The sequence below is a fragment of the Aquarana catesbeiana genome, linkage group LG01 (genome assembly GCF_042186555.1).
Source record: "Aquarana catesbeiana isolate 2022-GZ linkage group LG01, ASM4218655v1, whole genome shotgun sequence".
NCBI classification, from domain to species: domain Eukaryota; kingdom Metazoa; phylum Chordata; class Amphibia; order Anura; family Ranidae; genus Aquarana; species Aquarana catesbeiana.
This window is the reverse complement of record NC_133324.1, coordinates 16,648,744-16,792,922: the sequence shown is the minus strand read 5'-3', so window position 1 is coordinate 16,792,922 and position 144,179 is coordinate 16,648,744. Positions and strand designations below refer to the sequence as shown.

The following is a 144,179-nucleotide window of genomic DNA, read 5'->3' as shown; positions in this document are numbered from 1 at the left end:
GAACACTCATTTATTTCACTTGTATATTACTTCATTTTGTGTTTTATATATATATTTTTCTTTTTTTCTGTGGCATATTCTTTGTAGTAGCGCGAAAGCCTTTCATTTTTATTTTTACTCTGGTTTCCTCCCACGCTCCAAAGACATGCTGGTAGGTTAATTGGCTCCTGTCTTCATTGGCCCTGGTATGTAAGAAAGTGAGTTAGGGGCCTTAAGCCCTCCTACACACGATCGGATTTTCAGCAAAGCGTCGGACTTTTGTCCGAAGGGCGTGTGCCTGGATTTTGTCTTGTATACACACAATTGTCGGCCAACAAACACGAACGTAGTGACGTACTAGACGTACTAGGAGATGATAAAGAGGAAGTTCAATTGTCTGGCGCCACCCTTTGGGCTCCTTCTGCTAATTTTGCGTTTTTAGAAGTTTGGTGAGTGTTGATTCGCTCTTTTCATTTCGCGCTTTTCATTTCGCGCTTTTCAGTTCGTTTCTGAACGGCCGTTCGTCAACCAGCCATGTTGTGGAATCGGAGGAGATAACGTATTATTTATTATTGGCCTTGGAGTTATTGCTTTACCCAAGTCCAGTCCAGGAACAGGAGGAGAAGGATTTATTAATCGTGACCAATTATGTCATATGCCTTTGCCGCGGGAGCTGCGGGATGCCTTTGCTTAGTTTGTCTATACTGTTAGTTTTTTTTTATACTCTTAGGTTTTTTTTTTGTAATCTGTGCAGATGTGTGAAGGTCTCTTCAAGCTTTGCCATCTGTTTGCCAGCAGTGAAGGTTATGACTAGTATTTTCTAAGTCTGATATTTCCTGCTCAGCTGGTCTTAGCAACAATGGACAAAATGTAAGCCACATTCCAAGATTACATTCAAGCGTTACTGCACAGTATTGTGGTCCTAGCTGATGCATTTTGAGCTAGTAAAGGGTCTGTTTTAAAAGCAGCAGTATGGCCGGACCATGGCCAAACTACTCCTTAAAAGGAAAATATACTCCTATCCACTACCTGTTCAAAAATTCTTATTTTGTGAGTTAGGGGTTGTAAACCCTCTCATATACCCAGTGAAGCGAAGAGCCTCAGATGATACACAGAGACAAATCCTTCTACATAAGTTTTACTTGTTTATCTGCAGCCTTCTCTTTTGTACATTCCTTAGGAGACATGAAGGGAACACAAAGACACTGAATTTCAAAAGAGCCAACTTCCCTAAACTACAAACCTTGCTAAAAGGCATAAATTGGGATAAAATATTAGGAACAAAGAATACGGAGGAGAGATGGTTTGCTTTAAGAGCATATTAAATAAGGGCATTAGCCAATGTATCCCATTGGGTAATAAATTTAAAAGAGCGAACAAAAATCCTGGATGGCTTAACTCCAATGTAAAAATGCATATAAAAGCAAAGGAGAAGGCCTTCAAAAAATACAAGGTTGAGGGATCATCCACAGCATTCAGAATTTATAAAGAATGCAATAAGAAATGTAAGGGTGCAATTAGGACAGCTAAGATAGAACATGAAAGACACATAGCGGAGGAGAGCAAAAAAAATCCCAAGAAATTCTTTAAGTATGTAAACAGTAAAAAAGGGAGGACAGACCATATTGGCCCCATAAAGAATGAGGAAGGACATCTGGTTACAAAGGATGGGGAGATGGCAGAGGTATTGAATTTATTCTTCTCCTCAGTCTTCACGAGTGAATCGGGGGGCTTCAGTAACCAAAACTGCAGTGTTTATCCTCATGACACAACACAGGAAGCACCTCCATGGTTAACAGAGGACGGAATTAAAATTAGACTTGAGAAACTTAACATTAATAAATCACCGGGACCAGATGGCTTGCATCCGAGGGTACTTAGGGAACTCAGTCAGGTGATTGCCAGACCGTTGTTCCTAATTTTTACAGACAGTCTATTGACTGGAATGGTACCAGCTGATTGGAGAAAAGCCAATGTAGCACCAATATTTAAAAAGGGCCCAAAAAACATCCCTGGGAATTACAGACCAGTTAGCCTAACATCAATAGTATGTAAACTCTTGGAGGGGATGATAAGGGACTATATACAAGATTTTAGTAATAAGAATGATATCATTAGCAGTAATCAGCATGGATTCATGAAGAATCGTTCTTGCCAAACCAATCTATTAACCTTCTATGAGGAGGTGAGTTGCCATCTAGATAAAGGAAGGCCCGTAGATGTGGTGTATCTGGATTTTGCAAAAGCATTTGACACAGTTCCCCATAAACGTTTACTGTACAAAATAAGGTGCGTTGGCATGGACCATAGGGTGAGTACATGGATTGAAAACTGGCTACAAGGGCGTGTTCAGAGGGTGGTGATAAATGGGGAGTACTCAGAATGGTCAGGGGTGGGTAGTGGGGTCCCCCAGGGTTCTGTGCTGGGACCAATCCTATTTAATTTGTTCATAAATGACCTGGAGGATGGGATAAACAGTTCAATCTCTGTATTTGCAGACGATACTAAGCTAAGCAGGGCAATAACTTCTCCGCAGGATGTGGAAACCTTGCAAAAAGACCTGAACAAATTAATGGGGTGGGCGACTACATGGCAAATGAGGTTCAATGTAGAAAAATGTAAAATAATGCATTTGGGTGGAAAAAATATGAATGCAATCTATACACTGGGGGGAGAACCTCTGGGGGAATCTAGGATGGAAAAGGACCTGGGGGTCCTAGTGGATGATAGGCTCAGCAATGGCATGCAAACAAAGCAAACAGAATATTGGCATTAAAAAGGGGATCAACTCCAGAGATAAAACGATAATTCTCCCGCTCTACAAGACTCTGGTCCAGCCGCACCTGGAGTATGCTGTCCAGTTCTGGGCACCAGTCCTCAGGAGGGATGTACTGGAAATGGAGCGAGTACAAAGAAGGGCAACAAAGCTAATAAAGGGTCTGGAGGATCTTAGTTATGAGGAAAGGTTGCGAGCACTGAACTTATTCTCTCTGGAGAAGAGACGCTTGAGAGGGGATATGATTTCAATTTACAAATACTGTATTGGTGACCCCACAATAGGGATAAAACTTTTTCGCAGAAGAGAGTTTAATAAGACTCGTGGCCACTCATTACAATTAGAAGAAAAGAGGTTTAACCTTAAACTACGTAGAGGGTTCTTTACTGTAAGAGCGGCAAGGATGTGGAATTCCCTTCCACAGGCGGTGGTCTCAGCGGGGAGCATTGATAGCTTCAAGAAACTATTAGATAAGCACCTGAATGACCGCAACATACAGGGATATGTAATGTAATACTGACACATAATCACACACATAGGTTGGACTTGATGGACTTGTGTCTTTTTTCAACCTCACCTACTATGTAACTATAGCTCCAGGAGAATAATCCGGATGATTTTCGGAATTATCTCCGGATGACGGACCCCTGCTTTCACCAACTCTTGGCATTGCTGACCCCTTATATTAAGAAGCAGGACACATGCATGAGGCTTTTATTTTATTTTTTGGTTGAATAATAATGCGTGTTTGTACTTTGGACTTTTGTCCGACGGACTTGTGTACACACGATCGGAAAATCCGTCAACAGACCGTTCCGCGGAAAATTTTAAAGCCTGCCATCCAACAATTGTCTGATGGAGCGTACACACGGTCGGATTTTCCGCCAACAGCCTGTCATCACACAATTCCCATCAGAAAATCCGATTGTGTGTACGAGGCTTAATGCCCCGTACACACGGACGGATTTTCCGATGGAAAATGTGTGATGGAACATGGTGTCAGAAATTCTGACCGTATGTAGGCTCCATCACACATTTTCCATCGGAATTTCCGACACACAAAGTTTGAGAGCAGGATATAAAATTTTCCGACAACAAAATCCGTTGTCGGAAATTCCGATCGTGTGTACACAAATCCGACGGACAAAGTGCCACGCATGCTCAGAATAAATAAAAAGATGAAAGCTATTGGCCACTGCCCCATTTATAGTCCAGACGTACGTGTTTTACGTCACCGCGTTCAGAACGATCGGATTTTCCGACAACTTTGTGTGGCCGTGTGTATGCAAGACAAGTTTGAGCCAACATCCATCGGAAAAAATCCATGGATTTTGTTGTCGGAATGTCCGATCAATGTCCGACCGTGTGTACGAGGCTTTAGAGTGTAAGCTCCTTGAGGGCAGGGACTGATGTGAATGTACAATATACACAATATTACTAAAAGTAACAGCTTCAACTCTTCTGGGAAGGCTGTCCACAAGGTTTGCTCACATTGCTCCTTGGTGTGAAGGCCAGTTATAGGTGGGGGCAGGAGCCATTTGTTTGTTACTGGAGTAAATATGGTCCGGAGACACACTGGGCACCCTTGCTGCCACTGTGCTTTGTGCTGGGTGTCCTGTTCCTTTAAGGGGGATTGGGCTGCCTCCAGGCCCACCTGCCCCTCATCTATAAATTAGAATGCATGCGCTTCCATTGTGGAAACGCTCATAAATTCAGTAGCGTTTATGACTGCAAGTATACACAGGGTGCAATGAAGAGGCCTTGCGGCTTACGCATGCGTTTGCAAATGTGTGCTAACTGAACCCCTGTTGTTAACGCAGACTGTTGGACAGGTTCATTCGGTTGGTCAGCAAACTGGTTGGTGAATTGAGCTATGCAATGTTCTGTTTTTTAGGAGTGTGTCTATGGGAATGTCTGACCATTCTTCCAGAAGCACATTTGTGAGGTCAGGCACTGATGTTGGACGAGAAGGCCTGGCTCACATTCTCCGCTCTAATTCATCCCAAAGGTGTTCTGTTGCGGTGAGGTCAGGACTCTGTGAAGGCCAATCAAGTTCCTCCATCCCAAACTCGCTCATCCATGTCTTTATGGACCTTGCTTTGTATACTGGTCCAAATCATTTGGTGGAGGGGGGATTATGGTGTGGGGTTGTTTTTCAGGGGTTGGATTGGCCTCTTAGTTCCAGTGAAGGGAACTCTTAAGGCGTCAGCATACCAAGACATTTTGGACAATTTCATGCTCCCAACTTTGTGGGAACAGTTTGGGGATGGCCCCTTCCTGTTCCAACATGGCTGCCCACCAGTGTACAAAGCAAGGTCCATAAAGACATGGATGAGGGAGTTTGGGGTGGAGGAACTTGACTGGCCTGCACAGAGTCCTGACCTCAACACGTGTGCGCGGTGAAATCAGAGTAAACCATTTCAGTAGAGCAAGGGTCTTCAAATTATGGCCCTCCAGTTGTTCAAGAACTACAATTCCCATCATGCCTAGCCATGTCTGTGAATGTCAGAGTTTTACAATACCTCATGGGATGTGTAGTTCCGCAACAGCTGGAGGGCCGTAGTTTGAGGATCCCTGCAGTACAGGAGGGGAACCTGTACACCTGTGAAAGACTGAAGGGGGTGCTGGAGGTCAGGTTTAAGGTCTGTGATTGATAAGTGATTTGCAAATGCTCCCCTCTCTAGTATAACACATAATAGTATTCCACTTTCATTCGGTGTCAGTGGTGTCATCTTCTGCTGGGGGGTTTTGATGTTAAGAGGCGATAATTATCCTCATATGAAAAAGAGCAGAGAGCGCTGAGACCCGCCATCAATTAATCCTTGTAGATGAGTCTCAACGCGTGTTCCTGCTAAGCACAATTTGCTCTCCACATGCTGCTGTCAGTAGCATGGCATCCGGTCCGCTCTATGAAATCATCAGTTCTTCTTCTTCCTCCATTTCGTGTTCTTACATCTACTGTACCATACAGATTCTTTATTTTGTTCACAAGAGTAGCCAGGGGGTGATAAAAGCAGACAGTAAAATAAGGGCTGCTCGGGGCTGTGGCAAAAAAAGAAACCACATGTCGCAGATCCTTAGCTCCATCTAGTGGCCTTAATGCAATATTGTCCTGATTCACTCTACTAAGAACATTCGAAAGGCAAAAGCCTAATAGCATTCCTACAGAACAAATGTGTTTGTAGTTTTCATTGTGTTTTTGTAGATGTCTATTGGCATTCCATATGGGATCAGTTCAGTGTTGGGATCACAAGGCAGTGTGTGCACTGCAGTATATGTCAGAGCTATATAAATGTGTAATAATAATAATAGTGTATTACAATACACTCAAGAATACAAGAATACTTCCTCCTTCCCACCTGAGCAGTACCACATTCCTGCGTTTTAATGGAAGAAGGTGCGTTAGGTGAAAGTCTCACGACTGGCTCCCTTCCACCACCAGCAGCATGATCTTGTCCCAACACAGCCTTAGCATAGTTCCTAACCGGGACAGATGGCACATTAACTGGATGCAAAGGATTAATAACTGGCTGCATAGGAACCTCTGAAATCAGGCTTGGCAAGTTACCCAACACCTAATCCTCCCTCCTCCTCTCCAGCATAGCAGTTCCACTCACCATAGTCCGATAAGTACCACAATTACTAGAAGTCCCATTATTGGGTAAAGTCTTCTGTTTAGAAAATACACTTGCTGTCTTAGCGTCCATGCAGCACTCCTCCTCTGCAGTTTTAGTGTCCATGCGGCACTCCTCATCTGTGTTTTTTAGTGTCCATGCAGCACTTCTCACCTGCGGTTTCAGTGTCCATGCGGCACTCCTCATCTGCGGTTTCAGTGTCCATGTGGCGTTTTAGTGTCCATGCGGCACTCCTCATCTGTGGTTTCAGTGTTTATACGATACTCCTGCTCTGCGGTTTCAGTGTTCATGCGGCACACCTGCTCTGCAGTCTTAGTGTCCATGTGGAAAGGAAACAAAATAAGTGTAGCGCTAAAACATGACATGCTAAAATGGGCCTTGGGGCCCATAGTGAATACCGGAAGTGTAACCATTAAGGTCAAATGATATGTTAATTAGATTTACTCAATAATGGCAGTAAGCCTATGTAATACGTCATCCCGCAATGACCCAGCGTAAATTTTTTTGTAGGTGGTGCTCTCTCAGTAAAGAGGAGGAACTGCCTCCCGAACAAGGAGGCATCATACATTCTGTCTCCGCTTGCCTAATGCGCACGCGCGTCACTGCTCATATGACCTAGTTGCGCACGCATGTCATTGTTGGTTATCGCTTGTAATTTCTGCCAGCGGTTACGGAGATGCGGGGCGATCTTAATAGATCTTTCTACTCACACTTTTTTACTTTTCATATGTTTTATGCACAAGTCAACCATGTTACAAGTGAAGATGTGATATTATTGAGTAAATCTAATTAACATATCATTTGACCTTAATGGTTACACTTCCGGTATTCACTATGGGCCCCAAGGCGAGGCGTGGAACGCACGCCGAGCGGCCATTTTGCCCGAATACTGGAAGTAACAATCAGCACTCGTGATGCACAATGTGGAGCTGTTTTTTATCATTGGCTGTTACATGTTCTATATATACCTTGTTGGCTGCAGTGGGGGTACCCCCCAGACGACGTCTAAGAGGACGAAATGCGTCGGGTAGGACCCCATTGCTGCCATATGTTTACAGCGCTGATTTTAAAAGATTTACATGTGAGTGTATCTCTTATTTTTTAATAAATTTTGTACCTGTTATATGGATTTACACTATGTGGCCTTTCCATTTTTCTCTCCACCCATTGCTACTGCCATCTATCTCCTAACATTATCCTGGGGGACATATCAGTCCACGGTTCATCCCAGGACTTCCATCCCCACCACCCTTCTGGATCCTCTGCAGCCATTTACCACCTAAGCCTGTTTTGACCCAAATAGGCGTATGTCTCTTTGGGTCCAATAGATCCGGTAAGCCTTCTCATTGTCAGTGGTGGTGTGCTTTGTCTTCACTTCAGATGTCACGCACCCATAGATTTATTCCTCACATGAAGTCACGTAATTTTTATGGACTAACAGTTATTATGAGTCATACAAATATGGAGGACTTTTTTCTAATTTGCACCTAGAGGTTCATCAGCTCTTGGATTACACTGTTCCTATGTTGGACATTTAAAATTGTTTTAGCGCTACACTTATTTTGTTTCCTTTCCTATATGCACATATCATACTGGCCATGTTAGCTGCTTACTCTTGCTTTTTTTTCTTAGGGCAGCGCAGAATTATTTTGTATATTTTCTTCTTAGTGTCCATGTGGGACTCCTCGCAGCCAGCAGAAAATCCTCTTGCATTCCCTGCCAATTGCAAGGATCTGTTGGAAGGTGCAATCTCTTTCTTTGTAGCAGCAATCACAGGAAGGTCCTCCACACACTGAGAGAGATTCTCAACAAGCACTCCTTCACCAAGATCTTCATCTGATGAGTCGGTGCCACTAAAGGGTAATTCCATTTCTGTAATAGCTTGCAGCAATATGCCATTTTCCTCAACCTCCTCCTGAGATGGCCCAGGCTGCTGAGAAGGGAGGGGGCAGATACTGACTCAGGTTGCGACAGGGGTAGTACTGGGGCCACCATGTGAAGCCACTTCCTTACCCCCATCCATATTGTTGCTGTTGCTCTGGCATCCACACTCTGGCATCCACCCTCTGCCTGGTACTCACACAGGCACTTTCTCCATCTATTGAAATCTCTCCTCATTCTCATACTTCTTGAACACACTGCTGCTTTCCTTCAGAGAGGCCACCACCTGTTTCTTCAATGCCTGCTCCAGAGACTTCAGCTTGGAGTCTTCCCTCTTACTGCTCTCGGTCTTACTGTGCAGAGATTTATTTTTCCTGAAATCTTCTTTCAGGACAGCAAGCTTCTGAGTTTATTCACCACTCTGTAAAGACTCTCCTTGCATAGAGACAAGCCCAGGATCCACTGCAGCTTGAGAACATGGTGTAGGCCTCAAAGCCTCTGGAGAGCCTTTACCTTCGTCTTCCCCCACCCGCTGCATGATGGTTGGGGGAGAAGCCTGCAGGAGAGGCCCAGGCTTCATGTTCCCCCCAGCTGAGACCACAGCAGAGTGAGCCAGCAGCACCTTGCAGAACAGCACCACCTGGTGGAGAAGCTCCTCTGGTGCAGAGACTGATGGGACTGGCTCAGTGATCTCTGTACAGCACTGCGGTATATGTCAAAGCTATATAAATGTATAATAATAATGCGTGACTGTGGGGGGTACATTAGAGTGTAAGTTCTTTGGATCTTCATTGGGCACACTGGAAACGTTAAGATCCTCTACAAATAAATTGGGACAGTATGACAGAATAGTAACCAGTGTGTGTATAATGGTGGATTTTCCCTTTTAAAAGGTCACAATATACCTACTAGGCTGATTATTAAAAGGGAAGACCCCCCAGGAGACAACAGTTATTTTTTTTATGTTTTTTTTTCAAAGTTGATGGGACAGAATGAAAATAAAATGTTACATATATAATGATAAATGTATGAGATGTGGTTTCCTGTGATGAGTGTGTACTCAGTCACGGCAGAGGAGACTATTTCCAGGAAATGTATTTCAGTTAATGAAGTTACATGTGGACATGCAGAGCGCAGGGTCAGATTGGCGTGAAACGATACTACTGACAAATCAGCATATGGTGACTTTGTTTTGTGTTTTTGACAATTGCGTGGTCATGTGATGTTGCACCCAAACAAAATTGACGTACTTTTTTTCCCACAAATAGAGCTTTCTTTAGGTGGTATTTGATCACCTCTGCGTTTTTTTTTTGCGCTATAAACCAAAAAAAGAGTGACAATTTTGGAAAAAAAACAATATTTTTAATTTTTTGCTATAATAAATATCCCCAAAAAATATAAAAAAACTAATTTCTTCATCAGTTTAGGCCGATATGTATTCTTCTACATATTTTTGGTAAAAAAAAAATTGCAATAAGCGTATATTGATTGGTTTGCACAAAAGTTATAGCGTCTACAAAATAGGGGATAGATTTATGGTGTTTGTTATTTTTTTACTAGTAATGGCGGCAAGCTGCGATTTTTAGCGGGACTGCGACATTGCAGCAGAGAGATCGGACACTTTTGACACATTTTTGGGATCATCAACATTTATGCAGCGATCAGAGTCAAAAAAATGCACTGATTACTGTAAAAATGTCACTGGCAGGGGAGGGGTTAACACTGGAGGCGATCAAGGGGTTAAATGTGTTCCCTAGGAAGGTTTTTCGAATTGTGGGGGGGGGTGGGACTGACTGGGGGAGGAGACAGATCGCTGTTCTTCATCCCTAGGAACAGCAGATCTCTCTCTCCTCCCCTGTCAGAATGGGGATCTGTTTACTTTGACAGATCACCATTCTGGCTCTCTGTGGAGTGATCGCGTTGTGCCCCCTAGAGTTCTTAAAGTGTCTGATGTACAATGACTGCGATTCGCCCAGGAGAGCCAACCTGCCGAGTACAACTGCGGTGGCTGGTCTTCAAGCGGTGAATATTCTGGCAGACTGGGTCTGTGTCTTATTGGAGAGTTAAGCTGCCTTTTGGTGTTGTCAAGTAAGCCGGTGACCACAATGCTTGGATGGACTGGGTATAAGGAGGTATGTTAATGCACACAGTGGCATTTTTAACAGAATAAAGTGGGTAAAGGGACACTAAATTTGGTTTTAAAAAAAAGTTAAAATTCTATTCATGTACGTATTTTAACTCTAAAATAATCCTTGTATTGCTCTCATCATTTTTTTAGATCTCCATATTCCCTAATTTTACTGCCGAAATCTAAATTCCTGTTAGAGGGTGGCACGATCCCACCTTCTGTTGCACACGCCCTGGTGTTCCCGCTGTCGGGGGGGCCCCAGTGGGGTTATTGGCCGCAGGGCTCTGAACTAAGCGCATCTCTCTCATACAGCCCAGAGCCTGCACTGACAGTTCTCCCTCCCTACTCCTTTGCACGGATGGGAGAGGAGAGAGCTAATCTGATTCTTCTCCTCCCGCCCCTCTCCTCTTGTGTGCACTGTGGGAAGTGTGAATGATCAAATTTAGCTGCTTAGCTTTACACTTCCCGCAGTGCACACAAGAGGAGAGGGGCGGGAGGAGAAGAAGCAGATTAGCTCTCTCCTCTCCCATCAGGGAGTAGGGAGGGAGAACTGTCAGTGCAGGCTCTGGGCTGTATGAGAGAGACACTCTCAGCTCAGAGTCCTGATGAGGATTCATTGATAGGCAGCACTGATAGGCAACATTGATGAGCATTGATAGGCGGCACTGATAGGCAGCATTGATGAGCATTGATAGGCGGCACTGATGGGCACTGATAGGCAGCATTGATAGGCAGCATTGATGGGCACTGATAGGCGGCATTGATGGGCACTGATAGGCGGCACTGATGGGCACTGATAGGCGGCACTGATGGGCACTGATAGGCGGCACTGATGGGCACTGATAGGCGGCACTGATGGGCACTGATAGGCAGCATTGATGAGCATTGATAGGCTGCACTGATGGGCAAAGATAGGCAACATTGATGAGCACTGATAGGCAGCACTGATGAGCATTGATAGGCGGCACCAATGGGCACTGATAGGCAGCATTGATGAGCACTGATAGACGGCACTGATAGGCGGCACTGGGTACTGATAGGTGGCACTGATAGGCAGCATTGATGAGCACTGATAGGCGGCACTGGGTACTGATAGGTGGCACTGATGGGCACGATAGGCAGCATTGATCAGCACTGATAGGTGGCACTGATAGGCAGCATTAATGAACACTGATAGGTGGCACTGATGGGAATGCACTGATAATCAGCGTAAACAATGTACTGACAGTCTTGCCAATTAGCGGTTCTCCATTCCTTACACACAGTGCGGGAGGAAAGGAGTGCCGATAACGGAGAAGTCTGTTTACATGTGATCAGCTGATCACACGGTAAAGGGCCACTGTGATTGGTGATGACCGATAGACACAGCAGTCACAGAGTGCGTTGGATGAGCGCCCCCGGGGGGCACGTGGGAGGCAGGGAACTATAAGCCCAGGACTCGGATGGAAGGGGGGGTCAGGGGGTGCCTTGATGGTTTTGTGCACCGGGGGCCTGAAGGTTCTGGTTACACCTCTGAGCAGAGCACAGGACAGCAACCATCATGCATTGCTTGTTCCTGATAAAAACACAAGTGAGGGGGGAAAGGAGAGGTTTGGGAGCTCACAGAGGCAGAAAAACAATAATAAAAACGATAATGATAAAAAATCGTTTACAGGGCCATTAGGTAGGGGGTAAGGATTATTTTTTGGAGAATAAAGATATTGATTAGTGTCAAGAGATGACTATAATCCGTGCTGCTCTAGACTTTCACATCCTGAGCCCCGCCTTCCTCTACACACCGGGAAATCACCGTCACCACCCAATACACTGGGAAATCACCGTCACCACCCAATACACAGGAAATCACCGTCACCACCCAATACACCGGGAAATCACAGTCACCACCTGGAAATCACCATCACCACCTCAATACACCGGGAAATCACCGTCACCACCCAATATACCGGGAAATCACCGTCACCACCTCAAAACACCGGGAAATCACCGTCTCCACCTCAATACACTGGGAAATCACCGGCACCACCTGGAAATCACCGTCACCACCTCAAAACACCACAAAATCACCGTCTCCACCTCAATACACCGGGAAATCACCGTCACCACCTGGAAATCACCGTCACCACCTCAATACACCGGGAAATCACCGTCACCACCTGGAAATCACCGTCACCACCTCAATACACCAGGAAATCACTGTCACCACCTCAATACACCGGGAAATCACCGTCACCACCTGGAAATCACCGTCACCACCTCAATACACCAGGAAATCACCGTCACCACCTGGAAATCACCGTCACCACCTCAATACACCAGGAAATCACCGTCACCACCTCAATACACCGGGAAATCACTGTCACCACCTCAATACACCGGGAAATCACCGTCACCACCTGGAAATCACCGTTACCACCTCAATACACCGGGAAATCACCGTCACCACCTCAATACACCGGGAAATCACCGTCACCACCTGGAAATCACCGTCACCACCTCAATACACCGGGAAATCACCGTCACCAACCAATATACCGTGAAATCACTGTCACCACCTCAATACACCGGGAAATCACCGTCACCACCCAATATACCGTGAAATCACTGTCACCACCTCAATACACCAGGAAATCACTGTCACCACCTCTACACACCGGGAAATCACTGTCACCACCTCTACACACCGGGAAATCACCGTCACCACCTCAATACACCGGGAAATCACCGTTACCACCTCAATACACCGGAAAATCACCGTCACCACCTGGAAATCACCGTCACCACCTCAATACACCAGGAAATCACCGTCACCACCTCAATACACCAGGAAATCACCGTCACCACCTCAACACACCAGGAAATCACCGTCACCACCTCAACACACCAGGAAATCACCGTCACCACCTCAACACACCGGGAAATCACCGTCACCACCTCAACACACCGGGAAATCACCGTCACCACCCAATATACCGTGAAATCACTGTCACCACCTCAATACACCAGGAAATCACCGTCACCACCTCAATACACCAGGAAATCACTGTCACCACCTCTACACACCGGGAAATCACTGTCACCACCTCTACACACCGGGAAATCACCGTCACCACCTCAATACACCGGAAAATCACCGTCACCACCTGGAAATCACCGTCACCACCTCAATACACCAGGAAATCACCGTCACCACCTCAATACACCAGGAAATCACCGTCACCACCTCAACACACCAGGAAATCACCGTCACCACCTCAACACACCGGGAAATCACCGTCACCACCCAATATACCGGGAAATCACTGTCTCCACCTCAATACACTGGGAAATCACCGTTACCACCTCAATACACCGGAAAATCACCGTCACCACCTGGAAATCACCGTCACCACCTCAATACACCTGGAAATCACCGTCACCACCTCAATACACCAGGAAATCACCATCACCACCTCAACACACCAGGAAATCACCGTCACCACCTCAGTACACCGGGAAATCACCGTCACCACCTCAATACACTGGGAAATCACCGTCTCCACCTGGAAATCACCGTCACCACCTCAATACACCGGGAAATCACCGTCACCACCTCATTACACCAGGAAATCACTGTCTCCACTTCAATACACCGGGAAATCACCGTCACCACCTGGAAATCACCGTCACCACCTCAATACACCGGGAAATCACCGTCTCCACCTCAATACACCGGGAAATCACCGTCTCCACCTCAATACACCGGGAAATCACCATCTCCACCTCAATACACCGGGAAATCACCGTCACCACCTCAATACACCGGGAAATCACTGTCACCACCTCAATACACTGGGAAATCACCATCACCACCTCAATACGCCGGGAAATCACTGTCACCACCTCAATACACTGGGAAATCACCATCACCACCTGGAAATCACCGTCACCACCTCAATACACCGGGAAACTACCGTCTCCACCTCAATACACTGGGAAATCCCCGTCACCACCTCAATACACCGGGAAATCACTGTCACCACCTCAATACACCGGGAAATCACCGTCACCACCTCAATACGCCGGGAAATCACTGTCACCACCTCAATACGGGGCCCCTTACACCCTTTCCTGCCCAGGACAGTTTTCAGCTTTCAGGGCCATCACAGATGAAATCTGCCCACCCCTTAATCACATGTCGATTTGCCTCCAGCCACTGCTCGTCTGCAGGACATTGCGGGGGGCGGGTGGTCACTACCATATCATTACCCCCGGGGGGGATGTATCCATGGAAGCACTGTCAGCTTTCTACTACCCCTGCTATGAATTCACAATCCCCCCCCCCGCCCCCCCCGCAGGACCAGGACAGGCATGGCGGGTGTCGGTGGGTCCAACAGGGGCCATTCACTGAACCAATACAAAAGACACCGGCTCCGAAGAAGCTGCACAGTCTGTTCTTGATTAGCTTCAGTGGTGTCTTGAGGTCTAATAGTCCCCCTGATGTCTCCCTAAAGAGGACCTGTCATGCCCATTTGCTATTACCTAGCAATAAAGTAAAGCAAAAAAAAAAATATGAGAGGAACGTGAAAAAACCTAAAACACCAAAAACATTTTATAGCCCCTCGCTCCCACATACATACACATTTTTATTCTCCAGAGTCTCTGACTTCAGAAAATATATCATATAAATATATCGTTATGCACTGACATACCTCCTTAGATCTAATCTGTCCGGACAGTATGGTCACCTGCTGACTTGGCACCATCCACAGGCAGCTTCACTCATCAGTAAGACACAGAAGGTGATTATACTTTAGATAAGTGCGATACAAAGGATGTTTTTCCAGTCTTCTGAAGTGTAAGAAGACAATGACTTTCCCATCTCTGCAAAGTACTATCACTGACTGAGGGAACATGAAATAAATGGGGAGGGTCTAGCTGGGACTGAAGTAACTAGTACTAAACAGGAGGGGAGAGGACAGAGGAAGATCCCAAATCACATAAATAAACAATTTGTAGTGGCCTTAAACTGCCACTGGATAGCAACATTCATCAGAACAATAGTATCCAGATGCAGTTAACACAACAGAGAAAAAATACAAAGAGATGGGACAGAATCTTCAGGTCTAAAATGTGAATTTTTTACCTGAGTGCCAACAAAGAGCACATGCAAAAACAGCTCAGAACGTGTTTAACTGCATCTGGATACTATTGTTCTGATGGATGTTGCTATCTAGTGGCAGTTTAGGCCACTACAAATTGTTTACTTATGTGATTTAGTATTTCCCCTCCTGATTAGTGCTAGTTAGTTCAGTTAAAGCTGAGCTACAGGATAAGTAAATGTTATCTAAACCCAAAAATCATCTATTCTTCTTGAATCTCAGTGATCTTTGTGTATTTCTTCCAGATCTGTGCAGTAATCCAGTGTGAGACTTCCTGTAACAAAGACCGCTCACTGCTGTCCTCTCTCCCTGTGCAGGGTAGACTGGTCTTGTCTCCGCCCCCTCCTGTAGTTTTCTGTAGTGGGTGGAACTTGATGGGCTCCTCCCACAGCCCTGCTCTCTGCACAAACTATGTACAGCACAGTGATGATGTCACTGTTACCTTCTACAAGGTAATATCCAAGTTTGCAAAAGCCTTTTTGCTGCACACCACCTACAGTAGGAGCCCAGGGGCTAATTTTGTACACTCTGTGAAGGTCTGAGACAAATTTTGGAATTAGGACATAAGTTTCCTTCCCTCATTCCAATCTAAAATTTCTAATATTTATTGACATTTAATACTACTTCCGGACCGCCCACTATAGAGAGATATATTATATATGAGAGAGAGATAGAGTTATATATATATATAGAGAGATAGAGACATATACTTATATATAGAGAGATAGAGAGAGAGAGAGAGAGAGAGAGAGAGAGAGAGAGAGATACGTATATATAGAGAGATAGAGATATATAGAGAGATAGAGATATATAGAGAGATAGAGAGATAGAGAGATATATATAGAGAGATAGAGAGATATATATGCGTTATATATATATATAGAGAGAGAGAGATATATAGAGAGATAGAGAGAGAGATAGAGAGAGAGAGAGATCTATATATATATATAGATAGATCTACAGATTGGAATGAGGGAAGGAAACTTATGTCCTAATTCCAAAATTTGTCTCAGACCTTCACAGAGTGTACAAAATTAGCCTCTGGGCTCCTACTGTAGGTGGTGTGCAGCAAAAAGGCTTTTGACATAAAATATTGCAATGACCGCCATTTTATTCTCTAGGGTCTCTGCTAAAATATATATATATATATATATATATATATATATATATATATATATATATATATATATATATATATATATATATATATATATATATATATATATATATATATATATATATATATATATATATATATATATATAATGTTTGGAGGTTCTGAGTAATTTTCTAACAAAAAATACTGTTTGAAACTTGTAAACAACAAATGTTAGAAAAAGGCCTGGTCCTTAACTGGTTAAGAAAGGCGGCCCTAGGTGCTGGCTTTTGAAGTGTATACGTTATTTTACAGAGGGAAATTTTGTTCAAATATGTAGGGCAAGATTTCTTACTTCAATATGTTTTTTTTTTTTGTATCCCCCCATGAAGGTTTATTCATCACCCTGCAGTACGTGGTTTGTATACATGTATATACACACATTTGCTGTAAATGGAATATTTTGCTGCAAGGGACCTCTACACAGAAACCAATATATTCCACACTAAGCTCACCACTTCCTCTGGCCTACCTATTCATCATCCTGTTATATGCTGTGATGTGGAGGTGGGTGCAAAGAAAACAGTCAATGCTCTGAGAAATGTAGGAGATTGACACCGCCTGTGCATTTTCTTCTGCCATTTACATACTGTTATTTCATAAGTATTGGGACGACTGCCTTTACACGCACATGAACCTTAACGGCCTCCCAGTCTTAGTCCGCAGGGCAGTCTTATTCCGTAGGGTTCAATATTGAGTTGGCCCCACCCTTTGCAGCTATAACAGCTTCAACTCTTCTGGGAAGGCCGTCCACAAGGTTTAGGAGTGTCTAGGAGCGTGTCTAGTAAACTAGTAACCACTAGTTTATTGCACACATACAGGGAAATTAAAAGCAGGCATGTATGCAATGAAGCTCGATCAATCGGTGTACACAACAGAGGAAGCGTGGTGACGGCACGTACATAAGCTCCACCCTACATGTTTTGTCACAACTGGCGTCATCGGGGGGCGTGTCTTGCTAATAGGTGTCCCTCATTTCCATTTCGAAAAGTTGGGAGGTATGTGGGAAATCCCAGTTCACCTGCGGCCCATAAGGGGGTGCACTGCAGCAGTGGTTCTCAACCCTGTCCTCAAGTACCCCCCCCAACAGGCCATGTTTTGGGAATTTCTCTTAGATAAAAGAGCTGTCCAAAATACCGAGCCATTGACTCTGATTAAAAAAGCACCTGTGCAAGATAAAGGAAAACCTGCAAACGTGGCCTGTTGGGGGGTACTTGAGGACAGGGTGGAGAACCACTGCACTATACTACATATATCAGCATCATCTGAAGCATGCTTTTGTAATCAAAGATGGCTTGGACGACAATTTCACCCGTTCTGCCGGAGAACTCAGTTGACAAAAGGAAATGATTTAAAGTGGTTGTAAACCCTTTACAACCACATTTGCTACAGGCCAGTCTATAATAAGGCTTAACTGTAGCTACCCCGGATACCTCCTAAATCTGCACGGTTTAGGAGATATCCCTTGTATCTGCATGTGCCAACGTCATTGGCACATGCGCACTGAAGCAAACTGAAGCAATGGCACATACGTGCTATGATTAAGCGCCTTTAACGGTGCGAAACGCGTCAGTTATCATCTGGACCTGTGTCTCTGATTGATGTATGGATTAAGCTTTATTCAATAAAGGCATTATTTTGGAGTGCGGCCGTCCTTTTTCCATTTTCTGCCATTTGACTTTGCTGAGCCGGCACCCTTCATCTTCCTACTACTAGGACGGTGTGGACACAAGCGATACCACCTGGAGCTGTAATTACCTTGATTTGGTCTTCAATGGCACGTACGTGCCGTTGCCTCAGTTAGCCTGTGCCGTTACCGGCGGCTCCCGCGTGCATGCGCGGGAGTGACGTCATCGCGGCTGCGGCCAATCACAGCGCTGGAGCCCGCGATACCCGGAAGTAACTCCAGGAGCGATGTCGGCCGCCGGAGCGGTGAACGAGGACCGCTGCGTGGGCTTTGATCTCAGGTAAGTAATTCATAATGCTATGCATACTAGCTCTTTATGTCTTTGTCTTGCAGGGTTTTTTTTTTTTTGGGGGTTTACAACCACTTTAATTTCAGAGATGGGTTTTGGTTTTACAAATTATTTAGTTTTAATTTTCATGTTACAATTTTTTTTTTTTCAAACTTTGATCCTGTGTTTCATTTCGGTCTTGTGTGTGCTGTTGCTTTTGCGGATTTATATTTGTTCATATTACTGCAAACAGTCATCGACCACAAAGCGAAACCATGGCGGAGAAAGTTTGTCTACATATTAGAAATAACACCACATTGTTTTTTCCATCAACTCACATTGCACCAGGGCATGATGCCTCACAACACACAACACACAACACCATCACGGTTTCAGCACTTTGCGGCTTTTTGCTAACTTTCCAGTTGAGAGATTGTAAAACCTTTCCCAACACCTATAGCAAGCAGCCAACCGGCAGAGTGTAAACCAGGATGGAGAAGGTTTGCAGCAAGACGGGCGTCCTGCAGTACAGCACAGCCTTGACCTCAGCTGCCCGGCGTTCACCCCGCAGGAAGACACACAGACATGAAGAAAGGCTTGCAGTGAAAACCAGGGGCGGCCCGTGTATTAAGGAAGCACGGGCGCCGCCCCCTCTATCCTCGCCACACCCCTATATGCATAGCTTCCAACTGTCCCTGATTTGGAGCAATGTCCCTCTGTCCCTCATTCCTCCTCATTTCTCCCTCATTTTGGTCTGATCTATATAGTTGTATAGAAAATGCACTTTTTATTGATCAAAAAGTGTTTCCCAGTGCTAAATCTTTCATCTGATTTCTAAATTGCTGCATTTGTAAATTCCAAAACCCAATATAAAGGAATAGTAGTGGTAAAAAAAAAAAAAGCACTTGTAGGTTTAACAAATCTTGTTTTTTTGTACAGTTCTCCTTTAAGGGGGCGTGGCAGGGGGCGTGTCCTATGCCTGCATACCTTTGCTGATAGGTGTCCCTCCTTCCCATCTCAAAAAGTTGGGCGGTATGCTATATGGTTAACCACTTCCCGCCCAAGGTACGCCATATGACGTCTTTGACTTTGAGCGGTGATATCTGAATGATGGGTGCGGCTAGAGGCTTCGTTCTGATATCGTCTTTTTTCAGCCGGCGACTCCCTTCACCATAAGAATGATCACAGCGGCTGTTCCGCCGTTTGATCGTTCTTACAGGCGGCGAGAGGGGACCCCCCAGCCCCTGGCCACCCTCCGGTGCTTCTACCGACTCACCGCCGCTACCATCGGTGAGTCGGAGAACGGATTCAAACAAACGGCGCCGCCTCGGCTGGGAAGCCGAGATCTTTTATTTTTTTTTTTATTTCAGGCTTCCCAGCCTAGAGGTGAGATGTTGGGTCTTATTGACCCCATATCTCATGGTAAAGAGGACCGATCGTGCCATATTCCTATTACAAGGGACGTTTACATTCCTTGTAATAGTAATAAAAGTGATCAAAATTTTTTTTTTTTTGGAAAAAAGTGTCAAACTAAAAAAAGAAAAGTAAAATTAACAATAAAAAAAAAAAAAAAAATGTAAAACGCCCGTCCCCGTGTGGTCGCACGCAGAAGCGAACGCATATGTAAGTCCCACCCACAAATGAAAATGGTGTTCAAACCATACATATGAGGTATTGCCGCGAACGTTAGAGCGAGAGAAATAATTCTAGCCCTAGACCTCCTCTGTAACTCAAAACATGTAACCAGTAAAATTTTTAAAGCGTGGCCTATTGGGATTTTTAAGTAGCAAAGTCTGGCGCCATTCCACGAGCGTGTGCAATTTTAAAGCAAGACATGTTAGGTATCTATTTACTTGGCATAACATCATCTTTCACATTATGCAAAAAAAATTGGGCTAACTTTACTTTTTTTTTTTTTTTTTTTTTTTAAAGCTTCCAAAAAAAAAAAAAGTTTTTGAAAAAACGATGCGCAAATACCGTGCGAGATAAAAAGTTGCAATGACCGCCATTGTATTTTCTAGGGTCTTTGCTAAAAAAAACAAAAACATATATAATGTTTGGGGGTTCTGTGTAATTTTCTAGCATAAAAAAATGATGAAGTTTACATGAAGGAGTGAAATGTCAGAATTGGTCTGGGTGGCAAGGGGTTAATAGATAGATTCATGCATTGGGGGGGTGATTGATTTCCGCCCCCCTAAAACAAAAACCACCAGACGCCACTGTGTGCAACCATCAAATTATCCTACAGATATGTTTAGAAGTCAACAAACTGAGAAGTACAAGAAAATTAGGTTGAATCACCATAAATGCTGCAGCCCATTCTACCATCCATTTATATAGAGTAAGCTTTCTTTCCTGGTGCCTTCATGGGCAGCATACGCATGGTTGGTTGCTCGGCCCCCCGCCAACCCACAGGACCATTTTAACACTCTAAAAGAGAACGACGCTCCTCCCACTAGAGGGATTTCATCTTCATGGGCATCCTTGGTAAAGGTCTCCCCAGAGATAATCTGCAAAGCACCAAGCTGGTCCTCCTTCTCCACATTTATGGCTCACTACAGCCTAGATCCAGCTAGTCTCACCTCCCGGGATTCTGGGTGGAAGACCTTACAATTTTCTGTTTTGTAATTAGGCAATTCAAAATTCGGTTTTCTTCAGCATTCCCTCCCTGGCAGCGAGTCATTTACCATGGGTATGCTGCCATGAAGGCACCAGGAAAACGGAAAATTGAATACTTACCTTTCTGTAATTTTCCTTTCCACGGCAGCATATCCCCCTCCACCGTTCCTATTCTTGTGGCTGAATTGAGTCTAGTTAAGAAAATGGGCGCTCTCTTTTATAGAGTTATAATGGTCCTGTGGGTTGGCTGGGGGTGTAGCAACCAATAATGTGTATGCTGCCATAGATAGTCACCAGGAAAGGAAAAATTAAGGAAAGGTAAATACTCAATTTTTCATTTTCTTTCTCTGCTGGAGATATTTTATCCCATTCTTCCATTGCTTGTGTGGCAATTGCTTTAATGCTTTTGATCTTTTCATGCATGTTCATGATCGGTATTTGAAGGGACATAGACCTTTTGGATGTTCCCTCACAAAGCTTATGCATATGTAAGGGAGGCTTGTGGTTGGCTGATGATTGGTGCCAAATGGTCCCTCACCCTGCTTCTTCCATTAAAGAAAACAATCGACCTGCTGGAAACCCTTTACCTCCCCCATCTTGTGCCCATCTCCTTGCCAGAGGTCTGCCCACTGTTATTAGCCTTTATATTCAGAAGAAAAGAATGGCCACACAAATAATGTACTTTCCGCACTTTACAGATGTACTTCAGTAAATGGCAGTTCACATCACATCGACATACTATCCGGGGTCGCTTGGCATTGCTTTGCCAATCACACAGTTGGTGAACGTACCGTAGCAGTCACTATGTGAAACTCATCATTTTTACCTCATCTTCTATTTTGCTCAATCTCACTTTGAGAGCACCACAGTGTTGGGACCCATCTCCCTCTAGATTAGACTCTGGTGAATTCTGCTCTATTCAAACCGAGATTCACAGGGTGAAGCATCCTGTTCTGTCAGCCGAGATTAACAAGGTGATTTCTATAGTATACCAGTATATCAGTCTGTACCAGTATGCACTCACAACGTTGGTGCACTAATCCACAGTAGTGCACCACCTTAAAAGCAACAACTATTTACAGGCTGTCCTCCTTAAGGGTAAGGCTTCAGCATCACCATTAGCTTGTATCTGGCCAGCTTCTTCCTGGTGGGGTGATAATATCACTAAGCTCCACACTGACACATTTCATCACTTCCTGTGACTTCTTCCAAAGGCTTGTCATAAGAACAGGAATAGAGGGGAAATCTTCCAATGGGAACAATATTTCTGGTAACAACCAGGGATTCCCCTACTTTGGAGAGATTTCCTCTCACTTTCTGCTGTGGTTATAGGACAGGAAGTGAAAGGAAGTCCCCTCAGTAGGACACAGATGCCAAAAAGCCTTATGGGGTTGTCACCCTTCATGACTTTATCCCAAAAGTGCTTATTCTGTTGTCAATAGAGGGAGGAATAGTGCCCCATCATTGTTATCAGTGGGAGGAATAGTGCCCCATCATTGATATCAGTGGGAGGAATAGTGCCCCATCATTGATATCAGTGGGAGGAATAGTGCCCCATCATTGGTATCAGTTGGAGTAATAGTGACCCATCATTGGTATCAGTGGGAGGAATAGTGCCCCATCATTGATATCAGTGGGAGGAATAGTGCCCCATCATTGGTATCAGTTGGAGTAATAGTGACCCATCATTGGTATCAGTGGGAGGAATAGTGCCCCGTCAGTGGTATCAGTGGGAGGAAGGAGTGCCCCATCATTGATATCAGTGGGAGGAATAGTGCCCCATCATCGTTATCAGTAGGAGGAATAGTGCCCCATCATTGGTATCAGTGGGAGAAAAAGTGCCCCATCATCGTTATCAGGGGGAGGACTAGTGCCCAATCATTGTTATCAGTTGGAGGAATAGTGCCCCATCATTGGTATCAGTGAGAGGAATAGTGCCCCATCATTGGTGTCAGTGGGAGGAATAGTGCCCCATGATTGGTGTCAGTGGGAGGAATCGTGCCCCATCATTGGTGTCAATATAAATAATGTTGTCTCATTGTTGGTGTTAGTAGAAGGAATAATGCCTTGTATCCATGACAGGAATAGTGCCCTAAGGGCCAGATATAGGCAGGCTGCTCTATCCAAAATGAAAAAAAAAAATACACCCTTCTGCCTTGGCTCTGATGCAAACAGTGGGCAGGCTACTCTGTGCTGTTTTGTAGATATATATCAAAATACCTAAGTGGGTGGGTTTCAGTCTGGAGAGAGTGGGCATTGCTAGGTAAACGGTTTTTGCATGCACCCTAGGTAAGGCTCACACTTATGGGGGCTTGTGATTGGCTGTGTGTTGGCACCAAAGAGTACAAGTTTCTGCCATTGCTTCTTCTTAGATAGATCAAACAACAACCCACTAGCTTGTAGCCATCTACCTCCGCCATCTGGTGCCCACCTCCTTGCCAGAGGCCTATCCATGACATCCCTGGCCATTAGCATTTATATTCAAAGAAAGGATTGTCCACACAGTTAGTACTGTTTCCGCACTTAACTGATGTTTCTTCAGAAGATGGCAGTGACAAGTCACATCACATAGACATACTATTTGGGGACTAACAGAGGAGCATGTGGGGCACCAGAGGAGCACGGGGGTACAGAAGAGCATTGGGGAAACAGAGGAGTGGGGGGCAGAGGAGCATATGGGGGACCAGAGGAGCATGTCGGGGAGGAACAGAGGAGCACGGGTGGGGGACCAGAGGAGCACAGGGGTACAGAAGAGCATGGGGGAAACAGAGGAGTGGGGAACCAGAGGAGCATGTGGGGGACCAGAGGAGCAGGGAGGAACAAAGGAGCATGGGTGGGGGACCAGAGGAGCACAGGGGTACAGAAGAGCATGGGGGAAACAGAGGGGTGGGGGGCAGAGGAGCATGTGGGGGACCAGAAGAGCAGGGGGGACCAGAGGAGCACAGTGGGAGGAACAGAGGAGCATGGGTGGGGGACCAGAGGAGCACAGGGTTACAGAAGAGCATGGGGGAAACAGAGGAGTGGGGGACCAGAGGAGCATGTGGAGGACCAGAGGAGCACGAGGGTACAGAAGAGCATGGGGGAAACAGAGGAATGGGGACCAGAGGAGCACAGTAGGGGGGAACAGAGGAGCACAGTGGGGGGACCAGAGGAGCACAGTGGGGGGACCAGAGGAGCACGGGGGTACAGAAGAGCATGGGGGAAACAGAGGAATGGGGACCAGAGGAGCACAGTAGGGGGGAACAGAGGAGCACAGTGGGGGGGGAACAGAGGAGCACAGTGGGGGGGAACAGAGGAGCACAGTGGGGGGGAACAGAGGAGCACAGTGGGGGGGAACAGAGGAGCACAGTGGGGGGGGAACAGAGGAGCACAGTGGGGGGGGAACAGAGGAGCACAGTGGGGGGGGGAACAGAGGAGCACAGTGGGGGGGGGGAACAGAGGAGCACAGTGGGGGGGGGGAACAGAGGAGCACAGTGGGGGGGACCAGAGGAGCACTGTGCTCCTCTGTTCCCCCCCCACTGTGCTCCTCTGTTCCCCCCCCCCCACTGTGCTCCTCTGTTCCCCCCTACTGTGCTCCTCTGGTCCCCATTCCTCTGTTTCCCCCATGCTCTTCTGGTCCCCCCCACTGTGCTCCTCTGGTCCCCCCACTGTGCTCCTCTGTTCCCCCCCCCACTGTGCTCCTCTGTCCCCCCCCCCACTGTTCCCCATTCCTCTGTTTCCCCCATGCTCTTCTGTACCCCTGTGTTAATCTGCTCCCCCATTCCTCTGTTTCCCCCATGCTCTTCTGTACTCCTGTGCTCCTCTGGTCCCCCCACTGTGCTCCTCTGGTCCCCCCACTGTGCTCCTCTGTCCCCCCCCCCCCACTGTGCTCCTCTGTTCCCCCCCCCCACTGTGCTCCTCTGTTCCCCCCTACTGTGCTCCTCTGTTCCCCCCTACTGTGCTCCTCTGGGGGGACCAGAGGAGCACAGTGGGGGGACCAGAGGAGCACAGGAGTACAGAAGAGCATGGGGGAAACAGAGGAATGGGGGAGCAGATTAACACAGGAGTACAGAAGAGCATGGGGGAAACATAGGAATGGGGAACAGTGGGAGAACAGTGGGGGGACCAGAGGAGCACAGTGGGGGGACCAGAGGAGCACAGTGGGGGGGAACAGAGGAGCATGTGGAGGACCAGAGGAGCATGTGGAGGACCAGAGGAGCACGGGGGTACAGAAGAGCATGGGGGAAACAGAGGAGTGGGGGACCAGAGGAGCATGTGGAGGACCAGAGGAGCACGGGAGTACAGAAGAGCATGGGGGAAACAGAGGAATGGGGACCAGAGGAGCACAGTGGGAGGAACAGAGGAGCATGGGTGGGGGACCAGAGGAGCACAGGGTTACAGAAGAGCATGGGGGAAACAGAGGAGTGGGGGACCAGAGGAGCATGTGGAGGACCAGAGGAGCACGGGGGTACAGAAGAGCATGGGGGAAACAGAGGAATGGGGACCAGAGGAGCACAGTGGGAGGAACAGAGGAGCATGGGTGGGGGACCAGAGGAGCACAGGGTTACAGAAGAGCATGGGGGAAACAGAGGAGTGGGGGACCAGAGGAGCATGTGGAGGACCAGAGGAGCACGGGGGTACAGAAGAGCATGGGGACCAGAGGAGCACAGTAGGGGGGACCAGAGGAGAACAGTGGGGGGGGGACCAGAGGAGAACAGTGGGGGGGGGGACCAGAGGAGCACAGTGGGGGGGGACCAGAGGAGCACAGTGGGGGGGAACAGAGGAGCACAGTGGGGGGGAACAGAGGAGCACAGTGGGGGGGGGGGGAACAGAGGAGCACAGTGGGGGGGACCAGAGGAGCACGGGGGTACAGAAGAGCACAGTGGGGGGACCAGAGGAGCACAGGAGTACAGAAGAGCATGGGGGAAACAGAGGAATGGGGGAGCAGATTAACACAGGAGTACAGAAGAGCATGGGGGAAACAGAGGAATGGGGAACAGTGGGAGAACAGTGGGGGGACCAGAGGAGCACAGTGGGGGAGAACAGAGGAGCACAGTGGGGGGAACAGAGGAGCACAGTGGGGGGGACCAGAGGAGCACAGTGGGGGGGACCAGAGGAGCACAGTGGGGGGGACCAGAGGAGCACAGTGGGGGGGACCAGAGGAGCACAGTGGGGGGGACCAGAGGAGCACAGTGGGGGGGACCAGAGGAGCACAGTGGGGGGACCAGAGGAGCACAGAAGAGCATGGGGGAAATAGAGGAATGGGGGAGCAGATTAACACAGGGGTACAGAAGAGCATGGGGGAAACAGAGGAATGGGAAAGCAGATTAACACAGGGGTACAGAAGAGCATGGGGGAAACAGAGGAATGGGGACCAGAGGAGCACAGTGGGGGGAACAGAGGAGCACAGTGGGGGGAACAGAGGAGCACAGTGGGGGGAACAGAGGAGCATGGGGGGAACCAGAAGAGCACAGGGGTACAGAAGAGCATGGGGGAAACAGAGTAGCATGTGGGGGACCAGAGGAGCGGGGGGGGGGAACAGAGGAGCAGCACAGGGAGACCGGAGGAGCAGCACAGGGAGACCGGAGGAGCAGGCGAGTGACCAGTGGAGCAGGCGAGTGACCAGTGGAGCAGGCGAGTGACCAGTGGAGCAGGCGAGTGACCAGTGGAGCAGGCGAGTGACCAGTGGAGCAGGGGGGTATCAGAAGAGCAAGGGGGGGGGGGGGGACAGATAGCCGACTCAACAGCTATAGCCTAGGAGTTTCTTACTTTCCTGCCTAATCTTGTTCCGTTATTTAAGGGGGTGCCAAACTGATTCTTTGCCCCGGGTGAAAGGATGTCTAGCTTCGCCACTGCTCAGACATGTGCCAGGTGAGAGCGTACAAACTAGACAAGACTATTGTGCCACCGATCACCCACTGCCAGTTTTCAGACACTAGATGTTTTAATAATCACAACAGGAACATCAGGATGATTGGAGTTGATGGACTCTGGAACACTGTCCCCTATTCCTCCGCTACTTATCATGAGAAAGAGCATTTTATTGTAATATTAAACAGCATATGACCCACTCATACAATCACAGTGCCCCCCCCCCCCCCCCACTCCCTGATCGGTGGCACATGTTGCTCCCACCTGCACTGTCTGAGCGATGCCAGGCCACCTGAGTGCCGCACAGCTGCTGCTCTCATCCATCCGCAAAGTGCCAACCAACAGACGTGTTTGTTTTGGCAAGCTGGACATGAAAACATTTCCTAGAGCTGTGCCAAAATGCAAGTCGGATTAAACATCAATTACATGGGTCAGAAACCGTCATCGCCCCCGGCAACACCCCCAGAGGACACAGAGAACCATCATAGAGCCAAAAGCAGAGCAGATGTATGCTAAATGACATGATTGTGAATGCAAGATTGTGATATAAAAATAAATGATAAAGAGAATATACAGTCGATATAGAAAACCCCTCCCCCCTTTAAAATAATCACATTTTGTTGCTTTGCAACCTGAAATGAAGACAGACAACATTTATATACTAGTGCAACTTCTACAATCCAAGTGAAAGATAGAACACCGACATGTCAGAAAAAAATTCAAAAACAGAATCACTGAGTTGGAAAAAGGCTCACCCCCTTATGTCAGTATTTTGTTGAACCACCTTTTGCTTTAATTACAGTATCTCACAAAAGTAAGTACACCCCTCACATTTTTGTAAATATTTTCTTCTATCTTTTCATATGACAACACTGAAGAAATAACACTTTGGTACAATGTAAAGTAGTGAGTGTACAGCTTGTATAACAGTGTAAATTTGCTGTCCCCTCAAAATAACTCAACACACAGCCATTAATGTCTAAACCGCTGGCAACAAAAGTGAGTACACCCCTAAGTGAAAATGTCCAAATTGGGCCCAATTAGCCATTTTCCCTCCCCGATGTCATGTGACTCGTTATGCCGCGTACACACGGTCGGACTTTCCGGCATACTTGGTCCGGCGGACCAGAGTGTGCCGGACAATCCGCCCGTGTGTAGGCACCGGCGGACTTTTTCCCAAAAGCCCGCCGGACCTAGATTTGAAGAAAGTTCTAAATCTTTCCGCCGGACTCAGTTTCGGGCGGAAAGTCCGCTCGTGTGTGTGCTGGTCCGACGGAAAGCCCGCTCGTGTGTAGGCTGGTCCGACGGACCAGATACAACACGAGGGCAGGGTATTGCATCTCACGCTCGCTGCAATAGCAAAAACACATTTTCCTATTGCGGCGAGCGCGGGGCATACCAGGCCCTTAGGTCTGGTATGGATTATAAAGGGAAGCCCCTACGCCGAAAAAGACGGCGTGGGGTCCCCCCTAAAATCCATACCAGACCCCGATCCGAGCACGCAGCCTGGCCGGTCAGGAAAGGGGGTGGGGACGAGCGAGCGCCCCCCCCCCCTCCTGAACCGTACCAGGCCGCATGCCCTCAACATGGGGGGTGGGTGCTTTGGAGGAGGGGGGCGCCCGCGGGGCCCCCCCCCACCCCAAAGCACCTTGTCCCCATGTTGATGAGGACAAGGGCCTCTTCCCGACAACCCTGGCCGTTGGTTGTCGGGGTCTGCGGGCGGGGGGCTTATCGGAATCTGGGAGCCCCCTTTAATAAGGGGGCCCCCAGATCCCGGCCCCCCACCCTATGTAAATGAGTATGGGGTACATGGTACCCCTACCCATTTACCTAGGAAAAAAGTGTAAGTAATAAAACACACTACACAGGTTTTTAAAATATTTTATTAAACAGCTCGGGGGGGGATCTTCCTCCGGCTTCGGGGGTCTTCTTCCGGCTTCGGGGGTCCCTCCGCTTCATCTTCTCCCGGCGTCCGGTTGGTTCTTCTCCCAGTGTTCCAGTTCTTCGGCCGGCTCCTCTGCTGTCTTCAGGTAGCTCTCTTGCCAGCAGAGGTCCGGACTTCTGGGCTTCTGGGCTTCTTCTCTTCTCTTCTCCAGATGTTGACACGACGCTCTCTCCGGCTGGACTGCTCTCCGAGGGCTGCGTTGTGACTTATATAGGCGGAGACCCCGCCCCCTTTTGATGTCACAGTCCCTGGGCATGCTGGGACTGTGACGTTTTAGGGGGCGTGGTCAACATCACCCAGTGACCACGCCCCCTAAAACGTCACAGTCCCAGCATGCCCAGGGACTGTGACATCAAAAGGGGGCGGGGTCTCCACCTATATAAGTCACAACGCAGCCCTCGGAGAGCAGTCCAGCCGGAGAGAGCGTCGTGTCAACATCTGGGGAAGAGAAGCCCAGAAGCCCAGAAGCCCAGAAGTCCGGACCTCTGCTGGCAAGAGAGCTACTTGAAGACAGCAGAGGAGCCGGCCGAAGAACAGGAACACCGGGAGAAGAGAGCGGAGAAGAACCAACCGGACGCCGGGAGAAGATGAAGCGGAGGGACCCCCGAAGCCGGAAGAAGACCCCCGAAGCCGGAGGAAGATCCCCCCCCGAGCTGTTTAATAAAATATTTTAAAAACCTGTGTAGTGTGTTTTATTACTTACACTTTTTTCCTAGGTAAATGGGTAGGGGTACCATGTACCCCATACTCATTTACATAGGGTGGGGGGCCGGGATCTGGGGGCCCCCTTATTAAAGGGGGCTCCCAGATTCCGATAAGCCCCCGCCCGCAGACCCCGACAACCAACGGCCAGGGTTGTCGGGAAGAGGCCCTTGTCCTCATCAACATGGGGACAAGGTGCTTTGGGGGGGGGGCGCAGGGCGCCCCCCTCCCCCAAAGCACCCACCCCCATGTTGAGGGCATGCGGCCTGGTACGGTTCAGGAGGGGGGGGCGCTCGCTCGTCCCCACCCCCTTTCCTGACCGGCCAGGCTGCGTGCTCGGATCGGGGTCTGGTATGGATTTTAGGGGGACCCCACGCCGTTTTTTCGGCGTAGCAGGGTTCCCCTTTATAATCCATACCAGACCTAAGGGCCTGGTATGCCCCGCGACGGGGCTAGTAAGGTGTCAATCTCGCCGATAAAAGCGGCAAGATTGACTTCCTTTTCTAGTCCCGTCGCACCTGAGTCACGTTCAAAATGAACGGACTTGTCCGTGTGTGGGCAAGTCCGTTCATTCTGAAAGTCCGCCGGAACTCCGGCGAAAGTCCGTCGGAAAGACGGGCGGACTTAGCCCGCCGGAAAGTCCCGGCGTGTGTGGGCAAGTCCGTCCGTTTTAAAGTCCGGCGCACCTGGCGGACAAAGTCCGTCGGAAAGTGTGCCGGACCAAGTAGGATAGAAAGTCCGCTCGTGTGTACGCGGCATTAGTGTTACAAGTTCTCAGGTGTGAATGGAGAGCAGGTGTGTTAAATTTGGTGTTATCGCTCTCACTCTCTCATACTGGTCACTGGAAGTTCAACATGGCACCTCATGGCAAAGAACTCTGAGGATCTGATGAAAGAATTATTGCTCTACATAAAGATGGCCTAGGCTATAAGAAGCTAGCCAAGACCCTGAAACTGAGCTGCAGCACGGTGGCCAAGACCATACAGCGGTTTAACAGGACAGGTTCCACTCAGAACAGGCCTCGCCATGGTCTACCAAAGCAGTTGTGTGCACGTGCTCAGCGTCATATCCAGAGGTTGTCTTTGGGAAATAGACATATGAGTGCTGCCAGCATTGCTGCAGAGGTTGAAGGGGTGGGGGGTCAGCCTGTCAGTGCTCAGACCGTACGCCGCACACTGCATGAAAATTGGTCTGCATGGCTGTTGTCGCAGAAGGAAGCCTCTTCTAAAGATGATGCACAAGAAAGCCCGCAAACAGTTTTCTGAAGACAAGCAGACTAAGGACATGGATTACTGGAACCATGTCCTGTGGTCTGATGAGACCAAAATAAACTTATTTGGTTCAGATGGTGTCAAGCGTGTGTGGTGGCAACCAGGTGAGGAGTACAAAGACAAGTGTGTCTTGCCTACAGTCAAGCATGTTGGTGGGAGTGTCATGGTCTAGGACTGCATGAGTGCTGCCGGCACTGGGGGGCTACAGATCATTGAGGGAACCATGAATGCCAACATGTACTGTGACATACTGAAGCAGAGCATGATCCCCTCCCTTCAGAGACTGGGCCGCAGGGCAGTATTTCAACATGATAACGACCCCAAACACACCTCCAAGACGACCACGGCTTTGCTAAAGAAGCTGAGGGTAAAGGTGATGGACTGGCCAAGCATGTCTCCAGACCTAAACCCTATTGAGCATCTGTGGGGCATCCTCAAACAGAAGGTGGAGGAATGCAAGGTCTCTAACATCCACCAGCTCTGTGATGTCCTCATGGAGGAGTGGAAGAGGACTCCAGTGGTAACCTGTGAAGCTCTGGTGAACTCCATGCCCAAGAGGGTTAAGGCAGTGCTGGAAAATAATGGTGGCCACACAAAATATTGACACTTTGGGTCCAATTTGGACATTTTCACTTAGGGGTGTACTCACTTTTGTTGCCAGCAGTTTAGACATTAATGGCTGTGTGTTGAGTTATTTTGAGGGGACAGCAAATTTACACTGTTATACAAGCTGTACACTCACTACTTTACATTGTAGCAAAGTGTCATTTCTTCAGTGTTGTCACATGAAAAGATAGAAGAAAATATTTTCAAAAATGTGAGGGGTGTACTCACTTTTGTGAGATACTGTGTATGCTAATACTAAGTTCTTTATATAAAAACAGATTTGATTGCTAGAATGAATGTGCAGAAAGATGGAACAGATTGCCGTTCTCTGGATGCTTGAAATGTTTGTTGTGCCATGTAGAGAGGCACAGAGGGGTTGATTTATAAAAGCTGGAGCGTGCAAAATCTGGTGCAGCTCTGCATATTAACCAATAGGCTTCCAGGTTTTATTGTCAAAACTTAAAGGAGAAGTCCAGCCGGGGGGGTCATTCGGCTGGGCTTCTCCTAAGGGTCTCCTAACAAACCACAAAATGTTAGTGGCCAAGGACCAGTCCTGCTAAAGCAGGCTTCTGCATTTTCATCCTTTCGTCTAAATTCCTGGTGGAAACTACAAGTGGCCACCTATTATACAGTCCTAGTTCACCATTGTCACCAACAGTGAGCTGGTCCAAAGCAATGATGGGCAGCTGATGTTGGAGTAAATGCAAGTAGACAGGAAGTGGCTGAAATAAGCTAGGGGAGATCAAAAGTAGGGACAAGATTGGGTTCGGTCCAAACCCCCAGTTAGCTGTGCTGAGCCAATAAGCTGCCAGTGTGGTGATTCCCTGCATGTATACAAAGGGACACGGATTCCCATGACATCATTGACCAAATATGGTCATTTAGCCATATTAGAGTGTGGGTGGGTGCAACGTGGTACGGCGGCAAGAAGACACACTCAGTCCAGAAGTAAATGCAGAACTTGTATTACCGTCAAAGTATGCAGCTCACAACAACTTTTTGGAAGGCAGCCCAACCGGGAACACTTACGGATGTCAACAGTGTATGGCAGAGCAGGTATCAACCCTGGGTTGCATTTTTAGGTTCTTTTTAACACCCTTTTCTGACACTTTCTAAACAGCTTTTTTTTTTCTTTGCTTCCTTTAGCCTACTAATTAGGGGGAGTGGTTAATTGCTAACAGGTGCTTGAGGCCTGTATAACCTTGTGTAGAACTCATCCTGAGCCTGCTCATTTGTGAGTCTGCTGGAACTCTGTCCAAGTGGAACTGGTCTAAGTGGTGAGTTAAAACCAGAGTTAGTGGAACTAGTCTAAGTGGTGAGTTAAAACCAGAGTAAGTGGAACTGGTCTAAGTGGTGAGTTAAAACCAGAGTAAGTGGAACTGGTCTAAGTGGTGAGTTAAAACCAGAGTTAGTGGAACTAGTCTAAGTGGTGAGTTAAAACCAGAGTTAGTGGAACTGGTCTAAGTGGTGAGTTAAAACCAGAGTTAGTGGAACTGGTCTAAGTGGTGAGTTAAAACCAGAGTTAGTGGAACTAGTCTAAGTGGTGAGTTAAAACCAGAGTAAGTGGAACTGGTCTAAGTGGTGAGTTAAAACCAGAGTTAGTGGAACTGGTCTAAGTGGTGAGTTAAAACCAGAGTTAGTGGAACTAGTCTAAGTGGTGAGTTAAAACCAGAGTTAGTGGAACTGGTCTAAGTGGTGAGTTAAAACCAGAGTTAGTGGAACTGGTCTAAGTGGTGAGTTAAAACCAGAGTTAGTGGAACTGGTCTAAGTGGTGAGTTAAAACCAGAGTTAGTGGAACTAGTCTAAGTGGTGAGTTAAAACCAGAGTAAGTGGAACTGGTCTAAGTGGTGAGTTAAAACCAGAGTTAGTGGAACTAGTCTAAGTGGTGAGTTAAAACCAGAGTAAGTGGAACTGGTCTAAGTGGTGAGTTAAAACCAGAGTTAGTGGAACTGGTCTAAGTGGTGAGTTAAAACCAGAGTTTAAAACAGGAGGTTATAACAGGGGTCATAGTAATTGTGTAGTGTGAGTACCTGAGTGTTGTCTGAGTAGTGTGTATGGATCGTTAGTACTTGTGTATTGTGTACTGTGTTTTGCGAATGCACGTGGGTCTGCGAGTGCACGTAGATCTGCGAGTGTTCTGCGAGTGCACGTAGGTCTGTGAGTACCTGTGTATTGTCTTGTTGAGTACCTCTGTATTGTCTTGAGTATTAGTGTCAGGAAGCTAGTTGTTAGGTAATTTGGACAGGGTATAATCCCCAATCCTCATAAAATTTAATATGTATGATGCCCGGGGGGAGGGGACTCTTTGTACATCTTGCGGCATGTATGTGTTCCTTGATCATCCGATCGAGAGGATGAATACTGCTGTGCAAAATGTAAGCACATTGTTTCCCTGGAAGCCCAGGTTCTGAATCTAGGGAAGCAACTGTCAGCACTGAGAAGTCCCTCCATACTAAAGCAGAGCCAGGAACGTACACGGCAGGTGCCGGCAGGGGCTAGCACAGAGGCGGGTGGAGACAAAGAGGTGCAGGCACTAGCAAAGAGTAGATGGGTGACCGTCAGGAAGGGTAGAGGGGGAAGTGCCAGGTAGGCCAATCCAGGGCTGGAGCATCCCAATAAGCAGGGTTTTTTTTCTTAAACAATGGGTGCTGGAACTGAACCACGGCCCCACAAAACCCCTCCCTCTACACACACCCTCCAAATCACATCAAATAGTGGGTGTGTTCAGTCAAATTTCACAAAAACAGTAGGAGGGTCTTAAAGGGGCATTAAATACCAGGATTGCATTACATACAAAGTGCAGAGCTGTCACTTGTAAACACAGAAACCAGACTTCTGTGTTTACAAATGATTGTGGTGAGCAGGCACCAAAGGGTCTGAGCCAGAGGTGGTGGAACTGAGTTCCACCAAGTTCCCCCTGAAAAAAAGCCCTGCCAATAAGTATGCTCCATTGAGTGACATTGGTGAAACCAGTCAGGGACCAGCACTGCTGGAGATGAGGGACTCTCCTAGCTGCCGGGGGAAGAACTCCTCCAGTGAGAGTGGGGGGGGGGGGGCAGCGAAGGGAAAGGAAAAACAGATTCTGGTGGTAGGGGACTCAATTAGAAGGACAGAGAGGGCAATCTGTAACAAAGACCTGAATCGCCGAACAGTATGCTGTCTACCGGGCGCTCGGGTTCGGCACATCACGGATCTTGTGGACAGATTACTGTGAGGGGCTGGGGAAGACCCGGCTGTCATGGTGCACATTGGCACCAATGACAAAGTCAGAGGCAGATGGAGTGTCCTAAAGAACGATTTTAGGGACTTTGGAGCTAAATTGAGGAAAAGGACCTCCAAGGTAGTATTCTCAGGAATACTACCGGTACATCGAGCCACACCAGAAAGGCAGAGGGAGATTAGGGAAGTAAACAAGTGGCTGAAGAGCTGGTGTAGTAAGGAGGGGTTTGGGTTCCTGGAGGACTGGGCCGACTTCTCAGTCTATAACCGGTACTATAGAAGGGACGGACTGCACCTAAATGAGGAAGGTGCAGATCAGCTGGGAATGAAGATGGCCAAAAAGTTAGAGGGGTTTTTAAACTAGGCGATGGGGGGGAGGGTCCAGAGGTAGAGATAGTCAGCGTGGAAGATATTCCAGAGGGCAGTATTGGGGGTATTAGTGGTAGGTTGACCAAAGCACAAAAACCCAAGGTAAGTATAGTAGCAAGTCCTAGTTGCAATCTCGGAACACCCAATACGAGGACAATATGCGACCGGTCTAAACTATGTGGCATGTTCACCAATGCCAGGAGCCTGGCAGACAAGATGGGTGAACTAGAGATACTGTTGTACAAGGAGGATTTGGATTTTATGGGAATTTCAGAGACCTGGTTCAACACCTCTCATGATTGGCTGGCAACCATTCAAGGGTATATACTTTAAGGATAGAGAGGGTAAAAAAGGGGGAGGTGTATGCCTATATATTAAGAATAATGTACAGGTGAATGTGAGAGATGACATCACTAACGGAGCTAGGGAGGAGGTGGAATCCTTATGGGTAGAGCTCCAAAGGGATGAAGCTAAGAGGAAAATAATACTGGGAGTATGCTATAGGCCCCCTAACCTGAGGGAGGAAGGGGAGACATATCTCTCATCACATTTTGGATTAGCAGCAAGGATGGGAAGTGTTATCATAATGGGGGATTTTAATTATCCAGACATAGACTGTGCGGAGGGAACCGCGCATTCATCTAAGGCTCGCCAGTTCCTTAATGTCTTGCAGAACAATTTTATGGGTCAGATGTTAGACGCACCAACTAGAAATAAAGCATTACTGGATCTGCTGATTACCAACAATACAGACCTGATCACAGATGTGGAAATACGGGGCAATTAAGGTAACAGCGATCACAGGTCAATTCGTTTCAGTATAAATCACACAAAAAGGAAACATAAAGGGAATACAAAGACACTGAATTTCAAAAGTGCCAACTTCCCTAAACTACGAACCTTGCTAGAAGGCATAAATTGGGATCAAATCTTAGGAACAAAGAATACGGAGGAGAGATGGGTTTGCTTTAAGAGCATATTAAATAAGGGAATTAGCCAATACATCCCATTGGGTAATAAATTTAAAAGAGCGAACAAAAGTCCTGGATGTCTTAACTCCAATGTAAAAATGCATATAAAAAGCAAAGGAGAAGGCCTTCAAAAAATACAAGGTTGAGGGATCATTATCAGCATTCAGAATTTATAAAGAATGCAACAAGAAATGTAAGGGTGCAATTAGGACAGCTAAGATAGAACATGAAAGACACATAGCGGAGGAGAGCAAAAAAAAAAAAATCAAGAAATTCTTTAAATATGTAAACAGTAAAAAAGGGAGGACAGACCATATTGGCCCCATAAAGAATGAAGAAGGACATCTGGTTACAAAGGATGGGGAGAGCGCGAAGGTATTGAATGTATTCTCCTCAGTCTTCACGAGGGAATTGGGGGGCTTCAGTAACCAAAACTGCAGTGTTTATCCTCAGGACACGTCACAGGAAGCACCTCCATGGTTAACAGAGGACAGAATTAAAATTAGAGTTGAGAAACTTAACACTAATAAATCACCGGGACCAGATGGCTTGCACCCGAGGGTACTTAGGGAACTCAGTCAAGTGATTGCCAGACCATTGTTCCTAATTTTTACTGACAGTCTACTGACTGGAATGGTACCAGCTGATTGGCTTTTCTCCAATGTAGCACCAATATTTTAAAAGGGCCCAAAATACATCCCTGGGAATTACAGGCCAGTTAGCCTAGCATCATTAGTATGTAAACTCTTGTAGGGGATGATAAGGGACTATATGTCATGGTTATGCAATAGAGTTTGCTGTCAGCTTACCTGACTCCATGTGTTCATCTCTAAAGACCAGCTGCCTCTCACCTGACTGGTTTTATAACCTCTCCTCTAAGCATGGCCCCACCCCAGGCCCTATCAGGGAACCCTATATTAACCTGTGCACTGCAAGCCAGCAGTGCTGATCAACCATTGTGTGTTAGCCTCCGTGTGTACTTGCTGTGTTTCCTACGTCTGATTCCAGTTACCGACTTTGGCCTGTCCTTAACTATTCCTGTCTGCTCGTGACCCTGACCTTTGGTGTGTGCCCGACCATCCCTGTTTGCCTGTGACCCTGAACCTTGGCGTGAACTCTGTTGTCCATGTCTGCTTGTGGCCCCGACCTTGGCTTGTCCCTTACTTCCCTTGTTGTTCCAGCCTGCTGCCTCCTTCCTCTTCTCCTGTAGTCTACCGTGAGCGTGAGCTGTGGGGGGCCACGACCTGGAGCCAGACTGCAGCGCAGTCCATCCTCACCACTGGAGGCTCTGGTGAACACCTGCTGGCTCTTAGACTCCACGCCCTGGGGAATCTATGCTCTAGCTCCCAGTGGGATCTGTGTCAGTGATCCAGTAGACCTGCTTCCTGAACCTCCCAGGGTTCAATCCGCAGCAGTCAGTCCTAGGGTCCACTACCTTGCAGTGCACTTCTGACTCCTACAGAGTGCATCTGTCACCTAGCCTCAAGGTGACCTGACAGTTTGATCAGCCATGGACCCGGCTGATGTGCCGCTACCCGCAGATGATCCGTTACAGGGCTTAATTCGTAGACTTGAGACCCAGGAATCGCATCAGACCCAGGTAATGCGATTCCTTCAGGATTTGGCATCCTGTTTTGAACAGGTTCAGGCCTCATTAGGACCCCCGGTTCAACAACCTCAACTGCTATCTGCTGCTGCACCTATCGCATCAGTTGCAGCCACACATTCATTACAACTGCCAGCTCTGGCCCGTTTCTCTGGGGACTCCAAGGCTTGCAGGGGGTTCCTTAGCCAGTGCACGATTCATTTTGAACTTCAGCCCCAAAACTTCCTGTCTGATTGGGCGAAAGTAGCCTATATTATATCCCTCCTGTCCGGCGAGGCGCTAGCTTGGGCTGCCCCTCTGTGGGAACTGAATGATCCAGTGGTTTTTAGCCTGTCTGATTTCTTGAAACTTTTTCGGAATATCTTCGAGGAACTGGGTCGTGTCTCCTCAGCAGCTAGCGCTCTTTTACGTCTCCGTCAAGAGTCCGCTTCTGTGGGACAGTATGCTCTTCAGTTCCGTATCCTCACAGCTGAATTGAGCTGGAATAATGAGGCCCTAGTTGCAACTTTTTTACATGGCCTCTCTGATAGAGTGAAGGATGAATTAGCAGGAAGATCCCTTCCTGCTGATCTGGATGGTGTCATCACCTTGTGTAACCAGATCAATATTCACTTTCAGGAGAGGGCCCTGGAAAAAAGAAGCCAGCACTCCCCGTTCCTTAGGCAGCTTGAGCTCCCAGTCCCTTCTCTTCGATCCGAGGAGCACCCCCTGCCCGCTGAGGAACCTATGCAGCTGGGCTGGACCAGGTTGTCTCCTGAAGAACGCGCTAGGTGCAGAACTCTGGGCCTGTGCCTCTATTGTGGGGCCAAAGGTCATTTTCGTGACACTTGTTCTCTTCGTCCGGAAAAACGATCAGGGCTAATACATCTGGAAGGTGGAGTATTAGACCCTGAAGTATTACCTTCACCTTCTTCTTTCTGTGTTCCTTCATTTCGGCGCTTCCCCTCGTTCGGTCTCGGCACATCTGGATTCCGGAGCCGCTGGCAATTTCATGGATTGGGAAACTGCATCTTCCATGAGACTTACCCTTTTGCCCCTTTCAACGCCATTGGTGGTCTTGGCGATTGATGGCACTGTTCTCCCAGGGGGTCCTATCCGCTTCCAGACCCTTCCTGTTAAGATGTCGGTAGGGACACTCCACCAGGAGTGGATATCCTTCCTTGTCTTGCCTAAGGCTTCATCTCCTATCATATTAGGTCTTCCTTGGTTACGGTTCCATTCTCCACACATTGACTGGACTGCTGGACGGATCCTGGCTTGGGGTTCCTCCTGTTCCTCTTCCTGCCTACTCAAGGTTACCCCAAAAGAGAAACTTCCTGTTGCCACCATCCCAGTATCTTCTGCTCTTCCCGCTGCATATAGCGATTTCTGGAATGTCTCCTGCAATAGTCAGGCTGAGGCACTCTTTGAGTCATGTGGCACTCTGGATGAGGAGCCCACCTGTGAAATTGAGCCGATCATTCACTCCAGTTTGCATGGTCATTTACCTTTGCCTGTTCCTGGACCCCCTTGGACGCACACCCAGGCTGACTCGTCTACCAGTTCCACAGTCGCTACGCCCTGTGATGCGATTCTGGTGGTCGCTGCACCTGGCAATGCTATTCAGTCGGCCTCTGCACCAGTTCAGCCTATGCCCAGAAGCTATCCAGCTTGACTTCTGTGACACATCACTTTCTAACCAACCTGGTCTCAGGGATCCACTGACTTCTGCCCAGTCTGATGATCCTGTTTTGGATGTCCAGCTCATCTTTAAGGGTCTGGGGGACCCTGCTCAGACTCCTGATGGTCTTCTTATGCCTCAGTTTTGGTCTCTGAGGATAATCTTAAGTACGAGGTTAGTCAAGTTCTCGATTCCCGGTGCCGTAGAGGCATTCTTCAGTACCTCGTACATTGGAAAGGGTTTGGTCCTGAGGAGAGGTCTTGGATCACTGCATCTAAGATCTTTGCGCCTCGTCTGTTGAGGAGGTTTCATCTGGAGTTTCCCTTTAAGCCAGGGCCCAGGCGGGGGAGGGGGAGGCCTCATAAGAGGGGGGCTACTGTCATGGTTATGCAATAGAGTTTGCTGTCAGCTTACCTGTCTCCATGTGTTCATCTCTAAAGACCAGCTGCCTCTCACCTGACTGGTTTTATAACCTCTCCTCTAAGCATGGCCCCACCCAGGCCCTATCAGGGAACCCTATAACCTGTGCACTGCAAGCCAGCAGTGCTGATCAACCATTGTGTGTTAGCTTTCGTGTGTACTTGCTGTGTTTCCTACGTCTGATTCAAGTTACCGACTTTGGCTTGTTCTTAACTATTCCTGTCTGCTTGTGACCCTGACCTTTGGCGTTTTCCCGACCATCCCTGTTTGCCTGTGACCCTGAACCTTGGCGTGAACTCTGTTGTCCTTGTCTGCTTGTGGCCCCGACCTTGGCTTGTCCCTTCCTTCCCTTGTTGTTCCAGCCTGCTGCCTCCTTCCTCTTCTCTTGTAGTCTACCATGAGCGTGAGCTGGGAGACCCTGGGGGCCGCGACCTGGAGCCAGACTGCAGCTCAGTCCATCCTTACCATTAAAGGCTCTGGTGAACACCTGCTGGCTCTTAGACTCCGCGCCCTGGGGAATCTATACTCTAGCTCCCAGTGGGATCTGTGTCAGTGATCCAGTAGACCTGCTTCCTGAACCTCCCAGGGTTCAATCCGCAGCAGTCAGTCCTAGGGTCCACTGCCTTGCGGTGCACTTCTGACTCCTACAGAGTGCATCTGTCACCTAGCCTCAAGGTGACCTGACACTATATACAAGATTTTAGTAATGAGAATGTTATCATTAGCAGTAATCAGCATGGATTCATGAAGAATCGTTCTTGCCAAACCAATGTATTAACCTTCTATGAGGAGGTGAGTTGCTATCTAGATAAAGGAAGGCCCGTAGACGTGGTGTATCTGGATTTTTGCACAAGCATTTGACACAGTTCTACATAAACGTTTACTGTACAAAATAAGGTCCGTTGTCATGGACCATAGGGTGAGTACATGGGTTGAAAACTGGCTACAAGTGCGAGTTCAGAGGGTGATAATAATGGGGAGTACTCAGAATGGTCAGGGGTGGGTAGTGGGGTTCCCCAGGGTTCTGTGCTGGGACCAATCCTCTTTAATTTGTTCATAAACGTCCTGGAGGATGGGATAAACAGTTCAATCTCTGTATTTGCAGACAATACTAAGCTATGCGGGGCAATAACTTCTCCGCAGGATGTGGAAATCTTGCAAAAAGACCTGAACAAATTAATGGGGTGGGCGACTACATGGCAAATGAGGTTCAATGTAGAAAAATGTAAAATAATGCATTTGGGTGGCAAAAATATGAATGCAATCTATACACTGGGGGGAGAACCTCTGGGGGAATCTAGGATGGAAAAGGACCTGGGGGTCCTAGTAGATGATAGCAGCAGCTTGGCATTGCATGCCATTGCTGAGCCTAACAAAGCAAACAGAATATTGGCATTAAAAAGGGGATCAACTCCAGAGATAAAACTATAATTCTCCCGCTCTATAAGACTCTGGTCTGGCCGCACCTGGAGTATGATGTCCACTTCTGGGCACCAGTCCTCAGGAAGGATGTACTGGAAATGGAGTGAGTACAAAGAAGGGCAACAAAGCTAATAAAGGGTCTGGAGGATCTTAGTTATGAGGAAAGGTTGGGAGCACTGAACTTATTCTCTCTGGAGAAGAGACGCTTGAGAGGGGATATGATTTCAATTTACAAATACTGTACTGGTGACCCCACAATAGGGATAAAACTTTTTCGCAGAAGGGAGTTTAACAAGACTCGTGGCCACTCATTAAAATTAGAAGAAAAGAGGTTTAACCTTAAACTACGTAGAGGGTTCTTTTCTGTAAGAGCGGCAAGGATGTGGGATTCCCTTCCACATTCGGTGGTCTCAGCGGGGAGCATCGATAGTTTCAAGAAACTGTTAGATAATCACCTGAATGACCACAACATACAGGGATATACAATGTAATACTGACACATAATCACACACATAGGTTGGAAGCACGTGTCTTTTTTCAACCTCACCTACTATGTAACTATGTAACCCAGGTGACAGCATCTGTCTTGAGTGTCGGAATGTGGCCTGGCCGTCTGAGCCCATGCGGGAGGTTTCAAGGAAGAGTGGCATGTCCCTACTCATCTAGAACCTTTCCCTACCGCTAATACTGTCCCTGACAGACAGGTGACATGTCCCTACACTGTCTGCACACGAAATGTGTGCCATACCCAGGAGCCAGGGTCTTAAATAGACTCTGCCTAACCCAAGATGGGTGCCAGAGTCATATGAGCTGTCAGCATCAAACAGAATTGCTGCCCCAGTGACCCAGGAAACCACAGAGGAAGCTCGTTCCTCCCGACTTCCTCTCCTCCTACACCGGTGCTGCAGTTGAGTGGCACCTACAGTGGAGACTGCACCTATCTACAAGGTCAATGACATTGAACTAACATGGCCATGTGCCCATATTAGGTTAATAATGTCACCAGCATCCCCGCCCCTTTGTCTACGCCAGCTAGTGGGCGGGGATTCTCCAGTCCATTGCTCATTGGTCAAGCATTGGAAAGCTAATTTCTGGATTGGGGCAAACATGGGCTCAGACTGTACCCAAGCTCATCACTAAGCAGTACTGAGTTTGGAAAAAGGATAAAACGAAGCCGAAAAAAAGTTTAGGACCAAAAAAAAGAAAAAAGAAAATTTGCAATTGTTTACGCTATAACTTTTGCGCAAACCAACCAATATACAATTATTGCGATTTTTATTTTTTACCAAAAACATGTAGAAGAATACATATTGGCCTAAAGTGATTAAGAAATTAGTTCTTTAAATTTTTTGGGAGGGATATTTATTATAGCAAAAAGTTAAAAATATTGTTTTATTTTCAAAATTGTCGCTCTTTTTTTGTTTATAGTGCAAAAAATAAAAAGCGCAGAGGTGATCAAATACCATCCAAAAGAAAGCTCTATTTGTGGGAAATAAAGGACGTCAATTTTGTTTCGGTACAGCGTCACGCGACCGCGCAATTATCAGTTAAAGTGACGCAGTGTCGAATCGCAAAAAGATGGCCTGGTCATTAAGGGAGAAAATCTTCCGGTCCTTTAGGTGGTTAACAAACTGAATGTCATCCACTCAGGGATTACATCCCCTATAAGAGGTCAAATGGGAATGTACAACACAAGGTTGCCAGCCTTCGTCATATCGATTCTTGCCTGCTGTTGTGCATTTCCTTTTTTAATAAATAAGGTCCAGACAGAAATATAGTTGAGCAGACAGGGCCTCTGTTACAGCCTTCGGAAGTGAAAGATTAAGATAGAAAAGTGACCAGATTTATTGGGGAAGTGAAATAACACTTTTCTAAGGTATGAGCAGTAAAAACGGAAGTCTTGGGGATGTACGCTGGCCTTCTAGATTTCTGCTTTTTCTCCGACTCCCTTCTAAGAAGCTAGAAGTGAAAATTGGCAATCTCTCTAAGTGCATTGAATTTGGTGCAGAAAATGCATTTAAAGCCTTAAAGTGTGAATAATTATACAGTGCCTTGAAAAAGTATTCATACCCCTTGACATTTTCCACATTTTGTCATGTTACGACCAAAAACGTAAACGTATTTTATGTGATAGGCCAACACAAAGTGGCACATAATTGTGAAGTGGAAGAAAAATGATAAATGGTTTTTCACATTTTTTACAAATAAATATGTAAAAAGTGTGGGGGGCATTTGTATTCATCCCCCTTTACTCTGATACCCCCAACTAAAATCTAGTGGACTCAATTGCCTTCTGAAGGCACCTAATTAGTAAATAGAGTCCACCTGTGTGTAATTTCATCTCTGTATAAACACAGCTGTTCTGTGAAGCCCTCAGAGGTTTGTTTATTGAACCGTAGTAAACAAACAGCATCATGAAGGCCAAGGAACACACCAGACAGGTCAGGGATGAAGTTGTGGAGAAGTATAAAGCAGGGTTAGTTTATAAAAAAATATCCCAAGCTTTGAACATCTCATGGAGCTCTGTTCAATCCATCATCTGAAAATGGAAAGAGTACGGCACAACTGCAAACCTACCAAGACATGGCCGTCCACCTAAACTGACAGGCCGGGCAAGGAGAACATTCATCAGAGAAGCAGCCAAGAGGCCCATGGTAACTCTGGAGGAGCTGCCGAGATCCACAGCTCAGGTGGGAGAATCTGTCCACAGGACAACTATTAGTCGTGTTCTCCACAAATCTGCCCTTTATGGAAGAGTGACAAGAAGAAAGACATTGTTGAAGGAAAGCCATAAGAAGTCCCGTTTGCAGTTTGTGAGAAGCCATGTGGAGGACACAGCAAACATGTGGAAGAAGGTGCTCTGGTCAGATCTTTTGAACTTTTTTGAAATTGAACTTTTTGGCCTAAAAACAAAACTCTATGTGTGGAGGAAAACTAACACTGTACATCACCCTGAACACACCATCCACACCGTGAAACATGGTGGTGGCAGCATCATGTGGTGGGGATGCTTTTCTTCAGCAGGGACAGGGAAGCTGGTCAGAGTTGATGGGAAGATGGATGGAGCCAAATACAGGACAATCTTAGAAGAAAACCTGTTAGACTCTGCAAAAGACTTGAGACTGGGACGGAGGTTCACCCTCCAGCAGGACAACGACCCGAAACATACAGCCAGAGCTACAATGGAATGGTTTAGTTCAAAGCATATTCATGTGTTAGAATGGCCCAGTCACAGTCCAGACCTAAATCCAATTGAGAATCTGTGGCAAGACTTGAAAATTTCTGTTCACAGACGCTCTCCATCCAATCTGACAGAGCTTGAGATATTTTGAAAGGAAGAATGGGCAAAAATGTCCCTCTCTAGATGTGCAAAGCTGGTAGAGACATCCCCAAAAAGACTTGCAGCTGTAATTGCAGAGAAAGGGGGTTCTACAAAGTATTGACTCAGTATATTTATTTGTAAAAAATTTGGAAAACCATTTATCATGTTCCTTCAAAGTCACAATTATGTGCCACTTTGTGTTGGTCTATCACATAAAATCCCAATAAAATACATTTATGTTTTTGGTTGTAACATGACAAAATGTGCAAAATTTCAAGGGGTATGAATACTTTTTTCAAGGCACTCTATGTGGCTAGTGGTAACTATGCACTTGTAATTAAGCACATGGCTTTTTAAAGTCAGTGGGGGTCTGGTTTGTAATTCAGTAGTGTATTGTCAACAAAATGATGTAGAACTAGCAAGACGGGGCAAAACAACCCGGGGTTCCCCTTAACATTCCAACCAGATTTTAAACAGGCATGTAGCCAGGAGAAGGAGGGAAATTAGGGTGTATTTTCCCTTCCTGTATCATTTCCTTCATCATTGGGGGAAACTTTGCAACAAAGCCGGCAAAGTCTTTTTAGTCTTGCAAAGAACTCCTGCCCTAATGTGGGGCGAGGGCCTCTTCCATATGCTCCAAAAAGGAAGTGGGAGTAATAGTAAAATGGAGGGAACTGATTTTGGAATCTGGAAGTCTCCTTTATAATAATGGGGCAACCCAACATCCTCCCCTTCCCAGGCGGAAAAAGAACGAGGGTACCCATGGCCACAATGAGTTAATTCCTTATTGACTGCCTGATGCATATATGCAGCACAGCAGGTGAGATTTAATGCCCATGTGCTGCATGTATGTGTTGCTGTCTTGTTCTGGGGCTGTCTCCATAGAGCCATGACCAAGCTTTCACCGTTGGCTCACAGTCAACTACTAACAATTGGTAACAGGGAGGATGGATTACCGATAATGTCATCACTGTGCAGCCAATCACAATACCAAGTGATTGGAAACCTCTCTTACAGAACTCAGGTGTTATAAGGCCCACCATAATAAAAGGGATAAAAGTAATTAAAAACACTGAACTATGAACACTTTAATAAAAATAAAACATAGATGCATACCTACCAACTTTAAGAGTAAAGTATATTATTGTCCCCCAAAGTAAATCCAGAGTCAATCACAGCATCCATCAATCATGTCATCCAATGATGTATCTATCGCTCAAGTCGTCCAACAATGTATCAATCAAGTCGTTCAAGGATGGATCCATCAATCAAGTCATCCACCAATGTATCCATCAATCAAGTCATCCAACAATGTATCCATCAATCAAGTCGTCCATCAATCAAGACATCCAATAATGTAACCATCAATCAAGCGTCCATGATGTAGCCAATAGCATTGGGCCAAACCCCCCCCCCCGGTTCAGTTTGCGTCAGAACTCTCGTACATCACAAATGCTCAGACCCGAACTCAGGACCTAGTTAGGACCCGAACTTGAAAAATCAAAAGTGCCCACTTTGAAAGCTTATATTGGCCATAAAAAAAAGGTATGGGGGTCTGGGTACTGCTCTGGGGGACATGTATCAATGCAATCATTTTTTTTTATTGTTTTTACAGGAACAGTAATTTTAATGATGCTTAAAATTAAACAATAAAAATGAAAAGTTCCTTTAAATATAGTGTCTGGGGGTCCCCTAAGCTTGCCTGTAAAGTGGTGCATCTGTACCGTGTACAGAACCTGCTGCAGCAAAACTGACATTCATAAAGAAGAAAAAAAAATGACATTTAAATTGCCGGCAATACGATACCTGAAAGGGCTTACCTAGGTTGGAGTCCATGGCGCAGAGATGTACGCTCACCCTTACAAATAGACACAGCCCACAGTAACAAAGAGATAAGCTCCCTGGGCTGTGAATCTGTGCACGGGGGCTTGACAGGAATTTGCCAAAGGATAGTCAAAGTAAAGCCGTAGTCAGGGAGTCCAGAAGTCAGAATAAATGATAAGCAGAGCCAGGGTCAGAAGCCAGAGTCAGTCTTGGAACGCTGTAACTAGAACACAGGAACCTTAGGCAAAACAGGAGACAAAGAACTGACAAAGCCCTCAGAGTGAGCCAGTGTTTTATATCCAGCTGATTGGATAAACTGCCTCAGCTGAACCAGGAGTGACAGGTACTAATTGCAACAAGATCCAGAGCATGGCCCTAGTATTTCATGCAGAACTAGGCAAAGCTGGAAAGCAGGCTGAAGGGAAGCCCGGAGCAAAAGAAATAAAATGCAGTAAGCGCAGGGCGGGCATGACAGAGTTAACAGGGGAGACTATAGCATGGTGATTTAATGTAAGAGTTACTGGGATTGGTGGTGGTGGAGAAAAGGGGTGGAGCAGAGTTAACTGAGCTGAGGGAGAGGTCCCTCCCCAGCTCAGTTGGTCAGGAAGAGCAAGCTTAGCAGCATGGCAGCGGTGGAACAGCTATTTGCCAGGCTGAAGGCCGAGGCGGCGTCCAAGGGACCAGGATGGCTGGAGGGCAGACTGGCAGCGGTGCTGGGTGAGAGTTCCTCAGTGGCCACTTCGGCGGGGGGGGGAGTCAGCGCGAGCCCGGCGGTCCAGGCCGCCAGTTCGCTTCTCCCCAGATTCCCCTCTCCCCCTCCCTCCCAGCGTGCAGAAACAGCAGGTCCGTGCGGGTCGGCCGATTTCAGGGCTGCCCGCGAAGCGTGTGGCAGCACATGAGGTGAGGGGAAGGGGCAGCAGAGGAAGACAGGCCGGGGACCGAGGAGGTATAGCGCCAGCAGCTCCAGGGCGGATGCTGGGCCTAGCAGGGAGAGAGCAGCGGGCCTTGCCTCTGGCTTGGATGCAGTGGGGACGGGGCTTCGGCGGGGGAAGAAATCAGTGACGGCAGCTGGGCACCCCAGATCCGCAGCCGGTGGCCCCCCAAGTATAAAAGGGCGGAGGACAGCAGCTGGCAGTGGCCTTGCACGGCACTGCGGAAAGGTGGACTGTGGGCCCAAAAAAGCGACGCACAAATCGGTGGGTGGATCCGGAGCACGAAGGAGGAGTTGGGAGAACCACACTGGAGGGCTGTCGGCGAGTGAGGAGGAGATGGCGGTAGACCGGTCGGAGGGGGAGCTGTCGCAGTTGGACGATGATGGGCAGCGAGGACGTCCAACGGCGGTGGAGACAGGACCTGCGGCTGGTGGGACCCCTTCCAGGCATCCCGGTAAGTCTATGTGTATTGCTTCACATGTTGGGGGTACTGATGTGGGGGAGATTAGTAGCGGGGGTCAGGTCACAGTGCCACGGCGGACTCAGGGTTGCAGGAATTTTTAGCGGGTTTGAGGGAATTAGTGCACAAGTTTGAGCCAGGGCCAGGCAGTATACAGTCGCCTGTGGCGGCATGGGTGGCTCCTGGAGTCGGGGGGGGGGGCGACGAACGGGTTGACAACGGGTATGGGGACTCCCCCCCGGGCTTGCTACGGAGCCGGCGGCGCCCGCGACAGAGGTCGCAGGGGGGGCAGGTAAGGAGGTGGCGCCTAAGCCGACAGAGGAGGCAACAGGGGAAGGGGCTAAAAAACAGGACTTAGTAAGGTTGGCGGATGCAGTAAAATGCGAAGATTATGTGTGTTTTGAGGGGCCCCTCGGAGCACACCTTAAACCTAAAGTGGGGAAAAAATTTGGAAGGGAGAATATGTGGAGATTTTTGCGCTCCTACTGCTGGAAAAGTTCAATCTGGATAGGGTTAAGCCAGAGGATAACAAAAAGGAGGACGAGGAAAAAAGGAGGTATAGGCTCATCCCTAGGACTTTCACAAATTGGCTGCAGGCCTTTGCGATAATGGCGAGCGTTATTGGAGAAAAGAAGCCAGAACACTGCTCGACACTGTTTTGCTATTTGGACGCCGTGGGAGAGGCAAACAGAGTCTACAGGGGAACGGCATGGGTGCGGTACGATGAACAATTTAAGCAGAGGAGGGCTATACGTCCGTCCTTGAGGTGGGATCATAAGGACATCAGTTTATGGATGCGCCTTATGACGTCGGCTAGGCTGACGAGTCCGTTTTTTCCAGGGGGGGCCAGTGGCTCATCCAACCCCGGACAATCGGCCACAAGGAAAAAAGGGGTTTGTTCCTGCAGATTTGGGGGGGTCGTGCAAATACAAGCACGAATGTTCAGGTTGTGGGGGTGGACACCCAGTGTCCCGTTGTTTTAAACAGGGAAAAGGCCGTACAGGCGAATCTGTTAGTAAGGGGGAAAACGCCTGTAAAAGTGGGAAGGATGCAACCTTTCCTCGACAGGTACCCGGATAGGGAGGCAGCGGGGTTGCTGGGCCTGGGGTTTTTGGAAGGGTTTAGAATTCCGTCACAGCTGGTCGATACTCCCCCCCGTCACACAATTTGTGGTCAGCCTTACAACATGCCGACGTGGTTTTGGAGAAACTGCGGAAGGAAGTCTTATTGGGTCGCATGTGTGGTTCTTTTCCTTCTTTGCCAATACCGGATCTGGTAGTGTCACATCTAGGGGTCGCGCCGAAGAAAGAGCCTAACAAATTTAGGCTAATCCACCATTTATCATTCCCAAAAGGGGGTTCGGTGAATGATGCCATCAGCCCGGAAGTATGCGCGGTATCATATATGTCCTTTGATGCGGCATGGTTTTGGGTTAGGAGGTATGGGCGGGGGGGCACTGATGGCAAAAGCTGACATAGAGTTGGCTTTTTGTTTGCTCCTGGTTCATCCGGATAGCTTTCATTTGTTGGGTTGTTATTGGCAGGACGAATACTATGTGGATAGCTGTCTGCCCATGGGGTGTTCTATATCCTGTGCATTGTTTGAACAGTTTACTTCTTTCATTGAGTGGGTGGTGCGTGACGTCGCGGGAGTGAATTCCATCATACACTATTTGGACGACTTCCTCTGCGTGGGCCCACCTATATCGGAAGTTTGCGCGGTCCTGTTGGCTACACTGGAACATGTTGCTGATAAGTTTGGCATCCCTTTGGCCCCGGAGAAGACAGAAGGGCCAAAGACGGTGTTGAGTTTCTTGGGCATCGTTTTAGACTCAGATGCCATGGAGTGCAGGCTGCCGGAGGATAAGTTGACAGCATTGAAAGCAGAGATTCGGGGGATCATGGGACTTCGAAAAGTGCAGCTGCGAACCTTACAATGATTACTAGGTAAGCTGAATTTTGCGTGTCGCATCCTGCCCATGGGGAGGGTATTTTGCAGGCGGCTGTCTGCAAGTACTGCAGGGGTTTACGTCCTCCAAGCATTATGTACGCTTGGTGAAGGCTCATAGAGAGGACCTGACGGTATGGCACACGTTCCTCGCTAATTTCAACGGCAGGGCTCTGTGGATGTCAGGGCCAGTTAGCAACTTGGAGCTGTACACGGATGTGGCAGGTTCTGCGGGTTTTGGAGCTTTTTTCCAAGGTAAGTGGAGTGCAGGGCCTTGGTCGCAGTCGTGGAAGGATGCAGGGCCTGTGAAGAATATGTTACTGCTGGAATTGTTCCCCGTGGTGTTAGCGGTAGAGTTGTGGGGGGAATCTTTCAAGAATTTGAAAATAAGGTTTCACAGGGACAACCTGAGGGTAGTACAGGTAATTAACAAGGTGTCAGCGGGGTCACCACCTGTAGTCAGGTTGCTCAGACACCTGGTACCTGGTATTGCGATGTATGCAGTTGAACGTGTTCATCTATGCTGTTCACCTCCCCGGAGTGGAAAATGTCATTGCTCTTTCAGTGGGACAGATTTCGGGAGTTGGCATCGGGGGCGGAGCAGAGTGGGGTCCCTTGTCCCGAGTGGCTGTGGAGGATTGCCTTGGACGAGTTGCTGGATGGATCAGGTAGTCGGTGAGCGACGCAACGTGGTCAGCATACAACAGGGTATGACAGGAATGGGTATCCCTGGTGCAACAGGTCACGTAAGGACATGAGGAACTAGATCTCAGGTTGCTAATTTTGTATTTCGTCTCACGGAATTTGGAGGACGGGGTGTCGGTGTCTGGGTTGGAGAAGAAATTGGCAGGGTTGGCTAAAATTACCTGATTTAACTAAGGAATTCTGGGTTAGACAGGCACTGAAGGGTTATCGGCGTTCTGAGCCAGGGAGGGACTGTAGGCGCCCAGTGTCGTTAGAGCTGTTAGGAAGGATTGTGGCACAGTTAGCCGTTACATATTCATCAGAGTACGAGGCATTTTTCGGGGCATTTAGGATTAGAAAATTAGTTAGTCCCTCTAAGAAGGCAGATGGGGGGATAGGTGTGACGGAGGTCAGATGTGAGGTGGACAGGCTATCCATACTAGTGAAAAAATCTAAAACGGATCAACGGGGCAAGGGAAAGACGGTGCAGGTTTTTTCACTGCCGGGTTCTCCCTTGTGTCCAGTACAATTGGTGCAGGGGTTTCTCGCAATATGCCCAGAGGTGGCAGGTTCCTTGTTGGTGCATCAGAATAGGCTGTCTTTATCTCGTTTCCAATTTATTAAAATTTTTAAAAAATGTTTGTGGGCGTTGGGTTCGGGGGATCAAAAATTTTCATCCCATTCCTTTCGGATAGGGGCGGCTACGGAAGCAGTTCGATGGGGATTGGATGAGGCGGCGAAAAGGTTCGGGAGATGGGAATCTAGAAGGTTTAAATCGTATGTTCATCTATTGAATATGTAAAAGGGGGTAACGGCAGGTTTAGAGTGGTCATGTGTTTTGCGTCATATTGATTTGCTGGGTTTTTTTTTTTTTATCTTTTCTTTCAGGAAGAACACAGGGCCTGGTCTGGATAGTGGGTCATTCATATGTGTGTTGGGGGGCAAGGAGAGGGGATGCACGGCGGGATGGGAGACAGCTGGGCTTTTCCAGACAGGAAGCCTGTCTCCGGTGGTTGGGGGTGCCGGGTATGCTTTGGGGTAGGACAGTGTCGGAGGTGCGCAAATTTGCACGTCTGGATAGGCCACCTGATGTGTTGGTGCTACACGTGGGTGGCAATGATTAGGGATTAGGTCAATGTTGGATTTGGTTCGAGACATCAAATTTGATTTTTGGCAACTCCGCATGGCCTTTCCACACATGATTATTGTGTGGTCAGACATCGTGGCACGAACCACTTGGAGGTTGGCTAAGTCAGTGGATAAGATTAACCGGGCCATCTGGTATACAATAGTCAAGGAACTGAGGTGTGGCTCAGAAGTTAAGTAACAGAAGCACTAAAGAGGCAGTGATAGGTTCAACACCTCTTTGAGCCACTTGGGGCGTGACCACGCCTGGCCGTCTGCATGGCACGGTAGGGACCGTGACAGTTCCATCCCCTTAGGAATGCCCTCAGAGCATGGAACAGCCTATTTCCTTTGGGCTTTCTTTGTTTTAGAAGTTCCAGCTGGGGAGACTTTCGTCACTCGCAAGGCTCTTTCAAAAATCTTCAGGTCCTGCTTACAGACTATGGAGCCATTCGAGGCATACGTACAGTCAGGAGGTAGCGGGGACACAAGCACAGGAACTTCAAGCGGGGACACCGGCACAGGAACGTCAAGCGGGGACACAGGCACAGGAACTTCAAGCGGGGACACAACAGGCACAGGAACTTCTAGCGGGAACATGGGCACAAGGACATCAGACCGGACAGCAGGTACCGGAACATCGGACGGGGTAGCAGGCACTGATTCAGGGGTGGCAGGAAGGATCCTAGTAGTACCCACTTTGGCCGAGGTGGAGGAGTTAGGCAGAGAGACATAAGGTGCCCTCTTACTCCACAATAGAAACAGTCCACAGCCTCTCCTCCGCTCTCTCTCTCCCTTAGACAGCTTGGACTGGATGGACCCGATCTCCATGGGATCCACATCTCTCAGGGAAGGTGTGCGTGTAACCACAGGAGCGTCTAGGCTTTGTGGGGTAAGGGCTTCATGGCTTGGCACATACTGAGATGGCATGGAGTCGTATCTGTACCGGGTGTTCCTGTCCCTGGATACCTGTAGGCCACGTCTACAGAGAGCAGACTTGGGAACACTGGTTTTCTTTAAAGCAGGAATGTAAGAGTCCAGAGCAAACATGAAAGCTTCCCAGCTGTCCAAGACTGGACTTTCCTCCTGTAAGCACTGATGTGCCCAAGTTTTGCATTGTCCAGTGAGCAGGTTGATGGAAGCACAAATCTTAATATAGGCGGTGGCATAGGTCCTAAGCTTAAGGGCAAACAACAGCTCACAATCCATCTTAAAACAAAAGAAGGATGCACGATTACCATCAAACTTCTCAGGCATCAAAACAAACGGTTCTGGACATGCAGGTTCCAGGGCTGGGGGTACTGTAGTTTTAAACAAGCAGACTTCTTGCTGCAACTCATAAACGGTCTGGACCAGGCTGGAGACTTGCAGAGCAAGGGAGGTGAGCATCTTGTACATCTCTGCGAACTCCATGATGGTCAGTTCATTATGAAAGGGCTTACCTAGGTTGGAGTCCATGGCGCAGAGATGTACGCTTACCCTTGCAAATAGACACAGCCCACGGTAACAAAGAGATAAGCTACCTGGGCTGTGAATCTGTGCACGGGGGCTTGACAGGAATTTGCCAAAGGATAGTCTTAGTAAAGCCATAGTCAGGGATTCCAGAAGTCAGAATAAACGATAAGCAGAGCCAGGGTCAGAAGCCAGAGTCAGTCTTGGAATGCTGTAACAGGAACAGAGGAACCTTAGGCAAAACAAGAGACAAAGAACTGACAAAGCAGAAAATTTTAATAAAAATATTAATAAAAAAATATAAATATAAAAAATAAAAAATAAATAAAAAATATTCTATAAAATCAATGCAGGGAAGTAACCAAAATATCGAGAGGAATATAAACTGTCGTAAGTATATAATCTATAATCTATGCCCAACTCAGCCAAAAAAAAACGAAACATAAAATTCAAATCAAACAAAGAAAAAACATATATTAATAAAGCATACCGGTATGCTTTATTAATATATGTTTAAATTTTAATTTTTATTTTTATTTTTTCGGTTAGCTATTATATTGCTTTATTATTATTATTATGATTGTTTTAATCACTTGTACTAGACTTATTAGGTAGGATATTCTGTGTTATATGATTGTAATAGTTGTGCTATCTATGCGTGTGAGATGCGTGGCGGTGCTCTCTGTGCTAGACCGCTCCGTCTTGAATAAATTTATTTTCATATAGGTTTCACTAAAATACCTGGGCAATGTTTAGTTTGACAGCTTATTATACGATCTGGTTATCAGCATTGTATATCTTGCTGTTTAACAGATTCGCGGTCCAAGGGAAAATGGCTGCCAAAGTTACCTCTACAGTCTAATAGGGGTTATGTTTATGTTCTAAGACAAAATGGTTGCCATGTGGGACATGACCTGTCTTAGCTTGGTCCATGGTCTAAAGGAAAATGGCCGCTATGGACGCAGTTGTAGCCTATTAACAATATTGTCCGCGGTCTTAGGCAAAATGGCCACCGGAGCTATAAATTTACTCTAGAGCTTCCGTCCAATCAGATTCCCCCTGATGAAGGCACGTGATCCCGGTGCCGAACACGCGTAGGGGAGGGGCCTGGACGGAGCTGTCAGCAGAGAGGGAGAAGGAGAGTTTGAGACACACACCGCACCGCATGCCACACTGCGAGATTGGCCGTTCTTTGTTTGCTTAGGATGGTGCACTTACGCACCCACAGTATGTGAGTACCCCCGCAAGGGGAGAGAATCTTTTAAAATAAAATCCTTTATTATATCTTGCAATGTTGCACTATGGAGTTTTTTTCTTTTGCATATATTATCTCGATTGAGAGCATTGAAGGTCTGCACAGCTGGTTCCATTAGAGCACAGGAGTGTCTCCAAAGCTTTGTTTGACATAGTTTAATCACTGTGTCACATACAGGAAGGTGAGCATATATGCCTGTGGGGGTGACTGGAAGACACTATAGCACGTTTCTTGGTGACATACCTGTGGAGGGAAAGATGTGCGAGCTTCACTGATTCACGGACTATGTTTTTTTGGGCACTTTTATATCTCCGGATATACGCTGATTTGGACTTTATTATATTCACAAGAAGATATTTTCCATTCAATATTTTCCATTCATTATTTATATTATTTATGTTATATGTTTTTTGATTGAGCACTTACACTGTGTGTTTAATGTTAGCACCGTGCACTTTATATTTAAGCACTTAACGGTATTTTCACTTAAGTGTATTATTGGTCAACATTCATGCTTTTATATGTAATATTGCTGCACTCACGATTGATGTGACCATTTTTTAGCTAGCGCAGACACATTTTTTTCTAATTTTGTGTGACGTTTGTGTAAGGAGTGTTTTTCATACTCAAGAAATGGTGAGAACGGGGAAGATGAGACTTTCGTTTCTACAGAAACCTACATCCTCTGCAGAGGGCATCTATGATTTAGCTGTGCTCACTTATCTCAGTGTCTCATTCACATCGCCATGAATCCCGGATTTTACCTGTCCCTCCTATATTTCCTCAACAGCGCTGTTGGTAAGTCAGACCTTTTCTATTCTCCTTTTTTTTTTAAACATAGAGGGGCAAATGAACCACTTCAATACCAGGCACTTTTCCTCCTCCCTGCCCAGACCAATTTTCAGCTTTCGGCACTCTCGCACTTTGAATGACAATTGCGCGGTCATCCATCACTGTACTCAAATAAAATTTTTACCATTTTTTCCATACGAACAGAGCATTCTTTTGGTGGTATTTGATCCCCCCTGGGGTTTTTATTTTTTCCACAACAAACTAAAAAAGACAGAAATTTTTGGAAAAAAAAGTTTTTCTTTGTTTCTGTTATAACATTTTGTTTTCTCCTTCACTGATGAGGAAGCACTGATATGTAGATTTGATGGGCACTGATAGGCGGCACCGATATGCAGCACTGATGGGCACCTGTAGGCTACACTGATATGCAGTACTGATGGGCACTGATAGGTGGTACTCATGGGCACTAATAGGTGGCACTGATAGGCGGCAGTGATGGGCATTGATAGGCGGTACTGATGGGAACTGGAAGATGGCACTGGATAGGCAGCACTGATGAGGAGGTACTGACAGGCATTGCTGATGGGCATCTGAAGGGCACTGACAGACATTACTGATGGGGCACTGATTGGCACATTTATGGGCATTGATTGACACATTTATGGGCACTGACAGGCGTTCCTAATGGGACACAGACTGGCAGCTGATGGGCACTGATTGGCAGCTGATGGGCACCTCTCAAGGGGGCTGTGCTGATAATCAATGTGCTGATTATTTTTTACATTTTATTTTATTACTTATTATTATTTTTATTTTTTCTTCACACACTTTTTTTTTTCTATCTCTGCAAGGACATAGAATGATTCAATGTATCTCTCTAATTAACAAAGATCTCCTGTGGGTGTAATTGCCATCATCCCTTGTAAATCATGACAACGTATATCCTCATTTTTGGGGATTTTTTGGGCAATTCAGACATTATTAAAAAGATATATTTTTTACTTCATCGCATTCAAAGACAAAATATAAAAACAAAAAAGCAATTTTTAAAGATCACATTTTTTTTTTAGCATATAGCAGATTATTTTCAAACAATTAGTTATATTGGGACGCATTAAAATTCTGTATATTGTAGATGCATTAAAGTGGTGTTCCCCAGCTACTTGCTTAGGTGGATTCCACCATACCTCATTGTTTGAAAATACCCTGCTATATGCTAAAAAAATTTTGTGATCTTTTAAAAACACCCTTTTTTTTTTTTTTTTTTTTGCCTTTGAATGTGATGAAGTAAAAAAATATATCTTTTTAATAATGTCTGAATTGCCCTAAAAATCCCAAAAAACGAGGATACACATTGTCATGATTTACAAGGGATGATGGCAATTACACCCACAGGACATCTTTGTTAATTAGAGAGATACATTGTATCATTCTATGTCCTTGCAGAGATAGAAAAAAAAAAATGAAATGAAAAATAAGAATAATATATATTTTTAATAATGTCTGAATTGCTTTAAAATTCCCCAAAACACTAGGATACATGTTGCCGCTAGACACGTGCAATTTGTTTAGTTCCGAATTCGTTTTTTTAATGAGTTTCGACAAATTCATTCATTTGGAAATATCCGAATTAACGAAAACCAGTTTAACGTTTTTTTTTCTGAATATTCGGAAATTTGAATATTGGAAAATTCGTAAATTCGTAAATTAAAAAATCCAGAAATTCAGAAATTCCTAGATATGGAATTCAAAAATCCAAAAATTCTAAAATCTGAAAAAATAACTAACTAATAATAACTTAAGTATTACTAACCATTATAGGTATTGGAATTTTCTTTCAAATTTGTCAGTTAGTGAACGTAATGAATTAATAATAATAAATAACAATAATAATAATAATAATAAAAGATATTTATTATTAATTCGTTCCATTCCATTTGTTTGGATGCGGCATTCATTATTTCGGATAATTCATAATTTCGGATAAATTTGTATTCGTTACATTCACTAACAGCCAAATTTGAAAGGAAATTCCAATACCTAGAATATAATAGTTAGTTTTAATTAGTTAGTTGGTTATCCTTTCGAATTTTCAGATTTTCTTTCTTATTTTTGGATTTTCAAATTTACGAATTTACGAATTTACGAATTGCGATCAATAAATGACCCGAAAAAAAAAAAAACCTAACAAATTTTGCAGCAGTGCACATGTCTAGTTGTCACAATGTTTCTCTCTTGTCCATTGTCAGAGACAGAAAACACAGCGAGGAGGGGGGCTGGTCGCTGTGACAGCCTCTGATTGGCTATCACAGCGACCAGTTCGCCCCCCCACCTCCAGGTGGCCTGGAAACAGGCAATCATTAGAATGGGGCCCAGGGCTCCCAGCACAAAGGGAGATACGCAAATATGCGGCCCCAACGGTAAAAAAAGCAAATTTGCGTACGGTCGGCGTGAATGGGTTAAGCAAGATCAATAAAATAAACAGGAGTTCAAGTGTCAGGCCAAAATTGGGACAGATGACATCAGTTCATCTAACACCACTCCAAATGGACAGAATTCAAACCAGGTCCACCATACTGTACATCACTGGTGTCTTACATGTTGAAGGAATGAGATATCTCTCTCTTGCCTTTTATTTAATATGTCTTTCTTAGCTCCATACGCAATCATTTTTTTCCAATTCTTACATTTTTTATAGGATTATTAGGCAATATTCCATATGTATGTGTGCGCTCATAGATGGTATTCTGCATACATTGGTTGTAACGAGTGGTTATTTGAGTCACGGCTAGTTTACACTTGCTTCAAAACATGGCCTCGTGCAGGCTTTGTTAAAGCTCTCGGAATGCCATTCAAAGCTCCTGTCACTAAAAGAAATGCTTAGCTTACAGTCCTGTTTACACCTTGCTTTTGCTTGGTGCTTCGATGAGGCTTTGGCGGGGCTTCGATGAGCCTTTGGTGGGACCTCCATGATGCTTTAGTGGGGCTTCAAGGTAGCTTTGCCATAGACTGGCGCCAGGCCCGGATTTACTCCCTTTGCCGCCCCAAGGCCGGGTCCTTCAATGCCGCCCCCCCCCCCCCCCCCCACACACACACACACACACATAAACATACACACCACGTCCTTTATCGATGACTTCTACTTTAGATCAATTAAAAACATATCTCCATACACGAGAACACTGAAAATAACTGGCTTTATTTGTACAGACTAAAAATACTTCAGGATAAGCGCGAGGGGTAAGGATTTTTCACAGGCAATTTTTCAAGGCAATGGCTGGTGTTAGTGCTTCAATCATCCCCGGCACCATGGTTGTTATGGTGTCAGGATGATTGAAACACATTACTTCTATCATTACATTGTAATATAAACTGAAATAGTTCAACTCACCATAATGCAGAATCATTGGGAGCCCTGAGCGTGTCACTTGCCACCATCTCTTGTCACTTGCCACTATGCCTGCCACCAGATGGGGATGTCACTTGCCACCATGCCTGCCACCAGATGGGGATGTCACTTGCCACCATGCCTGCCACCAGATGGGGATGTCACTTGCCACGCTGCCTGCCACCAGATGGGATGTCACTTGCCACCATGCCTGCCACCAGATGGGGATGTCACTTGCCACGCTGCCTGCCACCAGATGGGATGTCACTTGCCACTATACCTGCCACCAGATGGGGATGTCACTTGCCACGCTGCCTGCCACCAAATGGGGATGTCACTTGCCACCATGCCTGCCACCAAATGGGGATGTCACTTGCCACCATGCCTGCCACCAGATGGGGATGTCACTTGCCACCATGCCTGCCACCAGATGGGGATGTCACTTGCCACGCTGCCTGCCACCAGATGGGGATGTCACTTGCCACGCTGCCTGCCACCAGATGGGGATGTCACTTGCCACTATGCCTGCCACCAGATGGGGATGTCACTTGCCACCATGCCTGCCACCAGATGGGGATGTCACTTGCCACGCTGCCTGCCACCAGATGGGATGTCACTTGCCACCATGCCTGCCACCAGATGGGGATGTCACTTGCCACGCTGCCTGCCACCAGATGGGATGTCACTTGCCACGCTGCCTGCCACCAGATGGGGATGTCACTTGCCACGCTGCCTGCCACCAGATGGGGATGTCACTTGCCACGCTGCCTGCCACCAGATGGGGATGTCACTTGCCACCATGCCTGCCACCAGATGGGGGATGTCACTTGCCACGCTGCCTGCCACCAGATGGGGATGTCACTTGCCACGCTGCCTGCCACCAGATGGGGATGTCACTTGCCACCATGCCTGCCACCAGATGGGGATGTCACTTGCCACCATGCCTGCCACCAGATGGGGATGTCACTTGCCACCAGATGGGGATGTCACTTGCCACCAGATGGGGATGTCCCTTGCCAATGTTGTCATGCTGCCTGCCATCAGAAGGAGGAGGGCGGAACAGCGGTGCGGGCAATGAGAGATGTCATCTTTCTCCCACGCCGCCGCACCGCTGAAACTACTTGCTACTGTACTCTCAATTTTTTTAAAAATGGCGCCGGGCGGCGCAATCACGCTACTGCGCATGCGCCGCCCGGCCGAGCGCTTACGAGCTTTCCCGAGCCCGGCCGGCTTCGGAACGGCGCATGCGCAGTTGCGTGGTCGGCTCGCTGCCATCTTTTCTATGGGCACTGGTGCCCATAATAGACGTTAATGGGCAGCACGAAAGGGGGGGCGGCCGCGAAGTCGCTGCAGGAGCGGCGCCGCCCCTACACCACTGCCGCCCCGAGGCATGGCCTCGGTGGCCTTGTGGCTAATCCGGCCCTGACTTGCGCCAGTCTATGGAAAAGTTGGTGGACGGGCTGGTCTGAGTATTTCTGGGATTTTCACGCACAACCATCTCTCGGGTTTACAGGGAATGGTGGGCGGTAGTTGTGTGGAGGAAAATGCCTTGTTGATGTCAGAGAAGAATGGGCAGACTGGTTCCAGGTGATAGAAAGGCAACAGTTAGGGCTCATTTACACTTGCTTCAACACACATTAACGGCTAGTTTACACTTTGCTTCAAAACAAGGCTTCGGACAGGCTTTGTTAAAGCTCTCTGAACACCAGTCCCTGTCCCTAAATAAAATGGTTAGCTTACAGTCCTGTTTACACCTTGCTTTTGCTTGGTGCTTCGGTGGGGCTTCGATGAGCCTTTGGTGGGGCTTCGATGAGCCTTTGGTGGGGCTTCGATGAGCCTTTGGTGGGGCTTCGATGAGCCTTTGGTGGGGCTTCAGTGGGGCTTCAAACGAGCTTTGCCATAGACTTCTATGGAGGCTTTGAAGACGCTTACAAGCCCCATTGAAGTGACATGTGGTATAATTTTTGAAGCAAAGCCGAAGCAAAGTAAAGCAAAAGCAAGGTGTAACAGGACTGTAAGCTAACCATTTTATTTAGTGACAGGAGCTTTGACTGGCGTTCAGAGAGCTTTAACAAAGCCTGTCCGAAGCCTTGTTTTGAAGCTAGTGAAAATGAGCCCTTACTGTTGCCTTTCTATCACCTGGAACCAGTCTGCCCATTCTCCTCTGACCTCTGACATCAACAAGGCATTTTCCTCCACACAACTGCCGCTCACTGGATATTTTCTTTTTTTCCCACCATTCTCTGTAAACCCCAAGAGATGGTTGTGTGTGAAAATTCCAGAAATACTCAGACCGGCCCGTCTTCCACCAACAACCCTGCCACGTTCAAGGTCACTTAAATCTCCTTTCTTCCCCCATTCTGATGCTCGGTTTGAACTTCAATAAGTCGTCTTCACCACATTTAGATGCATAAATGGACTGAGTTGCTGCCATGTGATTGGCTGATTAGCAATTTGTGTACCTAATAAAGTGGCCGGTGAGTGTATTGTGTTCCAAAGATACACAGTAGACATGTGGACTGACAAAAAAAATTGTTTGTTTTTGCTGCCTTCCTTTTTTTTTGGGGGGGGGTCATTCGTTATGATCGAAATTCGTTATTTCGAATAAATTCGCAAATTTAGAAATTCGAAAAATTGGAAATTGGAAAAATAAGAAAATTTGGAAAATTTCGAAAATCCAAAAATGTGAAAATCCGAAAATGAGAACAGAAATCCGAAATAGGAATGAAAATTGGAAAATCAGAAAATTGGAAAATCCCAAATAATAACTAACTAGCTAACTAATAACAACTAACTATTAAATTATAGGTATTGGAATTTTCTTTTTAAATATGGCTGTTAGTGAAGGTAACGAATACGAATTTATCCGAAGTTATGAATTACCCGAAATAACGAATGCCGCATCTAAACGAATGGAACGTAACAAATGAATAATAATGAAAAGGGAAGGTGATCTGCGCAGTTCCTCTAACGTCACAATGTGTGAATTAAAGTGCAAAAATGCAAATATAATTACAAATAAATCCAAAACAAATGTCCAAGTGTCAGTGAATAAAAGAACAAAGTCCTCCTTAGGAAAACTTCCACCAACAAAAATATTGCCGTGCCTTCACACAACCGCTCAGTGATCACAGAACTCTCTCACCTTTAAGACACATGCAGGTAATGGCGATATATTCAACCTCCAGGCTATGTGCTCCCACTGTATCGCCAAAGGCTCCGATTCACATATGAAAGATAAAATGCCTCCCATAGTGTAAAAAGCGATGGTTCATTAACCACTTAAGGACCGGAAGGATTTGCCCCCTTTCCGACCGGGTCATTTTTTGCGATACGTCACTGCGTCGCTTTAACTGACAATTGCGCGGTCGTGCGACGCTGTACCCAAACAAAATCGCCGTCCTTTTTTTCCCACAAATAGAGCTTTCTTTTGGTGGTATTTGATCACCTCTGCGGTTTTTATTTTTTGCGCTATAAACAAAAAAACGAGCGACAATTTTGAAAAAAATACAATATTTTGTACTTTTTGCTATAATAAATATCCCCCCCCCCCCAAAAAAAATGTAAAAAAAACAAACACATTTCTTCACCAGTTTAGGCCGATATGTATTCTTCTACATATTTTTGGTAGAAAAAATCGTAATAAGCGTATATTGATTGGTTTGCGCAAAAGTTATAGCGCCTGCAAAATAGGGAATATATTTATGCCCTTTTTATGGCATTTTTATTATTTATTTATTTTTTACTAGTAACCGGCAATTTTTAGCTGGACTCCGACATTGTGGCGGACAGATCGGACACTTGTGACACTTTTTTGGGACCACTGACATTTATACAGCGATCAGTGCTGTAAAAATGCACTGATTACTGTGCAAATGTCACTGGTTGGGAAGGGGTTAACACTAGGGGGGCGATCAAGGGGTTAAATGTGTTCCCTGCTATGTGTTTCTAACTGTATGGGGAGATGTGACTTACTAGAGGAGGAGACAGATCATTGTTCCTACTTAGTATGAACAGACGATCTGTCTCTCCTCCCCTGTCAGAACAGGGATTTGTGTGTTTACACACACAAATCCCCATTCTGGCTCTCGTGCCCGCGATCGCAGGTGGCCGGCGGACAACGAACCCGCCGGCCACACGCATCGGGTCCCCACGCCGTGCAGCGGGCAAGCGTGCTCCAGCTATGGCTCTTAAAGGAGCCACCGTACAGCTGTGGCAATTCACGGGAATGCGCCAACCTGCCGCCATATAATGACGGCGGCTGGTTGGCAAGTGGTTAAAGACATGGGTGAGTGAGTTTGGGGTGGAAGAACTTGACTGGCCTGCACAGAGTCCTGACCTCAACCCGATAGAACACCTTTGGGATGAATTAAAGTGGAGACTGCAAGGCAGGCCTTCTCGTCCAACATCAGTGCCTGACCTCACAAATGCGCTTCTGGAAGAATGGTCAAACATTCCCATAGACACACTCCTAAACCTTGTGGACAGTAGGGATGGGCCGAACGGACCCCTGTTCAGTTCCCACCAGAACTTTCGAACACCGTGAAAGTTCAAACCCGAATAACGAACCCCATTAAAGTCAATCTGACTTGAACGTCAAAAAATCAAAATTGCCCATTTTGAAGGCTTATATTCAAGTAATCGGGCATACAATGGTTATAGGGGTCCGGGTCCTGCCCTGGGGGACATGCATCAATAAAAAAAGGTTTGTGAAAAACGTCATTTTTAAATGAGCAGTGATTTTTTTATTTGTAAAGTGAAAGCCTAAAAATGAAAAATTCCTTCCAATATAGTGCCTGGGGGGTCCCCTTAGTCTAACTGTAAAGTGGTGCATCTGTAGCATGTCTAGAATCTGCTGCAGCCATAATTACATTTATAAAGCCCCAAAAAAATACATTTTCCCTGAAAGCTGCCTTTATTTTGCTCAGCAACAGCTGGGGAGCCAGTGTGTATAATGAGGCCACAATGTAGTGCACTAAGAACAAGATTAAGAGATTTTTTGGATACATTTTGGTGTCACTTTGACTTTGGATAGAGGTAACAGGTGCGTAAAAATTGGTCTTTGGGTGTCGGTGGCATCTTCAAACCGTAACCCTATAGAGGTACTATTGATGAAAGCAAGAATTGGCCTTGCTGTAAAAAAATTGCAATGATATGCACCTGTCAAACAAATGCTGAAAAATTGGTCTTTGGGTGTTAATTGTACCCATGTAACCTATACCAAAAACATTCTTCCAGATGAAATGATTGAACACCCTCAAAGCTAGGTAGTCTTGAAGTCCTTCAGGGATTCCACATCCCAAAAAGACTTAATCAGTGACATCGGCATCAGGTGCTCCATAGCTGGTAATCCAGGACTGATTCATTTTTATAAAAGTCAAACGGTCCACGGAGTCTGTGGACAGACGCTTTCTATAATCAGTAACGAAACATCCTGAAAGCACACTGGATGCAGGGCAGCCCAACAACTCAATAGCAAACTGGGCAAGTTCTGGCGATGAGGACTAAAAAAATTCCAAAATGCCTCACTTAGGTGGACGCCTTCTCCAATGCTCCTCTCAGAAGACTCAAAACAACGTTTTCCATGACACTGTAACCCAGTGTTTCTCAACTCCAGTCCTCAAGGCGCCCCAACAGGTCATGTTTTCAGGATTTCCCTCAGATAAAACAGCTGTGGTAATTACTAAAGCCCCATACACACTATCAGATTTTCTGCTGAGTTTTTCCTTCAGATTTACCAAAACCATGTAGTGCAAGGGCCTGCCTGATTGCATACACATTGAAACTCCTAAGGTTTGACCTCATATTATATGGTTTTGGTACATCTGAAGGAAAAACTCAGTAGAAAATCTGATAGTGTGTATGGGGCTTAAGGCATTAAAACTGATCAAATCGCCTGTGCAAAATAATGTAAAGCCTCAAAACATGACCTGTTGGGGCGCCTTGAGGACTGGAGTTGAGAAACACTGCTGTAACCTACTGGAGTCAGGAAAAATGTTCAATAAAATCCTCTTTAACATGTCCTCAAGAGATTTTATCTTCTGCACTCTCTGTGGGGACGGGATGAGTTCTGAGACCTTCCCCTTATAACGGTGGTCAAGCAGGGTTGCCAACCAGTAATCATCCTTTTCCTTTATGCCACGTATTCTTGGGTCCTTTCGCAGGCTTTGAAGCATGAGGTTGCCCATGCGCCTCAAATTTCCCGAGGCTTGAGAAGCAGACTCCTCGGGGTCACTTAGGGTGACAGCGCCTGGAACTTCCTCCACCCAGCCACGTACTACTCCCAAGGGTCCTGGGGTTGGAAAGCCATCGCTTACAGATTGTGTTCCTTTTCTTCGAAGCCTATGAAAGTGCCAGAATTAATTTCCTCATCCTCCTCCCCTCTCTCCTCCTGTGTGTTCTGTGACATAGGACGGATGGTGTCTGGATAAAATGGGCCTTGAGAGGAAAGGAAGTCCTCCTCTTCCTCCTGCTGCCACGCAGAGTCTAATCCAGCAGGATCACAACAGGGATTGTGTCACTGATACATGCATGCATCCTTAATGATCAGCCATTGGCGTGGGGAAAAAAAGCTGAGGTGGCCTGAGCCTGTCGTTGTGCCGTATTTGCACAAGTACTCGTTGACGGCCCTCTGCGGCATGTATAGCCGCTGCATAATTGACAAAATTGAGTTCCACCTGGTGGGCATGTCACAAATCAGGCGGTTTATGTGCAGGTGGATTTCCCGCTGAATTTCAGCCAACTGAGCACTGGCTGTGTATGACCGTCTGAAATGGCTGCAGTACAGACTCTTCTGGCCAGCTTTAGCACATCCTGCAACCCTGGGTACTGTGGAGATGTGACCCCGTGTCACAGGTCTAGCCTAGGAGGTCGGGAGGGTCCCAGTAGGAGACGGCTCCAGGAGAAAGAGACAGGAGGTCTCGGAGTCTAAGGCTGCAGGTGGCAGCCTGTGTGTGCACGTCTGTAGCAGGCAGATGTGGCCCGTGACCAAAACAGCACGAAGCTGACAGTGAATAAGCCAGGAGGCTATAGCTTGTTTATACAGTGATCGTGGAACCCCCCTGCGAGGGAAGATTACTGTTTGTTTGAACTTTTGTAATACCTTTAAGGCTGCCATGCCCTAAAAACGCAGTCTGGAGTGGCACGTTTCTGGAAAACTGCATGCACCACTTGAACCTAATCACCCCGGATTGTCACAATTGGTGGAGAAATTGACATCGGGCACGGATGGTGCTGGTCCAGATCCTCGCATGCCCGAAGAGTGTCGAAGACTGTGTGTATTGCTGTTGCTGTGTGAAGCAAAGTGATGGGTGCTGGGTCTCAGCTGTAAGGAGACAGTACGCCAAAAAAAAAAAAAGGCAAGGCAAGGTCGGCCGTGAGACCTATGGTGAATGGTGGAACGGTCCTGATGAGAGTCCTGGCTGGTGGGCTCAAGAGGAACTGTTACAGCCAGTTGGAGAGGGCTGGAGAAGCTCTGCAGGGAGAAGGTGGTCTCCCATGGTAACCAGAGACGAAGTATTGTTTGGATGGTGGGGCTGCTATGAGGAGGTTGCTCACAGTTCCCACAAAGAGGGCTGGGATGCCCGAGAAAAGTCGTCTGGGTGGTGGGGCTCCTACGAAGAGGTGGCTCACTGTTGCCACAAAGAGGGCTGGGAAGCCCGAGAGTCTTTCATTTCACCCGGTAACCGCATTGGGAAATACAGCAGGAGAAAGCAACAGGCTGACTGGAAATTCAAGAGGAGAGCGGTTTCCTGTAGCAACGCCTATGATTCCAAGTATGCAGGCTGGGTGAGAAAGACTGTGCACACGGGAGTGGAAGTGACCCCAAATGGGAGATGGACAATTTCCGGAAATTCATACATTTATACGAATTCTGTACGAAATACGAAATTTCGTTTACAAATTTCGGATCCAAATTCATAACGAACATTTGTAATTGTTACGAAAACTTAACGAACCTAAAAGTTAAAAACCCAGGAAGTCAGCGCAGCACAGGGATGGTGGGAGCCCCTCATAATGAGCACAGCACAGGGATGGTGGGAGCCCCTCATAATGAGCACAGCACAGGGATGGTGGGAGCCCCTCATAATGAGCACAGCACAGGGATGGTGGGAGCCCCTCATAATGAGCACAGCACAGGGATGGTGGGAGCCCCTCATAATGAGCACAGCACAGGGATGGTGGGAGCCCCTCATAATGATAGATTCATCATAACGAACATTCGTAATTGTTACAAAAAGTTAACAAACCTAAAAGTTAAAACCCCAGGAAGTCAGCACAGCACAGGTATGGTGGGAACCCCTGATAATGAGCACAGCAGGTGTACACTCAGACCCGGGAACTCAGCACAGGGATGGTGGGAACCCCTCATAATGGACACAGCAGGTGTACAGACCCAGGAACTCAGCACAGGGATGGTGGGAACCCCTCATAATGGGCACAGCAGGTGTACAGACCCAGGAACTCAGCACAGGGATGGTGGGAACCCTTCATAATGGGCACAGCAGGTGTACAGATGTGGGAACCCTATGGGAATTTCTATGCTTATGAATTTAATACGAAATTTCGTTAACGAATTTCGGATCCAAATTCCGTTACAACAGAAACGTGACTAGTGTTTTGTTCACCAATCAGAGGAAGTCCGCACAGCACAGGGATGGTGGGAGCCCCTCATAATGATAAATTCATCATAACGAACTTTTGTTATTTTGTGAAAAGTTTACGAAGCTAATGAAAATTTCGGATACGAATTACGAAATACGAATTAATTTTTGTATGAGACTAAACGAAACGAAACAAATTTATTGACGGCGCAAATTGTCTAATGGGAGGTCCCCTGTTTGTGCTAAAAAGGACTTGCCTTGCTGCAGTGCTCTGTTCAGTGAGGAGCCAAGTGTTAAAGTGAAAAAGCTTGAGGTCTGCAATGAAACTTCATCTGCTCATGCTCATGAGGGTGGGGTACAGCAACATGGTGTGGTTGAAAATGTGTTGCCACAATACTGGGTGAAACAAAGTGATGTGTTTAATGTTGAGAAGTGTAAACCTGACAAGAGCAGTGTTTCAGATGATGTTGAACCTCTTGGTCTGTCTGGATCTCATTGGGACGATGTAGTCCAACAGAGCAATACCTTCTGGGATGATTTGGCCAAGAGACTAATAGCAATGCTGGAAGAGGCTTTTGCGGCTAAAAGAGTAGTGGACGCTATAGCTGCTATGCCAGGAGAATTGTCTGCAGAACAGCCTATAGGCCAAGGTGCACGGGTTGTTGCAGAGACTAATCCTTCTTCTCATGACTGAAGGGCCCAGCCATTGTAAACGCACAGCGGAAATTGTGTCCACAATGAAAAAAAAGAGAAAATGTGTATTTTGTGACAGACATGCTGAATGAAATGTTAGCATCATGGAGTGTACACTGTGATCACAGTAAAAAAGCAATGTGGGGAGCCAGAAAGCAAAGCCTTACGCGTTTCATCCTAATAGGACTTCTACAGGGGCACCAATACCTCTGCCTTGTCTAACAGGGCACTCTGGAGCCCTGTTAGACAAGGCAGAGGTATCAGAAATACCAGCGGTAACAGAAATGGTGAAAACTGGTGTGGAAAAAAGTGTTGTGCAAGAACCGTCGCTGATGGAGTTTTGGACAACAGGGGGGCGATGTGAAACTGTGGGAAGGTCCCATAGAGAGTAACTGCTTACCTGTGTGTGGTCCCTTCTCAGAAACTGTCCTAGCAAGCGATGGGACCAGAGTTCCTGGTGGTTTTGAACTGGGTAATTTTTGAGAAAGCGGTTGCCAGGGGTAACCACGCAGATATCAGCGAACCTGAAACCCAAAAAGTGCTGGGTAAAGTTGAGACAGATGTCAAAGTAGGACCCCTACAGTCTCGGGAGAGTAGACCTGGCGGAGGTGAGAAGAAATATAAGCTCCCAAAAATTAGGAAGAAGTCCGCATGGAAGCATATCCGGAAAAAGAAGTGGGTGGAGTTCCCCTTTAGGAAGAAGGGTTTTGTATTTCTCCCTCCGGTGCGAAACAGGGGGGGGGGATATGTGGAGATGTGACCCCGTGTCACAGGTGCATATAAGCAGTGTGTGTGCGCCTGATTTTGGCAGGAATACTAATTGCACACCTGTGGGCTGGGTTCATAAACATCCCAGGACAAGAGTTCAGGGCTCAGACTTGGAGACAGCTCCGCCCAACAGACAGGAAGTCTGGCCTGGGAGGTCGGGAGGGTCCCAGTAGGAGAATGGCTCCAGGAGAAAGAGACAGGAGGAGTCTAAGGCTGCAGGTGGCAGCCTGTGTGTGCACGTCTGTAGCAGGCAGATGTGGCCCGGAACCAAAACAGCACGAAGCTGACAGTGAGTAAGTCAGGAGGCTATAGTTTGTTTATACAGTGATGGTGGAACCCCCCTGCGAGGGAAGATTACTGTTTGTTTGAAATTTTTCATTACCTTCAAATAAAAGTGGGCTGCCATGCCCTAAAAACGCAGTCTGGAGTGGAACGTTTATGGAAAACTGCATGCACCACTTAAACCTAATCACCCCGGATTGTCACGGGACGTATTTAAGAAACGCTGCACCACCAAATTGAGGACATGTGCCAGGCATGGCACATGTGTCAACTTTACCTGTCTAAGGGCAGACAGGAGGTTTGAGCCATTATCGCACACCACCATTCCTGGCTCCAGCTGGCATGGTGTGAACCACCTCTGGGCCTGCCCCTGCAGAGCTGCAAGAATCTCTGCTCCGGTGTGGATCCTGTCCCCTAAGCACACCAGCTGAAGCAGTGCATGGCACCTTTTAGCCTTACTCTGGGAATAGCCCTTTGAACGCTTAGGGGGTACCTGATGTTCATAGGACAAATCTGCAGAGGAGGACATGAAGGTGGTGGAGGAGGAGGAGGGGGTAGAGCTCACAGGTCTGGCATCATCACCACCAGCTGTATGGAGATGTGGGGGCACAACAAGCTGCAGCACCGAGCCCTGTCCTGCATCCTTTCGAGTTGCAAACAGCGTTACCCAGTGTGTTGTGAACAAAATATATCGTCTCTGTCCATGCTTGCTGGACCACGTGTCAGCAGTAAGGTGGATTTTACGGCTGACTGCTTTGCCCAACGATGCCAGAACATTCCCTTCCAAGTTGTGGTAGAGAGATGGAATGGCCTTACGTGAAAAGTAGTAGCTACTGGGAACCTGCCATTGTGGTACAGCACATTGTTCAAATTCACGGAAGGGGGCAGAATCCACCAGGCTGAAAGGCAGAAGTTGGAGAGCCAACAGCTTTGACCAGCTTGCATTGTGGGCGGCAGGGACTGTATTTTTTTTCCGCTGCAGCAGATGGGGCAGAGAAATTTGCCGTCTACAGCTGGTGGTGTGGCTGCTGGCAGATGTGCTGCTAGAACCTGGGACACCCTGTGCTATACCATCATCCCTATCAGTGGAGGCTGCTGAGTGGTAATGACTCGGTATAGCAGGGGCAGACTGGAGTGGATAAGGAGGAGGAGGGACAGATTTGTGCATGTGGTACCCAAATGGTTGGTGTTTTTGCCACGTTTGATGTGCCTGAGACACAGTTTGCAGATAGCAACCGTGCGATCTGCTGCAGATGTGCTGAAAAAGGCCCAGACAGCTGAGCTTTGGGGAGTGGGCCGGGAGATAACAGCTGCAGAATGTAATGGAATAGGGTGGCTGCTCTCTACTCTTTCTTGATGTCGGCCCCCTTGGGGTTGTGCCGCCTAACCTTCAGTTTCCTCCTCTGCTCTTGGGGAACATGAATGCCAATTTGTCTACCAGTGTTCTTCCCTCTCTCTAGGCTCATGTTCCTGTCATCCTCAACCTCAGAACCAACATCTGAATCCAGTAATGGCTGGGAATCATCAAGGAGCAAGTGGCTGATGCTGTGTTCCAATAACTAAGCTGATTCCTCAATGGCTGATGTTGGGGCTATGGCAGGAATAGATGTGGACACTGGACAAGGAGGTTGGTTTATCCACTCTGGCAACTGCAGGGGACTGCACACTTGTCTCTGCTTGTGTGACAGAGGATGAGGAGGATGAGGTAAGGTTTAGTAGGCCAGTCCACCACCTCCTCTGCATGCTGTGGCTGGATAGCACGGGCAAACTCACTAAACAGAGGAAATGATGCCCTGCCTGAGGACTGACCTCTACGTCCACCTTTGCCTGTGGATATATTTGTTACTGGCCCCTGTACAGTGCCAAGGGAACGTCTGCCTCTCCTTGTTGTCCTCCCAGACATTATTGGGAGGGAGGGGACAGTGCTTTTAAGCAAATGTAAAGAAGTTGAAATTTATACGTAGATGCACTTTAATCAACGTAAAGAGGTGTTTGGTGCACTTTAATTTGAGTACTCACACTACACAGATACACTATAATATACTGCAATATAATGTGCCAAACGTACAGTGACGCACAGAACTATATGGCGTTAAACTGGCAGTAACCCACACAGAACTATATGGTGTTAAACTGGCAGTAACGCAATCAAATAGACGCTGTTCAACTGTCACTACACTGACACTATCTGAACTGTAACTAATCTAGCTATACACTAATGTAAAGATTACTGACATGGTCTTAGTTTCACTGTAGTGTAGTATCTGAGCTGTCCCTACTCTAGCTGCACACTATGGAAACCTGAATGATGGTCCTCCTCACTACACTTACACTATCCCTAGACTGACACTAAACTAATATTCTACACTGACAATTGAAGCAAAATAGCACAGTATAGCACACTAACTAACCAATAGCACTGAACAGAGCCCTGTTCTATCTCTCTCCACGCCAAAATCACACTGAAAATGGCTGCCATTGAAAGAATACTTTTATACTGTGGGGCGGGAATGAGCCATGATTGGATAAAATCATGATGACAGTGTCCAATCATGACTCTGATAGTGCTCTGTTCCCTGATTGGCTGAAGCTTTCACTGCTTCAGCTAATCAGGGCTTCCAATGCACTGTTCAGCGTCACAATGCATTGTGGTCGGTTCGGGGGGGGGGCAAACAAACGGTCGACCCGTTTGTTTGGCTGTTCGCAGAACATCCGAACAGTGAAAGTTCAACCCAAACTTATTTTCGGCTGAACCGTTTGCCCATCCTTAGTGGACAGCCTTCCCAGAAGAGTTGAAGCTGTTATAGCTGCAAAGGGTGAGCCAACTCAATATTGAACCCTAAAGACTAAGACTGGGATGCCATTAAAGTTCATGTGCGTGTAAAGGCAGGCGTCCCAATACTTTTGGTAATATAGTAATATGGTAATGGTATGGTATAGTAATATGGTAATATAGTGTACTTTACAGAAGATTTATTGATGATCTCATACTTTTATGGGATGGAAATAAAGAAGATCTCAATAGTAGGATGAGGAGTATGAACATTAATGATAAATACTTTAGACTTAGTCGGGATAGTAGTAAACAGAAGATACACTTCTTCGATCTGGAAATAACTAAGGTTAAAGAGGAGTTCCACCCCCCCCCACCCCCACCAAAAAATTAAGTCAGCAGCTACAAATAATGTAGCTGTTGACTTTTATTATTAGGACACTTACCTGTCCAGGGAGCCCGTGATGTCGACACCCCAGCCGAATTTCTGATCAACTCTTGGGTGCTTTGGCCACCATTTGTAGTGAGGGAACCAACCAGTGAAGCCTTCACAGCCAGTTCCCTACTGCTCATGCATGAAGCGCGCTGCGCTTTCTAACTGGACTGGTGATGAAGGAGGGGGGCGAAGGTCGTTGCAGTGCATTCTCCCGGAAGTGGGTGAGGGGTACCTATCAAAAACAGGTACCCACTCCCCCACCTTCCCAAAAGGTGCCAAATGTGGCACCAGAGGGGGGGGGGGGGGCAGATGAGCAGAGCTTTCACCTTTGGGTGGAACTCCGCTTTAATGATAATATCAGTACTAAGACCTACTTTAAAAGCATCGATCGTAACTCCTATATACCTCATAAGCCCTGCCTCATAAATGTCCCAAGAGGGCAATTTATTAGAATAAGTATAAGTTGTACAGTGGGAAGTGACTATGAAGAACACACACATAAAATAGCCCAAATGTTTTTAGATAAGAGATATGCTGGAGACTTTATGGAAAGAGAAAGACAAAGTGTTATGCCTTGTACACACGGTTGGACTTTTCAGCTACAAAAGTCTGACAGCCTGTCCGACAGACTTTCCACGGACTTTTAGCGGACTTTCTAACGACCGGACTTGCCTACACACGATCACACCAAAGCCCGACGGATTCATACGTGATGACGTACACTGGACTAAAGTAAGGAAGTTGATAGCCAGTAGCCAATAGCTGCCCTAGCGTCGGTTTTTGTCCGTTGGACTAGCACACAGACGAGCTGATTTCTGGGTCCGGCGGAGTTACGACGTAAAGATTTGAAGCATGTTCCAAATCTAAAGTCCGTCAGATTTGTGACTGGAAAAGTCCGCTGAAGGTCCGGTGGAGCCTACACACGATCGGGGGCGGTGTCATAGATGTAACAGAATTACGAACAACAATAAAAGGGGAAGTCGTTTTATTGGATTTGCACTTGTGTGCCCGTGTGGTTTCCAATATTTAGGCAGCACCAAAAGAGCACCTAAAGAGCGTATTTACATCCAAGTGAAAGATATAACATCAACATGTCAGGAAAGAAAAAAAAAATCAAAAACAGAATTACTGAGTTGGAAAAAATATCGCCCCCTTATGTCAGAATTTTGTTGGACCGCTTTTTGGTTTAATTCCAGTCTTCAGTCTGTTGGGAGATGTCTCTACTAACGTTGCACATCCAGACTTTGCAATATTAAAGAATAACTAAAGGTTCGTGTTTTAAAGAAAACAAAAACAAAAAACAAACATCATACTTACCTCCTCTGTGCAGTTGGTTTAGCAGAGAGTGGCCCCCGATCCTCCTCTTCTGGGGTCCTTCAGCGGCGTTCCTGGCTCCTCCTCCTCTCGAGTGCCTTGTTGGAGAGCCGGTCTCCCAGGGGGCACTCATGCGGGCGAGCTGCTGAGTCCTGCTGCTGCGTCTATTGACGCAGACAGCAGGACTCAGCCTCATCCCCGGCTCCTGTGTCACTGAATTTGATTGACAACAGCGGGAGCCAATGGCTGTGCTGCTGTCAATCTATTCAATCAGGACCTGAGCCAGCGGCTGGAGCTGCTCTGCTCGTACCCGTTGTGGGAAAGATTGGGTTCAGGTAAGTAAAAGGGGGGGGCTCTAGGGGGGCGCTGAATTACAGGATGTTTTTTACCTTAGTGCATAGTATGCATTAAGGTGAAAAACCTTGAGGGTTTACAACCCCTTTAAGTTCAGTTACATTTGAGGTCATCAGTGGCGGCCCGTCCATACGGGACACAGGGACGCCGCCCCCCTAATGCCCCCGGCTCCTAATCTACATGTCAGGTGCCAAACGCATTAATTCCAATGGGTTTTTTTTTTTTTAGAAGCACATGATTAGAGCCTGAGGCTGTAATAGGCTTCAAAAAATGGTGGGCTCGGGGCGCAGAGCACTGCACCCTGAGCCCACCCAGTTGTCTGACAATAGCGAATTAATCTACGCTATTGTCTTTCTGATTCTCCTCCCGGCCAATCAGGAAGCGGGTATTGAGACCCGTCACCCGATTGGCAGAGAGGGGAAGCGATCCTATTGGCTGCTGAGGAGGAGGAGATTCAGGGGAAGCCGCCATTACACCGAGGAGGAGGAGGAGACACAGGGTGAAGCCGCCACCTGCTGCCCGTTGTCCACGACCTAGATGGGGTAAGTGCGGGGCTGGTGACCGACTGGGGAGGTGGCGGGTGGACTGCCCCCAAAATATACATATATACACCACCAGCCACCACTGGAGTTCAGTAGTAAATAACACAGGGTTCAGAGGTCAGTAGTAAATAACGCAGATTTCAGAGGTCAGTAGTAAATAATGCAGGGTTCAGAGGTCAGAAGTAAATAATGCAGGGTTCAGTGGTCAGAAGTAAATAATGCAGGGTTCAGAGGTCAGAAGTAAATAATGCAGGGTTCAGAGGTCAGTAGTAAATAATGCAGGGTTCAGAGGTCAGTAGTAAATAACGTAGGGTTCAGAGGTCAATAGTAAATAGTGCGGGGTTCAGAGGTCAGTAGTAAATAATGCAGATTTCAGAGGTTAGTAGTAAATAATGCAGGGTTCAGAGGTCAATAGTAAATAGTGCGGGGTTCAGAGGTCAGTAGTAAATAATGCAGATTTCAGAGGTTAGTAGTAAATAATGCAGGGTTCAGAGGTCAATAGTAAATAGTGCGGGGTTCAAAGGTCAGAAGTAAATAGTGCAGGGTTCAGAGGTCAGTAGTAAATGGTGCAGGTTCAGAGGTCAGTAGTAAATGGTGCAGGGTTCAGAGGTCAGTAGTAAATGGTGCAGGGTTCAGAGGTCAGTAGTAAATGGTGCAGGTTCAGAGGTCAGTAGTAAACAACACAGGGTTCAGAGGTCAGTTGTAAGGCAGTGTGTCGAGTTCAGTAATAAATAATGCAGAGTTCAGGGACCAGTAGTAAGTAACTCAGAGGTCAGTAGTATGAAACGCACACTCCAGGATTTAGGGGTAAATAACACAGAATTCATATCTGTAGTTCCAGCGAGTAGATATCAAGCAACCAGTTGCTGACGCCTACACTAAAGAATGAGTCCATTTCCACCTGGCTCCCTTTAAAGTTACCTTACTAGTCACCTTCTTTACTTCCACAATCGATTTGCTTTTTTTTTTGTAGCAAAACAAAGTAGTGTTACATCATCAGACAGTGAGTCATAATGAGAAAGGCTCAGGTCGAGGGGGGTTTAGGAAGGATGTGGTTACTGCCCTCAATTTTGAGATGTTGTTTTTGAGCTGTGCAGTAGGAAAGAATTAGACTTTTCACCATGAAACCATGTGTATTACTTGTCTACTTTGCTCATGTAGCTATGAGATGCCCAATGAGATGAGATGCCCAACTGAATGCAGTTATGAGATGCCCAACTGAATGCAGAAAATGTTAGGGACCGAGGAACTATATACACCTCCTGTATATACAACTTCTTCCAGCACAAACGCTCAGTCAGGCCCATAGCAAATGCCCTTTGCAGGCAGGGACCTCGGGCCCCTATAGTGTAGAAAAAATATAGGTAGCCCAATGCTAGCTGTCCACGTGGCTGCTGCTCACAGTACTACCTCTTCAGGCCCTGCTAGCCTTCCTGGCCACAGCTCCATCTCTCCCCTGCCACCACAGTCCACTACACTGGCTCTGCACCCATCCCAGACTGCAATCTCCCAGTCCTCTCGGGCGTGCCTTCCCAGTCCACTCCCAACTGTGTGTCACTCATCAGCTCTCATGACTGTGACCTGTTGTTCCTCCCTGGAGACTTTGCCTAGCAGTGCTCTCCTGCTGTCATCTCCTTGCTCCCGTGCCACCTGTCTAGGACACCTCCCGTGTGTCTTGAGAAAGTTCCTGTCGGCACCCGAGCCCCAGGCCCCTCCCACCCCCCCCCAGACTGGGGAGCTCCCTCTGGGCCACGACAGCCTAGCACTCCATCGCCAGCTTTCACCCCGAACAACTCCTCCCCCAGCTGGGCTGACCCTGAGTATTTATGGAGGCCTGCCCCCTGCCAATCCAGGTTGGGGATTGGTCAGGGCTCCTTAAAATACTCCGGGTGGCTCCAACTCTCCTCTCCTCTTTCCTTTCCAGAAGATTCCAGCATGTTCTGGAAAGAAGTGGGAGGTCTCAGTGATGCTGCCTGTGAGTCACCAGCTCTGCCTGAGTCACTTAACCCTGACCCAAGAGAAAAACACATAGGCTTGGCCGCCAGCCAAGACTGACAATTTACCTATCCTACACAAAAATCCACATTCTCACATCTAGCAACTTAGAGGGTACTACACTCATATGTATCTCTTCAAAAGAAGTGTGCTGTCTCTCTCCTTGTAGTTTCAAATGGTAATGCATACAAAGCCATCTCCATAAAGACATGGTTTGATAAGCTTGGTGTAGAAGAACTTAAACAGCCTGCACAGAGCCCTGACCTCATCCCTACTGACAAGGTGTGGGCAGGAGGGGCAGCTTCCCTGGGTACTGTGGTTTCATGTCTAGTGGAGGGGGGGGGGGCACAGAGAGCATATTGAGGGGGGGGGGGGGGATTTGTGTTGGGAGAGGCAATGGGGGGGGGGCAGGGGGATAAGAACTGCTAAGAGTGCTGATTTAGGGGGATTTGTGTTGGGGGGGAGTGGATTTGTGCTAGGAGGGGAGATTTGGGGCCTATGTGCTAGAAGAGGTGATATGGTGGAGGGGGTCGGAAAATTGTGCTAGGAGGGGAATTTTTTGTTTGTGGGGAATTTGTGCAAGGAGGGGAAATATAGGAGGTGGGTCTGTGCTAGGAGGGGAGATTCGGAGTGGGGGGGGGGGATGTGTACTTGGAGGGGAAATTTGAGGGGTAGAAGATTTGTACTATGAGGGGTGACTTTTTTTGGGGAGGGGCATTTGTGTTGGGGGGATTTTGGGGATGGGGGCCAAAGATTTGAAGATTTGTGCTAGAAGGGGGGATTTCAACGGGGGGGGGGGTGGATTTGTATTAGGAGGATGTATTCTTGGGGGGCAAGCATGCAGATCAGTGCTCAATTTTTTTGGGGGGGATTTTTGCTGATACAAAATGCTCATACATCTTGGGGGAGGGTGCATGGTTTATCATGTTCACCCTGGGCTATGGACTACCTTGTCCCAGCACTGCCTACTGAGGACCTTTGGGGTGAACTGGAATGCCAATTAAGAGCCAGGTCCTCTGCTCTGTCATCAGACCCAACCTTACCAATTCTTTTTTCAGTGATTGGGCACCAGATTAACCAGCTGGCCCTGTTGGTTATTGCTACCATTACCTTGGGGGAAAAAATAAAAAATAAACTATTCCTAACCGGTGGTTCTAAAAGGTAGAAGATGGTGGTTCCAAAGAACAGATTCCTTATTATCTATATGCTGTAAGATGGAGGACAGCTGTATATACAGGGTCACTGCTCAGACAAGATCTATCGACATCATTGTCACTGACCTATATGAAGAATCGGACCATACCTCAAGAGGGTTTAAATGCTCACAGTTATAATCAGACTGTCCCAGATGTTGGCTTAACTACTTCAATACCGGGCACTTACACCCTCATTACTGAGATCGGTGTAGCAATGTATCTGACTGACACACCACACCACCGATCGCCGCGTTGCGTGCCCTCACGAGATCGGTCATTCTGGAGGGTCATCATTTGACGGTGGGCGGGCGGCAAGTGGTTAAAGAGGTTGTAAACGTCAGACATGAAATATGAACAAAGCATATCCCTCTATAGTGTGTACTTGTCTCAAACCAGAGCACTAAGGGTACTTTCACACTGGGGCAGGCGTCGGCATCGCTATTTTTTTTTGCTGCGCTTTTTGGCCACTAGCGGGGGGCTTTTAACGCCCGAGAAAGGGTTAAAAGCGCCGGCTTCACCGCCCAGTGATTTCAATGGGCATGGGCGCTTTAGGAGCGGTGTATACAGCACCTCAAAGATGCTGCTTGCAGGACTATTTTTAGCGTCCTGCCAACGCCCCGTTCCAGTGGGATAGCCCTCGGGCTTTCACACAGGAGTGAGAGGAGAGGTGCTTTACAGGCGCGGTCAGGCAACACTGTATCCATATGAGATTTTTATAATTTTTTTCACAGAAAATAGAGCTTTCTTTTGGTGGTAATAAATCACTACTGGGGTTTTATTTCTTGCTAAAAGAACTAAAAATAATGGAAAATTTTGAAGAAAAAAAAAAAAGTTTTTCTTGTAAATAAGGTTTCTCCTTCACTGATAGGTGGCACTGATGGGCAATGATGGGCACTGATAGGCGGCACAGATGGGCGATGATGATGCGGCACTAATATGCCACACTAATGGGCACTGATAGGTGGCACTGATGGGCACTGATAGGCAGCACTGATGGGCACTGATAGGCGGCACTGATGGGCGATGAGAGGTGGCACAGATAGGTGGCACTGATGAGCAGGCGCTGATGGGCACTGAAAGGCAGCACTGATTGGTGTCACTTCTGGGCACTGTTGGGGCTGCACTGATGATCAGTGCTCTGATTACCCCCAGCGAGGAGATGCCAATGATTGGCTCTTTGTCAGTGTGAGGTGAGAAGAGCCGATAGACGGCACTTTCGTATTTACATGTGATCGGCTGTGATTGGACACAGCCGATCACATGGCTAAAGAGGCGAGTCATTGGCTCCTTATCGAGATCAGGGTTGCTCCGTGTCCTAGGCGCGTGAGAGTGGTGACACTGGGGCGACGTCATATGACAGCGCCCCAAAACACAAGGGGCTCCCACTCGCCGTCATTTTACAATACTGCGGATGGGAGGTAGTTAATAATGTAATAAAGGAAATATACTCACAAAAAACTCAAAGGTAAAAGCAAATCAGAATCCAAAGTGTCCACAAAGGTCACCGAGACTTTTCCCAGCAAGCCGGGGGACCTTCCAGTTGGCTGACGTGTTTTGAAGGGAGATTCCTTCTTCCTCAGAGCCAGTCTGAAATGCTTTCACGTTTAAGTTGTTTGTGAATATATTTCCGCTATTACATTATTAAATATACTGCTTGGGTAATGTGCAAGGCTGGTGCGCCCTCTCTTCTTTGTTTTGCAGCATCTCTACTGGGTTCTCCTCCGACCCTCAGGGGGCAGCAAAGCCTGGGCTTGTATTGAAAATATCTAGGAACTGTGATCCATTATGCATCATTATGTTGCTTTTGAGAGCGGGAGATTGCTGTTGTTCTTTCAACTTTTCCTGACACCAAGAGGTAAAATGGTGATGGAGAGGGAGCTCCAGCACACAGCCTGTGATTGAAAGCTTAAGTTATGTACCTATGTGAAGGGGGTTTGTCTCTTGTCTCCAATCAGCTCTTAGCTCTCCTAACTCTTCACATCAGCTCCTTATAGTGATGGACCTCCTCATACAAGGTCTGATGGCATTAATTGATCCCCTGGTAAAGGACATGACAGCTCTGGATCCCTTGGAACAGGGACTGAAAGTTCGATGTCCTGATTTTGGTTTTGATGTCACTGGCAGATCTTCTGTACAGAATATGATGTACATTTTTGACTTCCTGGAATAGGGTCTAAAAACAGAAGGGAATTGCCTAGTAAACAGTATGATGGCAGTGGTAACTCTCTTGGTATGGTGTATTATGATAAGGTCTGATAACAGAAGTAGTGATTTTTGTGTGGGTCTGATGACAATTGTTGATCTCCTGGTATGGGATCTGATGAAAATGGTAAATGCCTTGGTCCAGGGTCTGATGACAGTAGTGGATGACCTGGTACAGGGTCTGATGACTGTAGTGGATCACCTGGTCCAGGATCTGATGATGGTAGCGGATCACCTGGTCCAGGGTCTGATAACGGTAGTGGATCACCTGGTCCAAGGTCTGATGACAGTAGTGGATCACCTGGTACAGGGTCTGAAGACAGTGGTGGATCTCTTGGTACAGGGTCTGATGACAGTAGTGGATCACCTGGTCCAGGGTCTGATGACAGTAGTGGATCACCTGGTACAGGGTCTGATAACGGTAGTGGATCACCTAGTCCAGGGTCTGATAACGGTAGTGGATCACCTGGTCCAGGGTCTGATAACGGTAGTGGATCACCTGGTACAGGGTCTGATGACGGTAGTGGATCACCTGGTACAGGGTCTGATAACGGTAGTGGATCACCTGGTCCAGGGTCTGATAACGGTAGTGGATCACCTGGTACAGGGTCTGATAACGGTAGTGGATCACCTGGTACAGGGTCTGATAACGGTAGTGGATCACCTGGTACAGGGTCTGATAACGGTAGTGGATCACCTGGTCCAGGGTCTGATAACGGTAGTGGATCACCTGGTACAGGGTCTGATGACGGTAGTGGATCACCTGGTACAGGGTCTGATGACAGCAGTGGATCACCTGGTACAGAGTCTGAAGACAGTGGTGGATCTCTTGGTACAGGGTCTGACAACAATAATGGATCATAGGGTCTGATTACAGCAGTGGATCTTTTGGTATAGGCCCAATAACAGTGGCAGACAACCAAGTATAGAGGAACATGACAGAGGTTAATCTCCTGGAGCGGGATATTAGGACTGTGGTTACACTACTGGTACAGGTACTGATGCTAGAAATTGATTTTCTAGTTTAAGGTGACAGCATTGGATATCTTGGTACAGAGAATGATGACAATGGTAGAGCTCCAAGTACAAGGCCTGTTGTGGATGTCCAGGTACAGGATCTGATGTCAAAGATGGTGGTAACAGAGATTGATCTGCTGGTACAGGGTCTGATGGAGAGTGGTAGATTTTCTGGTACAATGATAGATCTCCTGGCTCAGAGTTTGATGATCCGGTAAAAGTTATGAAGACAATTGTGGATCTCCCCATTCAAAGTATGATAACAGTAGTAGATCTCCTGGTGCGGGGTCTGATGTCAAAGACTGATGCACGAATACAGGGTCTGATAACAGTGGTAGACTTTCTGGTATGATGTCCAATGACAGTGATAGGTCTCCTTGTATGGCAACTGTGATGACAGCTGTGAATCACCTGGTATAGGATCTCATGACAGAGGCAGATCTCCTAGTATGTGGTTTGATGACTGTGGTAGATCTCTTGGTACAGGGAATGATAACAGTGGTGGAATGCTTGGTACAGGGTCTGATGACAGTGGTGGATCTCCTTGTACAGGATCTGATGACAGCGGTAGATCTCCTGGTACAGGATCTGATAACAGTGGTGGATCTCCTTGTACAGGATCTGATGACAGCGGTGGATGGCCTGGTGCAGAGTGTGATGACAGTGGTAGATGCCATGGTACAGGTTCTGGTGACAGTGGAGGATCTCCTTGTACAGGATCTGATGACAGCGGTAGATATCCTGGTACAGGATCTGATAACAGTGGTGGATCTTCTTGTACAGGATTTGATGGCAGTGGTGGATCTCCTTGTACAGGATCTGACGATAGCGTTGCACCTGCTTGTACAGGATCTGATGACAGCGGTGGATGGCCTGGTACAGAGTCTGATGACAGTGGTAGATGCCATGGTACAGGATCTGGTGACAGTGGTGAATCTCCTGGAACAGGATCTGATGACAGTGATGGATCTCCTGGTACAGGATCTGATGACAGTGATGGATCTCCTGGTACAGGATCTGATGACAGTAATGGATCTCCTGGAACAGGATCTGATGACAGTGATGGATCTCCTGGTACAGGATCTGATGACAGTGATGGATCTCCTGGTACAGGATCTGATGACAGTGATGGATCTCCTGGTACAGGATCTGATGATAGTGGTGGATCTGCTTGTACAGGATCTGATGACAGTGGTGGATGGCCTGGTACAGGATCTGATGACAGTGGTAGATCCCCTGGTACAGAGCCTGATGACAGTGATAGATCCCCTGGTGCAGGATCTGATGACAGTGGTAGATCTCCTGGTACAGGGGCTGATGACACTAGCGGATCACCTGGTACAGGATCTAATGACAGTGGAAGATCACCTGGTACAGGATCTAATGACAATGGTGGATCTCCTGGTACCGGGTCTGATGACAGTGGTGGATCACCTGGTACAGAGTCTGATGACAGTGGTAGATCCCCTGGTGCAAGATCTGATGACAGTGGTGGATCTCCTGGTACAGGATCTGTGACTGTGGAGGATGGCCTGGTACAGGGTCTGAATGACAGTGGTGGATCACCTGGTACAGGATATGATGACAGTGGAGGATCTCCCTGTACAGGGTCTGATGAAAGCGGTAGATCTTCTGGTACAGAGAATGATAAGAGAAGTGAAACTCATGGCATGGGGTTTGATGAGAGTGATGGATATCTTTGGTACAGGAACTAATGACAATGATAGATGTTCTGGTGTGGGGTCTGGTGACGTAGATTGGTCTCCTGGTCCAATGACAGAGACTGATTCTCCTGGTAAAGGGTCTAGTGACAGTGAATGAGCAGCCATGACAGTTTAGCTTCTTATCTGTCTGTCAGGCAATGTTCTATATGTTAAAAATTATATCCTAATTAGTATTTACATTATAGTTTATAGACAAATGATCAGTCATCCCAAAAGTTATATTTCAAGAAACCTGAACTGATGAAAATATGTATGTTGCAAACACTGACCTCCTGCTTCTGAAAATACTATGTGCCTGGATGATCCAGTAACTTAAAGTGGAAAGCAAGTCAAAACTCCACTAAGCTTAAATCTACTCCCACCCCCTTTCTAAGCCTACTCTATTTACCTTGTAAAAGGAAAGATATCTATACTTACCTGAAGTCTGAAGTCGCTCTGGTCCAATCACAGGATCGAACCCCAGCACCAGCTTCACTGTAGAGGGGGGACAGCCGAAAATGGATGCCCCATAGTGCCCCAAAGAAAGCCTATAGGCCACGTAGCCGTTGTCGATGATCTCTCCTCTTCAATAAAGCCAGCGCTGGAGAGATCATGACCAGATCACAGAGACTTCTCAATAGGTAAGTATAGGCATCTTTCCTTTTACAGGGTAGATAGAATAGACTTAGCATTCGGGTGGGAGCAGATTTAAGCTAAGTTAGGATTTGACTTGCCTTCTACTTTAAGTCCTTGCTGTCCCAGATCAGGATTTGGGCTGCACTCCCACTTCCTTTACTTTCCCCAGGTCAACGTCTCAGAAAATATTGAAGCTGTTGGATCAGGATGACAGCCTGAAAGCTAAGCAGTTTTAGGAGTGGTCAGCAATTGCATCTTCAGTATTTCTGTTGGCGCAGGTTTCCTTCCAATTATATGTGAAGTCTGGTGGACTATGTCAATCTCTGGCTATATCTCACAGTCTCCAGCATGTTCAACCCACCAGCATTGAGCAATTGATATAGCAGTTTTAGGTGGACTGGACCTTTTGAATCTTTGTAATCTCTCACATACAAAAACTGCTCTTCTTTTTATCTCGCCCGGTGTCAGGTGCTGTCGAAAACTTTACGATTTCCATGGCTCAGAAGGACGTGACGGGGTACGAGAATGGCTCCATCCTGCTCTCTGTGTCCTACACAATAGTCAAACAGGTCCGCTGGTTTCAGATACGATGGGATCGCCTTAACCAGACAGCGGAGGTCCGGAATCGCTTTAACCACCTGCTTATTTGTACCATTAGAGATGATGGCACCGGGAAAAAGACTATTACAATGTTTCCAACTGATGGCTATGAGAAGCGGATGAGGGTATTTCCAGAGAATGGATCTCTGATTATCCAACATTTGAAGATGGAGGACAGTGGGATATACAGGGTCTCTATGATGGACAATAATCAAACCAAATATTTTGACATCAACCTTACGGTAAACTATGACCAGACACACGGTAAGAACACTACCATCAGCTACGGCCAGACTCGCGGTAAGAACTGTGTCTTACGTCTGGCCTAGTTCTATACTGTTTTAGGTCACTGGGCACGCCTTAGTAAGAGAACCCGGTACATGTTCACAGTAACAGGACATTATGTGAAGGAGGTAGAACCCATAATCATTGTCTTCCCCATATTCCTGTAGCATACTTACTAACATCAGAAATTCAGAACAAGGGAGAATATGGAAGGGAAAAAGCATGAAAAAGTGGGTGTGGCTACATTATGCTCAATATTGGATGTGGCTTAAAGGACCACAAAAACTGGTGCTTTCCCCATGCAACAGGTTCACTTTAATGGTGGCCCAGCTGCTGCTTGGACTTTTCTTTCCTTCCTTCCTTTACATATTTGGAAGTATGACCAAAGGGGTCTCAAACTGGTGGCCCTCCAGCTGTTGCAAAACTACAAGTCCCATCATGCCTCTGCCTGTGGGAGTCATGCTTGTAACTGTCAGCCTTGCAATGCCTCATGGGACTTGTAGTTTCCCAACAGCTGGAGGGCCGCCAGTTTGAGACCCCTGACCGTGACATTATTATATTTATTATGTTTTTTTATTATTATTATTATTATTTAGGAAAATGTAATGTAGCACCCTGATGTTTAGGCAGGGTTGCTCTTAAATTTATTTGCCAAGTGATAGTTGCCTTGGCCAATTGCTAGGGGGTCAACTGACTTCGCCCTAATTCTGGAATTGCTGCACTTCTCTCTTTTGTCGCTGGGTGGCCGAGTACCTGACGACATTAGACAAGACAAGGGCATTACAAGGACAGATTAGGAGTATATGGGGTATCTCACCCAATGGGCAGGGGTTTTCTTGAATCCCTTGGCCTGTTGGGAGAACCTATTTATTTGGGTGGAGTGAGGTGATCGGTGTTCTGTGCCACCTAGATGGCTGTCTGGGTGGACGTGTGTTGTGCTGCCCCGTTCTGCTAGGCCAGAGCCTGAGGCCTATCCCGGGGGACATCTGGCTGCTAGGCTGTCTGAGGACCTATCCAGAAGCAAGAGAGAGCAGCGTAGGGTTTGGACTGCAGCTTGCAGTCCAACCAGAAGGGACGGTTCTGCCGGCCAGGGAAGCTGTCGTGGTTGGAGGTAGAGGGGAAGCTGTCGCCACTAAGGGACCAACCACCTTGTTACCAGAGACCACCGTGAGTAGCTGAAGCAAGTACCAGAGCAGCATTCTAACCAACCGGGGACGGTGAAGAATTGGGATACTTCAGCAGGTGACAAGCCAGGGACCCAGCCAGTGGAGGTGATGCTTGCAGAGCAGTCTTGTGTGCCAAGCCAGGGACTGAGTAGGCCAGTGGGGTGACGCTTGAGGAATATCTGTGAATGCCAAGCTAGGGACCCAGCAGGGAAGCGGGGGTGACGCTTGAGGAAGATACTGAGTGAGAAGTATAAACAGAATAGTCCGTGCTACTACCCATACACCACATAGATAGCAGAGCTCCCAGCTGCTCGATCCACAGTCGCTGGCTTAGTATAGTAATGTAGAAAAAATTATTTGCACTCCGGTTGTTGCTCTTAAAATGTCTTCATTTTATTGAATAGCCGCAGTGAACAAACGCAGATTAAGTCAGTTGACGCGTTTCAGCCTATAAGGCTTTAGTCATAACCACCATAACCAGTGGTTATGACTAAGGCCTTATAGGCTGAAACGCGTCAACTGACTTAATCTGCGTTTGTTCACTGTGGCTATTCAATAAAATGAAGACTTTTTTTCTACATTTTTTTCTACATTGCTGAGTGAGAAGGTTGTAAGAGCCCAGGAGATCCAGTGGCAGTGGATCAGCAAGTCTAGTGAGAGAGGAGATTTTAGAGGAGAAGTAAAGAAGTTCGTTACAACTTGTGTTAGAAACTGTTGCAAGACTGTTGCCATAGGAGACAGCGGTCCTACTCATGCAGATGTGGTGTCTTGCTGGATGCCTTTCCCTGCATGGCCGTCTGCCTGTAGAAGTCTCGGAGTCTGCCAATTAACGTTGCAACTACCTAAGGGTGTCCTGTCCCTAACCCTCTCTCCCACAGTTCTGTTCAAGAGCAATGGTGTGCGCAGCCCATTGCATTAGGGTGTGCACCCCAAAGCTCAAACACACATGCGTGTGTGTGTCTATATATATATATGGGCTCTATCTATCTATCTATCTATCTATCTATCTATCTATCTATCTATCTATCTATCTATCTATCTATCTATCTATCTATCTATCTATCTATCTATCTATCTATCTATCTATCTATCCCTGTCACATTGAGATCCCTGCCAGCACAGTGAAAGAGAAGTGCATAAACACTTCTTGGTAAGAGGGAGATTTTTCCCATTTCCCCTCTGTGATAATGCTAATGCACACTAGGTGATTAGGGTGTGCCCAGGCACACCTGGCACACCTATGTTAAAGAGACAATAAATCTCTTTGCATTCAAGAAGTGTCTGGCGCCCATTGATCTACCTTGCATTACACCCACCATGCCTCGTAACCCACTCCACACAGAAGGATGTCAGCTGGTCCTAACTCTGGAGGTTCTCATTAGACCAAAGGGCGGCCTGGGACTTGGCTACAGTAAGAAAAAAACACAGTCCACAGTCATACACTATTATTATTATTATTATAATACATTTATATAGCTCTGACATATACTGCAGTGCTGTACAGTTACTCTACTGTTCCTCTCTATCTACACCTATCAATTTGCTCAGAGCAATTGGATATGATACTTGTCCTTTGCACTGATTGACATGCAGATGAGCACTTTAATGGAAATATGGAACAGCATAATGTACAATGACTTGCCACATGACTCGTACTTGTGAACACTACACCGGTATTTCAATATAAAAGTATTTTTTGGTCTTTTGATGACTGCTGGAGAGAGGAAACCATGGCTATGACAATTTTTCATTAGCAGATCTTTTACACAGTGCAGTAGAGAAGCTGACACACCGTGAGTGCGGGGCCCCTGGGGCCCCCTAGGAGCTGTCAGTGGTAGATAGTCATAGGTAGACAGCACAGAGCTCCTGCTGAGAATGGAGTCAGTTGAATACAGTGGGGGGGCGCACACACCCGGGGGGGGTCAGGGGGGTCCAAGCCACACTTCCAGCTTACATCTGAGAGTTGGCTCAGTAGTGTTCGGAGGGAGTAACCCATTCTACCACTTCTGTCAACGGAATGCTCTATAGACGAGACAAACACGCCATCAAACCTTCACACACCTACAGCTCTTCTCTGAAGGGGGTCTCAGGATGTCTCTCTCTCTACATATATTTGTCATATATTCCTTTTCAGTGTCAGGAAATCAACTCTCCCCTCCCAGCAGAAAGAGTCATAACTTACCCTAAGTATCTTTCACATTACCCTCCCCCCCCCCCCAACACTTGCAGTTCTCATACTGATACGCCCTGTATCTCTCACAATACCCCTCCCTGTAACCATAACATTAACGTTCCCTATAAGCCGTTTGTTTTTCAAATACACTATTTTGTCAAAAGTATTGGGACGCCTGCCTTTACACACACATGAACTTTAATGGCATCCCAGTCTTAGTCCGTAGGGTTCAATATTGAGTTGGCCCACCCTTTGCAGCTATAACAGCTTCAACTCTTCTGAGAAGGCCGTCCACAAGGTTTAGGAGGGTGTCTATGGGAATGTTTGACCATTCTTCCAGAAGGGCATTTGTGAGGTCAGGCCCTGATGTTGGACAAGAAGGCCTGGCTCGCAGTCTCAGCTCTAATTCATCCCAAAGGTGTTCTATCGGGTTGAGGTCAGGCCAGTCAAGTTCCTCCACCCCAAACTCCCTCATCCATGTCTTTATGGACCTTGTTTTGTGCACTGGTGCGCAGTCATGTTGGAACAGGAAGGTGCCATCCCCAAACTGTTCCCACAAAGTTGGGAGCATGAAATTGTCCAAAATGTCTTGGTATGCTGAAGCCTTAAGAGTTCCCTTCAATGGAACTAAGGGGCCAAGCCCAACCCCTGAAAAACAACCCCCACACCATAATCCACCCCCCCCCCCCCCATCAAATGATTTGGAGCTTTGGACAATTTCATGCTCCCAACTTTGTGGGAACAGTTTGGGGATGGCCCCTTCCTGTTCCAAAATGACTGCACACTAGTGCACAAAGCAAGGTCCATAAAGACATGGATGAGCGAGTTTGGGGTGGAGGAACTTGACTGGCCTGCACAAAGTCCTGAACCCGATAGAACACCTTTGGGATGAATTAGAGCTGAGACTGCAAGACAGGCCTTCTCTTCCAACATCAGTGCCTGACCTTCACAAATGCACTTCTGGAAGAATGGTCAAACATTCCCATAGACACACTCCTAAACCTTGTGGATGGCCTTCCCAGAAGAGTTGAAGCTGTTATAACTGCAAAGGGTGGGCCAACTCAATATTGAACCCTACAGACTAAGACTGGGATGTCATTAAAGTTCATGTGTGTGTAAAGGCAGGCGTCCCAATACTTGTATACTATACTAGTGTGTGTGTGTGTGTGTGTGTGTATGTATGTATGTATGTATGTATGTATGTATGTGTGTGTATGTATATATATATATATATATATATATATATATATATATACACACACACACACTAGTATAGTACACTATGCTGTCTATACTTGCATGTTTGTTTATTTTTGAAAGTGTCACTTATTTTGTATTATGCTGCCTTGGACAAGATGAAGCATTTAACCTTATCCTGTTGCCCCCTCTTGCATTGCACTTTGTCCAGGCCAGTTGTGACAAGTGTTTGGCCCCTGATTGTACACGGGCACTTTGACTAAGGCACTGCTACAAGAAAGCAAGTACAGACATTAGTGTTCCACACCTATTTTACATTAAGTTCCCCTTCGTTCTCTAACTTTCCCATCTCCCTACCCTCCAACATGCTCACACTAATCTTTGCTATAAGGTTCTCTCTCCTCAAACTCTCATGTCTTTACCCCCCCCTCCCCCTCCAACCCCCCAACCTGTACATATCTCCCTCTCTTCTGCCCACTCAGTATTACTGCACTTATCACCTCCTGCTCATTCTAAGCCCACGCAGTATCGCCACTTCCACTCCACTGCCCTCCTATAAATCCTACTCCCGCCTTACCACCCTCCCCCTCCTACTACTCCTAATGTCTGAGGACATCGCACCAAACCCCGGCCCTCCCACACCCAATTCCCACTCCCAAAATTGGCCATCTACCTCCTCCAACCGTAGTCGTAACTCTCACCTTCTCATCCCAATTCCTCTGATTCCACAAGTCAGCCCCCCTCTTTCATGTGCCCTCTGGAATGCCCGCTCGGTCTTCAACAAACTAGCTGCTGTCAATGACCTTTTCCTCTCCAAATCCCTTGATCTATTTGCTATAACCGAAACCTGGCTCCAGGAATTCGACACTACCTCTCCAGCTGCCCTGTCCCACAGTGGCCTCCTCTGGACTCACTACACCAGACCCAGTGGATGAAAAGGAGGTGGTGTTGGACTTCTCTCCCCATAATGCACCTTCCAGGTTCTTCCCACACCTCCCTCTCTTTCCCTCTGCTCTTTTGAAGTGCACTGCATTCGTCTTTTCTCTCCAGGTCTGAGGGTCGCAGCCATTTATCGGCCTCCCGGACCAGTGTCACATTTTCTGGATAACTTCTCTGCATGGCTACCCTACTTTCTCTCCTCTGAAGTACCTGCCATCATCCTAGGTGACTTTAACATTCCAATCAATGTTAATACAGCAACCACTTCTCAACTACTCAACCTAACCTCCTCTTTAAACCTAACATAATGGACACAAACCACCACTCACTCCAATGGCAATACTATCGACCTTGTATTCTCCCATCGCTGCACTCCCTGCAACCTCTGTAACACCCCCTTTCCTCTCTCTGATCACAACCCTATCCGTCTTACACTCCCCTTGTCTCCTACATCCCATGCTGCCAACCCACAAACCACTACCTGCAGAAACTTTCGCAACATCAACCCTTCCCTTCTTCATTCTGCTACTGATGGCCTTTATGACAAAATTGCACCCCTGTCCTGCCCAGACCTAACCACTTCCATCTACGACAACACGCTGTCATCCTCCCTAGATGTACTTGCTTCTCTTTCTACACGCAGAACTAGGCCACATCTGCCACAACCCTGGCAAACAGGCGACACCAGAAGTCTCAAGAGATACAGCCGTGCTCTTGAGCAAGCATGGTGTAAATCTAAGTCCCTGCAAGACTTTACCCTCTACAAATCTGCTTTTCTCAAATACAACTCCTGCCTCCACACTGCTAAACAAACCTACTACAACACTCATCAAAACCCTCTCATCCAAACCTCGTCAACTTTTTTCTACCCTTAATTCCTTACTGCCCCCACCCACCAACTTGCTTACCGCTCAACAGATTGCCAACCATTTCAAAAGCAAAATCGACACAATTTGCAAGGAGATATCCAGCATTCAACTTCCTTCCCTACCTAACACATCAGGTCCAACACCACACTCAATACTCTCCTCCATCTGCCCAGTTACCATTGATGAAGTTGCTAAACTCCTCTCCATGGCCCACCTCACCACCTGTCCCCTCACAATTACTGCAACCACCTTCCCACTCTGTCCTAAACTCCCTAACCTACATCTTCAACCTCTCCCTCTCCTCCGGCACCTTTCCTTCCCCGCTCAAACATGCACTGGTTACCCCCATATTTAAAAAACCCTCTCTAGACCCCACCTGTTTGAATAACTTAAGACCCATCTCCCTGCTCCCATTTGCCTCCAAGCTCATCGAACGCCTTGTCCATGACCGAATGAGTCGCTACCTCACAGACAACAACCTTCTCGACCCCCTACAGTCCGGCTTCCATCCTACTAATTGCTAAAACCAATGCCAATTACCCCATACTTATACCCTTAGACCTCTCTGCTGCCTTCAACACAGTTGACCACTCTCTCCTCCTCAGCAAACTACACTCCCTTGGCCTCTGTGATTCTGCTTTATCCTGGTTTTCCTCCTACCTATCTCAGCACACTTTCAGTGTCACTTACAACTCCATCTCCTCCGCTCCTCTTCCTCTCTCTGTTGGGGTACCCCAAGGCTCCGTCCTTGGGCCTCTCCTTTTCTCACTCTAAACCTCTTCCCTGGGCCAGTTGATAACCTCCTATGGCTTCCAATACCACCTCTACGCCAATGACACCCAGATCTATCTCTCCACTCCTCAACCCTTGTTATATTTCCTCCTTCCCAGTCCCCCCATGACTTTACCATTAAGATCAACAGCACAACCATTAGTCCCTCCACACATGCCAGGGTGCTACGTGTAATCCTTGACTCTCCTTCAGCCCCCACATCCAATCGCTGGGTAAATCCTGCCACCTTAACCTCTGCAACATCTCCAGAATTCGACCCTTCCTGACTAATGACACCACAAAGCAACTTATTCACTCCTTGATTATTTCCCACCTTGACTACTGCAACTCTTTCCTTAATGGTCTACCCTTATGCAGGCTATCCCCCCTTCAGTCTGTTATGAATTCTGCTACTAGACTAATACGCCTCACTAACAGATCCGTGACTGCTGCCCCTCTCTGCCAATCTCTTCACTGGCTTCCCCTCCCCCACCGTATAAAATTCAAAATGCTAACCACAACATACAAGACCATCCACAACATCACCCCCAGCTACATCACCAACCTCATCTGCAGATATCACACAAATTGTCCCCTCTGCTCCTCCCAGGACCTCCTGCTCTCTAGCTCACTTGTTACCTCCTCCCATGCTTGCCTTAAGGACTTCTCCAGAGCCTCTCCCATCCTCTGGAACTCCCTGCCCCGGTATATCCGATCAGCTCCTAACCTGTCCACCTTTAGGAGATTCCTGAAAACTCACTTATTCATGGAAGCCTATCCCACACCCATCTAACAACTGTCCCAGAGCCACCCCCATCAAATCATTCTGCGCATCTATTACCTTTTGTACCAACACCCCCTCCCTTTCGAATGTAAGCTCTACGAGCAGGGCCATCCTGTCCCTTCTGTATTGGACTGTACTGTAATTGTGCTGTCCCCCCCCCCTACATTGTAAAGTGCTGCGTAAACTGTTGGCGCTATAAAACTCGTGTATAATAATAATAAAGACAGGCTTCACAATACTTTTGACAATATTGTGTATATTTGTCATATATTCCTTTTCAGTTTCAGCAAATCAAGTCTCCCAGCAGAAAGAGTCATAACTTACCCTAAGTATCTTTAACATTATCCCCCCAACCCTTGCAGTTCTCATACTGACACCCCCTGTATCTCTCACAATAACCCTCTCTGTAACCATAACATTAACGATCCCTATAGCCCATTTGTTTTTCAAATATATTAATAGTAAAAAGGCAAGGTAAGAACATATTGTCCCCATAAAGGATGATCAGGGGAGGTTAGTGACAAGGAGAAGGCAACTGTATTAATAAGTTCTTCTGAAGGAAAAAAAGGGGTATAATAAACAGGCCCATAGTGTTAATAACCTTGTATTGAATGTACCTTTGTGGCTAACAGAAACCAGTGTTCAAAAAAGACTAGAAAACCCTAACGTGAGTAAATCACCAGGAGCGGATGGCTTACACCCAAGAGTTCTCAAAGAACGTAGCCAGGTTATAGCAGTTCATTTTCCCTAATTTTTAAGGAGAGCTTACTGATGGGAATAGTAACAGCTGATTGGCAAAAAAGCAAATGTGATACCAATATTTGTAAGGGCAGAGATATGAAAGACTAAAGACCAGTCAGCCTAACATCAATAGTATGTAAACTATTGGAAGGCATGATAAAAGAGCTCATCAAAAATTGCTGATGAAAATAGTATTATTAGCAGTCGCTAACATGGACTGACTGTTCTTGCCAGACCAACTATTTAACATTCTATGAAGAGGTGATCCATAATATACATAGAGGAAAGCCTGCAGACAGAGTGTTATGGATTTCGCTAAGGCATGTGATACAGTACCCCACAAACGATTAATTTAAAAATGAAGGTCTATTGGCATTGATGACATGGTACAGTATATACCTAGATAGAAAACTGGTTGCAGGAGCATGTCCCAGGGGTGTGGTGATTAACGGTATATTTTATGAATGGTCTAGATTTGTAAATGGGGTACCCCAGGGCTCCATCCTTGGACCAATTCATTTTAACCACTTCAATATTGGACACTTTCACCCCCTTCCTGCCCACTTGAAACTCTTCCACTAACCTCCTGTAACCCTAATCCTCCCTGTAACACTAACATAAACCCTCAGTGTAACCTTAACACTATTTCCCCCTTTTGACCTTAACACTAACCTTCCCTGTAACTTTTTCACTAACCCCCCGTAACAGAAATCCTCCTTGTAACACTAACAAGAACCCTCTCTGTGATCTTAACACCAATCCTTCCTGTATTTCTAACACTGACCTTCCCTTTAACGTTAATCACAAAGTTTCCCTGTAACCCTGACTCTAACCCTCCCTGTAACACTAATCCACTCTGTAACCCTCACACTGACTTTACCTGTAATCTATTCCTAACATTAATCCTTGCTGCAACCATCACGCTAATCCCCCACCCCCCACACGTGTTACCCTAATTCTGACCCTTCCTGTAACTCCTACACTAACCCCCTGTAACACTAACCCTCCCTGTAACCCTAACACTAATCCACTCTATAACCTTAACACTAACACTCAAAACTCTTACACTAACTTCCCTGTAAACCTAATCTTCACTTTAATACTAACATGAACGCTTAGTGACCTACACGCTAACCCTCCCTTTAATCCTAACACTAATCCCTTGATACCTTAACTCTTACACTAACCCTACATTTAATCCTAACACTAATCCTCCATGTAATCCTGACATTAACCCTCTGTGATACCCTAACTCTCGCACTAACCCTACCTTCAATCCTAACACTAATCCTCCATGTAATCCTGACATTAACCCTCTGTGATACCCTAACTCTCGTACTAACCCTACCTTCAATCCTAACACTAATCCTCCCTGTAATCCTGACATTAACCCTCTGTGATACCCTAACACGTACACTAACCTTACCTTTAATCCTAACACTAATCCTCTTTAACCCTCACACTAACCCCCCTGTGATACCCCAACTCTTACACCAACCCTACCTTTGATCCTAACACTAATCCTCCCTGTAACCCTGACTTTAACCCCCCGTAATACCCTAACTATTACATTAACCCTACCTTTAATCCTAACACTAATCCTCTTTAACCCTCGCACTAACCCCCCTGTGAAACCCCAACTCTTACACCAACCCTACCTTTGATCCTAACACTAATCCTCCCTGTAACCCTGACTTTAACCCCCCCGTAATACCCTAACTCTTACATTAACCCTACCTTGAATCCTAACACTAATCCTCTCTGTAACCCTCACACTAATGCCCCGTAATACCCCAATTCTTACACTAACCTGCCTAACGCAAACCCTCATTGTAACCCTCACACTAATCCTCCCTGTAACCCTAACACTTGAAAATCTTATACTAACCCCCCATAACCTTAATCCTCCCTGTAACACTAACATGAACCCTCAGTGTAACCTTAACACAAATACGTCTTGTAACCCCAACACTAATTTTCCCTGTAACTCTTGCTCTAATTTTCCCATTCATCTTCCAGTAAGCCACCACTGGTTCTGGCTGTATAAGAAGTGTGGTAAGATCACCCCAGATAGCAATTAGGCTCCACCCAGTCACATCTAACATGAAAGGAAATGCCATGGCCGATGTATCACTGTAACTGAAGAGAACCCTGAAAACCTTGTTTTGTAACCAAGCCATGCATTTTTTTTTTTAGATTTTGGTGCTAATTTTGAAGAAATTTCGGCACAGGTGAAAACCATCAGAGGATAACCTCTGGTTGGGTCTGGGTCAGAGATGTCATTAGGCACTGAGTTATGGGCCACAGATAATGCATCACTGCATTGTATACATCTTTATCTCTTAGCATTATAGCTGTATGTCACCATTTTAGGCCTACTGACTCATGGTGGCATCAGTAAAAGGTTGTGATAGGGTGGACAAAACGATGGTGGACTTGTATGTATATTTCAAAATTGTCATCTCTCATTCCAGATGTGGAGAATGCGTTCACCATGGACAAGGAGCCATCGTTGGAAGAACAGTTTACCTGCTCCTGCAACAACAGTGGTGTGGATGTTCCCACCTCGGCCTGGATCATCCTCTGCAGTCGACTGTCCTCCGTCCTCATCACTATTCTAGTCTTTCTTGCCCTCCATATCCAAGGCAGGAGGGCCCAGAGGCAGAGAATGTTGTCTCGGCTCTATAAATACCGTTAGTCATGCCTACTCTTCTGAACCTTGTGACTGTCAAAGATTGGACTTTCTTCACATATATTGACATATGATGACCTGTGGAAAAAGTTGGCATGGTGCCGCCCCCCCCCTTGAACTTTCCCATCAGACTTATATCTGCTCAACTATCCTGATACCATAGCATAATATAAGTCAATGTAATCAAGATTAGAAGCACAGATCTCACCCCAGCTCAACTGCTGAATCCACGATTAAATGCTAGAGACTGGTGACCAGGCTGGGATGTTCCATCCCCAACACTGTCAATCCATGGTAAAAAATGCTGGCAACTTGGTGTGCTCTTCTTGTTGAACTTTATTGGCTACGTATGAATTGACACAGTATGCACAACACTAACACGTTTCATCAAACTATGAGGAATGCTGTATTAGCCAAAACACGTTAGCATTTTGTATACTGTGTCAATTACTATGTAGCTGATAAAGTTTGTTAGGAAGAGTACACTGAATTTCTGGCATTTTTTTTTTTTTTACCATGGAATGTATCCAAGATTGGTGTCATGATCCTGATAATCTATCTACCTCTCATGCATTGAAAAAGTGCTACTGTTCTTTAGCCTGTTCCTACATTGCCCCCGGAGATCCCCTTGATCCAGCTGAAAGCATTGAACATGGGGCCTTCAGGATCCCAGCACTGTTCCTGTAGGGAACACCTACAAGGCAACCTTGCCTGGCCAAACCAGCACTCACTGGGGAACTTTCACACCCATCCTGACCTAGCCAACAATGGACCCTACTGCGACCCCAATATGTAGAGGTATTTCCAGGAAACATCCCTATACAGGAGGTTAGAGGAAGGAGACGGCCCCATGAAGAATGCCTTTTCAGTTTTTGACTAATTTAAAGAATTGTGGAGTGAGAGGAGAGACCTGCTACCTATCTCGTCCACATCAGTGCCTGACCTCACAAATGCGCTTCTGGAAGAATGGTCAAACATTCCCATAGACACACTCCTAATCCTTGTGGACAGCCTTCCCAGAAGAGTTGACGCAGTTATATTTGCAAGGGGTGGGCCAACTCAATATTGAACCCTACGGACTAAGACTGGGATGCCATTAAAGTTCATGTGCGTCTAACGGCAGGTGTCCCAATACTTTTGGTAATACTCCATATTCCCATCACACACGTTCCTGGATAAAGCTCTAAAGGATTTGGGTGCTGCAGCAATGACCAGCTGAAAAGTGGTTTAAAAAATTCACAATGAAGGTATTTGCCAGCACACCACGGTTCGACAAGTTAGCGTCCAAACTGATTTTTTATTGCATGATCACATCATCAATACTTTTGGTAATGCAGTGTATATTGTCACCACATAGAAAACTATATAAAAACATGAGGTTTACTGTATAATTATTAAAAACACTCATGACACCTTATCCAATACACGGTTCACAAATCTTTTCCATTCAAAAATTCACATGTGAGCTCAACCCGTTTCGATTGATAGAACCTCTTCTTCAGGTGCACATGTGAACAAAATCAGTACAATGGAACCCGGTCTTTTAAAACCCAAGGATATACTGTATATGGTCTTCTGGAACAAGTTGGAATTGAATCATTTCCAAAGGGCACCAAATCCTCACACATGGGACGCCATAAGAACTGCGCCTGTTTCGATTGATAGAACCTCTTCTTCAGGAGAACATGTGAACAAAATCAGTACAATGGAATTCGGTCTTTTAAAACCCAAGGATATACTGTATATGGTCTTCTGGAACAAGATTGAATTGAATCATCATTTCCAAAGGGCACCAAATCCTCACACAAGGGACGCCATAAGAACTGCGCCCCACCAAATGTCAATCCAATCTCCATAGGGATGGCTACCCAATTTATAGATACCTGAAGACCATTCACTGCCCCCCCCCCCCCCATATAGGGTTCAGGATCGTCTGGATACCAAGTCAGTTATATGTCATATAGAGTAGTCCAGCATGTACATCCACCATCTTGCGGCCAATTGATTGATACTGACTGATGATAACTGTTCCAGTAGACCATGTACATCCTTGGCTTTAAAAAAACGAATTCCATTGTTCTGATTTTGTTCTTCTGAAGAAGATGTTCTCTCAGTCGAAACGCTTTGAGATCACACGTGGCTTGTTAAATGGTAAAGATTTGTGAGCCCCGTATTAAATATGGTGGCATGAGTGTTTTTAATATTTGTACATGAAACCTTATGTTTTTTTTTTTATATAGTTCTTGATGTGTTGCCAATATCCATATGCCCTCCATAATTACAACAATTTTGGTATCTTAGGGTTTATATACACTTTTATGTTTTTATACTTGGCCAGTAATTAAATGGAGGCCTCCAAAATATTGTTTGTGCTCAAGGTCCCTTTTTCAATTTTGTCCCCCCCCCACCAACGATTGCTACGTGTGAAATCTTCATCTGCAAATGGCCCTCACGTATCAAAGTCTGACAGCCTTCAAACCAACTCTGAGCAAATGTCTGACACCTTTTATTGAAGGTTTTTTTTTTCCACCTTTGTCTCAACTCAGCCTTGTGTGTTCCTATGAAGCCGACACGGCGAAGGAGTGACATCTTCACTGCCAGGACGATCAAATAAACCGAGAGATGAAACATGTGGCTGGTCCTTGTGACAGGAGATGAAACGTCTCTCAGGGCATGACGTGGAAAGCCTCTGAAGATGGTTTTAGACCTACAATGAATGAATGAATAGAGACGGCCAAATCTGTGCCGTGTCTGAGGATCCAAAGATTCTGGGATTAGAATTTTCATTTTCTCTTTTTTATTTTTCCCCTATAAAAAAACTTTTCTCTAGCCGTGTCATTATCCATCCCTGTGGAAAGTGTGTATTGTTGGAAACTGCCCCAAATATGCAACTAACAAGATTTATGTATTGTTATATTATGGGATGTACACACACATATATATATATATATATATACCGTATACACACTATATTGCCAAAAGTATCGAGACACCTGCTTTTACACGCACATGAACTTTAATGGCATCCCAGTCTTATGCCCTGTACACACGGTCGGATTTTCCGACGGAAAAAGTGCGATCGGATTGTGTTGCCGGAAATTCCGACCGTGAGCAGGATATAAAATTTTCCGACAACAAAATCCGATCGGTTAAATTCCGATGGTGTGTACACAAATCCGACGCACAAAGTGCCACGCATGCTCAGAATAAATTAAGAGACGAAAGCTATTGGCTACTGCCCCGTTTATAGTCCCAAACGTACGTGTTTTACGTCACCGCGTTCAGAACGATCGGATTTTCCGACAACTTTGTGCGACCGTGTGTATGCAAGACAAGTTTGGCCCAAAATCCGTTGGGAAAAATCAGACGGATTTTGTGGTCGGAATGTCCGTTCAATGTCCGATCGTGTGTACAGGGCATTGGTCTGTAGTGTTCAATCATAGGCGTGTGCGCGGGGTGTGCCGGGCCTGCCTGGGCACACCCTAATCGCCTGGAGCTGTCGCCCGAGATCTGCTCTGAAATGTTACATCCGGGCATTGTGTAGCCAGTGAAACATTGAGCAGATTGTGAGGCGAGAGCCGCTCAGTGTGTAAAACTATCAGCTAAAGCAGGGATTTGCAATTAGCGGACCTCCAGCTGTTGCAAAACTACAAGTCCCATCATGCCTCTGCCTCTGGGTGTCATGCTTGTGGCTGTCAGAGTCTTGCTATGCCTCATGGAACTTGTAGTTCTGCAACAGCTGGAGGTCCGCTAATTGCATATCCCTGAGCTAAAGTAACTGCTTGCAGAGAGAGAGAGAGAGAGAAAGAGACCAGCTGTCACAACTCAGCGGTGATGTGGGGGGGGTGGGCGGGACCGAAAGGACAACAAACACCAGCCAATGGGATGGGGTCTGGGCAGGCCGCTACGTGTATGTGGCTCCAACCCCCTTTCTTAAGCAGCCCAGTCATTGGCTGGTGTTTAATAGCTGCTCGGTCCCGCCCACACCCCGACATCACCGCGGAGTTGTGACAGCTGATCTTCTCCCTGCGCGCAGTTATATTAGCTGACAGCTTGGCGCACTGAGCGGCTCTCATCTCACGATCTCCTCTGTCAGTGCCGCAATCAGTGCCAATCAGTGCTGCCCATCAGTGCCAATCAGTGCTGCCAATCAGTGCTGCCAATCGGCAGTCTGCTCACATCATTGGTAATAAAAATATTCTGAAGCTTCCCTCCAACCACTTTGCATATGATCTATTTGTACCCTTTTTTGCATATGTATTCATGCATATGTATGTGTATACTATGTCTTTATTATATTGACATCTGATTTTTCTCAATTTGATGTACTATTTTTAGCACTATTTTTTTAATAATTCATTTCTAATACCCATTTTAGTGCTTTGTAGAAATAAGTCCCTTCTTTCCTCCTAATGACACAGACTTTGCCATTAGTGAGTGTGTAACCTCGCTGCAGTGTTCCACTCCATATCTATGTGCTGGTTTCACTGACAGTCTAGTCTTATTATCTACTTTTTAAGTATTTATTTATTTATTTGCTTTTTCCCTTCGTTATATTTGTTTTCATTTTTCTTTGGTAAAGGACACATCTTTGTATTTAACTTTATCCTATTTTGTTTAAATGTTCATACATCCTGTGAGAACGTTTGTATTATTTCCTCTTTCCACTCCCGCCCATAGCCCCGCCCACAGATTATAAGTAGCCATACCTGGGCAAACGTGTAGTCATTGGCTTGATGAAGGAACTGAAGTTCCGTAACGCGTCCCATTCTGGCTTGTGGTCCACGCTGATTGTTGCCCCCTCTGCTGATGTCACTTCCGGGATCTTCTGTTCCTCACTGATCCGGACAGCGTGATTTGTTCCATTGTTGTCTCCAGAGCCGTAGGACGTCCATCTGCAGGCTACCCTGGGATCTTCCGCTGCTATACACGGACATCCCTGGGATTTCTTAAACACACTGGGGACCCCTCTTATGCCGGACCACCTGCTTTATGAATATAGGACATGCCTTCATTTATTGCAGATCCTGTAAGCGTTTTTAATCCTTTTTTTAGGGATATTTAAAGTTTGTAATTCTGCACTTAGAGGCGCCTTTTGTTTGTCCTCTAGAGATTGCTCCTCTCTGCGAGTGCAGCCCTGAGTGCTGAAGAACATATATATATATATACACATTGGATCATCCTATAATTTTTTATATAGACATTTTTTAGATATAGACATTTTCTGCCTTTATTCAGAGCGCCCTTATATATATACTTTCATCTATTATTTTATATATATATACTGTGATTCTGTACTTGCCAAATATGCTGCAGAAATCTCCCTCCACTGAGCCTGGCTGCAGCCATTTTTACTGTGGGCAGCTGAAGCTGCTGCCTGTTCACTTCCTGGATTTACACAGACACACAGAGGACACAACTCCAACTCTGCAGCTCTCATTGGCCCTCTTATGACTCATCCCCCCCTCCCTTCCTGGCAAACTCTCACAAGAGTGAGAGAGAGAGCTGTCCATGATGTCATAATCCTAGGCTTTTTCCCAGACAGGAAACAGGAAGTTGGCTGTATACGGGATTTACTGGCAGAAAAAAAAAATGTTTTACTATCCAAAGTTAAAACAACAACAAGGGCAGAAGATTTAATAGATGGGCAGATAAAAAAAAAAAAAAAACACTTTAAGAAATTACCCCAATCTTCTCCTATTATATATTAAATATATTTAAAAATAAAGTTCATTGAACATTTTTTTTTTGTTTTGTTTTTTTTAGCTTTAATGCTGAGGTTTAACCATTTGACCTCCAGAAGGTTTACCCCCCTCCCTTGATGACCAGGCCATTTTTTGCTTTTTGGCACTGCATTACTTTAACTGGCAGTTGTGCAGTCATGCAACCCTGTACACAACTTAAGTTTTTATCATTTTGTGCTACAAATAGAGCTTTCTTTAGGTGGCATTAGATCACTACTGTGTTTTTGAATTTTTTGCGCTATATAAAAAAAAAAAAAAAAAAACTATTTTGAAAACAAAAGAATATTTTTTTACTTTCTGCTATAAAACATATCCAATGAAAAAAAAAAAAAAAATATTGAATTTCTTCATAAATTTAGGCCAATATGTATTCTGCTACATATTTTTGTTAAAAAAAAAAAATATCCCAATAAGTGTATATTGATTGGTTTGCATGAACATTATAGTGTCTACAAACTATGGGATATATATACTGGAAATTTTTCTTTATTTATTTGTTTTGTAATGGCGGCGATCAGCGACTTATAGCGGGACTGTAATATTGCGGCAGACAATCTGACACTAGCTGACACGTTTGACACTTTGTAGGAACCAGTGACACTAATATAGTGATCAGTGCTAAAAATGTGCACCGTCACTGTACTAATGACACTGGTTGGGAAGGGGTTAATTATTGAGGGCGATCAAAGGGTTAACTGCATGCTTAGCTGAGTTTAATGTAAGGTGCTTCTATTAAAGGATGTGCTTTTTGCAGGGAAACAAAAACCACCACATCCCCGCTGACAGGACAGAGCTCTGTGTCGGTTTACATTGACAGAGCTCCGTCTGGTCTCCCTCCTCGTCAATCAGCACGTGTTGGCGGTCATTCATGGGCCGCCACCCATTGATCGGCCTGTGCTATGTCTAATCGCAACACAGCCAATGCACGCGTGTGTGTGTGCTCCCTACCCGGTAATGCAGAATCATATATATATATATATATATATATACAGTATGTGATTCTTTTTTTTTTTTCAGAAATGTTTTTATTGGATAACAGTAGGAAGATTACAGTATTATCAAACAGCCGATTAGGAATCAAAGAACATTGGTTGTTGTGGGTAAGACAAATGCGTGGAAAGCCTGGATACCACAACGAGTCTCCTGAGTAAACAATCCAGAGGAAGATGAAGTGTTATGCAGGGTAAAAAGATCAACAGCAGTTACACTTCTGAGTAAATATTACTAAGTACCATAGCGTGTCTTTCTGTCTTGTGGTAAAAATAGTCAAGGGAGATTCCATATGCGTGAATAGTGGTGTGGGCGAAAATGAAAATGAATTCTTCCATTTCGGGTAATTTGTTAATATGTTTGAACCATTCATGGTCGGTATATGAGGGGAGCCCCAATGTCGGGGGAATGCACATTGTGGCTGCATTGATTAGAGGAAGGATTAATGGTGAGCTGGTATATCAGAGTGATGAAAAAGGCACTGGGCTGGGGTATGATTTAAAGCGTATGTGGATATCGACTCTGTAAGTTCTCGGACTTGTGACCAAAATGGTTGGATTAACGGGCATGACCACAAGATGTGTAACAAGGTGCCCGGGTTCTCCGTGAAGTCACGAGGTCACGTGACGCAACGCGTAGGATCCCGTCAACCATCCCACACGGCATTACACACTGCTCTAACCCAGAAGCTGTCAGTGTGAACCGGAAGCTTTGTACCAGGTGACGGCGTCCCGCCGCCATCTTTACCTGTATCCACAGTGTGTATCGCTTTTTACCCAGTGTTTGGAAAGTTTTTTTGGTAAAATAAAAATCATTTTTAACGAACTACACCATCGGAAGCCTCCTTGTCCCTTCTCTTTTTCCCCACTTGGTTGGACCGGAGCCCAGGATTCGGAATCGCTCCTGACTAGAAGCATCCTTAATACCAACACACCAGGAACCACCACCAGGGGACACACTCCAACTACTCCCAGACCATCACCTGTATCTACATCAAGGCTTTATTTTAAGCCCTTTAAGGTAAGGGCAATGGGAGACTTGTTTTAAGGGAAGGAAACCATCTAATCATTGATTGTATGTGAAAATACATCATCCAGCTAATTTTTCACCAAAGTGTCCTATAGGAAATTAGAAGTTCACACTTTTCACTATTATTGGACATTTCTTATTGGATTTGCACCATTTATTTGATTTATCGCTATATATTGAATTTTCACTTTATGTGTTTGCGCGAAATCCTTTTCATACAGTTTACTATTATGGTGATTCAGTGAGCACTATTTGATTTTGCAGCATCACTCTTATGGTTTTATACACATCCTACTGATTCAACGCATTTATATAGTAGCGCAGAGGTCCCATCACTTAAGATGTGTAACAAGGTGCCCGGTTCTCCGGCGCATCTCCAGCATTTGTTGGGAGAGGAAGGATTGTGCTTGTTTAGAATGGCTGGGGTTCTGTACCAGCGAGTCAATATACTGTATATATGTGATTCTGCACAGGGCGGCCACCTTATAGCAGTGAAGCTCTATGGGCCAGTCTTTAAGTGGTTAATCTGTTTATATTTTTCCCTCCCTGGTTCTTCTTTTCCCCTCATTCAAATGCTGATGACATTTTTAAATAAAATATTTCTGTATTCATTATGTAGCGCTGGTAGATTTATGAACTACCATCTGATAGGTAAATTTAGTGAATTGCTCGTTATAGGAAGTTAGATTTGCCTCTGTTCCAGCTTGGCTGAGTTGCGTGTAGTTCCGCATTGTGCCGGTGGGTGTCGTTGTCACCATCGGCGGGTGTTGGAAAGGCAACGTGTTGAAGCGTATGAGTGCTCCTCTGTCCCGGAGATAACTCGGTGGAGGTGGTCCTCCGAGTTGCATTCTGGGAGAGGGTATTTATGGGACAGACGCCATGTTTAGGGGTTTGTTTTCAGCCACCTGCTGGCCCTCCTGGCCGACAGGTATGTGTTAGAGTACCACCTCGTAGTCCTCCGTTCCGGAGGCCCGCGTCGCTGCGGCGTGTGGGTGTGCCCAGAAGCCGGTCTGGGGCCTACCACAGCAGCGGAGGAATGGTCCTGAGCTGTCTATCCAGAGTGAAGAAGCTGGACAACCGAGGAGATCCCAGGGGAGGACCCGTCATGGAAGGATCATGCAGAGTGCTGGTCTGGAAAGGGGCCTGGTGACTTGGTTGGAGGACGTATCCTGAAGTAATCTTACTGCATAGTACTGCCGGGTTGGCTTAGAGGTCCAAGTACTGTGTCTGACATTCATCGCAAACCAATACATCCTGTGGCAGAAGATCGTACGGGTTTTATTCCAAACAAGTCTGTGGCAGAGACTTTTGTTCGTGCTGCGTACTGGCTGCTAGGCAAGTGAGAGATGTCTATCCAGGTGAGCAAAGATCGTGTCCCACAAAAAGGGGATTACGTTCAATTACAGTATTCAACTTTAAAGGATGTTGTAAAGAAACCTAAAGAAAGCTATTTGAGCTTCCCTGCAGTTTTCCTTCTGCCTCTTTCCTGCTACTTCCTTCGTTACTTGGTTCAATAAAGCATTGAAAACGTACTCAAGTGTTTGGTGCTTATATCATCCAGAGGTAAACTCAACGGAACCCTAGACCCGGTGCTGGTGAAAGAGAGGTATCGAAAGTGAAGGTAACAGCCCGCTTAAACCAGCAGCTCCACCGAGAGTTAGTGCTACAATTACATACTATTTTTTAGATGCCCTGACGTCATCATTGGGTCTCTGTGCTTTTCTATGCCATGCAGGCAGATCATGGCTGGTGGGAGGGGCTGGCAGGGTGCTGTACGTAGCTTTCTGTACAAGATCACAGCACTCGGCATCAGTAGTTCTCTCAGGAGCCCTCAGTCCTGATGCAAGCAGTGGGCTGGCTCTTGGGAGGAGTTATGCAAGTATAAATATGCCTTGATGGGTGGGTGTCAGTCTGGTGATGCTGAGCTTCCATGGTTGAAAGAATTACAACCTAATGAAGGGAAGCTGCAGGCCAGGGACAGTCAAGTTGGGGAGTAAAGTGCTAGATGATGCTGGGTGTCCTCAATTCAGGAAATGAGGCGGGGCTCTATCTGGCGTTCTGCAACTTCTAATGCACATGGTGAGAACCTCGCAGTGTGCAGTGAAATCAGAGGAAGCCATTTCAGTCCAGGAGAGGAGCCGGTACAAGTGTGCAAGACTGGAGGGGAGGATGGAGGTCAGATTTAAAGTTCTTCTCAAATGTATTGAGCTGGATGATGGGGGTGAACTTGTAGGAGGCACACTCACCTAGGTGTCTGATGCCGACCACAGAAAAGTGGCTACAGAGATCAAACCAGAGTACTCCAGAAACCCCCCAAACCAACCCCCAAACCCCCCTTCCCCAGGGAAGATACTAGAAGTCATATTAAAATAGACTTGTAATGTTGAAGACCTTTCACTACTCATCTAAGAGGCTCCTTCAATTCAGATGAATGAGAAACCCCACTCTATGCAGTCAAGTCCATAAATGTAGCGTGTGTCGTGGCTAGGATGTAACCAGCCTAAGCTGTTCTTCACCATTTGTTTGTGTTGTGCAGGTTGATTGGTACCCCCTGTTGCTGGAAGTTCCAGGTTCCAGTAAGCAGAGGGTCACCTTGATGGATTCTGAACATATCTGACCCAACCAATCCCTGAGGGGCTACATTCAGAGGTATGGTCTGGAGAGATGGTAAATGTTTGGTAGCACCTTTCCAGAACTCTCTCTCTCCTGGGGCTCCTCCCTAGATGAAGAACTGCTGTCATGGTCTGATCATGTGCTGAGGGCCCTGGCTCTGGGGGCTTCTCCCTGGGTGGAGGCCTGTGTGAAGAACTGCTGTCAGGGTCTGGACCTGTACTGAGGGCCCTGGCTCTTGGGGGCTTCTCTCTGGGTGGAGGCTTGTGTGAAGAACTGATGTCAGGGTCTAGGCATGTGCTGAGGGTCCTGGCTCCTGGAGCTTTTCCTTTGGAGGAGCCCTGTGTGAAGAACTGATGTCAGGGTCTGGGCATGTACTGAGGGCCCTGGCTCCTGGGGCTTTTCCTTTGGATGAGCCCTGTGTAAAGAACTGATGAGAGGGTCTGGACATGTACTGAGGACCCTGGCTCCTAGGGCTTCTCACTGGGTGGAGGTCTGTGTGAAGAATTGCTGTCAGGGTCTGGATTTGTGCTGAGGGCCCTGGCTCCTGGGGTTTCTCCCTTGGAGGAGGCCTGTGTGAAGAACTGATGTCAGGGTCTGGACATGTGCTGAGGGCCCTGGCTCTTAGGGCCTCTCCCTGGGTAGAGGCCATGTGAAGAACTGATGTCAGTGTCTGGACATGTGCTGAGGGCCCTGGCTCCTGGGGTTTTTCCCTTGGAGGAGGCTGTGTGAAGAACTGATGTCAGGGTCTGGACATGTGCTGAGGGCCCTGGCCCCTGGAGCTTCTCCCTGAGTGGAGGCCCATGTGAATAAATGATGCCAGGTTCTAGATATGTACTGAGGGCCCTGGCTCCTGGGACTTCTCCCTTGGAGGAGGCCTGTGCGAAGAACTGATGTCAGGCTCAACTCATCAACTCATCCAATGTACAGATTAGAATGTTGGCCCATAATAGTTGGTTATGGCAAATTGTTTAGAGCTGGAGTGGATAATAAGACCAGTATATGGCTGTGGTTGGACATTAGAGCGTAAGCTCCTCTGGTACAGATAATAATAAGGTCAGACAGACAGATGAAGAAAAACAAGATTACATTTTTCCTGTCAACATACACGTAAACGCTTGACCATGAGCCAGTTTTGTATCTATTTTTGGACTCTTGTGGTTTCCGCAGTTTGCACTCCTCGCTTTCTTTCTTGGAAATGTTTTGTGGTTGGTTTAGTTTCTTTTTTTCTACTTTCAGCCTCACGCAGTGGCAGAACTATCACGGTGAGAGCAGTCGCACTTGTGACTGGGCCCTGCCGTTCTGTCGCTGTGGGGGTGGGGGGGGGGCTAGACCCAGCATCTCCCCCTGCACCTCTGGCTGTCCATTTAGAATGCAGTGGAGGGAGGTGGGAGATGAGGATCGGCAGCTCTATGGTGTGCATGGGTGGGGGGATCTCCCTGGGGCTAGTAGCTCTCTTCCCGAGTGTATACAGTGGGGAGGGGAGGGGCCTCTGACCCGGGCGTGTATCAGTTTCACTCTTCAAGTGAGTGGCTCTGATTCTACACTCTTGCTGATACATGCCCGGGTCAGAGGCCCCTCCCCTCTCCACTGTATACACTCGGGAAAAGAACTACTAGCCCCAGGGAGATCCCGCCACCTGCGTACACCATAGAGCTGCCGATTACCCCCTCCCCTCTCCCCCCACCCCCAGGTGGGGGGTACAGAGATGTGCTGGGGGTTAGAGGTGCATAGCGAAGACCAGCCAGGTACAGGGGAACCTCTGAAAGGACAGGGGGTGGCTGGGGACCCTGATGTAAGGAAGGGGCCCTCTGGGGACACTGATGTAAGGGTGGGGGCCCTCTGGGGACCCTGATGTAAGGGGGGCTCTCTTGGGACCCTGATGTAAGAGGGGGCTCGGGAGACCCTGATGTAAGGGGTGTCCTCTGGGGACCCTGATGTAAGGGGGGGCTCTCTTGGGACTCTGATGTAAGGGGGGCCTCTGGGGACCCTGATGTAAGGGGGGCTCTCTTGGGACCCTGATGTAAGAGGGGGCTCGGGAGACCCTGATGTAAGGGGTGTCCTCTGGGGACCCTGATGTAAGGGGGGGCTCTCTTGGGACTCTGATGTAAGGGGGGCCTCTGGGGACCCTGATGTAAGGGGGGTTCTCTGGGGACACTGATGTAAGGGGGGCCCTCTTGGGAACCTAATGTAAGGGGGGGCTCTCTTGAGACCCTCATGTATGGGGGGGCTCTCTGGGGACACTGATGCACGGAAGGGGCTCTCTGGGGACCCTGATGTAAAGTGGAAGATCTCTGGGGACACTGATGTAAGGGGAGGCTCTCTGGGGACACTGATGTAAGGGGGGCTCTCTGGGGACACTGATACAAGGAAGCGACTCTCTGGGGACCCTGATGTAAAGTGGAGGCTCTCTGGGGACCCTGATGTAAAGTGGAAGATCTCTGGGGACACTGATGTAAGGGGGCTCTCCGGGGACCCTGATGTAAAGTGGAGGCTCTCTGGAGACATTGATGTAAGGGGGGTTCTCCAGGGACCCTGATGTAAAGTGGAGGCTTTCTGGAGACACTGATGTAAGGGGGGTTCTCCAGGGACCTGATGTAAAGTGTAGGCTCTCTGGGGACACTGATGTAAGGGGGGTTCTCCAGGGACCCTGATGTAAAGTGGAGGCTCTCTGGGGACCCTGATGTAAGGGGAGGCTCTCTGGGGACCCTGATGTAAAGTGGAAGATCTCTGGGGACACTGATGTAAGGGGGGTTCTCCGGGGACCCTGATGTAAAGTGGAGGCTCTCTGGGGACACTGATGTAAAGGGGAGGCTCTTTTGGGACACTGATGTAATGGGGAGGGGTTCTCTGGGGATCCTGATGTGAATAAAGTGGAGGCTCTCTGGGGACACTGATGTAATGAGGGGGGGGCTCTGGGGACCCTGATGTAAGTGGGGGATCTGCACTCAGATATGTAACGGTAATACAGTATATATATATATATATATATATATACCGTATATACTCGAGTATAAGTTGTTCCGAGTATAAGTCAAGGCCCTAATTTACCACAAAAAAATGGGAAAAACGTATTGACCCGAGTATAAGACGAGGGTGAGAAATGCACAGCTACTGTAAGTGGAAAAGAGGGTCAACAATACCCATTTGAATGCCTCACTGTGCCCATTTGCAGCCATAGGTCCCCTGAACTTCAAACTCGGTAGTTAAGGGTTCCTAGATGCCCCCTGAGCTGCAGCCAAAATTTGGGGTCTCTGAACCCAAAGGGTCCCAAAATGCAGATGGACACAGTTGACCGAATTTGGGGCCCTGTATCTTGGGGTCACTTAGTGCTAAGAACCCTAAATTTGGTGTGCAAACCCAGTGGAACTAGCACCATAAAATAGCCAAAGCTGAGGTTTCTAGCACTAAGTGGCCCCGAGATACAGGGCCCCAAAAAATTGTCAAGCACTTTTCTGTAGCAGAGAATGACATTATCCGAACCGGCTTTGGGGCACCGTATCTCAGGGCCACTTGGTGCTAGGAACTCCATCTTTGGATATGTTGTGGACCCATTTCCATTGGGTTCCTAGCACCAAGTGGCCCTGAGATACTTGACTTAAATATAAGTCGAGGGGGGCACTTTCAGCACAAAAAAATGTGCTGAAAAACTTGACTTATACTCGAGTATATACGGTATATATATATATATATATATATATATATATATATATATATAAATATACACACACACACATATATATTATATACATGTGTATGCATTCCCAAGTGTATGACTTTCTTTACTTCGCTGCTATGGGCTCTAGCCTGAGATCTTTTGTAGACCTAGCAATGCCCCTGGTGGGGACCCTTCATGGTTTCTTGCACCGGGGCCCTGAAGACTCTAGTTACGCCTCTGGCCTCACGGCTTGATATTATGGAGGTCCCGTCACCTTCTGCTAGAGCTGTGCTCATAAATCTGGGTGAATGTGGCTTTATTTTTGTTGGAGCTCTGTGGCTTTTGTTGCTGTCAAAATGTGTGAAAACTCTTTCCCTCACCTCTGCTAATTGACACCAGTGGCTGCAAGTGGGACTATTTGCCATGTGGATGTGTAACTCCTGTGGGCACTGCAGCCACTGGCCATGGAGTAAACAGGCAGTCTGCTGCATTTTCCCGATGCTGACTCTGTATTTCCTGGCCACAGCATCCCTGACAGCTGAATATCACTCCGCCGCGCCCGCTGTCAGAGATGTAGCGCGTGAACTTCAGAGACGGCATCGGATAATTCCTGAACTGTGTTACCCCAGAAGTGCTTTCCCATTGGGGTTGTGTGTAATTGCAACTCTGCAATACAAGTTCTGCAACTGGACTCTGGGGGTTGATTTACTAAAAAAAATGCAAAATCTGGTGCAGCTCTGCAAAGAAACCAATCAGCTTCCAGGTTTTTCTGCCAAAGCTTAACCACTTGACCACCAATATCTGAAAATTGATCACACCTGAATTTAAACACCTGAATCTAATTTCTTAAGACCCTAACATGCCAGAAAAGTACAAATTCCTCCCAAATGACCCGTTTTTGGAAAGAAGACATTCCAAGGTATTTAGAAAGATGCATGGTGAGTTTTTGTGAAGTTGTCATTTTTTCCCACAATTCTTTGCAAAATCAAGATTTTTTTTTATTTTATTTTTTTTCACAAAATTGTTACATTAGCAGGTTATTTCTCACACACAGCATATGCATACAACAAATTACACCCCAAAACACATTCTGCTATTACTCCCCAGTATGGCGATACCACATGTGTGAGACTTTTACACAGCGTGGCCACATACAGAGGCCCAACATGCAGGGAGCACCTTCAGGCGTTCTGGAGCACCCAGGCCCAGACATTTCTCTCCTACATGTAAAAATCATCATATATTTTCTAGAAAATCACATAGAACCCCAAAACATTATATATGTTTTTTTAGTAAAGACCCTAGAGAATACAATGGAAGTTGTTGCAACTTTTTATCTTGCACGGTATTTGCGCAGCAATTTTTTGAACAAGTTTTTTTTGGAAAAAAAACAGTTGTGTGCTTTAAAAAAAAAAAAACAGTAAAGTTAGCCAAATGTTTTTGCATAATGTGAAAGATGAAGTTACGCTGAGTAAATAGATACCCAACATGTCACCTTTCAAAATTGCACACGCTCGTGGAATGGCGCCAAACTTCGCTACTTAAAAATCCCCATAGGCGACGCTTTAAAATTTTTTACTGGTTACATGTTTTAAGTTACATAGGAGGTCTAGGGCCCAAATTATTGCTCTCGCTCTAACGTTCGCAGTGATACCTCACATGTGTGGTTTCAACACCGTTTTCATATGTGGGCGGGACTTACGTATGCGTTCGCTTCTGCACAGCGCTAGGCTGGCAAGCCTGAAGTAAAAAAAAAAAAAAAAAGATCCTGGCTTCAATCGTAGCGGTGAGTCGGTAGAAGCACCGGAGGGCGGCAGAAAGGGGGGAAGGTCCCCTCTCGCCTCCCGTAAGAATGATCAAGCAGTGGAACAGCCGCTATGATCATTCCTATGGTGTAGGGAATCGCCGGCTGAAAAGCTGATATCTGAATGATGCCTGTAGCTGCAACCATCATTCAGATATCCCCGCACAAACTCAAGGACGTCATATGACGGAAGGCGGGAAGTGGTTAAAACACATTTTTTTTTAACACAAAGTTGTCCATTTATACAATATTTCTAACACATAACATGTACATACCAAAAATGACACCCCAAAATAGATTCTCCTACTCCTCCTGAGTACGGCGATACCACATGTGTGAGACTTCCACAGCCTGGCCACATACAGAGGCCGAGTACAGCCGAGTATGGCAAAGTATTGCTGAGTATGGCTGGGTATGGCTGGGTATGGCTGGGTATGGCTGGGTATCACAGAGTATTGCAGGGTGTTGCAGAGTATTGCAGAGTATTGCGGGGTATTGCAGAGTATTGCAGGGTATTGCAGAATATTGCAGAGTATTGCAGAGTATTGTGGGGTATTGCAGAGTATTGCACAGTATTGTGGGGTATTGCAGAGTATTGCAGAGTATTGCAGGGTATTGCAGGGTATTGCAGGGTATTGCGGGGTATTGCAGAGTATTGCAGGGTATTGCAGAGTATTGCAGGGTATTGCAGAGTATTGCACAGTATTGTGGGGTATTGCACAGTATTGTGGGGTATTGCAGGGTATTGCAGAGTATTGCACAGTATTGTGGGGTATTGCAGAGTATTGCAGGGTGTTGCAGAGTATTGCAGAGTATTGCAGGGTATTGCAGAGTATTGCGGGGTATTGCAGAGTATTGCAGAGTATTGCGGGGTATTGCAGAGTATTGTGGGGTATTACAGAGTATTGCAGGGTATTGCAGAGTATTGCAGAGTATTGCAGAGTATTGTGGGGTATTGCAGAGTATTGTGGGGTATTGCAGAGTATTGCAGGGTATTGCAGGGTATTGCAGAGTAGTATTGCAGAGTATTGCAGAGTATTGCGGGGTATTGCAGAGTATTGCAGGGTATTGCAGAGTATTGCAGGGTATTGCAGAGTATTGCAGAGTAGTATTGCAGAGTATTGCGGGGTATTGCAGAGTATTGCAGGGTATTGCAGGGTATTGCAGAGTATTGCGGGGTATTGCAGAGTATTGCAGGGTATTGCAGGGTATTGCAGGGTATTGTAGGGTATTGTAGGGTATTGTAGGGTATTGCAGAGTATTGCAGGGTATTGCAGGGTATTGCAGAGTATTGCGGGGTATTGCAGGGTATTGCAGGGTATTGCAGGGTATTGCAGGGTATTGTAGGGTATTGTAGGGTATTGCAGAGTATTGCAGGGTATTGCAGGGTATTGTAGGGTATTGCAGGGTATTGTAGGGTATTGTAGGGTATTGCGGGGTATTGCAGAGTATTGTAGGGTATTGCGGGGTATTGCAGAGTGTGTGCGGTAAAGTCAAAAGCCCTGTTTTCTGGTTTTAGAAAGAGCAAGGAAGGCTTCAAAAACAGAAAATGCCAAGATGAAAATGAATAGCCACTTAAAACTGAAAAAAAAAACAACTGTACCAGGTTTTTTTTTTTTACTATTAATCCGTAGATTCCCCCCGCAGTATTTTTTTTTCTGCCCCTAGATGTCCTCGATCTGATGGACAACATCATAATTAACCCACCTCTCCTGAGCCCAGGTCATACTGGATCCGCCCCCCCCCCCCCCAGACTGTGACTGAACAGTGAATGGAGAATCAGCACAGTGATGAGCTCAACACTGTCACTCTGCTCTCTACTCCTATCAGCATTTTCCTTGCCAGCACATGAACTGACCTGCAAAAGTCTGATACTATTGTGCATACAAGTACTTACTTGTAAAAATACACACATTACAACACATTGATGATGGTAGAGCTGCCTTTATGTGTGTTCATTATCTGTGCCTGGAGTTCACACTATAATGCTGTGTCCCCACTGGGGAATATTTTGCTTCCCTTGCTGACCCCGGGGATTAAACAGGACGGGAGGAAGATTCCCTGGTGTGCTCCCAGGTCAACAATAAGGACCTGGCACAGGAGCTTACTCTTCTGTTCGCTGGATGAAATAAATACTGTCTGATGTCACTGTGGATGGAAGAGAGAAATGTATTATGATGTCTGATAATTCTGAGGACCAACATTCACAGTGCAGTCACTGCAACATTGAAATGTGATACTTTGTCGCCCTCCAGTGGTCAATATGTTCAATTGCATGGCAACGTTTCAAGTCTCTAAACTATGAATTGTGCATTATGATTGGTAACCAGGTCAGTTCATCCCTAAATCATTGGTCTCACCGTATGATATACAAATCTCCCAGAATTACTCTCATTCTAACAAAAAATTATACAAAAAAAAATGTTTTATTTAAATACAGAATCATAGGCGAGTGATGGCAGGAAAAGACTGAGGGGGGATTTACTAAAACTGGAGAGTGCAAAATTTGGTGCAGCTCTGCATAGAAACCAATCGGCTTCCAGGTTTTATTGTCAAAACTTCGTTGAACAAGCTGAAGTTAGAAGCTGATTGGCTGCTATGCACAGCTGCACCAGATTCTGAGTGCTCCGGTTTTAGTAAATCTCCCCCTAAGTTATTGTACATTATCTCACAAAAGTAAGTACACCCCTCACATTTTTGTGAATATTTTCTTCTATCTTTTCATGTGACAACACTGAAGAAATGACACTTGTCTACAATGTAAAGTAGTGAGTGTACAGCTTGTATAACAGTGTAAATTTGCTGTCCCCTCAAAATAACTCAACACACAGCCATTAATGTCTAAACCGCTGGCAACAAAAGTGAGTACACCCCTAAGTGAAAATGTCCAAATTGGGCCCAAAGTGTCAATATTTTGTGTGGCCACCATTATTTTCCAGCACTGCCTTAACCCTCTTGGGCATGGAGGTCACCAGAGCTTCACAGGTTGCCACTGGAGTCCTCTTCCCCTCCTCCATGATGACATCACGGAGCTGGTGGATGTTAGAGATCTTGCGCTCCTCCACCTTCTGTTTGAGGATGTCCCACAGATGATCAATAGGGTTTAGGTCTGGAGACATGCTTGGCCAGTCCATCACCTTTACCTTCAGCTTCTTTAGCAAGGCAGTGGTCATCTTGGAGGTGTGTTTGGGGTTGTTATCATGTTGGAATACTGCCCTGCGGCCCAGTCTCTGAAGGGAGGGGATCATGCTCTGCTTCAGTATGTCACAGTACATGTTGGCATTCATGGTTCCCTCAATGAACTGTAGCTCCCCAGTGCCGGCAGCACTCATGCAGCCCCAAACCATGACACTCCCACCGCCATGCTTGATTGTAGACAAGACACACTTGTCTTTGTCCTCCTCACCTGGTTGCCCCCACACACGCTTGTCACCAAATACATTTATCTTGGTCTCATCAGACCACAGGACATGGTTCCAGTAATCCATGTCCTTAGTCTGCTTGTCTTCAGCAAACTGTTTGTGGACTTTCTTGTGCATCGTCTTTAGAAGAGGCTTCCTTCTGGGACGAAAGACATGCAGACCAATTTGATGCAGTGTGCGGCGTATGGTCTGAGCACTGACAGGCTGACCCCCCACCCCTACAACCTCTGCAGCAATGCTGGAAGCACTCATACCTCTATTTCCCAAAGACAACCTCTGGATATGACGCTGAGCGCGTGACCTTAGCTTCTTTAGTGGACCATGGTGAGGCCTGTTCTGAGTGGAACCTGTCCTGGTAAACCGCTCTATGGTCTTGGCCACCGTGCTGCAGCTCAGTTTCAGGGTCTTGGCAATCTTCTTATAGCCTAGGCCATCTTTATGTAGAGCAACAATTCTTTTATAAGATCCTCAGAGAGTTCTTTGCCATGAAGTGCCATGTTGAACTTCCAGTGATCAGTATGAAAGAGTGAGAGCGATAACACCAAATTTAACACACCTGCTCCCCATTCACACCTGAGACCTTGTAACACTAACGAGTCACATGACACCGGGGAGGGAAAATGGCTAATTGGGCCCAGTTTGGACATTTTCACTTAGGGGTGTACTGACTTTTGTTGCCAGCGGTTTAGACATTAATGGCTGTGTGTTGAGTTATTTTGAGGGGACAGCAAATTTACACTGTTATACAAGCTGTACACTCACTACTTTACATTGTAGACAAGCAGGGGCGGACTGACCATTCGGTCATTCGGACGCCGACCGAGGGCCCCTGGCCAGTAGGGGGCCCGTGAGTCTCTCATCGGGTGCTGCGGCTGTGTGTAAATAGAAGAGAGAGAATCGCTCTCTATTCTCTCATTGGCTCCAGAGAAGCTGAATTTGTGGCGCCAAATCTGAGTCCTGAGCAGGAGAGGAGCTAGCTGGAGGAAGGATGGAAAATGTCAGCGCTGACAATTAGCGCACATTGGACACTGACTGAACTGAACTGAGCTGAGCTGAGTAAGTGAGTGAGCGAGGGGGAGAATGTCGACCCAGGAGCCTGGACATTGTCACTGCTCATATAAGACGCTCCTCGGGTCTATGGACAAGTGAGGAGCGGGTAACGAGCATGCAGAGGAATGTCCAGAAAGGAGAAACTCGATCTCTTCCATGCTTGTGTGTGTCAGGCAGTTCCCGAGCCTCCCTCTCCCCTCCCCTCCCGGGGGAGAACAGGGCAAGCAGGACAACACAGTAGCGATCCTTGCTACCCATAAAGTAGTCACCGGAGCTCCTCCAAGGCAAGATAACAGGACAGATGGCAGACTGCATTCTTCTCCTGTGAGTCATGATTGTTCTGCCTTCCACACTGTATAATTCTGTGCTTTAAACTTGTCCTGTACCTCAGCAGGACAGGTCTGGTGAAAGTAAAATGCTTCAATATGTTAAGAATATAGTGGGACTTTTCAGGTACTACATACATAGATGCATTTTCACAAAATAATTCTTTTTAATATATGTGTATGTAGAATATCTCTGTAGCACCTGAAAAGTCCCAGTATATTTCTAACATATTCATGAATTTTAGCAATAACAGCAAAGGACGTGGTGCCACAATACAGCCCATCTCCAGGAAATTAATATAAAGTCCATTCTTGCAGTGTGTGTGTGTGTGTGGGGGTGTGGAGTAAAGGGGGGGCCTCTTTCACCTACCTGTTTCAATGCTCCAGCCAGCTGCACTGCTCTCTTCCTCCACTAAAACCCCCACCTCATCACATACCATAAAGTAACATTAACCCTGTATGGTATGATGAGGGGGGCTGGAGTGTCATCTGCACATGCAGCGCCGCCGCTGTGCGGGCAAGCCCGTATACGTTCGGTCATTTTCGAACATGCAGGCGCAGCGACATAATGGCACCAGGCGGCACTATTTTTAAATGTAAGGCAGCAGTGGCACTTTGTGAGGTCTCAGCAGTGACGTACACCTCTCATCACAGCCTGGTAAGATCCCTCCGCAACCTCTGACCCCTGTACCATGTCCACAACCTCTGACCCCTGTACCATGTCCACAACCTCTGACCCCTGTACCATGACCGCAACCTCTGACCCCTGTACCATGACCGCAACCTCTGACCCCTGTACCATGACCGCAACCTCTGACCCCTGTACCATGACCGCAGCCTCTGACCCCTGTACCATGACCGCAACCTCTGACCCCTGTACCATGACCGCAACCTCTGACCCCTGTACCATGACCGCAACCTCTGACCCCTGTACCATGACCGCAACCTCTGACCCCTGTACCATGACCGCAGCCTCTGACCCCTGTACCATGACCGCAGCCTCTGCAGTGTGTGTGTGAATATGTATATATATGTATATATGTGTGTATATTGTATACATGCATATGACTTTCTTTACTTTGCTGCTATGGGCTCTAGCCCCAGGATCTCGGTCTTCCCTACTAACAGAATGGCAATTTGACTTGTTTACGTCGGCAGACCACCATTCTGCCTCTGTTGGAAATGATCATCGGGGCCCGGCGGACATCGGGTCCGCCAGACCCGCTGATTAGCTCTCGGTGTGTCAAAGCAGCAGCAGGTCAAACAGCACGCAGACCCACAAGTGCAGAATCAAGTACCTGTACGTGATTCTGCTCACAGGAGACGCAGCCCCGCAGTAAATGTACATGGTTAATGTGAGTTTATTTTTCTTTATTTTCTTAACTCTTTAAACATTTATTTTGAACATACAGTAGAGAAATTCTGTGACCAATGCATGTAGCAGTGCAATATATATACGTGGGGCTTTGTGAGGGTGAGGCTTGTGTGTGGGTGGGGACAAAGGGGGCCCCATGATCCCCTATTGCCCGGGGGCCCCATGAGTTGTCAGTCCGCCCCTGTAGACAAGTGTCATTTCTTCAGTGTTGTCACATGAAAAGATAGAAGAAAATATTTACAAAAATGTGAGGGGTGTACTCACTTTTGTGATATACTGTATGTATGCACAATATCACGTATGCCGGGTGTAATTCTCGGTATCTGTTCTTATTCTGTATGGACGGATTTACAGCTCCTGCGCTCCAGTGGTGAATTGTGATATAATGTCGCCATCTGGTGGCCAAAATCTAGAATTCCTTTGTAATGCTCCAAGCCTGGAAATTTTGATGAGCACCACTATGAGCAACCTGAACATCTTCTGGAGTCATCCAGATTTCACCCCCTCCCTCTAAATAAAGTATACAACCCCAAATTTCTTCTCCTTCACCAGAGACACCATCCTTTCCTGCTCTGTATAATTAGGTGTCCCATTGTCACTTTTTTGTAAGACATTTCCATACATGTAAAGTATGTAAAATCATGTAAAATGTAGTAATAATACTACTACTTCTAATAATAATGATATCTATATATAAAATAATCTAAAATGTAATACAATCAGTAATAATACTGCTAATAACAATAATATAATAACAATAATAATTATTATATTAAAATATAATAACATCTACAATATAATAACTTAAGTAATAAATGAAAATAATAAATGCATATTATAAAAAAAATATGTAAAATGTGATAAAATGAATAACAACATATATATATATATATATATATATATATATATATATATATATATATATATAATTTATTATTATTATTAATAATTATTGTTAACCCCAAGGTGCTGACCACACACAAATATGTGGCCTCTCGGTGGCCGGGCTTTAGTGCTGAGGGGCCGCACATTTGCGCGCATTAGCGCCGATAGAGCTGTGCCAAAAATGCGCGCACTGCGCGCTCCCAGAACAGTGACTGCCAGCTCACGAAAAAGTTCCCGAACGCTTCTTACGGTCGGAGGTTTTCCGATCATGTGACAGCCAATCACGGCAGTGACATGGTAACAAGCCCCGCCCCACCTCCCGGAATGTCAAACCCCTTAAAGGTCTCACGGGAGTCGGCGCCAGGGAGTTAATAATAATAATAAATTATAAAAACAATATAAAATTTAATAATATCAATAATAATACCAATTACAATCATAAAAATAATAATAATACATATAAAATCTATAAATGTATAGTTTGCTATTTCTTAAATGCAAAAATGATTTACATTTGAGCACCCTTTGGCAGAAATAATGCTTTAGTAGCCCAGGCTGTGACAATGGGGCCAGGGTCGGGGGCCCTGGAATGAGAGGGTGGTGGGCTAAAGGAAGCACCTCTTAGTGGGTCAGAGATTGTCAAGTGTCCAGGACACCCTGCAGAGCAACAGCAATATCCCAATGCTGGAATAAGGAGCAGTCTATGGGTTCCGCTCCATCAGGCATCACATGGAGGAATTGTAAGTCAAAGCGTCCCCTGGTGGAGAGCATCTACAAACTTCTTGTTAGTGAGAGCACCCATTGGGGATTGAAGTCCCAATTTTACACGACTATAGAGAAGAAGAGATACTTCTACTTCCCGAGGAGTGCCCATGTTGATGGCAGATCTGAACATTGGGGGAAGGGGAGGTGAGGGGAGCAATGCTCAGCCCTCCACACTACAGAGTTCCTGAGCCCAAAGCAGACTAATATTTTTCCTGCCACTGACCATAATGCATTTATTTACCCCTACTGATTCTTGGCTGACACTGGGGACTCCTTCTTCCCATTGACCACCAACACTTGGTCATTCTTCTTTTCCGGCCACCAAATAGGCATGAGCTTCCGACCTTAGATGTTTGGGCATTCAGATAAATGGCTGTACATTTTCCTGTTGGGCAGGAGCCAAAAGCCGCATGATATTCCCACCGCTATTATAGATGACAGCTCCCGCTGTCAGTGGTTGTTAAGGAAGCCAGTGGGTGTATATATATATATATATATATATATATATATACAGTATCTCACAAAAGTGAGTACACCCCTCACATTTCTGTAAATATTTTCTTCTATCTTTTCATGTGACAACACTGAAGAAATGACACTTGTCTACAATGTAAAGTAGTGAGTGTACAGCTTGTATAACAGTGTAAATTTGCTGTCCCCTCAAAATAACTCAACACACAGCCATTAATGTCTAAACCGCTGGCAACAAAAGTGAGTACACCCCTAAGAGAAAATGTCCAAATTGGGCCCAATTAGCCATTTTCCCTCCCCAGTGTCATGTGACTCGTTAGTGTTACAAGGTCTCAGGTGTGAATGGGGAGCAGGGGAGTTAAATTTGGTGTTATCGCTCTCACTCTCTTATACTGGTCACTGGAAGTTCAACATGGCCCCTTATGGCAAAGAACTCTCTGAGGATCTAAAAAAAGAATTTTTGCTCTACATAAAGATGGCCTAGGCTATAAAAAAACTGCCAAGACCCTAAAACTGAGCTGCAGCACGGTGGTCAAGACCATACATCGGTATAACAGGACAGGTTCCACTCAGAACAGGCTTCGCCATGGTTGCCCAAAGAAGTTGAGCTCACGTGCTCAGCGTCATATCCAGAGGTTGTCTTTGGGAAATAGACGTATGAGTGCTGCCAGCATTGCTGCAGAGGTTGAAGGGGTGGGGGATCAGCCTGTCAGTAATCAGACCATACGCCACACACTGCATCAAATTGGTCTGCATGGCTGTCATCCCAGAAGGAAGCCTCTTCTAAAGATGATGCACAAGAAAGCCCGCAAACAGTTTGCTGAAGACAAGCAGACTAAGGACATGGATTACTGGAACCATGTCCTGTGGTCTAATGAGACCAAGATAAATGTATTTGGTTCAGATAGTGTCAAGCGTGTGTGGCGGCAACCAGGTGAGGAGTACAAAGACAAGTGTGTTTTGCCTACAGTCAAGCATGGTGGTGGGAGTGTAATGGTCTGGTGCTGCCGGCACTGGGGAGCTACAGTTCATTGAGGGAACCATGAATGCCAACATGTACTGTGACATACTGAAGCAGAGCATGATCCCCTCCCTTCAGAGACTGGGCCGCAGGGCAGTATTCCAACATGATAACGACCCCAAACACACCTCCAAGATGACCACTGCCTTGCTAAAGAAGCTGAGGGTAAAGGTGATGGACTGGCCAAGCATGTCTCCAGACCTAAACCCTATTGAGCATCTGTGGGACATCCTCAAATGGAAGGTGGAGGAGCGCAAGGTCTCTAACATCCACCAGCTCTGTGATGTCATCATGGAGGAGGGGAAGAGGACTCCAGTGGCAACCTGTGAAGCTCTGGTGAACTCCATGTCCAAGAGGGTTAAGGTAGTGCTGGAAAATAATGGCGGCCACACAAAATATTGACACTTTGGGCCCAATTTGGACATTTTCACTTAGGGGTGTACTCACTTTTGTTGCCAGCGGTTTAGACCTTAATGGCTGTGTGTTGAGTTATTTTGAGGGGACAGCAAATTTACACTGTTATACAAGCTGTACACTCACTACTTTACATTGTACCAAAGTGTCATTTCTTCAGTGTTGGAACATGAAAAGATATAAAAAAAAATTATAAAAATGTGAGGGGTGTACTCACTTTTGTGAGATACTGTGTATATATATATATATTAGGATTGTACCGATACTAACATCGGTGTCAATACCGAGTATTTGCACAAGTATCGGTACTCATGCATATGCACCGATACCTGAAACCGATACTTTCAGGCTCGGTTCTTTGAGCTGTCAGTGGGGTCTCCCCTGTTGACAGTTGAAGTGTTAAAGAAGTCCGCTAATTGGAACTGTCAAAAAAAAAAAAAAAAAAAGCAGCCAGCAATGTTTATTACCAACACTGCTCAGCTGCTGAAACACTAAAATAAAAAGAAACATTGTTTCTTTTTGTATCTTTCTGTTTCTTCATCTGCAGATCAAAGGGATGAACAAATATTCCTCTGTTTAACCCCTTAACAACCCCTTATGTACTCTAATCAGCCTTAACTCCCTATTCTCCTCCATTTAATTATTATTTTCCTGCTTTTTTTTTGTTTACGTCTATTTTATAAACGATAAACAATTAGAACTTTTTTTTTTTTTGTTTGCTTTGTTAGTGAATATTTTTATACATATATATTAACATATATTTACACATTTCACATTGAAAAAGCGCAAAATTAAAAACAAATATCAGTTAACAAAACAGTTGCGTTAGGTACCGGTAATTGGTATCGGCGAGTATAAAAAAAAAAAGAAGATGTAAATGCACATTTTTTTTTTTTTTTGCTTTTATTAGTACTTAAACTGGTTTAAAGATGAGTTCCAGCTGCCAAAAAAGTTTCTTTCTAAAAGTCAGCAGCTACAAACACTGTAGCTGCTGACTTTTAATAAGGACACTTATCTTTCCAGGGAGCCTGCGATGTCGCCCCCCCTCCCCCCCCCCCCCGAGGTCGATTCATCCACCGGCTCGGGTGCAGGCGCCGCCATTACAACTAAGGGAAACCGGCAGTGGAGCCTTCAGGCTTCGCCGTCGCTTTCCTACTGCGCATACGCGAGTCGCGCAGTAGGATTTTGTTTAGGACCACATTGTAAAAGTGGGTGGAACTCCGCTTTAATGCATTTTAATATCTTCATTTTTCATTGACGTATCAATATATTTTTTGCTTGAATACAAAAAAAAAAAAAAAAAAAAAAAAGCTCACACTGTCATCTTGTGGTCATTAAGAAAAGTGGCACCGCTTGAGCTTTGCAATTATTTGCATAGCTTTGATTTTTATTTTTTCTTTAAGAAGGGGACTTACTTAGCTACTTAACTGGATATATTCAAGTTTTTAAAATATATGTTATATTTTCCTGTTAAACCCAGTGCAGGCCTGATCATTTTATATCTAAACTTTAAGGCTTAAACTGGTATTAAAGCTTTGGGTTTTTTTTTTTTTTTGTTTGTTTTTTTTAACCACATCAGCCCCGGAAGGAATTACCCCCTTCCTGGCCAGGCCATCTTTGTGAGATATGGCACTGCGTCGTTTTACCTAACAATTTTGTGGTCGTGCGACGTTGTACCCAAACAAAATTGCCTTCTTTTTTTCCCCCACAAATAGAGCTTTTTTCTGGTGCGATTTGATCACCTCTGCTGTTTTTATTTTTTGCGCTATAAACAAAAAAAAAACAAAAAAAACGACAGTTTTGAAAAAAAAAAATTTTTTTCTTTTTGCTATAATAAATATCCAAAAAAAATAGAATTTTTTTTTTTTCCACAGTTTAGGTCGATACGTATTCTTCTACATATTTTTGGTAAAAAAAAATTCGCAATAAGCGTATATTGATTGGTTTGTGCAAAAGTTATAACGTCTACAAAATAGGGGATAGATTTATGGCATTTTTATTATATTTTTTTTTTAACCAGTAATGGCGGCGATCTGCATTTTTTTTAGCAGGACTGTGACATTGTGGCGGACAGATCGGACACTTTTGACACTTTTTTTGGGACCACTGACATTTATACAGCTATGAATAGCCATGTATTACTGTGTAAATGTCACTGGCTGGGAAGAGGTTAACACTAGGGGCGATCAAGGGGTTAAATGTGTTTCCTGGGAGGTGTTTCTAACTGTGGGGGCGGAGTGGACTGACTGGGAGTAGAGAGAGATCGCTGTTCCTAATCACTAGGAACAGACAATCTCTCTCTACTTCCCTGTCAGAACGGGGATCTGTTTGTTTACATTGACAGATCCCCGCTCTTGCTCTCTGTGGAGCTACCGCGGGTGGTCAGCGGGCATCGCGGCAGCTAGCCACAAGCATCAGCTCCCGCGTCGTGCAGCGGGCTATAGCTCTTAAAGGAGCCGACGCACTGGTACGGCGTTTCGCGGGAACGCGCCAACCTGCCGCAGTATAATGACGGTGGCTGGTCGGCAAGCGGTTAAATAACAAGCATGCTATACTTAACTGCTCTGTGCAGTTGTTTTGCACAGAGCAGCTCAGATCCTCCTCTTTTTTGGTCCCCCCGTGGCGCTCCTGGCTCCTCCCCTTCGAGCAGTGCCCCCAGAGAAAACATAAAATTGTATCATACTTTCCATAATTTTCCTTTCCTGGTGCCTATCCTATGGCAGCATATGTGTGATCGTATTCCTGCCTACTACCACCCATAACACCAGTTCCTAGCTATAAAAAGTTAACACCCATACATTAGCCCATTCACTGTACATTGCTAGTAACGAACTGGGTGGGTTTAGTATGCTGCCATGGATAGGCACAAGGAAAGGGAAATTACGGTAAATATGATACAATTTTCTGTTTTCCTGGTGCCTCCATCATCCAGCATACATGTGATAGATCAATAACTAGCTACCAGGGTGGGAAGCTTCAGCAAATCCTATCATATAGGAAAGTGAGTAAGTTACTGGCTTCCTGCCAAAGACAGCTGTAGTGAGGACTACTAAGGCCATCAGTAGTACTAAAAGAACATGTCATAATAAAACCTGATTGGCTCTCCTGTCTGTCATGTTGGCTCACTTCTCTTGCCTAAGGTGCCCACGATGTCCAGATGCTGCTGGAGGAACGTACAGCAATAACTTTTGGTGGCTGCAGCCCAGCTATATAGCAGGACCTTAGAATGTACTTTAGGGACCACACAGCGATTGTGCGCTGGAGCCTTCTACCATTCTTGGTTTCTAAGGAACTAGGTATAGCAGTTATGGCTAGCTAATGACTGTGTGCAAGTGTGCTATCATTGATCTGGATGTGTTGAAGAAGTACCTCACCTAAAGTCAGTCAAAGCAATCTCACTATGGGATAGGCAAACAAACGCCCACAGGCTCTTGATGCCATGACAACAGCAAATCTGTAAACGGCCTGCAGCTCAAAGAGCCTCCCCAAAAAATCTTATATCAGAAGCTGGCTTCAGATAAGAGTGAATGTCCACCTGGTATGAAAACAATTGATCACCATCCGCGATACCCTCCCCATCCACACCAACATCCAAATTCCCAGGACAGGTCTCCAGAGCACACTCCCCTCAGGAATGCGTGCCCCAAAAGCCTGCCCCAAACATGCCTGTGCAGATGGAAAAGGACAACGGACACCACCCAAATGCTCTCGTAGCAAGTGCACTAATCCGACTACAATCACCTCAAGCCCCTGGTAGAACACAGGGAAAGTGAGAATAGAAGCCTATGTGGCAGTCTTGCCCATCCGAGAAACAGTAGTCTGCAGCCAAAAGCTCTGGACATGCTCATAGATTTAGTAGAGTGAATCCTGTCAGGATAGGATGGAACCTGAGCCCTAGACCATGGATCTAGAAATTGTAGCACCAGTGCAGGGTCCATCTTGAAGAACAGGAGGAAAGTAAGGCTGAGAGATAAACTTTCCATCCCGACCACATCCAACCAAGAGACAGAAACTTCCTTTGGGGTGAACTGGATGGACCAAAGAACTGAATTAGAATTACTTGTTTGACAGATAGAAGCTACCCCGAGCAGGATGGAGAACTGCGTTCTAACAACCTTGTCTTATGTTAAACCCATAAAAGGTTCCATACCAGACAATGCCACCAGTCTTGAACAGTCACCTCCCCAAGTGAAGGCTACGAGTGAACTACTTAAGATCTCCCAAAGTCACATGGGCAGCAATATTAAATGCTGACCTGGGCCCAGCTGCAAGAGAGGACTTGTCCAGTGAAGAAACTCCTGGGGAGAAAGTCGTAAGGCTTACATCAAGATAAGCATGCATTACATGTCCAACGATAGATTTAACATGAAGAAGTAGACTTCCCCGCTTAGCATCAAGGTATTCCTAGACTCCATGATGCCTTTGTTAAATGGGTTTTCGTTAATTCAGATATTTCCAAATTAATGAATTTGTCGAAGCTTGAGGATCAGCTTCTCTGGCGATTTGCACCCCTTGTTTTCAGCCTCCCATCCAGGTGTATTGGTCTTCGAAATCTCGGCTGCCCCTGCTGTCCAGCGCTTTTTTGGCCATCATCTGCAGGCTTCCACATTTCATCTTTGCCTTGAACCAGGCTCCTTGGTGTGGGGTTAATCACATCCTACACTGGCTGTCAGGCATTGCCTGCATGCATCCTGCTGTGGCTCACCACCACCCAGCCTGTTGTCTCCCCCTGATCTGTGCTGTGACAGTCCTATGGATTCCCCTCACCTCCTCCACTGTGGTCCAAGACATCCATGTAAGTTTTACATAGACTTTAACATATTTTACATAAATATGATCAACAGAAATGGATCAGATAAAAGAAGTGTGGTTAGTATTATACACTTTATAAGAACAAGCAAATGAGTGATCAACCGTAGTTCCCTAGGAAATAGTAAATCAACAAATTTAACCAGTTATGGTCTATGGCTGCAGGTCAGAAAAGGGTAGCAGAATGACCAATTCTGAGGTCAGACTACTCCCTTCTTACCTCCTGACACCACACCCCCCCTAGCACAATTACTTAATGCAATGGCATGTTATACCCAAATTACTTGTCCCCCATATTACCCATGGGTAATATGGGGGCCAAGTAAATGCCCAAACGCTAAAGTCTTTTGAAGGAGGGGAGGGGGGAAGTAGAACAAAGGAGTCCTTTTGTTGGGGCAAGTGTCTTGAATCTTCAGCTAGCTCAAGTGATGGGGCCTAAAGTAGTGGTGAAATATTGACATTCAGTAGCGCACAAGTATGGTAGATGGCTCTAATGGATAAGGCAAAGTAAAGGTGTCTGTATGCAGTGTCCTTAGGTGCAAAGAGGGTGGGCATATGCCCACTCATTAGTCTGAACGATACCAAGCTCAAGGGATGATGTGGAGATCCTGCAGCAGGTTCCTGCAGGTGCTGTACTCAGGGACGGTGCTTGACTGCACTCTCCTCGAGGCCACACTCAGCTGGATCTGCAAGGCAGGTGGCAATGATGATCCTCCGACTGTCACCGGGCCAGCTGGACACTGCCGAACCACAGATGTGTCCGCGACCGCTCACCGGGGGCTCTCTCTCCCCTTGCTGTCTAGGCTGCAGCTCCTACTGTAGGGGTTAAATTCTACCATTGGTCTCCCTCTTACCTTTTAGCCTTGGCTACAGGGCCCCCGGAAGTCCGCCCAACAAGACACAGACACTGAAACTGAACTGAAGAGCAGAGACTTGTTTATTTTGGCTTGTGTTTCATCTTAATTATACAGGATGAGATGGATGTTATCAATTTTCCACCAATAAGGGGTACATAATTGGATGACATATTCCTTTATAATAAGGGGAAGATCCCATAGTCATTATCCAATCATAAAATACACTTATTAGAATACATTGAATTCTCCCTGCCACACTGCCGGTCACACACCCCTGCAGAAAACAGAATGCATTTCACAGTATTTAGTATTTCACAGTATTTAGAGGAGGCGCTGGCCCCCCAACTAAGGATACAAATCAGCGAACAGCTCGATAAGTCTATCTCTGTAATGGAGATTGAGTCGGTAATTAAGGTCATGCCACAGGGCAAGAGTCCTGGACCTGATGGGTTCACCAATGCATACTAGCGGAAATTCTCACCACTTCTCTCTAATCATACGTGTGCATATTTTAATGCCCTTGCATCGGGAACTTCCCTCCCGAAAGAAGCACTGTTAGCCCATATTACGAAGATCTTGGCGAATCGGCAAAAACCCATTCTACCGACGGTGATTCACTTAGACCAAACGGGCTTCATAGCAGGGAGGGAGGCTAGAGACAACTCCAACCAAGCTATACAACTAATCCACTGGGCAAACTTACAGCAATCCAGTTCACCCTGTCTTCTACTGTCTACTGACGCCGAGAAGACTTTTGACCGGGTGGACTGGACGTATCTTCAGGCAGTATTGTCTAGACTGGGCCTTGGCCAAAACATGATCCAGTGGATAGGCTCCTTATACAGTTCCCCAGAGGCTCGGGTTAAGGTTAACGGAACTCTCTCCAACGCCTTCCCTATACAGAACGGAAGGAGACAGGGGTGCCCCCTGTCCTCACTGATATTTGCCCTTACCCTAGAACCGCTGCTCAACATGATACGGTCAAATCCTAACATTACAGGGTTTAAGGTAGGGATGACGGAACATAAGTTGTCGGCATACACCGACGACGTACTATTTTATGTTGCGGACCCATTGATTTTCCTTCCCAATATAATGGCGGAATTATGGAGATTCCACTCCCTCTCCAATTTTAAAATCAACTAAAGCAAGTCGGAGATTCTCCCCCTTGCTATTCCCCCTGTGATGCGCTCCCAACTGCAAGCTTCCTTTTCTTTCACATGGTGTAGTTCCTCCTTAAAATATTTGGGCATTTACCTCCCAGCTATATTCACACAGCTATATACCTGTAACTATGCCCCTTTGCTCTCCACGATTAAAGCTGACAGGAGAATGCAGTATATTTCCACTGTATGGTGCAGCGCTTCATAGCTGGCTTTCTGGACCTCCCCAAGGAAGATGTTGTGCCACAAATTTGTTGGGCTCATCTGCTTCTGTCTGGGCTTCACTGTAAATCTCACATCCCTCCTCTGCAAGTATTGGCTGGGGAATTTTGGATCTGACCTCCTTAATGAAGGCACCTGGCAATGATGTACCAATCACACATGCATTAAAATCGCTGGGAGAGAGTACATTCTTGCCATCAACGGCATGGTCGTCTTGTCCACCTGTATGCTCATGTTCGGGATAGTGCTTTCCTTCCTTACATTTTTTAATTCTCGCGTAGGATGTGTCACAGCCTCCCTTGCAGCTTGTGTTCTGGAAGTCTTATCAGTGATCCTCCTCTTTACCGGATTGTTGGTGTATACAATGGCAACGATTTATAACGTCCTGAACAGTTCCTACAAATTTGACTGGGCGGTGGTCCTCTCCTGGATCTCAGTCACGTTCTTGATTGTTGCAGGAACTTCCCACTGCCTGGTGCACAAAGCAACACCACAGACTGGATATGAATCTATACAAGAAGGAGATGCCAACTGCCGAGGCTAACTTTGGGAACTTTACCTTTCAGCATCTACAATATTAGGAGGGAGAAGGACATGTCGCCTTCTACTGCTCACTTATATAAATTGTATACATAAAATGGGGGAGGAGGAAGTTGGCGGTCCCTTATTTAGTATACTTTTAGTGTAGCTAAACTCATAAATATTACATTGCATTTTATTCTTTGAAGTAGCTGCTTTCGTTTTTCTTTTTTGAGGAAGGTCCTTCTACCTTCGCATTATCGCCGATGATCACTAAGTGACCTGGAAATGCAGCGCAATCCCCTAATTTTTTTCTTTATCTACTGCACAGCAGAGGTGTCATCATTATTCACAAACTGCAGGTGTTCATTCTATATCTTTGGATTGCATTTTATGTGGTATATGAAATTAAGTGGTGCTTGAAGTGGTCACTGCACAAAAATAACTCATTACCGAAGGGCTAGCATCTATTTTGTTATAAATTTTTTTTTTTTTTTTAACAACTCTATCATATTTTTTTTATTTATTTATTTTTTTCTTCCATACTGGGGTGTAGGAACACACGTAAAACTCTAGCAACAACCGATTGGATATTTGATTCACTGTGACGGCACCTATTATATATTGCACTGTATTTTTTTTATAGTATTATCAACAATGATGACAATATCAGCTTTCCCAGTTATCTTAAGTAATCTACATGACCCCTCTATGTAACCATGTAATGGAGTTTGTAGTCCAGATCAGGAGATCACCAGTAAAAGGGAGGGGGGGACACACTAATGCAGACACCACATGGACTGTGGATGCATAATCAAGGCCGTTGAACACTAAAAGACCTTCTGCATAGCTGCAAGGTTAGGAGAGCGCCCTCTGGATGCAACCTCCAGTATGTAAGACCTGCATTCTTATGTTGTATTGTTCGCTGTTATTGTAAGAGCCTTTATTGGTTGAAGATTATTTGATTTAAATAAACTAAATGCCAAAAGCAAAAAAAAAAAAAAAAAAAAAAAAAAAAAAAAGCTGACCTACTGCACTGGGATCGTAACACCTTCTCATGGGTGGGCCGAGACAGTATCCTGAAAATGAATGTACTGCCAAGAGTCCTCTTCTATCTTCAGATGGTGCCTATATCCAGGTCTTTTTCTCAGCTTTCAACAGTCTGTTCTTGAAATTTATATGGCAGGGTCGAAGACCCCGTTTAGCCCTCCGCACTCTACAACTTCTTAAGAGGCTAGGGGGGCGGGAGATTCCTTCCATATGGAAGTACTATGAGGCGATTGCTCTGCAACGGGTATTAGACTGGCAACATCACACTACAACTAAATCCTGGGTTCCCCTTGAGAAATTTTTAGCTAGCTGTAACTTGTCCCATTCTCCATGGCTTCCCTGGGAGTGCCGAGGCCTTTCAGACTTTGTGTCCCCTGTCTCTGTCCACATGTGGAGGTTGTGGGACACATTAAATGCACAGGGACTGCTGTCACCACCTGTGTACCCAATTGCACCCCTAGGGGGCTTTCCCCGGTTCATTCCGGGGGGAACACCTCTCCTACTTCTGCATCTGGGCAAGGGATGGAGAGACATTGGTGTGGAAGGTTTATACATGAGCAGGGCCTAGTCTCGTTGGACTGACTCCGTTCTCAATTCGTCCGATTCCCGATGGATGAGTGGCGCTATAGACAATTGCATCACTTTGTACAAAGTTTGCCTCATGCTATCCGGCCCCCTTCCTCCCTGACCCTATTCGAAAAGCTGTGCGTGTCTACAGACCCTGTTGCCCATTCTATTTCTGTGCTCTATGAGATGTTGCAGTCTGCGGAATCCCAGAGTAAGCCGGAGTATGTGCGAGAATGGAAGAGAGACCTGCAGCATACATTTACAGAGACTCAATTGGATCAATTATATCATCTTACCCACAAGAGTTCTGTGGACACAAAGATGCAAGAAAATTGCTTTAAAGTGGATGTAAACCTGAATTTATTTATTTTTTTAATACTATACTGTAGAGTATAAGATTTCCTATCATTTGAGCCCAGTCTTGCCACACAGAGTTAATCCATCTCTGAGCAATCCTCTTTTATTGTTCAGTGAGACAATTCTTGACAAACTGAGAAAAACTTTGTCAAATCCTCCCCCTTGCTGTGAGTGACAGGTGATTTACATATCTCGTGCACTAGCCTAAGACACAGGCATTATTTTTTAATTCCCTCCCCCACTCCTTTCTTCAGCAGCTCTGCAAGGATTGGCTGTTCCACACCTCACCATGATTTGCCATGCTGAAGTCATGTGGTTACTTTCCTGTCTTTTCACTGGATGTTAGAGATCATAGCAGAAGTTCAGTAGAAGTTCAGTGTAAGAAATACACAGGAGAAATGCATATTGACAAGGGGAGTGTAGAGGTGGGCGGGGAGTCTACTGACATCACGACTCCACCCACCGAACTCCAGACAACAGGCCCGCCCACAGAATATGCACTTTTTCAGCTCTCATAACAGACAGAGGGGAGACATTCCCATACATTGGAAGTCGACTCATGTTCCTAGACGATCTGATTGGGTCCGTCTGGTCAATACTAGTATGGCGGCGGAGGAGTGGGGGGCAAAGTGCAAGGACAGATATGACAAGTTCTATAGTATATGGGCCACTTGGATACATTATGCTTCTAATACGGTACAGGCACCATAATTTGTTGCCCCAGGTTTATAGTTTAACATAATGCCTATGGGGATGAGACCTACGTGCTATAGACCCCCAGATTCTTTATGCCAATACAATTTTTTTAACTGCAGATATAGTGCTGACTGTTTATTATTTTTGTCTATGTTCCCTCTCCCACCTTCTTTACCCTTCCTTCCCTTCTTATTCGGGATCATAATGGGTGCATTGTTCACAGTGTTGTTTATGATACGTGAGTACACAATCCTGGCTTGGTACACCGGTTTGAAAGCACACCTCCCCCTGTTGTCATATGATGTTGGCAACTGTATGTATGAAAGAACCTCCTGACACTAGTGGCCCAATTCCCCTATTTCTCGTATGCCCCCTCTTTCACTTATTGTCTCCCCTTTGTTTTTTCTTAATGTATGTTATATTGAAAATGTAAAATAAAGATTATATATAAAAAAAAAAGAATAGATTGAGATATACATGAGATATAGAATAATTTGAACTAAACTTTTCCATCAGACAGCATCCTCTAGCTGTCTCGCTGCTATGCTATTCTTGAATTTATAAGTTCCTCATATTAAGTTTCAAATAAGTAGCACTCTACAGCCTGAAATGTTATTCATCATTATATTAAACAATTATTTAACCCTTCACATCACAATCACCCTTTTGTCACAAAAGTGACAATTATGCTTCATCCTATATTGCTTTCCTATAAATGCATTGGCCCATCTTTATAAGCATATAAACCAGGGGTGGCCCGTCCATTGTGGGCGCACAGGCGCCGCCTCCCCTATCCACCCCCGTCGCCCTCCCTATCCATGCGCCCGACCCCTTTCAGGACGCCGGGTGCATGAATTTGTACGGTGGGGGTGAGCGGCGGTGTGTTTTTTGAAGCACCTGATTAAAGCCAGAGGCTCTAATAGGCTTCAAAATAGGGTGGGCTCGGGGTGCAGAGCATTGTGTCTGGAGCTCACCCAGTTGTGTTGCAACAGTGAATGAATACTCGCTGTTGCAACACTGATCCTCCTCCCGACCAATCGGGAAGCAGGGCTGATACCCGTCTGGCTGAAAGGACAGGTGATCCTATTGGACACCTAGGAGGAGGGGAGGAGATGCATGTCTGCCTATGCCCCAATCCTCACTGCTGCCCAATGTGCCCGCCAATGCCTTATCCTGCCACTGTCTGATGTGCCCGCCGTTGCTCGATCCCCGCCTCTGCCCGATGTGCTCGCTGCTGCCCGATCCTCGTCACTGGCTGATGTGCCCGCCACTGCTTGATGTGCTCGCCGCTGCCCGATCCCCACCGCTACCCGATGTGCCCGCTCTAGCCCGATCCCCGCCACTGCCCGATGTGCCTGCCGCCTAGATCGAGCAAGTGCCGGTGGACCGGTTTGAGGTGCCGCGGGGGGGTGGTTGTTTGCCGCCTCCTCAAACAAAAAACTACCAGCTGCCACTGATATATACTTTATATCATTATACAAAAACAATAAACACATTAAAATTACCATATCACAAGACCATGATACAAAAATGAAGGTCATTTAAACAATTGTCTAAACTGTATAGCAAATGTCCATGGAAAAACAAGGGGAAAGGGGGCGTGACAGTCTTTAGATTAATGAAAAATAGTCCACGGCAAAAATATAAAAGAACACAAAAAAGAATTTCTTTTGTATGGCTTGTAAATGTAAATTTCCAGTATACAAAAAGTCCACATTATTTCACTCCTTGATTTAATTTCCTAAACTTTCAAAATACCTCCAAGGATTTGATTCTGTACTCATCCATGCAACCAGAAGACTTGCCTCTTTCTAAGGACCGGACTTGACATCTACAGACAGACTGGAGCTGATGCATTGGGCTAGGCTTGGATCTTCGAGCAGGCACCTCAGATCTCTCTCTCGTGGTGTTCACTGGAACTCTCAGGCCTTGGGTTCATGTCATGACTCCCCCTCTAGGTGTCATTCCCAGGAACATTTTTCCAGCAGGAGTCCCCCTTTAACCTTCAACTTCAAAAGTGTGGGAAAGATCATACTGAAATGGTAGCTTGGCAAAGCTTCTGGACTCTTGCCAGGACCTCCTGTGGCATTAGAACAACAAAGCTTTCCATGCAAAAGATGTAGTCATTTCTTCAAGTAGCGGACATCAGGGTAGAGGCAGGAATGGGGTGGGGGGGGGGTGTAATTTCTTCACGTGAATGGGGCTGGGGGGTGAATACTCTCCATCCAACATGAGTAACCACAGAATCACCTCAAATACTAAATAAAGCCTTCCTTACCCATTGGAGGTGAAAAAAATATTATTCTTTCATTAATTCAAACATAAGTCCATAAGTCCATTAAGCATGCAGAACTAAAATTTTTCCTAGCAACAGTTTTCATTATATAGATTAAATATATATATATATATCCAACTGAGCATCTTTCTCAAATCCAATATTGCAGCAGGATTCAATAAAGCATAAACACCTTTAGTTCTTTAGTTTCTCTTATCTTCTGGAAAATCCAAGGGTCTCAGAACAGAACATTTAACCCAAGCACATATTCTGACTCAGAAGTTTCCTAACTTTGTAAATGTAACAAAATATAAAAAAAAAACATTACATTAACACTTTACAACTGAAATTCTGGGAATTCAAAAAGTAATATATCCTCAAAGATAGTCACTTTAAGACTGTATTCAAACTTTCCCCACCAAAAAACCTTAGCACTTCTCGGATTCAATACATCAAACCGTTGCAGCTTTATTTTGGTCATGGTTGCTTAACCACTTGACGACCGCCTCACGCCGATGTACGTCGGCAAGGTGGCACGGACAGGCAAAATCACGTGATTTGCCTTCCGCGGGTGGGGGGTCCGATCGGACCCCCCCCGGTGCCCGAGGCGGTCGCCATTTCTTCCCGGGCGATGAGAGGTCAGGGGGAGGCCATCCATTGTTGGCCAACCCCTCCCGATCGCTCCCGGCCAATGAAAACGCTTCCTTTCCCTCTCTAATGTAAACAGAGGGAAAGGAAGTGATGTCATCCCTCCTCGAGCCGGTCTTTTTGATCCGGCGCCGAGGAGAGAAGACATCAAGTAAGTCTGCACAACACTACACTAACAGTAGAACACGCCAGGCACACTTGTCACCCCCCTTCACCCCCCGATCACCCCCCGATCACCCCCCTGTACCCTCTGTCAGACTGACACCAATAGCAGTTTTTTTTTTCTTTGCATTGGTGTCAGTTTGTGACAGTTATAAGTGTTATGGCAGTTAGGTTAGCCCCTTTAGGTCTAGGGTACCCCCCCTTACGTCCAGGGTACCCCCCTAACCCCCCACTAATAAAGGTTAACCCCGTGATCACCGCCCGTCACCAGTGTCGCTAAGCGATCGTTTTTCTGATCGCTGTATTAGTGACACAGGTGACGCTAGTTAGGGAGGTAAGTATATAGGTTCGCTGTCAGTGTTTTATAGCGACAGGGACCCCCATATACTACCTGCTAAGGGTTTTAACCCCCTGATTGCCCCCTAGTTAACCCTTTCACCAGCGATCACCGTATAAGTGTTACGGGTGATGCTGGTTAGCTAGTTTGTTTTTTGTAGTTTATTATAGTTTATTACAGTTTATTATAGTTTTAGGGCACCCGCCGTTTATTACCTTATAAAGGTTTAACCCCCTAATTGCCCGGCGGTGATATAAATTACGTTTTTAGGGTCAGATAAGGTCTGCATCACCCCAGGCAGCGTCAGGTTAGCGCCAGTACCGCTAAAACCCACGCACGCAGCATACACCTCCCTTAGTGCTATAGTATCTGAGCGGATCGATATCTGATCCGATCAGATCTATACTCCCCAGCAGTTTAGGGTTCCCTGAAACGCAGTGTTAGCGGGATCAGCCCAGATACCTGCTAGCACCTGCGTTTTGCTCCTTGGCCCAGCCCAGCCCAGCCCACCCAAGTGCAGTATCGATCTTAACTGTCACTTACAAAACACTAAGCACACATAACTGCAGCGTTCGCAGAGTCAGGCCTAATCCCTGCGATCGCTAACAGTTTTTTGGTAGCGTTTTGATACAGTCGCTGACAGTCAGGAGCTTTTTTACCTGTGAGTCTCACTAGTGTACCCCTAAATTTAGAGCCCAAAATGGCAAATCGAAGGTACACTAGTGAAGAGGCCTACATGTTTCTGAGCATGACAGATAGTGAAGAGGAAATCACTCATCTGTCAAGTTCAGGCTCAGAATACGAACCTGTAGAGGACAGCGGCTCCATGACAGATAGCTCTGTGGTCCCTGCTAGGGTCAGGCGTACCAGACCCCGAACTTCTTCTGTCCTTGAAGTGCAAGAACCGCAGGGCTCTCGTATGGAGCAGAGAAGTACTAGCGCCGCTATTCCTTCTGGTGAACTGGCAAGCACCAGCGGCCTAGTACACCCTGGTCGTACATCCAGCACTGCAGTAACACTTGGTGACGTGGCGAGTCCCATAAGTGCAGTTCAAGCTGGCGAGGTGGCAAGCACTAGTAGTGTCCCGCTGCCACCAAGAAGACAAAGACAGGCCCGTCCTGCCCATAGTTCCCTTCCTGCTGCATTCGCCAATCCGAATTGGGAACCCACCACTTCTGCAGCACCCGTACTTCCCCCTTTCACTGGCCAACCCGGAATTCAGGTGGAAACAGTTGACTTTACGCCACTGGATTTTTATTCACTGTTTTTCACCGAAGATCTCTATAGATCTATTGTGGACCAAAGCAATTTGTACGCTGGTCAACACATCGCCGCTAATCCCCAGTCCTCCCTTGCCAGAGATTGGAGACCAATTACGGTCTCCGAATTTAAGACCTTTCTGGGCCTTTCCCTCCTCATGGGCTTGAAGTTGCGGTCATATTGGTCCACTGACCCAATTTACCATTCGCCCTTGTTCTCTGCTTCCATGGCCAGGGCACAATACGAGCAGATTTTGCGGTTCATGCACTTCAACGACAATGAACTCTGTCGTCCTCGTGGAGACCCTGCATACGATTGGCTCTACACAATTCGGCCCCTTGTAAACCACTTCAACCAACGTTTTGCAGACTTGTTTACCCCCCATCAAGTTGTCTGCATTGATGAGTCCCTGGTTAAATTTTCTGGCAGCTTGTCATTCAAACAGTACCTTCCCAGCAAGCGTGCCAGATACGGGGTCAAGATGTATAAGCTCTGTGACAGGGCCACAGTTTTATGGTTTACGAGGGCAAAGATAGCCACGTAGAGCCGACAAACTGCCCTGACTACATAGGAAGCGCTGGCAAGATAGTGTGGGACTTGGTGTCACCCTTATTCGGAAAGGGGTACCACTTGTACGTGGACAATTATTATACGAGCGTGCCACTTTTTAGTCACTTGTTTGATCAGCAGATTGGAGCATGTGGCACCGTGCGACCTAATCGCCGGGGCTTTCCTCAGCGGCTTGTAGATTCCCGTCTTAGGCTGGGGAGAGAGCCTGCTTGAAGTGTAATAACTTGCTCGCTATGAAGTGGAGGGATAAGAAGAATGTTTTTGTTCTCACCTCCCTTCATGCAGACACGACGACCCAAATTACTACGGCGACTGATGTTGTGGAGAAACCCCTCTGTGTCCACGAATATAACCTTAATATGGGAGGGGTGGACCTCAACGACCAGTTGATGGCGCTGTACCTAGTTGCCTGTAAGGCCAGACGCTGGTACAAAAAAGTGTCTGTTTATTTATTTCAATTGGCTTTGCTGAACGCTCATGTGCTATACAGAGCTTCAGGACGGACTGGATCCTTCCTTAAATTCCAGGAAGAGATCGTCAGAGCCCTTCTGTTTCCAGACGGTGCTCTACCTCACCTAGCCCCAACCAAATGCAGTAAGCCGGCTGCATGAGAGGCATTTTCCTTATGCCATCCCGAGTACCCCTACCCAACGAGCCCCCCAAAAAAGATGTCGTGTCTGTAGCAAGCGCGGATTTAGGCGTGACACCCGGTGTTATTGTCCCTCCTGTCCTGGCAATCCTGGTCTTTGCATGGGTGAATGTTTTGAACGCTACCATACACTAGTTGAGTATTAGCGTAGGGTACAGCACTGCTCAGACTAGGCACACTAACACAGGGTCTCCCAAGATGCCATCGCATTTTGAGAGACCCAAACCTGGAACCAGTTACAAAAGTTAAAAGTTACTAAAAAAAGTGTAAAAAAAAAAAAAAATAAATAAAAACACAAAAAAAATATAACATAAAAAAACCAAAAATAGTTGTTGTTTTATTGTTCTCTCTCTCTCTCTCTATTCTCTCTCTATTGTTCTTTCAAATATGCAATTTTTTTATACTTTACTGTTTACTGTGTTTTGTTGGTAACCATTTTATTGTTTTCAGGTACGCCATTCAGTTGCAGCGCTGATTTATTTATCTTGACAGCAACAGCGTTTGCTCCCACGATATATAAAGCCGTGACTCCAGCGCTGTCGGAGGTGATTTCCCCACCACAGTTACATACTTCAGCATATATGCCGAAGCGTGGGGGCAGCAGTGGGTGGAGGAGCGATTTGCTCCTGCCTTTTGCGGGAGGATGTTCCCATGCTTCGGCATATATATATTTTAGGCACAGGTTGCGTTAAATGTTTTATTTTTTACTATGTTTTTTTTGTATTTGCTTTGCAGGTATGGTAAGTCTTACTGTTATACTGTAATGTTACTTTGTTTTAATGTTAACCATCATTTGCTTAGCAGGTACGCCATTCAGTTGCAGCGCGGATTTATTTATCTTGACAGCAACAGCGTTTGCTCCCACGATATATAAAGCTGTGACTCCAGCGCTGTCGGAGGTGATTTCACCACCACAGTTACATACTTCAGCATATATGCCAAAGCGTGGGGGCAGCAGTGGGTGGAGGAGCGATTTGCTCCTGCCTTTTGCGGGAGGATGCCCCCATGCTTCGGCATATATAAATGGTGCATGTATGCCCATCATTAGAAGTGGGTGGATGAAGGGAGGTATTCTAATGGTGGGCATACCCACCGATCAATATCTTTTTTTCGTTCAGCCCACAGGCTGCATGAAAAAAAAGTTTACAATAGATGCCCAACAAGGACCAGCAACGTACTAGTATGTTGCTGGACTTTGAGTGGTTATACCAGAATGATGCCTGCAGGTTTAGGTATCATCTTGGTATCATTCTTTTCAGCCAGCGGTCGGCTTTCATGTAAAAGCAATCCTAGCAGATAATTAGCCTCTAGACTGCTTTTGCAAGCAGTGGGAGGGAATCCCCCCCCCCCACTGTCTTCCATGTTTTTCTCTGGCTCTTCTGTCCCAACAGGGAACCTGAAAATGCAGCCGGTGATTCAGCCAGCTGACCATAGAGCTGATCAGAGACTAGAATGGCTCCAAACATCTCTATGGCCTAAGAAACCGGAAGCTACAAGCATTTCATGACTTAGATTTTGACGGATGTAAACAGCGCCATTGGGAAATTGGGAAAGCATTTTATTACACCAATCTTGGTGTGGTCAGATGCTTTGAGGGCAGAGGAGAGATCTAGGGTCTAATAGACCCCAATTTTTAAAAAAAATAGTACCTGTCACTACCTATTGCTATCATAGGGGATATTTACATTCCGTGAGATAACAATAAAATTAATAAAAAATAAATAAAAATGAAAGGAACAGTTTAAAAATAAGATAAAAAAGAAAAAAATAATAAAGAAAAAAAAAAAAAAAAAAAAAGCACCCCTGTCCCCCCCTGCTCTCGCGCAAAGGCGAACGCAAGCGTCGGTCTGGCGTCAAATGTAAACAGCAATTGCACCATGCATGTGAGGTATCACCGCGAAGGTCAGATCGAGGGCAGTAATTTTAGCAGTAGACCTCCTCTGTAAATCTAAAGTGGTAACCTGTAAAGGCTTTTAAAAATGTATTTATTTTGTCGCCACTGCACGTTTGTGCGCAATTTTAAAGCATGTCATGTTTGGTATCCATGTACTCGGCCTAAGATCATCTTTTTTATTGCATCAAACATTTGGGCAATATAGTGTGTTTTAGTGCATTAAAATTTAAAAAAGTGTGTTTTTTTCCCCAAAAAAATGCGTTTGAAAAATCGCTGCGCAAATACTGTGTGAAAAAAAAAAAATGAAACACCCACCATATTAATCTATAGGGCATTTGCTTTAAAAAAATATAATGTTTGGGGGTTCAAAGTAATTTTCTTGCAAAAAAAAAATAATTTTTTCATGTAATCAAAAAGTGTCAGAAAGGGCTTTGTCTTCAAGTGGTTAGAAGAGTGGGTGATGTGTGACATAAGCTTCTAAATGTTGTGCATAAAATGCAAGGACAGTTCAAACCCCCCCCAAATGACCCCATTTTGGAAAGTAGACACCCCAAGCTATTTGCTGAGAGGCATGTCGAGTCCATGGAATATTTTATATTGTGACACAAGTTGCGGGAAAGAGACAAATTTTTTTTTTTTTTTTGCACAAAGTTGTCACTAAATGATATATTGCTCAAACATGCCATGGGAATATGTGAAATTACACCCCAAAATACATTCTGTTGCTTCTCCTTAGTATGGGGATACCACATGTGTGGGACTTTTTGGGAGCCTAGCAGCGCACGGGACCCCGAAAACCAAGCACCGCCTTCAGGCTTTCTAAGGGCGTAAATTTTTGATTTCACTCTTCACTGCCCATCACAGATTCGGAGGCCATAAAATGCCCAGATGGCACAACCCCCCTTCCAAATGACCCCATTTTGGAAAATAGACACCCCAAGCTATTTGCTGAGAGGTATAGTGAGTATTTTGCAGACCTCACTTTTTGTCACAAACTTTTGAAAATTGAAAAAAGAAAAAAAAAAAACATTTTTCTTGTCTTTCTTCATTTTCAAAAACAAATGAGAGCTGCAAAATACTCACCATGCCTCTCAGCAAATAGCTTGGGGTGTCTACTTTCCAAAATGGGGTCATTTTGGGGGGTTTTGTGCTGTCTTGGCATTTTATGGCCTTCAAAACTGTGATAGGTAGTGAGGAGTGAAATCAAAAATTTACGCCCTTAGAAATCCTAAAGGCGGTGTTCGGATTTCGGGGCCCCGTATCTAGGCTCCCAAAAAGTCCTACACATGTGGTATCCCTGTACTCAGGAGAAGAAGCAGAATATATTTTGGGGTGTCATTCCACATATGCCCATGGCCTGTGTGAGCAATATATCATTTAGTGACAACTTTGTGCAATAAAAAAAAAAAAAAAAAAATTGTCACATTCCCGCAACTTGTGTCAAAATATAAAATATTCCATGGACTCAACATGCCTCTCAGCAAATAGCTTGGGGTGTCTACTTTCCAAAATGGGGTCATTTGGGGGGGGTTTGTGCCATCTGGGCTTTTTATGGCCTTCAAAACTGTGATAGGTAGTGAGGAGTGAAATCACAACTTTACGCCCTTAGAAATCCTGAAGGCGATGCTTGGTTTTCGGGGCCCCGTATGCGGCTAGGCTCCCAAAAAGTCCCACACATGTGGTATCCCCATACTCAGGAGAAGCAGCTAAATGTATTTTGGGGTGCAATTCCACATATGCCCATGGCCTGTGTGAGAAATATATCATTTAGTGACAACTTTGTGCAAAAAAAAAAAAATTGGCACTTTCCCGCAACTTGTGTCAAAAAATAAAATATTCCATGGACTCAACATGCCTCTCAGAAAATAGCTTGGGGTGTCTACTTTCCAAAATGGGGTCATTTGGGGGGGTTTTGTGCCATCTTGGCATTTTATGGCCTTCAAAACTGTGATAGGTAGTGAGGAGTGAAATCAAAAATGTATGCCCTTAGAAATCCTGAAGGCGGTGCTTGGTTTTCGGGGCCCCGTACGCGGCTAGGCTCCCAAAAAGTCCTAAACATGTGGTATCCCCGTACTCAGGAGAAGCAGCAGAATGTATTTTGGGGTGTAATTCCACATATGCCCATGGCATGTTTGAGCAATATATCATTTAGTGACAACTTTGTGCAAAAAAAAAAAAAAAAAAGTGTTACTTTCCCGCAACTTGTGTCAAAATATAAAATATTCCATGGACTCAACATGCCTCTCAGCAAATAGCTTGGGGTGTCTACTTTCCAAAATGGGGTCATTTGGGGGGGGGGTTGTGCCATCTTGGCATTTTATGGCCTTCAAAACTGTGATAGGTAGTGAGGAGTGAAATCAAAAATTTACGCCCTTAGAAATCATGAAGGAGGTGCTTGGTTTTCGGGGCCCCGTACGTGGCTAGGCTCCCAAAAAGTCCTAAACATGTGGTATCCCCGTACTCAGGAGAAGCAGCAGAATGTATTTTGGGGTGCAATTCCACATATGCCCATGGCCTGTGTGAGCAATATATCATTTAGTGACAACTTTTAGCAAAAAAAAAAAAAAAAAAAGTGTTACTTTCCCGCAACTTGTGTCAAAATATAAAATATTCCATGGACTCAACATGCCTCTCAGCAAATAGCTTGGGGTGTCTACTTTCCAAAATGGGGTCATTTGGGGGGGTTTTGTGCCATCTTGGCATTTTATGGCCTTCAAAACTGTGATAGGTAGTGAGGAGTGAAATCAAAAATTTACGCCCTTAGAAATCATGAAGGAGGTGCTTGGTTTTCGGGGCCCCGTACGCGGCTAGGCTCCCAAAAAGTCCCACACATGTGGTATCCACATACTCAGGAGAAGCAGCTAAATGTATTTTGGGGTGCAATTCCACATATGCCCATGGCCTGTGTGAGCAATATATCATTTAGTGACAACTTTGTGCAAAAAAAAAAAATTGTCACTTTCCCGCAACTTGTGTCAAAAAATAAAATATTCCATGGACTCAACATGCCTCTCAGCAAATAGCTTGGGGTGTCTACTTTCCAAAATGGGGTCATTTGGGGGGGTTTTGTGCCATCTGGGCATTTTATGGCCTTCAAAACTGTGATAGGTAGTGAGGAGTGAAATCAAAAATTTATGCCCTTAGAAATCCTGAAGGCAGTGATTGGTTTTCGGGGCCCCGTACTCGGCTAGGCTCCCAAAAAGTCCCACACATGTGGTATCCCCATACTCAGGAGAAGCAGCTAAATGTATTTTGGGGTGCAATTCCGCATAGGCCCATGGCCTGTGTGAGCAATATATCATTTAGTGACAACTTTTTGTAAATATTTTTTTTTTTTTTGTCATTATTCAATCACTTGGGACAAAAAAAATAAATATTCAATGGGTTCAACATGCCTCTCAGCAATTTCCTTGGGGTGTCTACTTTCCAAAATGGGGTCATTTGTGGGGGTTTTGTACTGCCCTGCCATTTTAGCACCTCAAGAAATGACATAGGCAGTCATAAACTAAAAGCTGTGTAAATTCCAGAAAATGTACCCTAGTTTGTAGACGCTTTTTGCGCAAACCAATAAATATACGCTTATTGACATTTTTTTTACCAAAGACATGTGGCCGAATACATTTTGGCCTAAATGTATGACTAAAATTGAGTTTATTGGATTTTTTTTTTAACAAAAAGTAGAAAATATCATTTTTTTCAAAATGAAAGTCTTTTTACGTTTATAGCGCAAAAAATAAAAACCGCAGAGGTGATCAAATACCATCAAAAGAAAGCTCTATTTGTGGGAAGAAAAGGACGCAAATTTTGTTTGGGTACAGCATTGCATGACCGCGCAATTAGCAGTTAAAGTGACGCAGTGCCAAATTGGAAAAAGACCTCTGGTCCTTAGGCAGCATAATGGTTCGGGGCTCAAGTGGTTAATCTCAGTAAAGTAAGTACTAAAGTACTGTATTTATCGGCATATAACACGCACTTTTTTCCCCTGAAAATCAGGGGAAAATCGTGGGTGCGTGTTATAGGCCGATCCCTGCCAATTTTGTGTGATCGGAGCGATCGCGGCGATTGCCGCGATCGCCACCGACATACACAGCCGTGTGTAAATTCAAATATGGCGCCGAGACTGCAGGGACTCAGCGGAGCCGAGATACACATACCCGAGAGTCCTCGGCTTTTCTCGGCGCCGCTTACATATCGCAGTCCTGATAAAAATCGCTGATTGCCACCATTACTAGCAAAAAAATAAAATAATAATAAAAATGCCATAAATCTATCCCCTATTTTGTAGACGCTATCACTTTTGCGCAAACTAATCAATATACACTAATTGCTATTTTTTATTTTACCAAAAATATGTAGAGGAATACATATAGGCCTAAACTGAGGAAAAAAATGTTTTTGTTTTTTTAAATTGGGGGATATTTATTATAGCAAAAAGTAAAATATATTGTGGTTTTTTTTCAAAATTGTCGCTCTTTTGTTTATAGCGCAAAAAATAAAAACCGCAGAGGTGATCAAATACCACCAAAAGAAAGCTTTATTTGTGGGAAAAAAAGGACGTCAATTTTGTTTGGGTACAACATCGCACGACCGCGCAATTATCAGTTAAAGCGACGCAGTGCCGTATTGCAAAAAATGGCCTGGTCTTTGAGCAGCCAAATCTTCCGTGGCTGAAGTGGTTAAACACTTCATGCCTCTAATAGTGGGACCCCCTGTATGTGACAGATTTTAGAATGTATATGTATATAAGCTGAAACATACATTTAAAAAAAAAAAAAAACAATAGAAAAAAATAAAATGCCATATTGCCATTTATTGTACACCTCAGAGTTAGTCTAGGGCAATTATATCAATCTGATGTACAAAATGCCCTCCAAACTTGCAACAATGTGAGAATAGGCAATTCCAACAAAAAAATACTTATATCCCAGCTATAATTTAAAATTGTATTTTTTCAGTACATTAGAACATTTTACTTAATGTCCCTCTTTTCAGCTATTCACATTTTTTGTATAGCTGAAGGCACATATACAGTGCCTTGAAAAAGTATTCATACCCCTTGAAAGTTTCCACATTTTGTCGAAACGTAAAATTTTTTTTTTTTTTCAAAGTGGCACATAATTGTAAAGTAGAAGGAAAATGATAAATGGTTTTCAAATCTTTTTACAAATAAATATGTGAAAAGTGCGGCGTGCATTTGTATTCAGCCTCCTTTATTCTGATACCCCTAACTAAAGTTTAGTGGAACCAATTGCCTTCAGAAGTCACCTAAATAGTAAATAGAGTCCAAATGTTTGTGTAATTTAATCTAATTTAATAAATATAGCTGTTCTGTGAAGCCTTCAGAGGTTTGTGAACAAACA

At 46.0% G+C, this 144,179-nt stretch overlaps 1 protein-coding gene across 2 annotated transcripts; it reads left to right on the top strand.

Annotated features, from left to right (window-relative positions):
* Window positions 1-54,947: 54,947 nt before the first annotated feature.
* On the top strand, window positions 54,948-100,836 carry LOC141130126 (uncharacterized). Of its 2 annotated transcripts, none has more exons than XM_073618082.1 (3): window positions 54,948-55,107; window positions 83,472-83,903; window positions 95,003-100,836. In XM_073618082.1, the coding sequence occupies exons 1-3, from the start codon at window positions 55,056-55,058 to the stop codon at window positions 95,224-95,226; spliced, it is 708 nt and encodes a 235-aa protein (XP_073474183.1). In that variant the 5' UTR covers window positions 54,948-55,055; the 3' UTR covers window positions 95,227-100,836. The 2 variants fall into 2 exon arrangements, with proteins under 2 accessions (XP_073474183.1, XP_073474190.1); XM_073618089.1 differs by having other exon boundaries at window positions 54,950-55,107; window positions 83,472-83,867.
* The last annotated feature ends 43,343 nt before the right edge of the window (window positions 100,837-144,179 follow it).

Excerpts from the sequence above, each read along its gene's own strand:
- LOC141130126 (XM_073618082.1), top strand. The coding sequence starts at position 55,056 with ATGAATCCCGGATTTTACCTGTCCCTCCTATATTTCCTCAACAGCGCT. Across the intron at positions 55,108-83,471 it reads TTTCCTCAACAGCGCTGTTG|GTGCTGTCGAAAACTTTACG; the intron begins GTAAGTCAGACC and ends GCCCGGTGTCAG. Across the intron at positions 83,904-95,002 it reads CAGCTACGGCCAGACTCGCG|ATGTGGAGAATGCGTTCACC; the intron begins GTAAGAACTGTG and ends CTCTCATTCCAG.